This window comes from Strix aluco, chromosome 2, assembly GCF_031877795.1.
Source record: "Strix aluco isolate bStrAlu1 chromosome 2, bStrAlu1.hap1, whole genome shotgun sequence".
NCBI lineage: Eukaryota > Metazoa > Chordata > Aves > Strigiformes > Strigidae > Strix > Strix aluco.
Window position 1 is genome coordinate 125,943,155 of NC_133932.1, and position 144,179 is coordinate 126,087,333.

General features: G+C 46.5%; 1 protein-coding gene across 5 annotated transcripts; it reads right to left on the reverse strand.

Annotated features, from left to right (window-relative positions):
• Window positions 1–21,853: 21,853 nt before the first annotated feature.
• Window positions 21,854–103,841, reverse strand: AMOTL1 (angiomotin like 1). Of its 5 annotated transcripts, XM_074816237.1 has the most exons (15): window positions 103,605–103,840; window positions 96,758–96,893; window positions 94,167–94,217; window positions 71,465–71,611; window positions 68,153–69,035; window positions 55,340–55,622; window positions 49,849–49,993; window positions 48,685–48,774; window positions 40,872–41,017; window positions 34,337–34,486; window positions 30,495–30,685; window positions 29,046–29,171; window positions 27,188–27,414; window positions 26,196–26,465; window positions 21,854–24,855 (listed from the first exon to the last, which is right to left on the reverse strand). In XM_074816237.1, exons 2-15 carry the CDS (start codon window positions 96,840–96,842, stop codon window positions 24,752–24,754), a joined length of 2,898 nt encoding a protein of 965 aa, XP_074672338.1. In that variant the 5' UTR covers window positions 96,843–96,893; window positions 103,605–103,840; the 3' UTR covers window positions 21,854–24,751. The 5 variants fall into 5 exon arrangements, with proteins under 5 accessions (XP_074672338.1, XP_074672342.1, XP_074672339.1 ...); XM_074816241.1 differs by lacking the exon at window positions 29,046–29,171 and having other exon boundaries at window positions 103,605–103,841; XM_074816238.1 differs by lacking the exon at window positions 103,605–103,840 and having other exon boundaries at window positions 96,758–97,077.
• Between the last annotated feature and the right edge of the window lie 40,338 nt (window positions 103,842–144,179).

A 144,179-nucleotide genomic window follows, 5' to 3' on the forward strand; every position in this document is an offset into this window, starting at 1 on the left:
AATTCTCATCTAAGGAGAGTCAGAATCACGAGTAGGGGCTTCTCTGATTTTATTTCTTTCTCAGTGCCTAGTGCTCTGCCATACAGATTCAGGGGGAGGGAAGGAAAATGCCCACGGAAGTGTTTCCATCCGTGGAAGTCCTCCTTCTATCTCCTGTCAACTTTCAGAATGAAATTTAGTTAGTTGGTGGTCAAGAAAAAAACTTTCTGTCAGATTTTCTTGCTTATTTGGGAGAAAAATTTTGGGATGCTTTTTCCAAATAAATAGTCTATGTTGTATTGTAAGTTCAACTACTTTTTCCCTAGGCAGACTGACATATTGTCATATTTAGCAATAAAAGCAAATACAGCCTCATTACCATACTTATGTCCCCCAAGATATGGTTCAAGTAGAGTGTAAATAGGCACGTTTGGAAAAGTCACGTTTCCGAAGAAAGGCTTCTCTGAGCTCTCTTTTTGAATTGGGGATAAGCAGAAAGAAGAATGTTTCTGTAGGTGTCCAAGTCAGTCCTTTTAAATAAATTAAAAAAAACCCAGTACTGAATTCTTATGTTGTTCAGTCACAGATACATTTTACTGTTGTGCTGCTTTCTCCTTTGAGATCATACAGGTTGGCTTTTATGAATTCCAGGTTTGACTTTGTTTTCTTGACATAAGTGGGCATATCATGGGATGTAACTGAAGAAGAATGACCATGATACTGTGACTGGCAGTGAAATAAGACTGATCATGTAATAGTGACTATGGCTACTTTTTAAATTGCTTTGGTTCAGAGAGCTGGAATATATCTAAGGAATGGGATAAAAGTGTCTATGTATAGTATGGAGATTTTTTCCCCTTCGTTGTGTCTGACCAGCAGTTCAGGAGCAGAAGCATAATGTCACTGATCTTAACAAAATTTGATCTTTCAAGTGGGAAACCGCAGCTTGGTGATTTTAAAAGGAACCACAGAATTGCTTGGAATTCTAATGTGCCTGGTGCACCTCTAATGAGAAGGAAGAGTCATGTAAATCTAAACAAATTATGTCTCCTAATCCAAATCCCAATTTGCCACCAAGCCAAAGAAATGCTCTCTGAAGTAGAGGGAAGCGGCACTGTACAGGAGGTAAAAAAATGAAACAGATAAAATTGGTAAGTTTGATTGCTCTCTGTTGAAATCAGTAGCATCTGTATAGGAAAGAAGATGATTTCTAATTTGTACTATAATATAATTTTACAGATTACAATGGGGATCAATTATGGTAGGTGTTACGGAAACAGAGGCTGTGAAGCGGGCTGTATTCTGAAGAGCCAAAATGCTCAGAAGTTGGGGTGAACAGCAGGATGGAGACAGACTGCTCAGTCCCACAAAAAATTGTATTTGGGAGCTCTCCCCTCGGTATCTGCCCAGTGCCTTACCTACAGATCTGCCTTTCCTCCCCGCTCTTTTCTTAGAAATACTCTTGTTAAGAAGTTGGGCTGTTTCTCTAATTTTTAACTGAGTTGTTTCCAGTGAATGGGGTTTCAAGCAGCTGGTCTTTCTCCAGTGGAAAAGGTTTGTTTTTACTGCACTGGGAGAACAAGTTGTAAATACAAGCTGGATAAGGGTGCAGGATAGATCTGCCAGTCATCTGCTTGTTATCAAATGGAGTCCCCTGGGGCTAATCTCTGTACTTTGGGGTAGCCCAGTTGGACTCAGTGGCACATGAGTTGTTGGTTTTGGTGGGGTGCATGGATGGAATGCTCTGCTGAAGCAGCATATGCTGAACCACCACCTGGGTGGATGGTTGAATCCTGGCACTAAACATTTGGATATTCTTGTTGTAGGATAAATTAACTTTCTGAGAAAAAAGGGTTCTGACTGAAATCCCCATGAACACTTCGGATGCATTCTAGACATCGTGTGTTTGTGTGCCCCAGGTAGGAGCCCCAGATGTACCATCATGGTGACACCAGCACGATTCTGTGAATGTTCTTGCTGAATTTGTCCTTCTGGTGCAGACCAATGTGACGTGGTGCAGACCAAAGGGACCAAGATGTCATGGTCCCTTTGAGGACAGGATGACAACGGGCTTGAACAAAACTGGTCATGTAGCCTAATTCGTGACCTAGTTTGCAAAGTCTGGTACTCCTTGTGTGCTGTTTACCAGCCCCCAAGCTCAGTGTGTGATAGTCTCAGTTTCCTTCCTTGCTCTGGAGAGGTACTGCAGCTGGAGGCTGCTCTCAAGCCAGGCAGCAGGCAGGGGTTGTCAACACCAGAGAGAAGAGTGGAAAAAGCTGTGGTCCTATTGGCCTTCTTTCTTCTGATGAACTGTCACCTGCACCTCTTAAAGGACTATGTTAAACCAACTTTCTCCAGTAAAACCTGCTCCTGCTAGCAGTATATGGATTCATCACATTTCTTACTGCAAGACTGGTTTTGGGCAGTGCAGCAAAGACAGTGAACATTGTTATTTATTTTGGAAAATGATACTTCGCTGGAACATCTTTCTGGTTTAAAACTTTTAGGGCTGAATTCACTTCAGTTGGAGGCACAGGTAAACCGATGGTAACGACAATGAATCATGTTTTCTGAGAGCTTTAGAAGTTATTCATAGATGTTGAAATGTGTAGCTGTTTTATGCCCGCCTCCTCTCTTAATTTATGCTTTCTTTTCTAAAACCAGCTTTTAAAAAATGTATATTCTCTCTTTCAGTGCAGACAGTGAGAGAAGGAAGGAATAATTTTAGAAGAGTCCAGAGCCAAAGAATTAAAAAAAAAAAAAAAAAAGGCAAATTAAAGTCTCACTATGTAATACCCCTTTCTGCCCTTTGTTCCAATAAAGAATAAAAGCAAGATGGTGTTATGTAGGCGTTAGAGGAGGGGAATGGTATGATTACCATGGAGTCTATTTCCAGCCACTAGTCTGGGATGGTGGCCTGGTTTTCATTCTCCTTGATGGACTTAATGCTGCATTACTTGTTATATTTGTGGAGTCAGGCGTGAAGCTAAGGGGTGAAGTGATGATTTCAGCCCTACTCTGAGATGTGAAGAAAGCCGGGTTCGGTTCTTGGCTCTGCTGCAGTTTGTGTGAATTTGCAGGAGTGGCTCAGGCCTGTAAACCCTTCCAGTCCAGTCCCTGGATCCGAGCAGAGAGCAGGGTGCTGGCACCCCAGTGCTGCCCAGCTCCATTCCTGCTGAAGGGGGTGCACCTTTACCCCTGCAGCACTGAACCGTGGGGAACAAGGCAAGGACCCACCTTAGAGCATCCGATAGCCTTGGTGGTCACAACAGAGATGCAGGAGGTCTGAATTAATATTGCTTGAGGCAGGGAATAGAGGGAGAAGTGCTCAGCATTGGTCCCTTGGGTACGTTCATGACTTGTGCTCCCGTGGGTTCCCTCAGTCCGGAGGCTATTGGTCACCCGTGGTCCTGTGGCAGGACCTGGGCAGTGATGTCTTCTGCCACTGTGAGTGGAGCACTGAAGTGAGATGAAGCAAATATGGTCAGTGTTAGGTTAATGGTTGGACTAGATGATATTCAAGGTCTTTTCCAACCTAGATGATTCTGTGCTTCTGTGAAATACAATCCCTGCTGCAGAAAGGTGCGTGTTGGCGTAGGCAGCGGCTGCGCTGCACTTCTGTGGTGGGCAGTGGTCACAGTGGGGGGATGCAGCCACCCTCTGGGATGTGCCTGGGGTAGCAGTAGCCCATCTGGACTTCTGCTTTCCAGGTCAAACTTCTGCAGGAGGACAGAGCTTAGGACATACCTTTGTCTGCTGAACTGCCTGTTAGCTCAGCCGTAGCTGCAGAGCATGAGAGTGTGGCTGGATCTAGACTGAGAATGGGGAGTTAGGGCCTTTGGCACTAAGATTTTATTAAAATTGCATGTTGTCAAAGGCAACATTTTTGGTCAATTAGCCGTGATCTTTCTCAGAAACATATTTTTAACTTTACTCTTCCTTTTAATAGAAAGCTACTAGCAACTGCTGATTGCAGATGGGAGCGTTTATGAATAAAGCCTTTCCTTTTCATACTGCTGCAGCCTGGCTGACTGGCTCCTCTTCGGTGTTTGTTGGTTTGGAGTGGGTGTGTTATTTAATTTCATCCATTTTTTTCCTCAATAGTTACTCCTTGCCAAGAATATCAAATCTGAGAACTAGGGTGAGCGTGCTGAAAGAAAACGGAGAGATGCCATGAGACGCCTTGGTACAAGGGAATGCGAGGAGGGACTTCACAGGAGACCTGGAGGGCGTTTGGACCATGTTCAACTGGAGACAGGCACAGTGCAGCACCTGTAGATGCTGAAAGTTAAAGAAAAAACAATGATAAAACGGTGAAATTAAGAGATCAGGATATTGGAAGGAGTGTGACAGATGAGCAGAGTAACATAGAGAGAAGCTCTTCCCACCCCTGTAATGTGCCTTAGCCAAAGAGGTGATAACTCACTAACTAGGACCAGATGGACTCGTTTGTCTGCTCTTGACAGCTCAGCACAACTTGTTGCAACTGCCACAAAGGATGAGTTTCAGAGTCTCAGCACAGATCGTTGCTCTTTTGACAACCAGTTCAGGGGCCTGTCAACAGGCTTTCCAAAGCACTCAACATCTGTGGGAAAATGCTGAGCAACGTCTGAAGTTGCAGTCAGTTAAGAAGTGTCTGAGAGGGAGCTGGGAGCTTTTGAAGATCTAATTTCTGTCTCAGGATGCTTGAAAACCAGTGCCCTGAGACATTAATCCTGTGACTAGCATGGCTCTGGTTTTATCCCACCGTTAACACAGCTGGCTGTGGCGGAGTTATTCTTGGTCCTCGTTGCTGTAAATAGGAGAGCAAGACCAAGATGTTTCTAAATACTTGGAATTCTTTTTTTAGTGAAATGTGTTTTCTAAGTGGAAATAGCAATAAACCAAAGGCTTTTTTGAAATATCCTGAACATCCTAAGAGTCAGCTGCGTCCTTTCCTGCAGAGTGCAGGGAGTCTCATGCGATGAGTTGCCCCTGCCAGCCACAGGGACAGGGAATAGCTGAGTGTCTGAGAGCACCAGCTGCAAATCAGAGGTGGCAAGCTGGGCTCAAGAGGAATGGGTTGATGCTGAATGGCATCATTTCGGGACTAACTCAGCAGCTGCTCTGCATAAGGAAAGAGATTTGTCAGCAAGTTGAAAACTCCCTGCAAGTTTTCTTTGCCAGTGCAGCAGAAATAGGAGACATGGGGGTGTGAAGGACTCAGTGGGACCAGCTCTGGGTCTTCAGCTAAGCCAACTTCTGGCAGCAGAGGAGTGAGTCCAGGGCTTGTTTTCTACTCCTGGTTTTTAATTTTCTTCTTTCCTCTGTACTACCCAAGTTTTAAAGAAAGGCAAAGCAGTAGAGATTTTTTTTTTTTTTTTTTCATCCAGCATTCAGTAGGACAGAACATAGCTGGTGCAGTAGAGCAGTGCATCTCAGATGTGACTTGGAGCAACAGTTGCCTTCTTGCATCACCATTTGGTTACTGCTATCCCATGCTGCCAAGTAGCCACAGCCCCATCATGGGCCGCTCCTTGGTGGAGTTTCTGCCTTTGGATGAGCCTCTCCAACACTGTAGTTGTCTTTTAAGGCTGTCGTCAGGTTGGCTGGGGTAGAGGAGACTTCCCTGTTTACCAGGATTGTGCTGAAATCTAATCCAATCCTCTAAACCACTTGTGAGCACCTCCTCACTCAACCCCATGAATGCAATGTGGAATTTTACAAGTGCGCTCTCCTTTCCATCATGAGGAAGCTCACAGATGGAGCCTGGGACACGTCCCTGACCAGGACCTCTGTAGCTCTGCAGGAGCATGAGTGCATCACTGGCGTACATGAGTGAGCATCAGGACAAGGTAGCTGCTTTATCATATGAGCTTAAGTCTTGGAGGAATATCTATAAAATGTGGGCCTGGTCCTAACAGAGTCTCTGGGAACCACTGGGACGCTCGTTGGGCAGCACTGGTAGGGCAGCACTGTTGGTTTCACACCTCCTTGGAGGTTTATGTTAATGCAGCACTAAAACCCAGTCCCAAGAGATAGCTTTTCCCAAAAGGTAAATGGCCAGAGAAGCCGAAATCGGCTCCTCCTGTCTCTGAAAAAAGGTTGAGGCTAACAGTAAAACTTCTTGGTTGCCCTCAAAAGCAAGGGCTGTGTGATGGCTGTATTGTGAAGGGATCGTGCTGGCTTTGTCTAGTACAGCAGAAAGGGGAGCTTGGGGGTCTTGTTGGTTGGCAGGTATTTGCTCTGCCTGAGGAGCAAGAGCAGGTACCCCTCCGTGCCGGTAAGCCTGCAAAACGGGTACAGTTTGATTGCAGTGATGTTGATTGAGTCAGGTCAGATGTTCATCCCTCGTGATAACTGATGTATGGGGTTAGAGCGCGCTGGACAGGTAGTCGCTGTGGGCTGGGGTGGCTCTGGAGGCCTGCGTGGTTGCTTTCACTCTCTCTTCCTGGCTACCAGGACAGTGGTGCTGAAGAGTGATGGAAGGCACTCACAGCTCTGAAAAACGTCTTTGCAGTTGTCCTTGGAGGCACCAAAAGGGGCAGCAGTTGTGATTTGAGTGCAAAATGAGAGTTTCAAATACTGCACCTCTGGGGAAGGAGGAGACCCCCCCTCAAACATGCTGCTTATGCTCTCCTCTGCTTCGCTGAGTTTCTTTTAGGGAAGCTGAGCAGCTCTCACAGGGCTGGAGAGCTGAAGACCACACCCAAAAAGGGGGATGTGGAAGGAGAAGAGAAAAGTGCAGCTGTGCTCCTCTCCCCTGAGACCTTCGAGTCATCACTTCAGCATCGAGAGGAGAGGCCAACCAAGCCACTTTCCAGGACACCCTGTACCACGGGACAGTGCTGTTCCCTGGGGGACACACGCCGAAGCGCTCTGGCACAAGTACAGTCATGGCAGGGAAACCCGGCGCACTGCAACCAGCCCCGCAGACCCTGGCTCCCCACCCATTGGGAAAACTCATTTTCAAGAAGCTGCCTTGAAGCCTTCTCATTTGTTTTCTCCTTGCTGCTTATTTACGATATTTTAACAAGTTTTGAGCTGCAGTGTTTGAATCCCCCCAAGTCCATGTGTTCATTACAAGTCAATACCTTGTTTCTTCTCCAGCCATTTTCACCCAGGGGTACCCACGGGGTTTCCATTAGCCAAAAGCTGGTCCTCACAAGGCTCCTACCATGAGTGGAATGCACTGGGGGGGGCAGCTGGGAAGGTGAAAACCTGTGTGAAAACACAGATTTGCCCCTTCTTCTCAATACCAGGCACATGGAAGGAGCCCAGTGCTCATGAAAACGCCTCAAAACTTTTTTCCTTGCTTTGAAGCATTCAGATCCCCAAGCCTTGGGCTCACTCGGCTGCATCTTTGCAATCCTTCAATGCTACCCCAGTATGACATGGAGATCACAGTGAAGACAAAACAACCTCGCAGGGATATCTATTGCAACGGCCTCTTTGTTGTTCCGGCCCAGGGGCCTCTTCCACGTTACAGGCTATAAGACACAGTGCGACGGGTCAAGGCAAGGCCAGAGATCCCAAGAGAAAGAAATGAAAACAAGCTCCTTTAATATAAACTATATGTCTTCTTGTCTATGCCTAATCTACACACTGCATTTTTGACTCCTCTCTGATGAGCGGTGTTTATCTGGCAGGGGACAACTCTAATTAGCAACAAAGGGCAGCATCAGATTTTTCTGTGCCTTGTTTAAATAGTATTTTTTGCTCATGTTTTCCTTTTAAAATGGTTGAGCAAATGGCTCAAAAGTGACTGAGGCAAGGTTACAGCACCCTGCTCCCTTTCCACGTGCCTCCCAACTATTTTAAAAGTTTGAGGGAAAATAAAACAGTCAAGTAAAACATTTCAACTCACTGATTCAGAAGAGTCAAAGAAAATCTATCTCCAGGAGACAAAAAAGAAGTACGCTTTCAGCTTCTATTGCAACTGCTGGCTGGCATTTATGAAAAATGTTGGATCATGGTAACACAAACTAATATTTTAATAATATTTAGAATAATCTCTGTTTACACAGAAGTTGTGTGTTACATGAAGGTCAGTTCTATTAAGTCAGTGTCTTTTTCCAGGAATAGAACCCTCCTTGGAAAACCAGAAAAAAAGTGCAAAAGCTGTTATTTACAGAAGACTGACTAGTTCTAGTACTCTTCTCAGCCCTGGGATGACTGAGGGCTGGAGGGGCAGTGAGCAGGGCAACCCTTCCCCCGTGCTAAACCTTCTCATTACCTCCCCATGCCAAAGAAATGCTCTTTTCCCAGCTCATTTCCTCTCTTTGCTTCCCTTTGATCATGCTCTGAAGCTGAGCATCCCACCCCAGACCAGCTAAACTGGAGGCTTTGTTGGTTTTTGGAAACAATGAGCTGTGTTTGGAGCTGAAGGTACTACTGGCAGCCCTGGCATCTCACCCAGGAATCACTGCATTTCTGCCAGAGGCAGCTCTCTCCCCCCTCAGACCCCATCCCATGCCAAAGTCCCTCCCTGCCCATAGGGGACAACTCTATCCCAGCTCTGTGGTCTCTGTCCCCATGTGCTGGGATGCTCTGGCTCAGCATCACTGATGGGAAGGCATGATCTTCCTCCCACACAGCAGTGGCCATATTCCATGTCTGGGTCCAGTCTTGAGGACCTTGATTCAGTCTTTGCTGACTTCAGGAGCATCCACCACTCCTATTTTTGTGCATTTAAAGCATTGAAAAATGTTTAGCAAAAGTCATTAGCAGCATCACAGCAGCCAGTGAGCAGGAAAGCCCTCTCACGCTTACGAGGTGGTAAACTAATGGCTTGCCACCATTAAACCAAAGGCCCCACAGCACTGCTCCTGCTGCATCTTCCTTCCCCTCCTCCCCTGGTGCCCCCTGAGTGGGCTGGGGTCTTGACTTCTCCCAAAACCCCAACCTCCCTTCGCCTCCCACAGCCCCCATGGCCAGTCGCTTTGCACTGGTCCTGCTGCAGTCCCCACTTCCTGCTCCTCCAGAGCACATTTTGCTGGCCCATTTTAATAGCTTGGGCAAATGTCAGTATGTGCTGGTGCTCCTGGACCTGGGGAGATGTGTCTTGAGTATGCACCTCCCAGGTAATGTTCAGCACCTGCTTCCCACCGTATTTCCCAGCTGAGATAGTAAGGCTGGACCAGTGCTATGGGATGGATGGATCATGCCAGCCCAGCTTAGCGGGAGAGGATTCATCCCCTCTGGCTGTGCCAGGTGAAGACTTGTGTCTGGGACACAGGGGGGTGGCTGTGTGACCCAGCAGGAGAGGGGCAGGTTCTGTGAATGCCCCTGCTCCCGGCACTGCTCCCTCCCTCCCATACAGCCATGTCCCCACCACCTAGTGCTTGGGCCAGCTCTCCTCCACAGTGCTCTTGGGGCTCACAGGCATTATCATTAGTTTGACATGATTTTTTTTAATTTTTATTCAAGTTTCCACCATAAAGTGAGGACTGTGCCTTAGTTGGCTGGGCTGGGGTTTTCCTAGCACAAGGCTAAGGAGGTTGGGTGTCTGGGTGGTGGCTCACAAGCACATGTGGGTGTTTGAGAGTGTATTGGGTTTGTGTGGCAAGGTTTTGGTAGCAGAGGGGGCTACTGGGGTGGCTTCTATGAGAAGGTGCTAGAAGCTTCTGCCATGTCTGACAAGAGCCAGTGCCAGCCGGCTCCAGGATGGACCCACCACTGGCCAAGGCCAAGACCATCAATGACGGTGGTAGCACCTTTGGGATAACATATTTAAGAAGGGGGAAACAACCGCTGTGGAACAGCAGCTGGAAGAGACGAGTGAGAATATATGATAGAAAGAACTCTGCAGCCACCCAGGTCAGTGAAGAAGGAGGGGGAGGAGGTGCTCCAGGAGCCAGAGCAGAGATTCCCCTGCAGCCCGTGGTGCAGCCCATGGTGAGGCAGCTGTGCCCTGCACCCATGGAGGTCCATGGTGGAGCAGAGACCCACCTGCAGCCTGTGGGGAAGCCCACACTGGAGCAGGCTCCTGGCAGGACCTGTGGCCCAGTGGAGAGAGGAGCCCACTCTGGAGCAGGTTTGCTGGCAGGACTTGTGACCCCGTGGGGGACCCACGCTGGAGCAGCCTGTTCCTGAAGGGCTGCACCCCGTGGGAGGGACCCATGCTGGAGCAGTTCGTGAAGAGCTGCAGCCTGCAGAAAGGACTCGTGTTGGAGAAGTTCATGGAGGACTGTCTCCTGTGGGAGGGAGCACACGCTGGAGCAGGGGAAGAGTGTGAGGAGTCCTCCCCTTAAGGAGGAAGGGGTGGCAGAGATGTGTGATGAACTGACTGCAACCCGCATTCCCCGTCCCCCTGTGCCACTCGGGGGCAGGAGATAGAGAAATCAGGAGTATGAGCCCGGGAAGAAGGGAGGGGTGGGGGAAAGTATTTTAAGAGTAGTTTTTATTTCTCATTATCCTACTTTGGTTGGATTGGTAATTAATTTTTCCCCAAGTTGAGTCTGATTTGCCTGTGACAGTAATTGATGAGTGATCTCTCTCTGTCCTTATCTCAACCCACAAACCTTTCATTGCATTTTAATCTCCCCTGTCCAGCTGAGCAGGGAAGTGACAGAGCGGCTTTGGTGGGCACCAGGCATCCATCCAGGGCCAACCCATCACAGAGGATGAAGTCTGCTGGGATAGCGCTGGAGGAGCATGCAGGGCATAAGGAGCCAGGCTGTGCTGATCTGGCCCCATGCCTTCTGTACACAGTCCCTGGAGCATGCCCCGAGCTGGGCTGTGGTTTCACCCTGGGCAGAGCTGGCTGGAGCTCACTGCACCACAGAGAGACAACAAGCAAATAATTCTGTGTTGTGGGCAACTGGGGGGTTCAGCATTTGAGCTTGCCTCCTGACCCACTTTTTGTGAGGGGTGTAACATCCCAGGTGGGGCTGCTTTAGTGTTTGCACCCAGCAGGTGGTTAGGTGTCTGCCTGCTCCTTCGGTGCAGAGGTTCCTGCTGCATCTGGCGTGGAGGTCTTGGTGGGACAAGGTCCCCCAGGCTGTGCCTAGCATGCAGTAGTGGGGAGACACCAAGGGGTGTTGTGGCTGAGAGGAAAAAGGAGGGTCCCAAACCTGGGACCTCTCCAGGGCCCTCCAGTTCCTCTGCATGGATTATTTTTATTGCTCTGTGGATGAAAAATAAAAGGTTTGTGATTTATCCACAGCCTAAGACAGGCTCAAGGACTGATTCCCCACTCCAGCTCCCTGGTGAGCTCGGGAGGTGCTTTGGGCCTGTCTCAAGGACAGCAAGTAAATTGACTTTAGCGGTGGGCTTGGTTCCAGCCTTGTTGGCTGCCCTGAGGTGTGTAGGTGTGCTAGCAGGAGCCAGGACCCATTTTGCACCTCCAAGGGGACAGCATGGATTTAAGGGTTGGGCTCTGAGCACCTCCCTCTCTGGAGATGGCAGGCAGCTGCCCCTTCAGGGTGCTGAGGTAGGTCCCTTTGCCTTTGGGAAGTGCTCAGTGATCCTTGGGTGGATTTTTGCTGTGGAAATGTTACGTATCATGACACATTTACAGCTCCCTTTTCAATTCTGCTCTGCCAGACAGCAGATTGCATTGCCATGTTGCCTATAGCAACATCTCCTGGCTGAAAATACACGAGTTGTGACAAATGGATAGGTTTGCTGGTGGATATGTAAGAATGGTTGATATTATTACCATTATTATTATTATTATTGCTATTACTATTATTACTAGCACTACTATTTATAGCTTGGGGGGCCTTGCAGCAACTATTTTTGGTTAGGGATGCAGCGGTGTGCGATTCAGAAGCAGCATCACCCGGACGGCACCTCCACAAGCATCAGGGCACAGCAGCCTGGGGCAAAGGAACTGAGGTCACAGCAGATCTGATTGTCTTCTCTTGCTTAAACAACTGCTTTTCTTGGCAGGAATCTGGTGGGAAGAGGCCCACAGCATCAGTATGGAATCCTTTTTCCTGGGAAAAACTATATATGTGTCAGGGTGTCCGGGGCAGTTGGATAGTGCAGCATGTCACCAGTGCTCAGGCTGTGTGATGTGCTGCTGGTCTCTGGGGATGGTGCTGCTCAGTGAGGTTCCTGCTCGCCAGCTCATGACCATTGCTGCACGATGTGCAAGTCAGAGGTTTTTGGCAGAAAGTGCCTTTGGGTGGGCTGAGCTGTGCAGAAGTGACTCATGGCTTTGGAGGCCTTGGTTTCTGGGTGATCCCGTTTGATTTATTTCACTATACTCTTGGTTTTCATTGCTATTTTGTGTTTCAGGGAGCTTGTCAAAGCCTGTGGCTCAGTGCTCCAAGTCTGTGGTGGGAGAGGTGCCTTCTTGTGGGTTCTGCCACCAGGCTGTGGTGAGCTGGTAAATAATAATTAACAATTAATAATTTGTTTCAGAAGAAGTTATTTTTTGAGGAAGAGTACTCAGTGATTGGCAGGGTGGACTTTCACCTCATAAACATTCATTTTTGATCATTTTTCTTGCTGACCTTTAAGCAATTTATTTTGCTTTCTGAGGCTGAGGCTACTCATGATGAAAAGAAGGATGTGGTTCACACTTGTCTGTCCCTCTCCCCTCCCAAATGCTCAGCAGGCTTAGGCTTCCCAAGGTGGGGTCAGAAATCGTTGCATCCATCCACAGTTTTCCTGGGATTTCTGGTTTGCAGCACATTTTGCCCAAATCCCCTCAGAGCCTTCTGGAAGGAGTCTGGGAAAGCAACCAAATCCTCAGGGCACCATCTCCTACTCCATCACTCTGGGATCTGTTGACTGCTGCAGCAGTGTCCACCCAAGGAGGATGGAAGCAGGCACCCCGATGCCCGAGGTGTGGTTTTTCAACACATTCTCACTTCAAGGTAGGGAGGAAACATTTAAACAGCCTTTTGGTGGTTTCCATCCATTTGGGGCTGGTTTTCATCGTGCCGGCTCCCCGCTGTGGATTGGTGCTGGGTCATTCATTGCCAGGTCCCCTCCTGAGCATAGGGATGTACTGGCCAGGATGGTCCCAGGAGGGAACCAGGGTATTTACATTTGGAAACATGGGGAGAAAACATGCTCCCATGGTGTTTTATCTAAAAGAGTAGGAAATCTCAGAGGTTTCTCCTGACCCTTTCTCCTAGAAATGAAATGAAAAGAGACACTTAAATGAAATCCCAGCAGGGGATGCTCCTGACAGCTTCTCCAAGGGCTTCACACTGGGCAGCTGCATCAGGGAGGCAGCTCCTGTTACCAGGCCTTCCCTGGGCTGAGCTGAACTGAGCACTGCATGGTCCAAGTGTGGTGCATCCCCTAGTGTCACCGTGACAGCTTGGGCAGCTCAGCCACACGGGAAGCACAGCAGAAACCTTGGGTACTGGTGCAGTGCGAGGTGGTAGCTGCTTGTGATCAAGCCCTTGTGATCTCAGATTTCATGCACAACTTGGAGGAAGTCATTCAGCATCTCTGGGCTTTGGTTCCTGCTATGTAACATACAGAGGGCAGAATGAACTAGGAGACATGCAGATGTTCTGCTGATGGGGACAGATCCATCCCTGAAGGAAATTAGTTCTGACCCTCCTGGAGCAGGCTGGGGTGGGAAATGAGATGCCAAAAAAATGAAACCGCAGCTGCAGGGCCCCATCCCAAGGGCGATCTGGTAATTCAGCATCTCTCCATCCTCCCCCAGTCATACTCTGATAGAAGGCAAGACCATCCACCCAGCCCATGTCCTGCAAGTGATAGATGCCGAGCCACCTCTCTGCATTGCTTCTCTTGGCCTGGGACCTGTTCCTCAAACGTGGATGTGCTGTGTTTTTCCCCTTCCGTGCTGTCTCCTCTGAAAGCAGGAGGCTGCTATTATTAAGTGCTTGACACTTGTGTGAGGATACTTGGGTTTTCCAGGGCACCATGATGCTGATGGCTCAGCAGCATCATCTCTCTCTAGCATTTGAAACTGGTATGTGTGTATGTATATATCTCTATATATTTCTCTGTCTGTCTGCTGGGGGACATTGCCATCATCCATGAATTTAGGCTTTTTGCCCTATTTAATTTCATCCCATTTCTCCTATTCCACTCCACAGGGTCGTTCAGTTCCCCGAAAATGCTATGCACATCCTTTTTTGGGGGGTGAAAACTATGACATATTTACATTACCACATATTATTTTTTGTGCCACTGGCATTGCCAGAAATACTAAATGAGCCCCAAGACTGAAATTTAAGTATCTCCAGGAGTTATCTCCCTTGTAGCCTGAGAAAACCCTTACTGAGATAGAGCACTGGGAACTCCCTTAGTCTGTGTGCTACCTGTCTTAGAGTTTCCTCCCACCAGGTATTTTCTTCTCCATTTTAACTAATAATTTCTCATGGGACACCAAAAAAAAAGTGCTAAAGTCTGGCAAAATGTGACTGAATGCCTCTCCTTTACCTAGAAAATCAGCTATTCAGGAAAGCTTACAGAATTCTCTGGCAAGGATTTTGTTTGGCAAGCGTACCATAGACAAGCCAAGCTGTAGTTGCGCAGGGCATCTTTCTTGCCTTTCTTAAATTACTATTTTCCAGCACCACTTCTGAACTGCCATAGATTAATTTCAAATACTTGCTGCTGAGCTTGCAATTTCATGGCCATTTTTTCCCTGACTCTGGGATGGAGCTGGTCCAGTACCTCCAATTTGCATGTACCCAGCTCTTTGAGATACCCATCCCCTCTAGATGTGGTCATTTCCATATCCTGATGTCCATCATCCATCTTTAGTTTGGCCTGAGATTCAGCATCCTCTTTCTTCCCAAAGCCTGACACCAAACAGCCACCCCGTTTGAGGGACGTAGTTTGTATCTTTAGACTCTGCCACACCCTGGGTATGCAGAAGCCACATTTCTTTCTTCTTTTCTCATTTATGACTCACGAACATTTTGCTAGTTGTTTTAATTTCCTTTGAAAGATCTAACACAGCTTGACTTCGGCAATTCTCACGTTACTCCTGCACTGCCTGACCTTTAACATAAAACTCTCTTTGCTGGTTAATCCCTTTTTCCATCCATTGCAGGCTTGTGGTTATTCCTAATATTCTTTTTGTGGTAGTTCTTCACCCAGTTAAGGCTTTGGCCTTTCCCCTGAGAAGTTTCCTCTTTTGCCTGGGACTGCATTCCAAATGATTATAAGTTCAGTTGATTTCCCTGATTAATTTCCTTAATTTCTCATAATTTCCCCTCTGAAAAAGTTAGCAGCAAGATAACTTCTTTTTAATCTACGTTGAAATACCATAAGAGCATTCAATCCAAGATATTTTCTGTGACAAACTCCTTTATAATGGTCTTACTTCTTATCAAAACCAAAGTGATTAATGACACTTCAGTGAAGAAACCAGACTTTTGCATCCAGGAGTAGCTGCATCTCATCATTAATAAGCAGCATGATGGAAACTTAAGGTCTTCATTAAAGACACCACTCCCATGCTTGACAGTATCAGCCCTGTGACAACAGCACAGAAATCCCTGTCCATATCCACATCTGACCCTAATGATCTAGAGGAAATTGTGAGCACTACCCTCATATGGCCTTTTGATGCTTCTGTCTCCTTCCAGTCACTGCTGACACCTCCTAAATACTTCCTAGCCAAAGTTCCGAAGGATGTGATTCCCCTCTCCCAGGTTAGTGCTCTCATTAGACCATGTTTCTGTGGACCACTATGAGGTCTGCTTACTCCTCTCCATCCCTGCTGCTGAGTCTGGGTCCCATTCATTGGTTCCCACACACTTTCCCAGCCTGACCCAATTATTTGCCTGATCTTCTGCAGACTCACCCTGGGAGCTGCCATGAGAAACAGTTGGTTTGCTTGATATAAAGTCAAGCCCTTTGAAAATTATTCTATTAACTTTCCTTCACCCAGTCTCAGTCAAATCTAAGCTCATTAGACTTTGCTTTACCTTAGGCCCCTAATTAAGGTGTCACTTGGAAGTGCCTGTAGGTACTTGGTTGGAAATTAGGCCCCATCATCAACCTCAAGGGCAAGGGTGACTCTGATCTAGATTCTGTCCCCACTCATCTTCTGGATTCCTTCTCCTCTTCATTGCTGTCACCTTGTGAAGCTTTGTAATCCTCCTAAACCACAGGAACAGTCATGTTTTAGGAGCTTTGAGACTTGTAGGTCTTGGAAGGCTGAATTCTTTGGGACTTTGGTACAAATTGAGAACAGTCAGTGTTAGGTTTGTGATTGGACTAGATGATCTTCAAGGTCTTTTCCAGCCTAGATGATTCTGTGATTCTGTGAAATGGGATGTCGGATAGCTGCTCCACTGCTGCAACAAGTTAGTATCTGCTGGTAATTTAGGAGAAACTCTACATGTTATCAGACTCTCTCCAGTGGTTTTCAGCACCATGATTGCAAAGCTTGATAAATGACAGAAGTATCCTGAACCATTTCATCCTCTTTTCTATATGTTGCTTTATTACTGTCCAAGGACCTAGCCCTGCTCCTTTTCTGTTCGCTTTCTGGAGGTAAGTTCAGGTCCTTAGACCATCTCTGTCCTGTGTCTTAAAACCTTCAGGAATGTGTTCTGGCTCCACTGCACCGGGGCTGACTCCTCTCACTTTTTTTTTCCCCAAACAAATGGTTCTCTTTACAGCTAAGTGGCACACCACTAACTTGGGGCCCAAACAAACATTACTATGACTGAGAACAATTTGCTTCATCAGTCTGGAAGGAAATGTTTAGAAGAGACTGGAGGGGTCTGACGGGACAGGTTTCACCAGCACAAAGGGGAATGCTCACCCCAGCAATGTCCCACGCTGCCCAGCAAATGATGCGTGGTCATACGTGTCCCTTCCAATTCTCCCTCTTTCTGTGATGGTCTGCTAAGGGAAACCTTTGATGCATACAGCATCCAATGGGATAGCCCCCACAAATGCATTTGGTGATGGGTGGAGACATCATGGTGCTTCCGTGATGGTCACACAGGCTGGACCAGGGGACACACGGAGCTGGTGGGGTGAGGAGGAGATTGCCAAGGGGATTCCTGGCTGCTGGTTGGTGCCGGAGCAACCCTGGGACTGTTGTGCCCTTCCCTGTCACCTCTGCTGGGATCTGAAGGGTCAAGCCATGGGTCATGATTTTTGCACATGACGATAACACAGCTCTGACGAGAAGCTCTGGGACCCCAGGGCAGATCCCACCGACAGATGCCCGCTGCAGGATGGCGCTGGAGCTGCTCCCAGGGCAGGTCCCAAAGTGGCATTCCCCTCCCAGGTGACCTGGGGGTGAGTCTGTGCGTCCAAAACCATCTCTTCTACTTAGGACTTCAAGTGCATTTTTCACATGGGAAAAATCTTGTTGCTGGTGAAGGATCCAAGGACAAAGCCGATGTGTGCTGCATGAAGGATGCCAAGTCCTGGGAAATGTTTGCTCTAAAGAGGTGTATGAAATTCCTCTCTAAAAGTGAAATTAACCTGGGCTGCAGTAGCTTTTTTAGGTCTGAACAGGTCAACTGGGTGATGAGGCAAGCAGGACTCACACACCCAGAGGCTATGTAATAAAATTAAAAGTTTTCAGATGCAGACCAGTTCTTGTGAGTGCATCATCCTGTTTTCTTCATGCAGAGTCAAACCCTGCACTCAGGTCGAAATTTTTACCTGAAAAGACCTAAGTTTGAGCTGGCCTGGCCACAGCCAGTGGTCACAGGGGCAAAACAGACAAGGCATGGACACACAGCATGTTCTGGAATCAAATTCTTCACCTTCAAACCTGTGGTTGCCACCTGTGGTGAAAAAATTTCTTATTCTTTTTCCCTGTGATGATTGAATTTCTTATTTTTATTCTTACTCATTTCCTTTTTCCCTGGGATGAACTAAGTTTCTTTATTCTTATAAAAGACTGTATTAGTCTTTTATTCTTATTCCTATTCTTATTGTTTTTCTTATTTTCTTGTTCATATTCTTATTTCTCTTCCTCTATTATTGCTATTACTACTATTACTACCATTACCATATTATTATTACATCATGATCACCATTACAGGCTGGAGCCATCCTTCGCACCAATATTCAACCATGCTGTGTGCTGCACAAACACAAAATGTCTGCGATCCCCATGCCAGAGCCTTCCCAGTTTAAGAGCCAGGGAAGAGCAGGCAGGACAGGGCAGCAGGGGCGGGTAGCTCCCGTGTTGCTCTGGCACACAGGCAGACCCCTTGCTGCCAGCTGGCTTTGCCCAGGACTCAGCATGTGGCCACTGGAGACCAGCACTGGGGACCTGTTGATGGTGGATGGGGACAGGGACAAGGGAGGCTGGTGGTACAGCCTCAGCCAGGGTCAGGTGAGGCTGCAGGGCACCATGAGCAGGAGAAGAGCCAGCGCTCACAGCCATCTGGGTAACACGATAAGGAGCTCATGGCATCTGAAAATAAAGGCTCATCCATCTAAAAAAAGCCCTGTGGTGGGGGTGAGGCATTATTTAACACCTAAGTGAAAGGGCTCTTACTTCTGTGCCAGATTAAGGCTTGGGGAAATTGCACAATTTAATTTTAACTGCAGAGGTGCATTAGGTTGGTACACAGATAATCATAATAATTATGATTCTAATAATAATACTAATATTTACAGCTAGAGGCAGTGCTTTTGGGCCACTACGCATGGCCCCACTGTGCAAGGCACTGTACAAACACCTAAATGAGGTCAGCCCCTTCCTCCCAGCTCTTCAGTCTTAAAACTAAACAGGGAAGAATGGGGAAATGGTGGCACATGAGGACCTGAACGCCTGGGCTTTCCTCACCTGTTTCCAGCAGGGTTGAGTCAGAAAAAGACATGGAAGGCAGCAGGGTGAGAGGGATGGAGCAGAACAACAGGGTGGGACGAGTGCTCTGAGTGCTTCCTCCCAGCAGGATTTCTTCTGCCTGGATTGATGAAGTCCCAGACTGGGAACTGGGAGGGGGATGTTGGCTGCTATCACGGTCCCCTGTCCTCGCCCCGAGCCCAGCTGTCCCATGGGAAGCTTCGCATGCCTGGAGGGTCACCGGCTGCCCACCCGGATTCTGCAGGGGCCCAAGGGCGCTCCCAGGGCACACAGGCATCGCAGGAGCCGTGAACAGGGACTCAGAACTCTCAGGAACCAAGCAGCTAGAGAAGTCACCATGATGGCCAGGTATGGTATGACCTCCTAGGAGAGGTGGTGGCACTGTCATTTTCCAACTTTTAGCTTGCTGATAGCTCCATCTCTGCCTCTCCCAGTGATACTCAAGAAAACACAAGCTCCCATCCAGCACTGAGCTCTTCCACGGGTCCTCAGGCCCCACAAGATGGGGAGCCAGTGTGAACCTGGGTCTCATCTCATTGCTGCCCTGCTTTGTGTCAAAGCGGAGGGCACTGGCAAAGGAGCGAGGTCCAGGCTGCTGCAGGGCCACGCGGGGTTACTCCGGAAAGTATGTGCGCTGATATTTTATTCATCTAAAGCTGAAGTGGTCGGTATGAAAGAAAATAGCTTGTGGTCTTTCATACCTCGAGTCAATGAATTCCTGGGCCTTTTATAGCTCAGGAATGCTGGGCACTCTCGGTTGGTTTTACAAGGCTGTGAAGCTGTGGCTTAAGGTCTGGATGAACATTAATCACAGGGCAGACGATGACAGCTGCTCGTGTTTTACCCGGCTTTCAGGCAGGTATTGCACTTCTGCACATTGCACCCTGTTTTCCCCATTTGCTTTGGTCTGCAGAGCAGGGGGGTTACTACCCTCAGGCTTGTGGGACCACCGAGTCCACCAATTTTAGTACTGGGATTCAGGGGGTCGGTCTATGCCCAGCACATTTGTGCAGTGCCAGCATGAGAAAGTGTCAGCTTTCTCCCCCCAGGCTGCTGTTTGAACAGCACTCTTGCACCATGGGGGCAAGGAGGAGCATTTCCCAAATGTCCATGGTCTCTGTAATAAGAGCTACAGACCTGTAAGATGATGGGGTTTGGGGTCCATGTGCAGTTGGTGTCTCAAGCCTCCACCACTGCAGACTGACAGCCGGGAAGAGCAGCCCAGCACAGACCCCACCAGGTACCACTGACCCAGGGGGGCTCTCCCACCCCCACGCTGTCCCACAGCTCATTTGCCACAGGGTACCCCAAAACCTAACTAAGGGTGGTCCAGGAAAACAGCAGGATGCTCAGACCCAGCCCGGCTTGTTGAGTTGCATCCAGAGCCCAGACCGGGGATCCGGATGACAAGCAGACACCTGGCAGCATCCTTCACTTTGCGTGTGTTTCACTGCAGCGTGCCGTTAGTCCAGACCCAAGAGGAATTTAATGATATGAGAAATCACAGCTTTTCCCCAAGAATGCACCTCACCGCTGTTTGTACATTTGCTCGTCTGCAACGTAGGGAGGAGAGAGCCCTGAATATGGTAACAAACCAGAGCAGAAGAGACGTCACAGCTGTATAGTGTGCTGAATCCAAATGAATCCGGAAAAGGTCTCATCATTTTGGGGGGACTCGTGATTTCTGAATGCTTCTAAATGGCAATTTTGTTAATATTTTTAGCTCTTCTGAGGTCTCTCCCTGTACCGGGCAAGTAAGGAGACCACTGCCCAGCACTTACTTTTGGGACCATGCAGTAATCAGGGCTTTTAACATTTAAACAAATTAACTCTGAAGTTTGCTTCTTTGCATGTTTTTTCCTGATGTACTTAACCTGGAGACAGTGTTACAGTGATGTTCTCGTTTTTTGGCTGGAGCATCTGTGGTGAAGACTTACCCCAAAAATGGGATAAACCCCCTCCTTGTTGTACCTGAACACAGCTGGCCACGACGCTTTTCCCACCCTATTACTGCTTTGGCCTCTGTTTCTTTTTTCCCATGGCCTTGAAAAACCGAGCTAAGCCCCAAATTTTACTGTCAAATCTTGACTTGAAGAAAGTTGAAAAGCCACAATCTCAACAATCACTAAATCTTTTCTTCTTGGTGGTAAAGCACCAGGGCACTACAAATACTTCCAGCTGCCATGTCGTGAAGATGGAGTAATCAGACAGGTCAGGCTGACCTGTGCTCGCACAGGGAACACGAGGTGCTGGGATGTGGGTGAAGCAAACCACTGCTCAAGTTTCTGCAAAACTCCTGGATCTTTGCTGACACACTCCTGCCCAGGGCAGGTTGTTTTTTTAAATGTGTGTGAGGATTTGGGAAAAGGAGGTTGGGACAGGAGGAAGAGAACCCATAGGACAGAGATGCCCTTAGTGGCTTTCATGCCTTTCATGCCTGCAGCTCCCTGGGACCTGATTCAGGAATTTTCTAACAGACACTTTCAAGAGCATGTGAGCAAACCTCCCTTACGCAAAGCCAGACACTTGGGTAACTTTTGCTCCCCTCCCCCCATTTATTTCAGTTGCATAAGCGAACATACAGGCAATATTTCCACCAGGCCTGAGCATTCCCCTTGATGCACAGCAGCTTGAAATGGGATCTGATCTTTATTCCTTACTGAGGACATTATAGTAATTCAAGAATATCTAGATCTAAAAGGTATTTAGCTATCTCACTCACACTGATCCAACACTTGTCAAATAAAGAAGCCCCAGACCCTCAAGAACAAGAAAAACCCCAGCCAATGGAAGTGCTATGCAGGAACGTAGGGCTAAAGGATCTTCAGATCTTCACCAAAGTGTCTCACTAAGTTTCCACCCTCACTTCCTTCAGATGAAGATGATCTCGCTAAAAATCCTGCTCTTCTTGCTTGGTAAAGCTCTCAGTTCGATCCTCTGCTTTGCAGACCCACTGATTTCATGCCCACATGCACCTACCAGTGGCACCTGCTGTGGGGCCTTTCATTAACAGCTATGAAAAACAGAGAAGATGCAACCTTAAAGTCCCCGAGGTATCACTTCTTAGTTGTGTACAAAGCTTAGAGAATTGTCTAAAAAGTCCTTTCTTCTTGGGGACTGAATATATTCACACTGGAAGAGTGAGAAAATAAACATGTTTATGCATTTATTATATACAATATTAAGGCACAATTTTAACAGCAAAGAATAAGAAATCTTTGGCTGACCAACAATATCAATATTTGCTGTGGGTGACACATAATGTTCTTCATTTTCACCCCTATGTACAAATAACCCTCCAGCTGTACAACACTGTACACCAACTTCTCTATACAACCAACAACAATAAAAAACGACAGTATTTTACAACTAGTTACCAACGTCACCTGGAATGGCTACAGCACAGTTTAGATTCCCAAAACACAAAACAGTTCAAAGAACTGGGAAAACCAGCACAAATGGAGTCACGCCGCTCTGCTGAGAGGGGCTGATATCTGGCAGTAGTACTCCACGCAAGTCCTGCTAGTGCTCAGGCTGGGGGGAGACCCGCTGGTCCTCCAGACCTTCCCTCCAGGAAAACCAACATCTCTTAGAGTTCAACACAATTGAGGAAAATGAACCTTTGGGTTTATTTGAGCTGTCGCTTACAGCAAGAGTTGCCTACACTGTAAATCTCTAACGAACAGTTTCCTATATGTGACCATGAATCTGTGGCAGAATCAATTGTAAACACACTTTTGGATACCAGAAACCTGAGGGACTGCAGTCTCCATGAGGAGGAGGAGGAGGGCTGTACTCTAGCTGACTTGGAAAAGCTTAGCTGAACCACTACCAACCATAACTGAAAGCCACATCACGCACACCGATCCAACACTGTTTCTGCTGGACGTCTAGCTGTCTGTCTGTACACAACTTACACAGTTTCATCAAAAGAAATAATACAGTTGGTAATAAAATGTTTAGGGACTTCCAAGCACCTGTGTATCCTTATTTCTTGGAGAAAAATGATGAAATGAAATATTCACCATTGTTTTACTTGTATTCCCTTGCTGTGTCTTCATGCTGGCCCATTCCTACCACAGACACTTGAGGAAGGGCCACATAGGTGGGTCAGCACGGATGCCACACATGGGCCCAGCTTTTATGCAAACACTTACAACGTTTAAATTAACTTTAGAGAAAAAAAAAATATTTTACAAGGCATATATTAAGCTGTGTAACATCTTCCAAGGGTTTTACACATTTGGTTTCACAATGCAAAGCTGCTAATACTCAAAACACACAGTTTGCTTGCCCGCACAACCTACCTACCACTACTTCGTTTAACAAGTGCAAAAATCAGAAAGAGGGCAACACTGACGTATGTCTAATTCTATGTACACGCAAAAATAAGTGCATAGATTTAACATAGCAATTCTGTTTTTTTAAAAAAAGGTATCCATCAGGCAGTATTGAGCACAAGGCTCTGGCCCCTGAAGGCTTTGAGGTTGCAAGGACTTCAGTTTTCAGCAAAAACGAAGTTTAAAGTGGCTGGTGTTTTCACAGTCAAAGGCTCCAATTCAATACCTACAGGAAGGGGTGGCCTTGAGCCAGCCCACAATTCCTTCCAGCACCCATCATCACTTCTCCGCTCTAGGCAGCTTCACATAAAATCCCATCACCCTTTTTCCCAAAGCCAAGTTCTTCTTAATGTCATTACAGTGCACCACAAGGTTCAGGAACTGCAAAGCCAATACAAAAATACCTCACAGAGGAAAATTTCCCTATCAGCATGTGCAATGCACAAAGCAAATGGTATGCCACGATTAACACAGCTGGTGAGTTGGCTGTCTTACAGGTAGTCACCACCTCTTACAGAAATCGGGGACTAAGCTGAAAATTAGAAATGTTCCATCCTGGGTAAAACAAGGTGAAAAGAAGCTGTAGCTCAGCACAGAAAACAGATGATGCTCATGTACCAGTTTGCAGTTAAACCCTTCCCAGCCTGATCCTACACGTCTTAATGCCCAGTCCCACGTCAGCTTGAACTGCAGGTTTGTATGCTCAAGGAAGGTAGGATTTGGCTGCAGGTATTGAAAATAAGGAAAAATCCTGTTCTTACCACAAACACACTGATTCTTCCACTACTGTGAACCAGTGCACGGTAAGAGGCATCTTCTGCTCTCACATGCAAACCCAGCTTAACTCCACTAAAAACGCACCCACACAACCCCCCTCTGAACAAGCTCTGTAGTGCACAGCCCTTCGGGGAGCTGCCAGGAGCCTCCCCCAACTTTCCCTCCTGAAACTTTCCCACCGTTACAAAAGGGATTGCTTCAGCGTCTTCCCCCCTCTATACGTTCATCCTCCATGGGAATTCCAGCCAACAACTGTTCCTACCAAAAAAAGAAGTCTCAGCAAGCTCTGAGGTTGCAGGACACGAATATTTGCACTGTAAATCCAGCTCCAAGAGCAACACTTGTCCAGCCAGGAAAGAGGCACCTGACCTGCCTGCCCAGGAAAACCACACCACACCACTTCAAACAAATACTTACAAGAACCTGCCGTGTACACCTACGGACCAATTATTCACTGAAATTAAGCAGTGAATACTTTTGAGAAATGAATTGATACTGAGGAAGATGCAAGTTTCTCCTGGGTTATTCAGGAACTCCCTCTGGCCTCAAAAGAGCTGGGATTTAGCTCCCTGTCTCGGCTGCAGGGAGACAGGAAAACAGAGCAGCAGTGTGCACCCAGTCTGTAACTTTGCTACCTTCTCTTTACACCAGAAAATGCAGTTTCCTTTTCCCTCGACGATCCCCTTCTCATGCCACCTTCCATTTTCAACGTCCCTTTCTGCTCAGAAAACCCCAGACGTTCATTTCATCGCTCCTCTTCAGCACTCGACTTCTCGCCTAGTCCAAAGTCTCAACATATCAGACTCAAGCTTCATTTTGGGCACAAACTTCATCTTTCTTCAAACTCTCAGGGTTAGTTTTTAAAGTTGGCACACCGAGGACCATCTTGGACCTGGCTGTATGCACACAAAACCCCAGAGTTGCCGTCCTCTGCTCAGATGAGGACTTCCATCATGTCTGTATCTGGAAACTCAGGCTTGTGGAGCAAGCTGCTCACTCTGCCTTTGCTGTCGGGTGGCTTCCCATGGCTGGAGTTCTCTGCAATGGAAAGAAGGGAAAATCGGTCTTCAGCTCAAATTCAACAGCAAATTGTTTGAAGGAAATATAAAACCATTTTTTTGGGGGTGATGGTGGGGCACACCTTAACTGTATGTCCTACATACTGAAAGCAAGATTTGATCAGGAGGCTGGGAACCTGTAATGCTGAACTCCCTACACAATGCCAGCTGGTGTGTCGGTGTGCACAGACTCTAAGAGCAGGCACAAAGACAGTATTTAAGAGATACAGACCAAAGGACCTCTTTAGCTGTGGCCCTAGAGAGAAACAGGCATTTGTGAAAGGTCTGCATCACTTTACCAAATTACTGCTTGTCATCTGATCCACAGTAGCTCTCCACATGTATATTCTTATTCTGCTTCAGGAACAAAATTCAGGAGTTCAAAACATCGTGATGGCAGTACACAAACAATCAGGCAAGCGGTTTAATCTAAAATATATTACTTTGCCAGTGGGATGGACCAAGAGAATGTATATGGCCAGTTATCATAATGTATGATAGCGCTTGTTAGGTGTTGGTCACCATAGTTCTCAACAGTCACATTCAGGGAGAAGGAGGACTCCGATTTCCTACAAGCAGGAAAAGCTTGAAAGGCTATTTTAAGAGTATCTGCAAATAAGGTCTAATCTGGATTGCCTAAAACACAGTATTCCAGAACTGCAAGGAATTGGTGATATTCAGCCCTATTAATGATACATGGCATGTTTTTAGACAGAAGGCTTGCTTTTGAGACGAGATGAATGTGTAGTAAACAGGCTTTTTCCAAATAATGCATGTAAAATAAATGTCTTCCTTGCTAGGGCTGCAAATCAGCAGTTTCCACCTTTCAAAAATAATTAAAATTGTATTTCTTTACCCTCCCCTCCCCCCACAATATCCACTTTCTTTGGTTTCTTTATTTCCCCCCAGGTTTTCTTTAAAAATTAAGGAGAAAATGGTGCTTTCACTACCCATGGCTCAAATTGAAAAAAAGAGAAGGTTCTGAGTATGTGAGCAGGTGTAGAGTGTTTTCAAGGTGTGAAACTCTGTAATTTTATCTTTGGCAGCATGAATAATTGCATTTGTTGGGAACTCTGCCCACCACAGGCAAGTGGAGCTTTACAGAAGCTGCTGAACACGAAGCTCTGCAAAGCTGGACCAGGCAGCCTTGGAAAGTTTTCTCCCTTGAGTTTAGTTTCCCTGAAGAAAACTCCCAACCACCTTACAAACTGTGAAGGCAACACCCCCTACTCCATCAATACTGGGGTGTCTCTGGGGATCCACTGACAGCCCTGGAGGTGCTGGCATTTCACCCTGACGCGGGGATCTGGCAGAGCTCACCCAGTTTCTCGCCGGCCACTCGTGTCGCCGGGGGCCGTGGGGCTGGGCTGTGTGATGGGGTGGTGCCCAGCCGCCCACGGCCGGGGAAGGAGGCAGCAGCAGGCCAGAAGAGCTCAGCGCTTTTGTCCGTCTGGGTGCTGCTGTCTTTGCTGCCCGTCTTGGCGTGGGAGGCTGCTGGCACTGCGACGGGCATGCAGGACAAGGAGGGCAGCGGAGGAGGCAGCGAGGGGCCCGATGGGTGGTCGTGGTGCTCCTTCCCCAAGAGCAGCCCTGCAAACACACGGAGGTCAGTTACATCCTGACTCGAGTGTAAATGCTGTCCCCACATCCCACCCCAGAGCTACAAGGCGCTGGTCTAGATATGTCTCCAGCCCTTTAGCTTGGCTTAGCTTTTCCCCTTGATGTTGCCTGTTGGCTCTTCCCCTGACATCCATATGGTACTTCCCTACAAAACAGCCTTCTGAAAGCAGCTGCCCCTTTCTGCATCCCCTTCTGCACGCACCTCCCAGTGGTACCTACCCCTGGCACAGCCCTGCACACCTTCACACCCTCGTCCTATGTGGCCCCAAATCACAGGCAGTCCTGCACTCGTGTTCCCCTTTAACTGCCACATCACATCATGCACTCCTACCCAAAGGGATGCTCATGCTCTTGATTAAACAGGTTTTTTTCTAGCTCAAATTTGTTATCTACCCCCACAAAGTTGCAATCATCTGCTTGTGTCTGGGAGGGTTTCCCCCAACTATGGCTTTCCATAATCAGTGCAGAACGATTTAATATGATTATAAATATAATTAAGATACAAGGCAAGGTTAAAAAATGATTAATTCTTGACTTCAGCACAAGGAAACATGTTCTGCCCATGGAAAGTGCTCTGGAAATGAGCCGTCGGGGCAATGCATGCTGTGGCTGAGGCACTTCTGCTAAGCTCAAGCAGAAGGATTAGGACAATGTGACGGATGAGCCAAAGCTTAACCAAAAACTGAGCTCACCAATGCTTCCCTTCCAGATCTTCTCTTCCTTCTTCTCCTCAGCTATCTGGTTGCTGGTGAGCGAGGTCTGGCGTGAATGCACACCCGTGGCAGCAGCAATGGAGGGGACAGACCGAGCGGGTCGCAGGCTGGAGCTGTCGACTTTCCCAGGGTCCTTCCGTGACCTTTGCTGAAGGACCTTGATCATGGCATCCTTCTCAATTATTTTGGCATGGAGATTCTTTATTCTGCCAAAATATGAATGCTCTGCTTACAGGAGTGTAAAAAACATTTATATGGACAGCAGGATGGGTACCCAGGTACGTGCCCTGCTGCTCTATCCCCTCTGGTTTTGAGCGACTTGGACAACACAGCTCCTACCAGTTCCTCTGAAGATAACCACACACTTTGAAACAGGCAGTGTTTCTAGCTATTAAGCCAAAACTGAGAAGTCTTTTCTGCAAGGTTAACTGAACCCATCGATTGCTGTGGCTTTACCAACCCAGCAGGAGCAATAAGGGCAGTGTCCTGACCAGGCTGCAGACTGCTACCTTCACCAGAATACAAACACACAGGCAATTTCCACCTTTGTAATATATCTGGGCCAAATGTGGAAACCCTACTTTGGCAGGCTGAGTTAACCCCATGATTCAGGTCTGTCGTCAGTTGGAGTAAAGACCTGCTGAAGCGAGCAGAAAGGTTCCCTTCGGTTTCTCTAACAGCTGGGTTGGGCTCTTCTTTCTTCCTCACTGATGCAGAAATGATCAGCACATGGTGTACAGAGCCAAGCAAAGCTCACTACTTCTCTCATACAGACCCCAAAGACTCTCAAATCACAAAAAAACAGGATTATCTGAGACTTTTCTCCAAGAATGATTAACACCAAATCATACTGAAAGTCTACAAAACCACATTTTAAAAAAAAATAATTGCACATGTACAATATGACAGCCAGATGACTGTAGCTTGAATGTGATGTACGACATATAGTCCAATGCAGCTGCATTTTGTGAAGCAATGAAAGCTAAAAATGCTGCATCTGGAAAACCTATACGTACAAGAGAGATAGCTAGTAACTTCATGTTGGCATTAGTTTTCACAATCAGATGTCTAATTTGCAATGAAAACACAAGATCCTAATCTATCTTTAATGAAGCCAATGGCAAAACTCCATTACTTCACTGGAAGCAGGATTAGCTTGCATCTGTGAGTAGAAAACAAAAACCAAACTCAGCAAAAACAATCACTGGTATTTTCCACAAGTAACAAATACACCTTTTTATAGAAGTGTCTGCAGACTGGTGTTCTTGTGGGGAAGCCAACACTGAAAAACAGATTTTAAATAGTTTTTCAGTAAAAACTTAGAATACACAAACTTTCTCAAGGGATTTTTACTCATCAAAAGGCCACTTTTCACCAGGGAAAAAGTCTGGATTGCACTGCCCAGGTCTAATGTTCATTGAACTACACATCCACATGTCCACTTGTGTGCTGAAAATGGGAAGTATCTGCAACAGTGAACATTACTCTTGTATCCAAAAAAGTTTATTTATGACCAGATACTCCTGCTTCCAGAGTGGGATTTTCACCGAGATTAAACAAGCACTCGGCTTCCTCACATGCCAACCTACTTTTAATAGTGGAACGGCCTCTATTTTGTAAGAAGGTCGCTTTTGGCACAGAGAAGGTTTTACAGGAAGTAGGGATGAAGTTATGTAATGACAGCAACTCTTTAATCCCTGTTTTAATGCTGAAGAACAAAACTAAGTCAAAGCGAAGCTAAGCCCATCCTTTCCAGGCCTGCATGAAGGAACAGAAGGGCAGCCTGGTTTATCTGAACCCAGCCCAAACACCATGACAAGCAGGTACGGCCCCTTACGTGTACTCCATGTCCTGGCAGCGCCGGTTGGCTTGCACGATCTCCTCCTCCTCCTGCCAGCCCCGCACCTCCAACGCGCTCTCGCCGTAGCTGCCATTGCGTGAGTGGCTCGGGGCCGAGGCATCCCTGGCAAAGCAGTTCAACACAGTGAGTCGGGCTCCTGAGACCACAAGGGTGGCTTTTGCAAGTGAGATTGGCACTCGCAAAGAAAACCCCAAACCCGTGTTTGAAGTGCAAGCCAGCAATGGTTGCCTGTCAAGTGGATGGCCATCTGGCACTGGGTCATCTTGCTGGGGGCTACTCTTGGCTTGGGTTTAGTCATTAACACCATTAATTAATTGGGCTGATGGAACAGCTGAGAGCATGCTGAAATCATGGGCGACACCCATGGGGCTAACAAGGATCCTGAAGGATAGGGTCAGACATCAGAGGGACTCACTCCCTGTGGAAATGGTCCCAAGTCAACAAGACTACATCACAAACAAGAACAAAATTGTACCCTTTCAAAGGTGAAAAATAGCACAGGAATTGCTACCTAGACTAGAGTGCAAAAGAAAAGGATCATTCTAAGTCGTGCACTTAACCACATTTCAAAGGGAAATCTAATTTTCGGACGTTTCCATGGAATTTGGCTTCTAAGAAACTGGGGCGAGAAGTTAATTATCTGTCATCCTCATTGCTGGAAAGCCTCGCTGCAGTGTCCTGTGTGTTTTTGGACTCCATACTTTGACACAGACAAACTGGAGGCAGTCTAGGCAAATGTAATGGGAATGGGAAGGAATTTACACTAGGACATGTGAGGAATGGATTAAGGAAGTAAGTTAGTTCAGGCCAGGGAAGATACATCAGGGGATATCTGTCTTCCAGTATTTACAAGGCTGTTACAAGGTCAACAGTGATCTGTTGTTCATCATGTACACCTGGGAAGGACAAGAACTGATTGAGGTAATTTGCAGTAAAGACGTTTAGCTTTAGCTATCAGGAGAAACTTTTTAAGTTGAAGCGTAATGAAGCAGTGAAACAGGGGGCTTAGGTCACAAAATTTTCCTTGTTACAGGTTTTTAAAACTAGGTTAAACAACCATATTGCAGACTGTGGGATGGATGCAGCCATAGACCAACAGTCCCTGCTTGCTCCACTGGTGCAATGGGGAGGAGTTGTCTTACATATGCTGTGCAGTTTGGCAGCCTGAGACTTTGCTGTTAAGGGTATTGCTTGAGTCTAGTGCCTGGATTTGATAACATTTTGGACTTGGTCAGAAGGGTAAATCCTGTCTTAACCGACTATTGTATCTCACTGGCACGACACCACAGAAAGGAGCATTAATCCTGGTCGCACGACTCAGCAGGGAAAGGCAAGCAAAATCCAGCCTTAAGAAAATATCCATTCTTTATTATTCCCCATGCTTTCCACAGTGAAGAGAGCTGCCTGCTTGCAGCAACATCTTACCTCTCCGTTGCAGCTGTGGCTGCAGCATTCATGGCAAAGTGCCTGATCGTACTCTCCTCCAGGTACTTCTGCTCCCACTTGGTCATGTCAGCTTCCAGGGCCAGGATTCTCTCCTCCTTCTCCCGCACCAGCTCCATCAGGGCTGGGGCATTGTGCTCTGGGAGGCTGCTTGCCTGGTAGCTGCCCTGCCTCTGCCGGTGGAAACAGCAACAGATATTCACCGTCTGCCAAGTATGGGATCTGATGGCCCTTTTTTACCTGGAGCATGCAAAGACATCCCCATGTCTTTTGACAGGGGCAGGTGAAAACCCCAGGCTAAACCCCTAAGGTTGCAGGAGGACAAGGCAGGTTGACCATATGTGCAACCCCAGCACACACTTCTCTGGACCATGCTGAGAGAAGTAGGGATCTGGCTGCTCCCTGGATGTGCAGGCATTTCATGGGCTACCTCAAGCCAAGGGAAAAAGTAGGAAAAAAAGGTGGTAGGAAAAAGAAGCAATGAAGCTTTAAAAGATATTCTCCTTGCTGGGACTTCATCACATGGCTGGGCAGTGCTCGGTACACACAGACACTTATTACCAGAGAGTTTATATATAAAAGCAGGGAAAAAAGTGGTATATAACCTAGCTACATGTAACCTATTTAAAACAGCAGCTGGGAAAATACCCTGGACATGGATTTACGCCTGTCTCTTCTAGCACATTAGTTCTCACGCGTCCTCAGGAGATGCTTTCTGTGGTGCAGCAAGTAACTTCTTGACCGGCAGGTAAGATCCCCAGGCACCATGAGGTGGTTCCCATGGGATGCTGACAAGCAGCAATGGGTGCATAACCCTTTGCATCTATGCTGCAAGGAAGGCTCTTACCCAGGCAGGATTTATTCCACCCAGTTACAGGCACTTAATTAAAGTACCTAAGCAGCATGGGTAGCTGCCCCAAGCTCTTCTCACTGCTGGTGGTGGGCAGAGGAGGATGGAGATCCAGTCCTCAGCTCAGCAGAGCTTGGGTGGGATGAACTCACACCGAGGGGAAAGGCATGAAGCTCTGGGAGAACTCAGTAGAAGTACATATTTTTTTCAATAAAAAATGCAAGAGATTTGTTACAATCCATGGTGCACAGTACTGTGTTAAAGGGGAAACCGTGTCTCGGGAGCAGCGGTTTCTCATCTGTGCTATACCATGAACTTCCACCAGCAAAGCTGTACCATCACACTGCAAAGAAGGGCTGCAGCAAACGTTTCCATTTTCCAAACCACATTTCCTCCTCTAGCACTTATCTCCTGCTTAGGGGAAACTAGAGATACCAGGGGAGGGCTGCAGGCTTTGCCTTTGGTGCAGTAACAATGTGTTTGGAAGCTGCTTTCTGGAAATGTAATATGGAGCAGTCCTTAGGAGCAATGGCTGTGACTCTGCTTCTGCAAAAAATAGCACTTACACTTCAAATATTATCAAATCTCTGGCAGGAAGGTAGTAGTCTGGAAGCATGGTCCTGGTCTGTAAACAGAATCTTGGGACATCACGGGTGCCTGTCTTCTGAGTCAAAGCCTCTGCCAGCCCTGCACGCTCAGCCTACAACGCTAAGTCAAAGGGATTTTTTTTTGGTCCCAGCTCATGCGTCAGCAATAATGAAGATCTGCCATTTGGACTCGGTTACCAACAAGCCAGGAACAGAACAGATTCTGGCTCACGGTCTCCTTGTGAGCTGCGTCTCTTCTGCTGACTCCAGAAAAATGGAGAAAAAAGCTCTTTTTCTCGCGACAAGAAAATGTTTCAGTAGATACAACTTTGATAACCCAGAGAAGACAGCTCTAAATTAAAAAAAATGAGGCATATTGATGCAACATGATTCATTGCAGCATTGTGGCTCATAAAACAAAAAGTATAAATAACAATAGTAAAAAATATCCCAAAGTCTGCTCTCAAAGATAATAGGTGAGACATGAAGTTAGAATATCTTTCTTCTTAAAACTTACTAGAGGGAACTGGTGCAGGCATTTGAGAACTATAGCAGCCCAAAATCCAATCGCTAATTACAGTGCCAAAAAAAAAAAAAAATTATAATGAAGCAATCTGTAAGTCACAAAGGAATTTTCTGCCAAAATGAGCAGATGTACCCTGAACTCCCAAGACAAGGACTTCAGCGACAGTCCATCCCAGTTACTTAATATATCAATTTGTCCCTGTATTCCAGCCCAGAGAACAAAACCTTTCATAGTTCTAGATTTATCTTCACTTGAACTTTAATAGTATTTTTCTCAAATGTTCTTTCATTTACACCAGCGTTAGCGTGTCATACCCCATGTAATTTCTTTGTTAAACTGATGAGAGAAGGCTAAGGGGCAACTGAGAAGAGCTACTGGAAGAAGACAGGAACAGCAAGCCCATGGTGGACAGGGCAAGAAAGACTTAACGCACTTACATGGCACCAAGAAATAGCCAAGATGCCTGGGAAGGGTCTCCAGAGAGCAGCAGTGAGAGTGATGCTGTCGGAGGGGTGCTGGGGGATCTGCCCTGCCCTGCCCTGGGGCTGCCGGCAAGAAGGGGATGCTCTCAGGTCTGGCCACTTCATGACTGCAAACTGCTGATACTGCCTGTAGGGCTACTTCCCAATCGCATGCTGCCAGCAGGATCAACCCCTCTGCATTCTGGCAGCACAAGCCCTGTGTAACAGCTGCTTTGGTCTACACTAACGGCTCATACATTGACAGAGATATGAGTGAGCCCTTCAAGAGTTACAAGCGCATCATGCTTTGCTTATGCTGCTGGTTTTTCCCCAAGTGATGGTTTGATATGCTTAGTACATCTGCACACTCTCCTCTGGAGCCAATATATTTGGCACTTGGTGCTGGCTATAGCCTAGAAATTTTCCCTGTAACCTCCTTGTGCTTTTTTTTTTTTTCTCATTTTCACAGGTGACTGGCCTACGGGACTTGGGGATGGAGGAGGAATAACAAAGGAATAACTGTGCATAAAATACAAGCATAACACTATCTCTCCAAGGACACAGGGCTGCCAAAAAACAAGGGGATGTACACAGAAATGCAAATCTACACTTCTAGCCCATTCTGGACTGGACTGATAATTAATTAATTTATTGTCTGAAGATGACACCATTTGTCTCCAGATCTGTTATGGGTAGAGGTTTCTGTGAACTGTGTACATCAGCTTTGCCCAGAACAAATACAGACCAAGCTCTTGCTCCCACCAAATCCTGCATCATCCCACGTTGCTTTTCCAATGAAAGATCAGCCAAAATCTGTGGGCTAAATCTCACGCCCATGTGTACCGCACCTTTCCTCTCCTCCACCAGTGTGGAGCTGATCTTGCATAATCTGTGATTGCTGGAGAAAAACCTGGTAGGATGTTTTCCCCTAACAGGTGTTGGGGGACACATGGGGGCCCTGCCTGTCCTTGGGCAGGGGAGCCAGGACCTCCCAGCCCCACAGCAGGCAGGGCTTGGCTGGGTCCAGCAGCCCCACTGTGGAGCTCCCCCATCCTCCACTGAAGATCAGGAGTTAGAATCACAGAGTGGTTTGGGTTGGAAGGGACCTTCAAAGATTACGTAAGTCCAACCCCTCTGTCATGAGCAGGGACAGCTTCCACTAGATCAGGTGGCTCAAAGCCCCGTCCAACCTGGCCTTGAACACTTCGCCCCGTCCAACCTGGCCTTGAACACTTCCAATGACGGGACATCCACGACCCCATCCAAAGGAAAGGCTTAGGTCCAACGACCTGACCCCAAAAGCAAGGTGGCACCTGACAGGGCTGCAAGCAACCGTCCCTCTTCAAAAGCAATGCCAAAGGCCCTGTGCTGGGGTCCCACACAGACCACCCCATCCTCACCTGCTGCATCCTCAATGAGTCCAGCTCCCGCTCCAGGCGCGTGCGCAGCCGCCGCTCCATCTGCTCCCTCTTCTCGCAGGCCGCCTGCAGCTGCGTCAGCGCCTGCTGCAGCTTCTCCACCTTCTCCACATAGGCCTGCTTCCTGCGCAGCTGTGGGGGACAGGGGCTCAGCAGTGCTGGGGGGCACCGTACTCCCACCCTGGGCCACCAGGACCCCCATGCACTTGCAGGCACGCCCTGGGCTCAAACATGGCTTTGGGCATTTGCTTTGAAGAGTCTCTCCAGGGGAAGGATGGTGCCCCTTTGACGGGCAAGGAAAGGGCACAGCAGGCATTGCTGGGGCAGCTCTACTACCCCTTTCAGAGGGAATGCTGCCCAGATCTTCCACCCATTGGGGATCTGCTAGCCATGAATTCCCTTGGCCATTTCTAAGCAAGAGCCATCATGTTGGGGGATACTCTTCGGGCAAGCACACAGGCTGGCCTCAGCTAAGAGGAATCATGGTGGGTCTTATCGACTGGTGACGCTTGACACATTGTCTGCACCCAAACAGAGTCTTTTTTTCAACCCTGCGTATCTATTCAATGCAGGTGGAATAAGTGAAGTACTAGCAGTCAGAAGCCCTCCAACTGCTCTATCCAGCTCACAGGCTTGGCCGTGCCAATCTATAGATGTGCTGGCAGCTAAAGCCAGGCCCTCCTTATGTATATAATGCAAATATTGAAAGGCTAAACATGACACAAGGATTTTGCAATACAGGGTTTTAAGGCCAGAGGTTGCTCAAGCAGCATACACCAAAAGGAATTTGCAAGTGGACTGCAGATGTTCAGGGTGCTTAGTGGCTATTCCCACTTCTTCTGGCCACCAAGCTCTCAGTGACACCACAGGGTATCACGATCAGGGCTCATGGTAGGACCTGGCAGGCTTGAGAGCCCTCGGGGAGAGGAGGCTTCAGACAACAGACACGCTAGGCATCAGCTGCACTGGGCACTGGGATGGGCAGCAAAGCCTGTGCTGAAACCTGACTCCCAGCCAAAATCTAGCACCGAGAAGGGGTGAGCTCATGGGGAACAGGCACATCTGGGTGTCCATGAGCTGTCCTCATCCCCAGGGAGTATGGAAGCTGATCCGAAAACTCGCTGATGGGGCTGCAGCAGCGGGGTCTGCCTGCTCACCTATGGGCTGCGGTCCCAACCTCAGGAAACCTAGTTCTCCTCTTCTCCCCCAACCTTTTGTCATGAATTTTCTCTTCACAAGCATGAATAAACTTACCTTTCTAAAGATATCTGCCTTGTAGCAGAGAGAGCAACAGTGTACGCAAACTGAAGCTTCAAACCCCAAAATACCTCAATGAACCCCAAAAGACCCCAAAACACTCTCGACTTAACCCTCTGACTCAGAAAGGGTGAATTGGTTTGAATGTTGGATCACGCAGACTTTGCCAAATCTCAGTTGGACCCCATCTGCAGCCTGGGGGTTAATGGGGGATGATCGAGGTCATTGCCATGATCACTAAGATCCTCTTTAGGACTTCCAGTCTCCGTCATTTATTTGTACACTTGTTTGAGACCTGAAATTTTTCAGAAGCAAAACAGGAGGCAGAAAAACACATTAACCCCAGTCAACATTGGGGAACTAGATAAATAAGAGAGGCTGGAGAGGTGCTGTGAGCTGGCAAGACCAAGGCCAAAACGATATCCTAGTGCCTACCTCTTTTTTAAGTAGTTAAATCACTATTGAAATTAACTGCAATGTGAGCTATGATATAGGAGCTATAGCCACAAAATACCTGTGTCTAAATATCTAGGGGATGTAGTGAGAAGTTTGCTGCCTTGTTCCTGGGCGTGTGGAGCAAATAAACACCAGTGCTGGGTCCCCCCAGCTACGTGGGAGTCCCCTTTGCCCAGAGACCTCTGCTTAGGCCAGGACTCCCACGCTGTGAATAAGTTTGTTTTTTCACTTGTGCGATGCTGGATTCACCTAGGTTCCCTCCCACTGATTACAATGATAATAAAATAACTTTTTCTTGAAATTCCTCTTCTGCTACCCTAAATCCATCCATGTCATGGGTGAAGTGAAATACAGGCTTGCTCACAGCAAAAGCAAAGCTTGGCCTAAACAAACCTTCCCAGACAGAGCCAATAACTGGCAGCATGACCTCCCTAGCCCTGCCATAATACAGGCCAACGCTTACGGCTGCTGGGGCTTTCCATGAAAATTAATAAGATTATAATCCCCACTAGTCTCTGGCAGCAGCACGAAGAGTGCATTCCTGGGGAGTGCAGGACTTGGCAAGACAGACACAGCGGTGCCTTCTTGCTGAATGTGCTATTTTGGCAGTAGGAAGGTGCCTGTGCCACCCCCCAGCCACACCAGTGTCGACTGGAGACGGGAAAGGGCTCCCCCGGGGTCCCTCCTTGACACCAGACCTCAACTGCACCCCCACGTCCTGCCAGATGCTGGAGGGTCCATCCGTACCACAGCAGTCATATTTTGGCTTTGCAGAAGCCTTCTAAAGCCCAGGGTTCACCTGCTCACACATGAGTGCACCTTTGCCCATGTGGGTGAGGCGATGCACATGTGTCCACCGCCTTAGAAAACAATTTTATTGGATATATGCAACAAGACAGTTCCCACATTCATAAATTTATAGGGAGGTTCTTGAGCCAATTCTGACTTTTCTATCCTGCCTGTAGATTCATAAAGAAAAAATTCACCCACACATTTAAAAAATGAAGTACAAAATGTTGTCATTTACACTAATGGGCTTGTCAGTGCAGTATGCATCTGTAAGGGAGGGGTACTGCAATCAGAAATACATGATACTAAGCTCCCCTACCTCACAGGCACATAGACTTGAAAAAAAGATGGATGGCACCTGGAGAGGTACCAGTCCATGCTCCTGCTGCAAGGTAGGATCAACTCTACCTAAAACCTGGCGCCTGTCTGTATAATCTGTTTACAAAACCCTCCAGTGGTAGGGACTCCACAACCTCCCCCTGCAAACTACTTCACGGCTTATTTTCCTTTACTGCCAGAAAACTTTTACCCTAATGCCTAATCTGGCTTTCTCTTATGCAATTTAAGCAAATTACTTCTTGTTCTGTTTCCAAATTGTGATCTACTAGAGCAAGAAGCATTTAATGAAACAATTCACATATTCACAAGATCAGCAGACTTGCCTGAACACTGCCCTTGTCCCAGGGATTAGGAAAATAAAGATGAAGACGAGCTAAGGCTAAAAGGATATGATCCAAGCAAATAAATCTGTGTAAAGATGAGTGGGTCTTGGAAAAATATCTGCACTAGGAACATAACTCCAGTTTGAGATAATAGAGTTTGTATTGACTCTATAGATATGAGATTTGAGTTAAAGACGGTAAGAGATGGAGAATCCACTTCACCCTAAGTAGGTTGTTTCAGTGTTAATTACTCTAACTCTTTATTTCCGGCCTGATTTGCTCAGCTTCAGCCCCTAAACACTGCATCTCATTATTTCTTCTTATGTTAAAGAGCAACGTTTAATCTGGCTGACAGCAATCCCTTCTTCATGTTCATGAGCATGGACTGGAGCTCAGCCACCTCTTCACTTTAATTGTTCACAGCAAAGAACAGCTTCTGGGCCCCAAATAAATAAGCTGTTTTCTGAACCCTCTCTAATTATTCAGTCTTCTATCCAAAGCATGGATCAGACACACAATTCCAGCAGCAGTCTCCTAAATGACATGTGGTGATAATACCACCTACATGTTTTTGAATTAAATCCTTCTACTAGCAGGTACTCAGGATAATGCAGATTTACATAGCACACTATCTTATGTTAATTCAACTGAGTAGCTACTGCCTATTTTTCAAGTCTTGATTTAAAACCATTTTAAACTTAATTGCGTTCTGGTGGTAGAAGAAATCTGGGTGGATTTACAAAGCAGTGCATGAGGTAGAGCTCTATTAATAATAACAGTCGTTTTCATTTGAGTGGTTCTGTGCTTCCTTGAATATATTCCAAATTACAGTAAAAATCCCTGGTTTAAGATGAAGGGTCATAACCTCAACAATATCTGCTGCATGTGTGTCAAACTGAGCTCCAGAAACACTGGAGACCTGTTGAAAAGGTGCTCTGATTTAGTGATGAAACAAGCCAAAAGCAAGGGAAAGGGAGCACAGGAGCCCAGGCACATGCTGGCAGCCACAGATTAACTGCACTTCACCTGAGCTGCATGACACTGCCTTGAACAATTGAAACATGGCAGCTGGGAAAAAATGGAAAAAATTCATTCAAACTCCCCCTAGAATGAAAAAAACAGTTAAGCACTACCAGGTCACATGGGTTTTCTCAGACTGAGGGCTCTGACAGACAAACTCTGGCAAATACCGTTGCATCACCTTCATGTGTTGTCACCTCTGAGATCTACCATGCCCTGGGCAGGAGGTTACCACCTCTGTAACATCTACCACACCCCAGGCAGGAGGTTAGCAGCTCTCTAGAGGGGAACGTTTGCCCTCTCCTCAACTCCACCAGTACACAATCCAGGATCCTAGCTCCCATCCCCAGCAGAAACACGTTTCCGTTGGATGACTAGACTAGAAACTGGCAACTGCAAAGCTCTTAGAGACAGAGCCCTAAGGCTGCAAACATATTTACTACAACCCAGCAGGCACAGGGTAGCTTCTTACACCACCTGCCTGGAAATCTGCATTTATGCTTCTGCTGCCTTCAGTGGTGTGTATTCAGCAAGCCAATGTTACCTGCCAATACCACACTGACAGTTGGTGGAGAAGCCAGGAGCTAAATGTATTTCTTCCCACCCCCCATGTGATGCAGTAACTGTAGGAGCAGGTGTTGCCATCTAAAACACTCCTTTATTCAGCCACTTTGTGATGAAATGCAAACAGAAGGCAAACAGCTTCAAGTGAATTATGTACAGATTAAAGGTATGCTAGCTCCTGCAGCTACTCCAAAGGGACTGCCCCAAATAAACTGGGACAGTGAGCAGGCTTTAGTCTAACTAACAAAGCAGCAGTTAAACTTAATGTGATTCTCTTCTTGCTGCTAGGTATATTCACCAGAGGGAATGGAGTTTTTAAAACGTTTCTAAACAAGAAGTTAGAATGGTCTAATGGTCAGGAACAAAACAGCAATGCCTTCAGCACTTCAGTACCTTACATCTTCCAGACTCTAAATACCATTAGTTAGCCTAACAGGGGGTCTGTCATGCATACCCTGGTAAAAAAACATTCCAATATCACTGAGGTCAGTTCACCCTTCATCTTTCCAAGACAGTAACCTGCACTTAAGTTACTTGCAGGTATTTGAGATAAGACCTTTCCCTGTTCCTCACAAGACCCCTTGCATCCGTGCACCCAGTGGGCTCCTGTGGATTCACCACCAGGTCAGCCCTGGGAGGGTGCCGGTGGGAAATGAGGCACTGAAAGGGAACAGACCTGCCCAAGATCATGCCAGCAGTCTGTGCCAGAGCCTGAACCTCTACCAAGTCTGCTAGAGTAGAGGTTCACCAATGGCCTTCCCCTCACCAATGACCTGCTCACTCAAATTGTAAAGATTATGTTTCTTTTATTCCCCATAAAACATCCCTCCTCTTTGTTGGTCCCATGGACAGAGACTTTAGGGCCAAAAAGGTCTGTTTTGACAGTCTTGCCTGATCTGCCAGAATGCATAGACTTTCAGCTAGTTATTAAACCCACACCTGCTGACTAAAGGTCCTTGAGGAACACAAAACATTGAGACTTAGAGACCTCCATTAATGGAGAACTGACAACATCACTCTTTGTTATAGTTAAAACTGAGCATTATTTCCACTTTGAATTTGTCTAGCTTCAGCTTCCAGCTACTCGATATTGTCCTGTATTTGCCTGTCAGTTTGAAGAGCCCTCTGTTCCTGGGATTTCTCTTCCTATCCAAATTTTCACTATCACGCTTATAGGATCATTGTTTAAAGACCGCTGGGGAGTTTTGCACAGATGGCACTTCTTGGGTCTCATGGTACGATAGGTTTTTTTCAGCTCTCAAACAAAACCTGCAGCTCTTTGTACCTCTAAATCCTGGACAGTCTGCCTCCAGCCAGATCTTTTAAGACCACCATTTAGATGTGAAATTACTGAGCCCTGTGCTGTTGAGCACATCTCAAAAGCCTCCTGGCATTATTTGGGGAGAAATAGGATGCACCAACATCCCATGTTTGTATTGCAGTCCCAAGTCTGTGAGTAGTATGCTTTTTATTTGATGTTTCTGTTAAGTCCTACCATTACCTCAGCCACCAGCTAGTTGAAATTGGTGTTGCTCCTGGTTACATGTTGAAGGCTCTGCTCTGAAAACATCTATTGTTGTGGTCTCCTTTGCTTGCTTGTTTGGCTCAGTCTTGTATAACTATGCATTTTCTCTATAAGAGGGCCTGTACAAGTGAAGCAGGAAGACCTACCACACCATGGCTAGAAGAGATTCAGGATTTGGATGGAGAAAACCCTAATCATGAGCCACCACTATCTTCAGAGCACAGAAATGTTGCCCATGCCTCACCTCCTCTTCCAGTTTGATGACCTTGGCTTGCGCATTGTTTAGGGCCTGGTCGAGGATTTCGATGTGCCTCCGCTGGTCCTCGTTGGCAGAGCGCACAGCTGCTAGCTCCATCTCCAACTTCTCCTTCTCCTTCAAGTGCTCTTTGTCTGGAAAAGAGACAAGAACAAGAGCCACTCCAGGAGGACAGCTCACAGGTCCTGGGCCATGCACCAGAGGTAAGCTGTCGCCTAACTAGAAAAGCAAAAGTTATGCAAAGCAGCAGTGGTAGGGCCATTATGACACAGTGCTGAGACACAGCAGGAAAGAAGTTTGCACTGCCATGGCTCAGCCCCTCAATGCCCAGCCTTATGCGAGTACCAGCACCAGAAACGAGTGGCAGCTTGGGCTGCATCTGAACTAGCAGAGCTTGGGGACCTGAGCGCTGCCTCATAATTGTCCATTCTGCTGAACTACTAGCACATTCTCCTGAAAAATTTTAGCGTGCAGCAGCTACTCCCTTCCCATACAATGCCTAGGCTCTGCTTGAGAACAGCCTATGTCAAGGACTGTTTAAAGCTGCCGGTTTGAATGCTGCTGCCCTTCCCTAATGTGCAAGAAACCTCAGCCCCATGGATGTGGGCTGTGCTGTGCCTGGCCCATTTTATTTGCAAGGATAGAGAACATGAGATACAGAATACGTGAAGAAGCCAAATAATATACACACATCTGTGCTGAACAGCCTGAAAACTGAAAGAGGGGAAAGCAATAAGGAAGAATAACATAGGAGGCATCTGAATAGGCTTTCCCTGGCCATGCAGAGAAAAGGAGGCCGTGGGAGGCATTTCAACACTGCGGGGACCGTGACTGACTCCCCAGTCCTGCATGACCTAAGGGTCCAGCGACCAGTGCTCCACTCCTGTTAAGCACCTTAACACATCAGGGGAGAGACTAAAACATGTAGATAACCTCTGTGCTGAAAAATCATCCCTTTTTTGGATAAATTTAAAACAATGTTAAAAAAAAACCCTGGCTAAAGTCAGTCAGCTTTGCTCACATCTTTTCCTTCAGCAACAAATTTCAGGCCCACCATTGACTTTGCTGGCAAGCTGCCTGGGGAAATACTTGGCTCCATCTACTTCTGCCCTGACAGTGCTGAGAAGCCGTTTCTTGGAACACAAGCATGATGGGCCAATCACTGGATCCCCGACGTCGGACCGCAAACGGTTAATGATTGGAGTGAGCAGGGGATGGAAGTTTCATTCAGTGAAATCTGAGATTTCAAAATCTGGCGTTCATTCTGAATGATAACAAAAATAGAGCACTTGGAAAGCCTCCAGGAAGGAAAATTTCCTCCAAAAATTAATTTGGCATCAATTAAACGTTGTTTTGATTTTTGACTGTTTAAACACAGCATTACAGAATTTATTATTTTTTAACTGAAGTGAAAAGTTGCTCCAAAAACACTGAAACATGGAAAATCTGCCCCTAACATCCAGCCCGTCCCACTCAAGTGTGACCACTCAAGCTGGAAGCCCCACCATCCACCTCCCCGCAAGGAGGGTCAGGAAACTTCACATGGCCCAAGCCAGCCCATTTCAGACCTGAAGTACCCCAAGAAGGGCCTTATTCTTCCTTAATTACAGGTGGGATGAGAACAGGTTTAATTTACACACTAGTGGTAGATGCCTGAAGTGAGATGCATACAAGCTGATCCGTGTGGAACAAGGCACGAGTAGATGAGGTAGCCCAAACCCACTCAGCCATCTTCCCATTTATCCTAAAAGGAGGAATTCAGCACTTCACAAAAAGAAACCCTGGCAGCAACACTAGCACATTGGCCTCTGCAAAGCCCACAAGCAAAGCCCAGTGAGTGCTGCGCAGTGTGCCACTGACTGCCACCACGAGCCATCTCGGTATGACGTGGCCTTAATCTTCCCTTGTCAGCAAGAAATTGTATATTGGACATGCAGACCTCTTCCTTCAACGTAAATACATTTAATTCAATCAGACTGACCGGAAAGAACATTAATATCTATTGTACAGAAGTGTAAATCTGGGCAAATTATCAAGCAGCTAATTTCATTAGCGGGCGAAGAAGCTGGAAGATGGATGCTATTTCAGCCCTGTGGCACTCCACCATCTCATGCTGGGACCACACTTGCTTTGCTCCAGATTTGAAACCCATGTTTCATGTTACACATGAGGACAGCACATAGGAAAACAGGACTTGGGACCTTCACTTTCAACTTTCATCCAGGGAACTCTAAGTGCTCGGCTTGCCCTGCTGCATTACATTTTCTACCCCCTGCCAAATATTATGCTGTACACAAAATAACTGCTGAACCCACTAGAAAGCTGGCAAGAAAAATTTACTTCACAGCTCTCAACACTTCCCCATGTCAGCTTCTCCCTGCAAAATGCTGGAGGCACATTTTATAAGTACTTTCCTACATTGCACTCATTTTTAGTAAAGAAGGGCTTTCTTGAACATACCTTAAATTCTCTTCAAGTACATACAAGGTATCCTTAAGGTCTAAAAATAGTTTTACTGTGCTACTCTTGCACACACCTTCTGCCCAGGCACGTGCTTTTTACCTAACAGACTCCAGCTAATAACTATTTCTATCTTCTGGTGGGTCACTGCCACAACCCATTACTGAACAGTCCCCAGGCTTCTCTGCTGCAGTTTACAGTTGTAATCTCACAGCTTTCCACCCACTGCCTCTGACTGTTGTACTTCAACACATGGAGGACATCACACTCTGGCTGGATAGAAGAAAAAGGAGATAAAGCAAAGAGCCTGCTTCAGTGCTTCACAAACAGGATTTTTGAGTTGTCAAGCTGGGTAGGTACTCCAAGAGCACACTAGTCTTGACCCTGCTTTGAAGCAGAAGCTTAAACAGAAAGATACACAATCCGTGGCTCCTCTTCTCCACACTCAGATGTTTTTCATACATTATAGCTGAGTATCAACTTAATTGACCAATTTAATGACCATCTCAAAACATCCCAAGCTGCATTTCTTCTTGCTGTGATACTGCAGAGTGGTAACACAGACATACCTTAAAGACACTTGTTCCTACAGAATGACCACTGCTGGCAGAAGAAAAGTATATCAAATTATGGCAGCAAGAGCCTAACTTCACTGCAGGAGATTTGCTGAAAACAAGACTGGATCCCATACCATGTTCCTTGTGGCATTTTCAACACTTTCTCTTATGTTTGCATTTCCTGATGGTGGCTCTTTGCTCACAGCTGCTAATTCCACAGATGCTCTTTGATGACCGTGCCTTTCTTGAGTGAAACCTGCGGGACTTATTTAGCTTCTCATCAGTCTTGCGACTCCTGACATGGCAAGTGTATGGAGGAGCTCTGTCATCTGCCTTCCACAGGCCGGGGTGTAGGTTGTGGCAGCTGCTGCTGGTCACCCTCAGACCAGCTGATTCACCAGAACAGGACACCAGAGTCACCTCTTCTGCTCATCCAGCTCAAGCTGGGACTTGGCCAACTCCAGTGGCCCAACCTTCCCAAGAGGATGCCAGGGCGGTGAGGCAGGGGGCTGAAGAGTGGGATGGGCCCCTCCTACCTTGCCACTCTGCTCAGAGTGACTGGCAGGAGGAATCTGAAATGAGGACAGGACCTTGTTGCCTGCTCCAAAGACCTTTCAGCAGCTGGTTCCCACTCCATAAGAATAAGCAGAATAATAAATAGAGCCCATTCACTCCATGCAGGCAGACAGAAGGAGGTTTCCCACACCTTTACTAAATTCTTTGCACATTAAACAGGGCCAGGTTGTCAGGTCTAGACATTGACATTTCCCTCCAGAGGACCAGCAAAGTCACCATCCATCCATCTGTCCCTCTGCCCAAGCCTCACTGCAGCCCCCCGCAGCTGTGATTTGTTGCTCACTAGGCTGGGCCAAGGCAGGACTGGAGCAGCAACGCAGAACTGGGAAATGAAGCATTTCTTTCCATCCACACTGGCAGATCTCCGTGAGAAAAAAAACAGAAAAAAAGATACAAACGCCAAGAGAGCTCACTGCAATCTTCTCCTCCTGCAGTTTCGCTCACAAACGGCACATTCCTGACAGCTCCCTGAAGGCTGGGCCATGCCAGCACCAAGGGAAGGCTGAGAAGCTGCATGAGGTCGTGCTTGAGTCCCTGAGACCATTTTCTCATGTGGTGATTAACATGGGTTCTGCACTGGAATTAGTAATTATGATCAATTGTAACGTACTTAATAAATGGTTTGGTACAGGATCACTTGTGGTCATTGATTTCAGCAGGAATGCAGGAAGGTTTGGTGCTCTGTTGTCAGAGGAAGTCATGGAATCTCCATCAAAACTCGTGATAGCTTTCCTTACCCTACGAAGTATCATGGGTATCTTAAACTTGGTCTGATTTACAGCTTGGGCATTTCCATTCACACGTCATGAAGTACAAGTCAGGCAAGAATTTGACCTTCATGCATTAAAAACTGAAATTGAATTTCCCACTCCCCTTTCCTTCAGAGGGCAAGGGGAAGTTCTGCAAAATAGACCCATTTTTTTATACGACATCATTTCTTCAGGATGCTGCTCTCTGCACAGGTGCCCCTGGCTCTGGATGCAGGGTGGCAGCAGCCTCCCCACCTCCCCACATGCAGCTCATGGCTGTGAAACGAGAGGGTAAGGAGCTCCCTTTTACTCGCCCCTGAAACTTCTGCCTCTGCCCTGATTATTTCCTGTCTTAATACTGAATGGCTCTTAGTCTGCCCAAAACCCCACTCTCAAAAACATCTACTGTGAGCATTTTCTTTGCTTGGATTCATTCGATGGGAATATTTCTTTGCCTGGGATATTTGGGACAGAGATATATGCACAAGTACGTGGCACATCCACTGCACACTCCCACGAAGCATGAGGCTCTACCAACACACTGCCAAAACCGTCTACACATCCCCACTAATGGGTGCAGAGCCACGTGGATGGGCACAGACCCCGATCTGCCTCAGACACCTGAAAAAACAGCCCTTTGGAGGAACCCCTTCTCTGACAGAGTGTCTCTAAGTCGAAAAATCCCAGAAAAACACACAACTTTCTCAGACTCCACCAAAACAATTTTTTCCCGTGATATGCTGTATCATAATCTTTCTCTCTGCCCTATGCCCTTGAAACAATCCTCAGTCTTCCCGTCTCTCCGTTTCCACAGCATCTCTCAGCCTCCTCCTGCCTGGCTCTTCTCTAGCCTGTATGGACCCATATGCCTTCATCGGTCGCTGCTTCAAGTCTTTCCTTAAAAGAACATTTTTCACTGACAAAACATCACATAATTACCATGAAACTAATGGGCTGTGAGTTCTCTCCTACCCTCAATACAACAGTAGCATTTTTCTTAGGCACAAATGTCTAGCACTTAATACTTTGACGCATGCAGCCTGGCTTTGCCTATTATTATTACAAAGAATAAGAGTTTTTGTCACCTCCGGCCTCCACCTCAGAGCGCACAACCGCTCTACACTGTTGCACTGCTAATGGAGAGTGCTGCGAGGAACTGAAAAATGATCCCTGCACGTCTTGCCTTGCCAGACTTCTTTTGCAGGGAGTTTTTCCTATTACTGGCGTTTTACTACAGCATTAATTCTGCATTTGCAGTATTATCAAGGACAAGTGTTAAAAAAACCTCAAAAGTTTTATCTTTCCTCCTTCACCTCATCATGAGACTGACCTAAAAACAGTAAATTTTAGGAAAGTGCTGATGGAGTCTTTTTATATAACTTGGGTTAGGGATGCTAAGGGTCATGTTTTCAGGCTGTTTTCCATAAACATAGGGACTGGAAATCTGCTTTTGTTTTCCTAATGAAAACTAAGATTTGCATTTACTAATCTGGCTTAATAAGCTACCACCCTCAGGAAAAAAACAAACGCAAGTTTCAAGACAAAATTGCCACAGCTAATGGGAGTGCACATGGGCACCATTTCTTCTCTTCTTCTAAAAATGACTATTTCAGTCTCAGTAGACAAGTGTACACACGGCAGCTAAAACAAGCTGCACCCCTTCTTCTCTCAAGTTTTCTACCTGAGCATCCCATCAAAAGATGTGAAGAGAATGCAGATCATACTTGCAAAATCCCCAGGTTGGCAGTGAGGTGCAATCCTGGTCATGGTCTCCCCTGGGGAAGACTCACAAACATCAGCATATAAATGCAGGCAGCAACAGAGGATGTCCAAGCAAAACCTTTTATGGGCTCTCAAAGGGGTGTTTTAGGCTGATACCCTGACATTGAGGTCATTATTGTGCGTGCCCCAGCAGCCCAAAGAACATGACTGAAGAGGACCTGCTTTACATGTGCCCATTTTTCTATTCTTGGAAGCACTCTGCATTGCATTAGTAACATTTAGCTCTCTGGCCTAGCCAGGAGACACTCCAAGCATCCAGCCCATCTTATGTGATAGGATCCAAAAAGCTATATTTGTTCATAAGCTGTGAATTGATAGCAGTAATATGCTGAGTGCACAATGCAAAGTTTTATTGCTAGATATTTGTCAGTAGAAGCACAGAGCATGTTTATGCACTGGAAAATAACTCAAACTGAGTCCGTCCTGGGGATTTAACTCCCCCTTGTAGATACCAGTATATGGGAACACTGCCAGGCTGTCTCTATACAAAGACAGCAGACCCCAGTCTGCAGTTTGCACTATGCAACTTACCCCATTTGAACTCTTCCCAATGACAAGACTTAGATAGCAATGCTATTTTCTTAACAGATCATCCCCTTGGATTCACAACAGTATCTACACGTCCTTGTGGCATCTGCTAATATGGCAAAGCTAACAGAGTCATGGAAAAGATCTTTAGATTCTCTTCTGGTTTGTGCACACATGCTCAATTATCAGTGAAGTTGCCATGCTGACATCGTCACTGCAGGTGGGAGCTAGAAGAAGGCTCTCCTGCATTTAAAGCAGCTGGTGGACATTGCAAGGCTGGCAGCGAGGCATGCTGAGTGGCATCAAACGCCACACTGCTTATGGAGGTGGCCAGTCCTCCACCCAAGGATTTGCAGTTGAAACTCATCTTCCAAGGAAGCTCTTGATGCAATAGATAAAACAGAAGGATCGGTTACACAGCATTTAGCTTCAATGGAATTTAAGCCTGCAAGGTACTGCACAGCTCCCAGGTGGTCAAGCCCTTCTGAAAGCGTGCTGGAGATGTTCATGATACACAAGAAGCCACGCGCTGTCATGCAGCACTCAGTTGCTTGGGTTTGGGTTTGGCTGGTCACATGGAGCCGTCAGCACAGGGCAGGGAAATGCAGCAGCACTGTGCTCAGTCATTACAGGAGCCTAAAACTTGACAGGAATGGATGTTTTTCACAGCAGTAGAAGTTGTAAAATATTGTCTCTTCCATCCTTTGCACAAAGGAGGGTCCAGCTCTGCTCTGCCTCCTGTTAGTCCACCCCTGTCACTAACAAGAAGTCAGCAGAAGTTGCTCCAGGCTTATCCCAGCCAAGAGAAGAATCTGACTTCTCTAAAAAGCATGCATCTCCAGAGTTGATCCCCACAAGCAATACTTCACAATTTCAGATAAATATTTATCAAAAATAAACTAAGCTGTGTTACCATTAACATTTACCCACTGTCTAGTTCTGGTGCTCAGAGAGAAAAAAAAAAAAATCAGCCTAAACAATCCAGTCTGCAGCTTAAATAAGAGTGTGTGACAAATTAGCTAAGTAAAACCAAGCCATAAAGACAATAACAATTAGTAGCAAAGTATTCACCTCCACTCCAGCACATATATATGAGCGTACACACATATATATATATGCGCCTTCAAAACAGATTAGCACAGTACTCACTCTGAGTGACATAAAGGCCCTCTGTTGACTTATCCTCATGCCCATCGAAGTCTCTGCTGGCTAGCTGCCTATTGGCTGTCTCCAGTCGTTCTGCAAAAAACAGGAAATACTTTAAGTATAAATATATGTATATAAAATTGTAGGCCAACCAAGAAAATAAGATGCATGCCAGCAGGGCAGTATAAATAGACTCTCTGAAGGAGGACATTAAAATGGAGGCTGACACATACATAAAAGATGAGGCCTTTGACCTCTTCCATGAAACTGTGTCATTCAGATTTACAGAAACTGGGGGAAGAGCCTCTGACATTCATGGCTGACCTGCCCAGGCACTTCATCTCTCACACTGTCCAAAATGCACAAGGCATTTGCAGTCTGAATTACCCAGCTTTGCAAGGGGACGGCTGCTTTCCCACAGTGGAGTGCTGCCCCCAGTGCAGTGAGATGCCCTGGGGAAGGCAGTCTCCAGCCCAGTGACACCAATCTTTGGTGATGCCCTGGGAAAGGAGCAGTTTTCTGCAGCCAGGGTCAGCTTCCCCTGGGAAGGTCCGGCCTTCAGATGCCCCCCTCCTTCAAAAAGACCATGCGACCCCCCTTGCACCACTGCAAAAAGCATGAGCCAGCTTGCAGAAGGCATCTCACAGCACAAGGAGGTACCAAAGTATCCCATCAGGAACTTAGACAGGTAATAGCTACCCAACGTACCCTCGATTTGCTTTCTCAAAAGGATATACGCTCAATTTTATGTTCTCAATACAAGAAAGAGATATCCTTTGATACTTGCTACTGGTTTGTGAAGGCACTCAACTCTGAGATTTATGGGTTGTACAGCACTGCTCTATGTTGCAACTTGCTCTTCAGCTTGTTAGAGCTGGATGAGCCTTTGGGACTGTTGGCCTTGCTGTCAAATCAATATTTGCAAGTACTAAAAGCAAAGGCACCATCTGAAGCTGACTCTCATATTTTGCCAGAAGGTTTCCTTTTCACCAGGGGGGTGAGGTGACAGCAGTTTTGTCTTATGCCAATGAGCAGGGCCAGATTTCTCAAGACATGTATCTAAAACATGTGAAGCTACTCCTCTAAAGCCTGCTGCTCTGGAGCTTGTGAGAAGTGAAACACCACGTCAACTGGGGAAAAAAAAAATGACACAAGCACATAACATACCACGGAGATCCCTGTTGAAGTCATGAAGTCTCCTAATTTCTCCTTCAAGTTTGTTTCTCATCGCTTTGTCCAGAGACTCCCTCTTAGTGGTGGTCTTGACCAAGCCCTCATAAGCTTCTGAAATCCTCTGAATCTCTATTTCAAACTGAAAGGAGAGAGAGCTCCTGTTAAAGCCCAGCAGGAATGTGTCCCGTCCCAGTGTTTGCCCAGCACGTTTCAGCGGGGCGCAGGAGTCGGGGCAATGCTCGTGCTGAGTGTCATGCCAGCCACCAGCTCTGCAATGACCCATCTCCTCAGCGGCAGTACTGGAGGCTCCTGCAGTGGGGACCCCCACAAATGCCCTGTGGGGCAGCTTGCCATGCCATAACACCCCCTGACACCCTGCTGGCAGCTCCCCAAAAACCTTGGGGTAGGGTGGACTTGATGTAACTGCTCAGTTGCCTTCACTCTACAACTGAGGTGGCTGCTTTAACATCATCCAAGGGAAGAAATGAAGGAAACAGTGTATTTGTGTTGGCTGTATTCTTTCCTAGAAAGGGTTGTATGAGGCAAGATTTATTATTCTGCCAGATCCCTGATCCAAAACAGGTCTGAGCTCTGCGTGTCACCAGAAGTGTTTTAGGCTCAGCTCTGACCTCATGTCAGTTTTAAACTACTGTGGTCCACTCCTTTCTATCCTTGACTGAAGCCTGCTCTATACAAGAGGAAATTCTCTATAACACACCAAACCAATTGTCTGGGGTTTTCAATCTTCTTAACTTCATCTTGAAATCTGGTAAACTGCAAGCAGGGCATGCAGAGGAAGCCCTTAGCAGTGAACTTGCATCTTAAGACCCAAGACCAAAAGACTGGAAGGAGGATAGTCCCCAGCAGAGTTTTGCTGTTCAGGTCAATCTCATCCAACTCTTTTAATAGGCAGATGTTGTGTTAAGTGTTACAACTTTGCTAAAATCGTTGTTGCAGGAACGATCAACGCTGATGTGGGAATCTGCTCCTGCATGCCTGGCCCTTGTGTTTGTGGAGAAAAGCTTGATAATTTGCACAGGCTGGAAAACCACAAGATATATATAGCCTCCCGCATACCTTTCTAAATCTGGTGCTTTTTTAGCCTCTTGAATTGTGGGTGGGACGGATTTGTGATTTGTGAAGCCAGGGTGCAAGCCCACCTCCCCTTGCTGTGGAGATAGGTCCCTCTCCAGGGCCTGTTAAGCTTTAGGTGTCATTTACCAGCTGCAGCACTTGCAAAATAAAAAGTTCCGGGGATGCTGGAGCTGTCACCCAGCTGTCTGCATAGGAACTTGCAGCCAGGCTCCAGCAGCCTGGACCTGCACTTACAACAATGCAGGGGCCACTCTATCTGAATATGGCCCATGGGCATGTGGCACCTCTGAACCATGCGCCAAGGAAAGCCCAGCAGAGCCATCACGGGGAAACCCGGTTACCTTCCCTGATTTCTGCTTTCAGCTTGCTCAGGCACAAAAGCTGAAACAAGTGGCAATGTGCAAAGTCCACAGTGGCCCCCGTGACACCAGGAGTTTTGGGTTAGTACCTTGCTGGGTATCACATCACCTATCTTGCACCGGTGGTGATTTAACAGCTCGCAGGTATTTCAAACACATACAAGCTGCTCCCTCACATGCATGACATTAAAAAGTACATGTAGATTAGTTCTTAGCTGACAATTCTCCACAGCTCCAAGAAGAGGACGACCTGTTGAGCCAGTCATATCCCACACACTGACACTCCTTCTTGGGGGAACTACAAACTTACTCAGGTTATTCTGACTTTCTGTTTTGTTTTCTTGAAGCAGGAGCTCCAGAAAGCCCCACTACATTTTCCCTAACCACATCTAGAAAAGCAGATCCTTCTTCTCCACCTTGCTGATGCACAGCCAGACACCTAGTGTGTTCCCACCATGAGGACAGAACGCTCAGAGGAACGCTGCATAAATCCAAACCTGTTTGAAATTCAAACCGAACCATACTGTGGTTCAAAAAAAGTCAAAGAGTTTTATTTTTCTTCATATGCATGGCAATGCAAGCTTGTACAAAGCCTCAAAAAAAAAGTGTAAACTTTTTTGAGAAAATCACCCAGAGCACTGTGCAGTTCTGGGCTCCACGATTTAAGAAGGATGTGAAGGTCCTTGAATGCATCCAGAGGAAGGCAACAAAGCTGGTGAAAGGGCTGGAAGGAATGTCCTATGAGGAGTGGCTAACTTCCTGAGGAGGGGAAGTGGAGAGGGAGGTGCTGATCTCCTCTCCCTGGTATCCAGTGATAGGATGCACGGGAATGGTTCAAAGCTGCACCAGGGGAGGTTTAGACTGGACATTAAGAAGCATTTCTTTACCGAGAGGGTGGTCAAACACTGGAACAGGCTTTCCAGAGAGGTGGCTGATGCCCCAGGCCCGTCAGTGTTTAAGAGGCATTTGGACAATGCCCTTAATAACATGCTTTAGCTTGGCCAGCCCTGAATTGGTCAGACAGTTGGACTAGATGATTCTTGTAGGTCCCTTCCAACTGAAATAGTCTATTCTATTCTATGACTATGATCTACAATCAAAAATCTATTTCATCTGAATTTTCCAGAATCAAAATGACATGTTGATAAGTTACTCCAATAACAGCATAGTTTCAGCTACTTGATTCAGCTACAGCTTTTTCTTTAGATCAGTGTGACCTCCACTAACAAAAGTTTTCTCTTCCTATAAGTAGTTAGAGGCTATATCCAAACTACCTCACATTGCTCTCTTTGACCATTTAAGCAGATTGAGCTTCTCTCTCCTCGAAAGGAAGGTTTGGCTTAGCAAAAATAATTTTTAAAGCACTTTCCTGAATCCTTAACTACATGATCCCAACCACTGTGCTCAGTTACATGCCTTGACACCTGTCAGTTCCCACGCTTCCACTCTTCTGGGTGAGCCACTACCTGCAGGAGAAGGTGCCTGCTCCAGATTGCTCCTACCACAGCAAACCAGATTTGCCAAAAGGGCAGGGGGTTTCCACAGCCCAAGAGTCCCACCCAACACTGCTGGTTACCACATGCACTCTGCTCTTCCCGTTATCTGCTGTTATTTCCCAAAACACATCACCACACAGGTGTCCTCTAGCCCCAGAGGCAAAGACTTGCTGCAGGAAAAGCAAGAAACTCCATCAGCACTGAACAAAATTAAAGAAGAACAGAAGAACAGCCATAAATTGTGTCAGTGTTTCTCAGCAGCTCTGCGATTTCCTTTGCCTTCTTCTATGGAGGGGAGAAAACAGTTCAGTCCCTTCTCTGTCTCGTAGATCCTAGAGTCAACCCACTCAAACAACCCACACACACAGCATGGGGAAGAGCCAGCCCAGCCTGGCAATTGAACTTCAGCAAAGTAACACCATCCAACAAACAAAAAAAAAAAAGCAAAAAAAATAAGACAAAGTAATGCTCTGCTTTTGCAAAAAAAGCTCAAAATAACACATGTACAACCCCCTTCCCCACCAACTGTTTTTAGGTAAGAAAACCAGACAACTCATCAAACAGCACGGATTAATCACCACCTTGTACCTCTCTGCAAAAAGTCTGTTCAGACAGGACTGGGAATTTGACAACCCTCAGGGCTGATCTGTTTGTATGAACACCAGGGAGCCCTCCACGTCAGGCTGATTTTCTCTAATTTCTTCTCCTACTTTGTAATGAATAGAAGTGATGGGAGGGTGGCTCTACTTAGAATAAACTTGTTACGCACAGACAAACAAGCAGTACTCCTCGTGACCCTTCCACTTCCAAGGAAAGGGAAGAGTTCTCACACCCAAAGTATGTAATTTAACTCACTGTCACATTTTCAGAGGTGATGTTCAGCTGAAACTGTGGGAACAGAGGAGGACCTGCCCTGTCCTTGTGTTCAAACACATTAAAAACAGCATGGGAGGGATACTGTGTTAAGGCTTTGGTTCAGGACATTTTCCTGAAGAAAGTATGCACTTGAGCATGTGTTTCACTTTAGTACTCTGCTTACATTCCCCCAAAGTCAATGGGACTCAAGTCCACGCTCTGTTGACTGAAGTGAAACTTCAGCCCATGCTTGAATACCTTTCTGTTGGTGTCTGATGCAATCGACTCACAGGGCATCCAAGATAAAGAGAGAGACGTTTCCAAGAGTGTAAAAGGAAATCAGAATATTTTTAGGGCATCACACTCAAATACCTTTTACCGAACAATGCAGCTTTTGTAAAATTAATAGCTGGAATATTTCTTTTTGCCCATGAAGGCCACAGGGAAGTCAGCATTAAAATCTTCAGTTAATGTTGCTGCAAAAATTTCTCAACTAAGTTTAGGAAATTCTGTGAATAAGCTCAACTCATCTCGTTGCAAGGAGGAGGCTGAAAAGACAAGAGCAACTACAAAACAACAGGTTTTTTTCTAACCTGTTTGAACAGATTGTCACAGATTTTTCCCAAAGCTGAGGCTGGGACATGGTCTCTCAGAGCTGCCTTTTCTCCTGTGAGGGGTGTCTCCAAGAACACCCTGATCCCGCACAGCACAGAAAAAACTGAGCTCCTATTTAGACTCCTAAATTCAGAGAGAAAAGACCTGCAGCCTAAGCCCATTTATGCATAAGCGGTGGGAATACATAAATGAAATAGTAGTGTAGAATCCTAAATAATCCTAAATCATTTGGTCTGGGTCCCTGGGACCCAAAGCCAGCAGATCTGGGGAGCATCTCTGCATCACGTTCAGTGAACTCTCATTTTTAAGCAACTTCTTTGTTTGATTTGGCTCTTCATCTTGTCACCTCAGGCAGTGCGCAAGACATCGCCCTTCACTGAAGATGCCACAGAGAAAAGAGGGTGTAGGATCCCTTCGCAAAAAGGGTTTTTAAGCAAAACCTTTACCAAATGGTTCTTTCAGGTAAGAGGGTAGTGCTTTTTGAACCAACATGTTCAAAGGTGGGTGTCTAACATCAGCTCTTAGCAACCCACAGAGCAGTCACTGAAACCCTCCGAGACAACAAAGTTAACACATTACCAAATAACGGGCAACCCCACCAACGGCTGTTACACTTCCACAGAGCACGGAGTGCCACATGAGCATATTGAGGTGGACAAGACCGCTCAGGACAGATGTGGCCATGCTCTTCAAATTCTTCTCATCTGAAACTCTGCTGCCTGTGAAAACGGTGCAGAACTCAGCTGCACCAGGAGCAGACTCTGCCCATGGGAGACTTCCACGGAAAGCTCCGGTGAGGCCAGAACAGAAGGATGGAAGGGGAAAGTCCCCAAGTGAGACATGTGATGGGTTGCCCCATTCCACCCTAAAGGCAGGGGAGCCCACAGGCCATGGGGCACAGGATTACACTTCAGGGAGACCACCATGGAGAGACAGTGGTTAAGAGATGCCACTGGTGCACCCCCATTGTGGTGACATGACTGTGAAGAACACCTTGGGGGACTCAAACACAGAAGAACCAAGATGGTTGCCCTACTCAGGCCTCATCCCCACCTCTCCACGTACCTTCTGCAGCTTGTCTGCCTTCTCATAGTACCCCTCCAGCTCCTGCCGCAGCACGTGGTTCTCCTCGGAGAGCATCTCTACCATCTGCTGTGCCCGCTCGACGATGGCAAAGGCGTCGGGCGTCAGCTGCTGGCCTGGCGGTGGTGGAGTCTGGGCAGCGGCAGGGGCTGGCAGCGGGGGCAAGGTGCCCGGGAGCAGAGGGCCGGCGGCAGCAGTGGCCTGCGAGGACATGGGGCTGTGCTGCTGGGCCGGCGGTGGCGGGAAGGGCGCCTGGCATTGTCGGCTGTGGGGAAGCACACATGGAGGAGGTGTTAGAGACATGCGCCCTCGAAATGCATGCAGGAGCTTTCACCTAATGACTGCACAGTTTATTAATAGAGTTATAACTGTACGGTCATGATTCTGGTCCTTAGTCACTCCTAAATACCAACAATCACAGCAGGGACTGGGTAAATTGTCTCCTCGCCCGCTCTTGACAGTGATGTATACCTCTGGCACGAATGGATAAAGGAAGCATTGACTCAAAACCAGCATTTTTGCCTAGGTGCGCAGCTAATATTTCAGCAGCCAGCCAGCCTCCCCCTGCCCCCCCTTGCCACAAACCCCACCGCTGAGAAGTGTAAGCCGACGGGCTCGAAGGAAACACAAGGGATGCATTACTCACCCTTCGAACACCGCTCCCTGCCTGGTGTGAGACCAGCTGATCGGCTGAATTGGGAGGCGAAAGGAAGTGATGTGAGCAAAGCAGCGTCCCTGAGCGGCTTTAGCAAGCGGTAAAGGGAAGGGCTGCTGCAGAGCTGCTGGAGGCACAGCCCTGGTCGATCACGGCGAGCCACAAAAGCCATCATCCAGTGCGAGACCTCACTGTGTCACTTCCTGACCAACGGCATCCATCACCCACCAGGCTCATGTTGGGGAAGGATAAGAAGCAGCGAGCTGGCAGTGGACCTGCTTCTGGGCTGGGCTTTCTGATGGCAGGCGGCTCTTTAGTCCACCCGAGTCACAATTTGCAATGGCTGGAGGATAATCCAGGAGGACATCTTAGCAGTGAGGTTAACCCTGCCGCTGGTGGCCAGGTGAGACAGGAGTCCCTCACTTCTGTCCTGCTTTCAGCCCTGCGAGCTCAAGAAGTGAGACTGCCCCTGTTTCAAAAGGGGGCAATTCGGGCAGGGAGCAGCTCAAAGCTTGTCTGCACTGGACTCATCTCCAACCCTCCAGCCACTGCACAGACAGCCTCGCAGCCTCAGCCAGGGTGAGCGGCCCCACGCAGAGCCTCGCTGTGCATAGGCTGAGCCACTGCTCAGCCCAGATGCCAAAGTTGTGAAATTTCTACACCGTGCTTGTCTAAGAGACTCAACCCAGACCACGTGGGACATCTGTGTCAGAGCCCAGTTTGTTTGGAAAATAAGCTGACTGCTGGACCCCACCTGAAGTCCGCAATCAAGCACCTTCTGAAAGTTGTATTTCAGCTTAACCACAAGCTGTTAGGCTGGCTATAGCTATAGTTGCCTTTATTTCTGTACCCTACATGAGGCAGGAGACCTAACAAACCGATGTATTTACCCCATTTGGCCTCAAAGATCTGTGAATGCTATTTTTTAGACAGACAATTTTGTGCTATATAAATACATAATAAATATGATTACTGTTGTCTTCAGCACCTACATGGCTTCTCAAAATGGAGTTTTCAAAAGCTCTCAGCATTGGCTTAATTCTACTGATAATAACCCATCACTGCCTTCAACTGCAGCAGAACAAGATGAAAAGCGAAGGCAATTTTAAAGCCCTGCCCTAAAAGTGAGCAGTGGCTGCTCTAACAAGCTTGTCCCCATCAAGCCACATGACAGTGAGGAAAGCCAGCAATTCAGTCATATCTTCTGTCCAAACTAGAGGGAAAGTAAATGGGACCCTGCAGCCCCCCAGACACAGCACACACACAACACCACACTCCCATTCCAGCTCTCGTGCTTTGCACAATGCATCCACCATGGCACAGAAAAGTATTGAAACAGAGCAAAGACCAGTGATGAGCCCGTTCCCAAACACAAGCATACTGCTCACCTGCCCAGCAGCACAGACCCTGGTCCAGGCTCAGCATCCTGGGGAAGAAGATCACAGCCAAGCTTTGTGCAGCCAGCACTGGAAAAGCCAGTGGCCTGGCCTGGAGAGGGCTTTTACCCACACAGCATAGACATTCCCTAAGGCTGTCTCTCCCCTGGTAAATTAAACATCCATGGAGGCAGCATAGGAGAGGGGCTATTCCCCCTGGGCAGCTCCCAGGGCCAGGAGAATTTGCTCTCAGCCCCAGGCACCTTACTTCTCTGGCAGAGGTGCAGTCTAATGACTTAGGAGGTAAATGCCTACTGAAAGTGGATAAAACTTTCCAAAGGACAGTAGGTCAAGGGAGGTGCTGCATAACACTTAGAATCATAGAATGGTTTGGGTTGGAAGGGACCTTAAAAATCTTCTAGTTCCAACCCCCTGCCATGGGCAGGGACACCTTCCACTTAGACCAGGTTGCTCAAAGCCCCGTCCAACCTGGCCTTGAACACTTCCAGGGAGGGGGCAGCCACAGCTTCTCTGGGCAACCTGTTCAGTGTCTTACCACCCTTGTCATAAAAAAATGTATTCCATATATCCAAACTAAATCTACCGTCCTTTAGTTTAAAACTGTTGGCCCTTGTCCTATCACCACAGACTCTGGTAAGAAGTCTCTCGCACTTTCTTGTAATTTCCCCTGAAGTACTGGAAGGCCGTTATAAGTCTCCCCGGAGCCTTCTCTTCTCCAGGCTGAATAACCCCAACTCTCTCAGCTCATAGGAGAGGTGTTCCATTCCCCACCGATCATCTCTGCGGCCCTCCTCTGGATCTGTTCCACAGGTCCATGTCCTCTTGTGCTGGGGACCCCAGAGCTGGACACAGTACTCCACGTGGGGTCTCACCAGAGTGGAGCAGAGGGGGAGAATCACCTCCCTCAACCCGCTGGCCACACTTCTTTTGATGCAGCCCAGGATACAATTGGCTTTTTGGGCTACAAGCACACACTGCTGAAGCATGTCCAATTTCACGTCCATCAGTATCTCCAAGTCCTTCTCCGCAGGGCTGCTGAAATCCATTCATCCCCCAGCCTGTACTGATACTGGGGATTGCCAATATCAGTTGAACTTCATGAGGGTCGCATGGGCTCACTCCTCAAGTCTGTCTAGGTCCCTCTGAACGGCATCCCTTCCCTCAAGCAAATCAACTGCACCACACAGCTTGGTGTCATCTGCAAACTTGCTGAGGGTGCACTTGATCCCACTGCCTATGTCATTGACGAAGATATGAAACAGTACTGGTCCCAGTAAAGACCCTTGAGGGTCACCACTCATTACTGGTTTCCACTGGGACATTGAGACACTGACTTTAACTCTTTGGATATGGCTATCTAGCCAAGTCCTTATCCATCTAACAGTCCATCCATCAAACCCTATTTTTCCAATTTAGAGGCAAGGGTGTTGTGAGGGACCATATCAAAGGTGTTACAGAAGTCTAGCCAGATGACATCCGTAGGTCTTTCTTTATCCACTGATGTAGTCACTCCATCGTAGAAGGCCACTAGATTAGTCAGGCTTGATTTGCCCTTGGCGAAGCCAAGTTGGTTGTCTCTAATCACCTTTGTTTTCCTTATGTTTCGACATAGCTCCCAAAAGAAACATTGCAAAATTTTATCTCTCATGGTTGGTGAATGTTCTGCCTGCGTTGGCCCCACTCATCCATCCCTGTGCCCACACAGCACACACCACAGCAGAAACGCGATAGCACGGAGAAACAGGAAAAAGGAAATTGCAGCAGCTACACAAAAACACCCCTCATCAAAGGCTACACTAGCTGGAGACAAAAACCATCCCACTCTGCCAGAGGAGAAGATGCTACTGTAGCTCTTCCCTCTGTGCTGACTGCAGGAATTTGCTGTGGTGCTCAGCATTGCTTATCAGGATGGGGGACATTCCAACAGGGACTGTATCATTTTAATTCAGGATGTTAGGCTGCCTTGCCCTCTTGCATTTGTCATCAGAAAGGAAAGGAGCATGCACCCCCACTCCCAAGCTGACTTTCTGGCTGGTGTATTTGCACTGCAGCCTTCAGATGGTGCTCAGCAAAGCCCAGGGCTGCAAAAGGAAGCAGTCATGACTTCCCCTGAAATCCCCTTAAATCGGTGGTTCTGAGTAGCCCCAGAGCTCCTGGACACTGGCACTGGGTTAAGATGCTGCTCCCTGCTCAGCTCCCTTTGGAGTTCACTGCCTCTCCAGCCTCACCACTTCTGCCTGCTGCTGGGACCTCACAGCAGGATGCCCTGGGGCGGGGGGTCACACTGACCTGGGGGGCTTGTTTTACCTTCCTGAGACCAAAACCAAGCTCCTAGCAGTACCTTGCGATCCAGGGCCGTGCAAGCCAGTGAGCGCAGCGAGCCCTGTGTCAAGTTGCTTGGCAAATCGCAACGCCATGGGCACACCTCTCGCACCATCCCTACAGTGCCCCTTTCTTTTGGTGGCCCAGTGTGCAAACCCCAACAAGGGACCCCATGCCCATTGTGGGACTGGAATATTTTTTTGCTTAAAAATCTCAACAATAAAGAACATCATGAGCAGTGGAGCAACTGATGTCACTCCTGATGCAAAAGGTGCTTCACAAGCATGTGCAAACCTAGCCAAGCACACGGCACCTTCTCAGTGCTGCCAACAGCCAGTCTGCACTTGCATATTTTACCACAGCAAGTAATTGAGCTGTGTGTGAGTTTGCTTGTCTTTACCAAAACAAAGGCCACAGCTGATTTTATGCAAGTAAAAGCCCAGCTGTCTGGACACAGTTACACCAGTACAAAGACACAGATTTGCTACAGGTACAGATTTTCTCACTTCTCCAGGGAGACCTTATAGCAGCCTTCCAGTACTTAAAGGGGGCTACAGGAAAGATGGGGAGACACTCTTTATCAGGGAGTGTAGGGATAGGACGAGGGGTAACAGTTTTAAACTGAAAGAGGGTAGATTTAGATTGGACATAAGGAAGAAATTCTTCACTGTGAGGGTGGTGAGGCACTGGAACAGGTTGCCCAGAGAGGCTGTGGCTGCCCCCTCCCTGGAAGTGTTCAAGGCCAGGTTGGACGGGGCTTTGAGCAACCTGGTCTAGTGGAAGGTGTCCCTGCCCATGGCAGGGGGGTTGGAACTGGATGATCTTTAAAGGTCCCTTCCAACCCAAACCATTCTATGATTCTTTACAGGAATAGCTTAGAATAATATAATTAAAGATATCTCTGAATCTAAACCAGTGGAGATACAGCAGTTTTTCACAATGAAGTAGTACATTCTTTGGTCATAGATACACCCTTTAAACAGTTGCAGGAACTCCTGACACCATACTTCTAGGAAATCTCAAGCTCCCATCAATTTAACCTTTTCACATGCTCTTTAGTCTGTCTAGCTTTACACTACAGAGGGAGAAGAGCTCCCTGGGATCTCCATTTTCTTGAACTACAAACCACTTGTTGAGCTACTAAAGATTTACACCCTGTAGCAGCAGCCAGGCACCAGAGTCTCAATAGCCAGGGCCACAGGAGAGATTCTACGAAGCATTTTCCAGCTTGGAAACTAAACTGACAAAACTGACGTTACATTTCTCGAAGCACGTCTGTTCAATATAATGAACACATTTCTGACTTTCCTTTTACTTGCTTGATCTGTCCAATTTAATTCTGACTAAGCCTACTGCAAAATCGCCAAGTGTATATGCAATAAAATCAACACAGCGATTCATACTAACAAATCAACATTTGTAGAAATAGGAGAGTTATAACATCAGCTTAGTTCACATCCAACCACTCATGTAAAGCTCCAAAGAAACAAAGCAATCGGGATTATCCTGAGCTCCTTCAGACTTAGTAAAGAATGACATTCTCAAAATGCTTCTATGGTATTTTAAATGTTGATCTTACTCTGCATTACAGCAGGTTAAAATCTTCCAGCCAAACATGTTTTCATCAAAAATTGTCCTTCCTAAAAGCATGAAACTGTGAAACCTTATGAGTTTTGGATATCTCTGTAACACTGCAGCTACAGTTCTATTGAAAACATATTTTTTTGTTGACATTATTGTAGAAGTAGGACTCCTATATACTTCTGCAACGCAATGCAAAGAAGAAAAAAAGAAAAAACTAAGGAAACCAGCGCTTAGAATAGGGAGCACCACACAGGCAGTGAGCCTTTTAAGGGCTACCATGCTAGGGTCACCAGACCACACACTCTCTTTTAAGTGATGTATAGCTTTTAATATAGGTAATAGATTGCTATATACGGCTTGCAATACAGTGTCTTCAGCAAAATACTTGACCATGGACCTCAATTTCATTAGAAACCCCTCAGAATTCAGCAAGGCCACCCAAGCCCCCAAATTTTGGCATGGTCTTAATACACCTTTTACACTTGAACCCCTGGGAGCAAGAATGACCAACATAGAGGAATTTTGGGAGGAATTTGTAGCTCTATGTAGGAATAAGAAACCCTGAAAGGACACCTGCTGTTGACCACTAGGATATCGTGAATACAAAAGATTTATTGCCCAATAAAGCAGGGCAGTATAAGGAAGTAATGAAATGAAAATGCCTGTAAATGTTCTGGAAAGGAAACTTCACCACTGCTCTGCTACAGATACAATGCAGCTCTCCTCTATGTAAGGATGTAAGAGTGACCAGTGGAGGAAGGACTTTGTTTCCAATATACCATGGGATTTATATTCATAAATAAAATGCCCTTCTGTAACCTTTTTAGTTCATCTTTCTCTGAATGCTCTTCCTTCCTTTGTCTCTGAGGCAGACTGGCATACTTCATCTCCTGAAGACTCTCCCAAGGAACTTCATCTCACAACTTCACACATCTAATGTGGATGCTCCAGCTGAGTCAGCAAAAAGGAGGCAGCTTTTCTGGGGTACGGATCATTGAAGGTGCCTTAGGCTTTTACCTTGCAATGAGAGTAAAAAGTGAGTGAAAAGTGCTTATTCCTGCCCAGTGACCAGGAGCCTTGAGTCTGGATACAAACCTCAGACCCAGGCGTCTACCTGACTTCCACTGTGATTTCTGCAGTCATGAAGCTGACTTCAAATGCTTTGTAGCTGTGAGTAACAGAGGAATCAGTGTTGTCACTGTTTGGAAAAGAGACAGGATCCTGGGAAGGTCAGTAAGCCCAGTCTGACAGTCATGGTGCAAGGAAACATAGTTATAGACCCATCATTAAATGCTGATACAGACAGAAATGGGAGAAGACTTTCCATAGCCAAGAAGTAGCCCTCGTGGTATCCTCTGACTTACAGAATCAGCAACAGTTGCAGCACCTTGTAAACACAAAGGTTTATTTCAAAAAACATTTTGCAGACTTGGACTCACATCTCCAGAATTCACTATTTTGTTTGTTAGTGCTGGACAGACCTTGGCCCAGCTTTTTCGGGGGTGACTACATCAAGATTTGCAGGGCAAAATTATCATCTGAAAAGGCACACACTGTATTAAACATATCATCTGTACTTAAGTACGGGACAGGATATCGTATTTCTTCACAGGGATCAACACTCAGAATAAATACTCTTTCTAAAGCCCTGCTGATATTCAGCAAAGAAAAAGGTGCCTTCCTCAACCTCTGCACTCCTAGAGGAATCAACTGGGATAGTAACACAGAATGGTAAGGAGAAATGACATGGGCATCACCCAAGCTGTGGGAACGGCTCCATTTCTCCTTATTTTGATGAAAGGCAGATTAGACCAGAATGAGAGGATACAAAGCTTTTCTGCAGGGCTGCCAGCATCCACATCAGCTGGAAGCGCAGTCTCTAACCCACGCTCATGCTTGGGCTATCCTCGCAGAGAAAGGCCAGCAGAACTCAACTTGGGCGTGACATCCCTCGGCTCGGCCACGCTGCCAGCATGCCTGCCTGCCTGGGGTGTCTCAGGGAGGAAAAGGAGCTCCTTGTAGTCCCCTCAGCAGCCACAGACATGTGGTTGAATGAGTAAATATCAACAGGTTGTCTGAAAACAGCGGTAATGGAGGGGGTGCGGTTAATACACAAATACCCAGAGAAGCCAGACTATTCCAGCAGTTAAATATAGGCTTCTACATCCAGGCAGGGTGGAATTTTACGAGGCAGATAAAAAGCTGGGATATCTTTAAAAAACAGCTCAGGTTTATTCTTCAATTGCATGCCATCTTTTAAAATGTATGGATTAAAACAGAATTAAAAGGTGCCTGTATGATTGACTTCTGCAAGTAGCCACGAATAAAGTCCCGTCAACAAGCAATGGTGTTTCCAGTTCAAGGATTCATTTGCATTATACACGCTTTTTATTAATGGTGCAGAGAAAGAAATCATTCCGGAGAAAAGACACCAGGATCTGACAAGGGCCACTGGGAGCAATGAGGAGGATTCATTGCATTGAGTGATTTGGATCACTGCTTAAGCAGGGCACAGAGAAACAATGTGGACTTGAGCAGGTCCAAGTTCATCCACCCAGGAATAAATACAGGAAGCTACAGTAAAAGGGTGGGAAATCCTATCCTGGGCTGTGACTACCCTCACATGCATGACTGGGTAACAAGCTGTATGGGGAGCTCCCAGGGTGCCAACATCTGAAACGTCAAGTGTTATTGAGCTATGTAAATAAGGAACATTGAGTTGCATTGCAGAGGTGAATTATATCTGATTAGCCTCTGGTTCAGCTGGTACTGCAACGGTGTCCAGGTCAACTTTCCATAGTAAAAAAAGGGGTTTTGACAACAGTGAAATAATTACAGGGCTCTAGGCTCCATCTGTTACATGCATTAAAGGACCGATAGCACAGGGCTCCTCACTGTATCTGACAAAGATATTGCAAAATCCCAACTGGCAGCTAGAAAATACAGGCTAAAACTAAGATGCAGATCTGTGCCAGGGATGGCAATTAGCTAGTGGAACAAGTCTGTAAAGGCAGTGATGGATTCTCCAGACAGACAGTGTTATAATCACCAGAACTGAATGTTTCGCAAACTGGAATTAATTCATGGTGTTGTGCAAAAGACTAAATTAGATTATTTCCAAGCCCTTTTACCTGACAAGCTGTGACTCTCTGAACATGCACCTAAGGAATGTCAGCAAAGACACCATTCAGGAATAGCTGCACATCTAGGAAAGGAAAAGTTTCCTAGATTATTACACTTGGCCAACTTAAAGCATTCAGAAGTCATGAGTCAGGGCCCCAAGCAACATGTAACTGGCTTAAAAATGCTGATATTTTAAAACAGGAACAAATATCGTTTCCTTTTTATTTGCCTTTTGGTTTTTTGGCCTTTTAAGCTTCAGGGTTCAAGCTCTGTTCTGCAATCATGATGTCCATAAAGCAGAGGTCACTAAGTCTAATTTATATAAATGCTGAGATTACCGCAGAATCATATGACTCTAGGTCTTCAAGACAATACAAAATATCTTGAGATTTACAGTAAAGTTGTGAGATTTCACCACGGTGATTATAAAGGCAATGTTCCCTTTAAAACCAGCCATGTACAAAAAAAAAAAAAAAAGCGCCAAACCAAAAAAGCAAGTTAAACAGCAGCTGCAGTTATCCCATCTCCTTCAACAGCTCCCTGCCAGCATTTGTGGGTTTCCAGCCACATCTCCCTCACCACAGAAGGACTGGGGGGAGTGGGGGACCGTTGACCCTGCAGGTCTATTCCGTCCCTGGTATTTGTGGGTGCTTCCTCTGGACCAGTACAGTTCTGTGCTTCTCTCCTCTCTTTTCTGGAAGACAGAAGCCTTTTGCACAGTCCCTGTCCAGAGGACACCAGGATGGATGGGGTGGAGAACAGATATGGCCAGGACAGAGGGAAGGAGATGCTGGGATATATGAGATTCCCATCTGACCACAGGCAAAGCTCTGTTTCCATTAGCTTCTTTCCCAGGCCCTCCTGACAAGATGAAAGCTGGAATTTCTCACCTTTCTTGCTCCTCTAACAGAAAAAACAGCCTCTCCAAATCCTACTCATCCATTAACTGTATGAAACCGGGTAGTCCCCTACCTCGACCTCTCTTATCAAGGTCCTCCATCCCAGCCAGATGGCTGGCTGTGAGCCTCCCCAGAGCCCAGGTAGGGGGAAGAAGCAGCGAACAAGAGCAGAGGCACAGGAAGGTTTGCACTTGGGAGCAACCCAGCAGTGTAACACAGCCCCCAGCTCTCTTCCAGCAGTGCTCAGGGGCTGCCGACTGGACAAGTAGTCCTCTAGCAGGGATGGGGCTGACATCCCCAGACAGGTAACCTGCCTTAACCCTCTCCACAGAGAGGAATATTTGTAGCAGAGGCCATTTTTGTGAAATTGCATTTTAACCACACTCATTTCAGACCTGGACAAGCCCATCCTGCAACACAGCGCAAGATCCACGCAAGGATGCACTGGAGCACAGCTGCTGCAGACAGAGAAATGGCAACCGATGAGCACATTGGGATTACTGCCACTTCTCAAAGGCTTTTGTCACCCAAATCTTCCCAGATAACAGGGCCATAAGGGGATCCCGCAGCCCATGGGGCCAGTTATAAGCTGGGATATGGCACAGGAGATTAAACCAAAGCAATTCATACCAATTAAGAGCAAGTCTGGGTAATGTCAACAGGGAAAATATTTCAGTGTGCCCAAGCAAAGTCAAAGGTTGTCATTCCTGTATAGAAAAATATCACAGAAAAAAGCCCGAGATGAGTATGAAGAATACTGCTTGCTGAAATCTACGTAGCCAGATGTCCCCGCCAGCCTCTGGTGCTGTGCAAAGCAACGGCACGAGATACAGTCTGCAACTGTTCTGCTAGTGCTAATTACCATCTAAAATGTAGCCGGCAGAACAGGTAGGCAGGAAACATCTCCTGAGATCCAGGCACCCTGTGAAAGGAGCTAAGAAGGACCCAAAAATCCCCGTCTGCACACCAGAACCCAGAATGGCCTTCAAGAAAGAACAAGAGAGACCATACATCTTAGACCAAACCTAGCTTCGGTCAAACACCCCAACCTCCTAACCTACCCCTGGAAACATATGCTGGAGTAGTCAGCAGGAATATACGCAGACCAAAAAGTATTCAGGCCCTTGCTGAGCTGCAAGACACCACCCAAGAATTTTTGGTAAGTCTGCAAACCGCAGCAGCTCTGCTCTGCCACGCTGCCAGTCCTCTGCTGCACAACACATCCCTCCGCTGCCCTCAAACCCGCCAGAAGGGACATTCCACCACCATCATGCAGAGGAAATGGCACACAGGGGTAGCAGGCATCCCCTCTGCAGTGTGATTTGAGGGTTAAACCATGGTGCCTTACTGGGAATGAGCAGTAACCACCATCACAAGCCAGGGCGTTTCGCCCCACAGCTGCTGGGGTGATACAGCAGCACACTGGGATAAGGCTGGAGGCTGGCCTGCGCTGCCAGTGTGGAAAAGCTGCACTGAAATCAAGGGGTTTCTCAGCATTAACCTTGCTGATCAGGCATCTGGACAAGGTTTTGAAACTGGTCCCAAAGGGTTTCCCACTCAGTGCCGTTCCCGGTTAGCTGCAGCAGTGCATGTAGCAGTGCATGCAGCACCCAGGTCCGCTCACTTTCATGGACTCAGCAGAACAGACTCCATGAGTATTGAATCAGCGTTTTCCAAGAGTAATAAAAAAAACCCAAACCAGCTCCGTTTTTGTGGAGATCAATCTGCTTGGTGCCAGAGATGTTTGTTAGCACCACGAATGGCTGCGGCAGAGCACGGCCCCAGCTCGACCCTGTTGCCCTCAAGTTCATATAGCTGTTTCTTAGCATAAACAGAGATTTTCGCTGAGCTCTTAAAAATATCATCTTGCTCTGAAAAAATTGCACAAACTCTGCACAGTGGTAGGCTAGTAATCAAAACACATGTGTAGCTGGAGGAAGGCCAGCGGCACTCAGCGTGGGCCCTCCACTTGTCACAACTGCCTTGCAACGTTCATCAAAGCCACGCTCCGAGTTCCTCGCCATCTTGACACAAAACCCATCACTTTTGCAAACACAGAAAGGCAGAGCATTCGCCCCCTGATTTCATGTCTTACACATTTCGGAAAGGAAGAGCCAGGTCAGCTTGGCCATCTTTTCTCTGTGCCTGCACTGTGGCAAAATAAGTGCACACAATTTAAGTCAATGCTCACAAAACCTTTGGGGATTTTGGGGTCAGAAAAGACCTAATGAGGCAGCTTGCAACATGAAAACCACACACAATCACATCAGACAACACGAGCCTTCCAAATCCAGCAAAATACTGTCCAGGCAGTCAGAGAGACAGGGATGAGACTGAGAAACACTTGTATTTAGGTACAGCAAGGAAAAGGGAGCCCTCGACACACGGGCTCACCTCTGAAGGCATCAAATGTGCCTGGGCACTGGGCAGGACTCGCACCGCTTGCAGGGATCAAATCGCAATGAGCAAATGCTCCGGATTACTTTTAATGCACTTGGAATAAACCTGTGCTCACGGGGAGGCCCAGAACAAGGGGCCCGGTACTGTGAAAGCCCCACGTGAGCTCTGTTGGGAAGATTTAAGTAGGGCATAAGCAGCGTATATGCTTTATATAGCTCTCTTGCAGATGCAGGTGCCTCCACCAGCTATCCCGTGCAAGCCTGGCCACAGGAGTGTGACGTCCCCACTGCACACCTATGGCTGAAGCTCGCAGGGGCCACATCTACACAAGGCTCAAGCCCCACAGAAGCTGGCTCCTCCAGCGAGGGCAGGATGAGGCCCCTCCGGCAGACCCACCCCCCGTGACAGCCATTACCTGCTGACCCCATACTCCGGGGGCGGCTGGTAGCGGACAAGGGCCACGTCTGCCCGGGCGGGCTGGGGGGTGGCGTAGGAGGCCTTGAGGACATCCTGCGCTGGCTGTTCGCTGTAGAAGAGCCCATGCTCCTGCGCCTTGTTGCCGGGGGCTGCCCCCTTGCCTTTGTAGGGGTACTCGGGCGGCGGGCCCCGTGGGTCCGTGGCCTTGCTGGGCGGTGGGGCCGCCTTGAAGCCTTTCCCACCCCCTGAGGCCGGGGGGTGCTGCTTGGCCCCATTCCTCTCCAGCGAGAGCTGCATGATCCTCTCGCTCAGTGAGCGGACGTGGCCCTGCTTCAGCTCCTTCAGTGCCTCGTCCTTATGCGCCTGCCCGCTGTTGGCCCGGTTCACCGTTGGCCTCCCCTCTGTCCTGGACTTCTGGCCGGACGCGCCATAAAAACCTGGGGCGGCGGCAGTGGCCGAGGGTGGCTGGCCTCGGAAAAACTGAGACTGGGCTTTGGCCTCCTCGTAGGTGGGGAGCTCCTCGGTGCCATGCGGGGGCTGTGGGGCTCGGGGCTGCTTCTCCATCACAGCACCGTCCCCCTGGTGCTCCTGCCCCTGCGGTTCCTGCCGCCCCGACGGCTGGACCATTGGCGGCTCTTCGGGCGCGAGGTTTTCTGCGGAAGAGAGAGTGCTGGCAGTGCTGTTGGAGGGGCCGGCGCTGCCCGTCGCCTGGTGCTGTATGGCCAGCAGGTTCATGTTCTCGCTGGGGTTGCCATACCTCAGCCGCTCCTGGATCAGGCGCTGCAGGACGGTGCCGGCTGCCACCTCCTCCGCCCCTCGCATCTCCGCCTCTGGGACCCGGCGGAAGCTGGGTGGGCGCAGGGTGCAGAGGGCCTCCTCGGCTGGGCAGGGAGAAAGAGGCAGCCATTAGCTCTGCTGCCCGGGAGGTCTGATCCCCTACCCCCCACTTCTTCCCCTCCTACACCCCATGGCTGTGACCCCGTGCCCAGGAAGCACGCCTGGGGCAGTGCCCTGCCCGGGTTCCCCTGGGAGCAGAGGGGACATAGCTGGAAGCCATGAAAGGAGGCAGGGCACCACTCCTCACTCGTGTGTGTCCCCCCCAGATCATCCCTAATTCTGTTTGCAGTGACCCCTAAAAACATATTCCTGTCCCCTCCCCAGCCCTCCCCTCCATAATACTCCATGCGCCCCATACCCACAGCTCTGAACACCCTCCCAACTCAACAGACAGACAGGCAATGTCACAGGGAAACTCAGTCTTTTCTAAAACACAAATAAAATAGGAATGGAAATAGGAAATCGGAAAGAATAGACTAGACTAGACTAGAACAGAACATTTCAGTTGGAGTAGATGATCATTATAGGTCCCTTCCAACTGCCTGACCACTTCAGGGCTGGCCAAAAGTTAAGGCATGTTATGTCCAAATGCCTCAAACACTGACAGGCTTGGGGCATCGACCACCTCTCCAGGAAGCCTGTCCTAGGGTTTGACCTCTTCCCTGGAGATGCCTTGCACGTCTTACAGAAGCAGCCTGTATGGCAATACTAAACAAGATGCCGCATTTTTGATGGCCAAAGTCAGATGAGTCAAATCCCCTCCTAAGTGCACTGCCTGCCACAACAAAATAAAACACAGAATGTGTCACAGAGGAACTGTGAAATGACACTGAATAAAAGGGTGCTAAAAGTGTAATTAAAGAATAACCTGTGCTCTGGCATCTTCTCCTAAAACTGCAAATTTCCTTCTGGCCAGTAACACTATTTCTAAGGGAGTCAATACTAACTGTTGCCATTTTGCTGGGTGACTACAAGGAAGGCATTATGGTCACAGATGTAATGCCAGCATTTTAAAAAAAGCACAGACGGATTAGCTACATAACCCTAACACAGGCTACTGAAGTCATTCAGACGCAATGGCATCATTTTTGCACTATATACGCTGTGAAGTTTGCCTGGAGCTAAGCATTTAATGGCATATAACCATGGCTGAGAGGTTGGAACCCCTCCCTCCTGAAGCCCTCCTCCCACACTCATCCCAGAAGTGGTGCAAAACATCTGTCTGAACAGTGTCTGAGCCCAGAGCAATGCTCCTGAAAGATCCCAGTGTGCACAAAAGTGAGAATAAGCCTGCAGCTCTGGATAGAGTCCTCCCATGTCCCTAGGCAAGAAGGAGGTGCTGTTTTCAGTTCAGTTTTTTGAGGTCATTCTTGGAAACTTTCTCTCTCTTTCCTGCTGTTTCCAATTCTCAGAGGAGTTCATCAGAAGGACTTACATTTGTTTTTTGGCATTTGAAAGTAGTTAAAAAGCAAACTTTCTCTTGAGGTCTGGTATTTCCCTGAGGTTTCATCAGTTACTGCACATGCTGTGGGATAACTTATATACAACCCGGATGTCAGAGGGGAAGAAAAGCCTTCAACTCTTAACTATGAGAATAGGTCATTTCCACTAACATTTTTGTGGCAAAGCCTTAAAGACGATTGTGGGGCTTGAGGGGGAGAGAAGATTCCCAGGCTGTTTCACTCCACGCCTGCCCTACAAGATACACCTCTCCTGCTTTCCCTGAGGCAATGTCAGCTTCCCGGGCCAGTGTTTGAGCCAGAAAGATGCACAGACACACATAACTCCATCTACCTGTCTGCACAACAGCCAAGTATCCATCTACTTTATATGTCCCTGCAGTTACAGAAAACTCTTACTGCTTTATCCATGTTATCACAGTGCACAGAAGCCTCACCATACTGAACATTTTTGCAGACATGCAATAAAAGTCTCCCTAACATACTAGGAAGCTCACAGTCCAGGTTGTTAGACTATACTTGAGATAAGCCTGAGGAAAGTGGATAAAGCCAAGGTCACATGGTCAAGGCAGCTCTTTATCATACATCAGGATTTCCACTCCTGCACTAGTCATCTGTTAGCATCCTTATATTTGGGAGATGTACTTTAGTGGCCTATTCTTGAGGTGCAAAAGGACTGACCACAGTGAGCCTTCCACAGGGTGCCTGCAGTCCTGCTCCATCAGCAAAAAGCTATGGACCTCAGCCCAGCTGTGCAGTCAGAAGAGCAGCCATGTCCTGAAGGACAAGTGGAAATGCTGCATCCTCCACGAGCACAGGTGACAAATGATGGTGGGTCACAATATTCAAGTCAAAGGTAACTCCCCTTTACCTTTAACTCTACCAAGGATGGGAAGCTGGCTTTCAACTCTGTAAATACTACTTGTAAAGGGTCTAAACTCTCAATTTATGCTTTGGGAAAAACCTGGAAGTAAATGCAGTGGGTTTGTATGGAAGTGTAGCCAGGCACTTACCAGCTTTTTCTTTGGCACTGATCACTTCAGCTGTTAGCGGAGAAACTTCATGCCTGCCAGCAAACAACTGGTGATCCTGGTAAATAAAGCCAGTGTCTTCCAGTACCTGGACCGGGCTGGTAGGCTTGTAACAAACAGATGTGGAGCCTGTAAGAAAGAAGAATGGGATGTCAGTAAAGAAACTGCTTGAGGGACAAAATATAAAGCCATGACTTATAACAGAAGTCCAAAAAAATTTTCTTGAGCATGGCTAGGTGCCTGAGAAGCCCTGCTAAGGCCACTGAGCAAACCACCTCTTCTGTCTTCACCACCCAAATAACACATTAGCTCTGAGGAACAAGAGGCAGCCACCAAGTCATCAGTGCTGTTTCATGAACCAACCCAGCCTGGCCTTCAAGATCCCCAGTCCAGGTACAAAGCAAGGCTTATAAGAGCTAACAGTGACAAGCTCACAAATCAAGGCATGGCCCCAGGACATGAAGCTAACAACCAGTGTAAAACTGAAAGAGGGCATGGGTAAAAAGAAGAAAAGAAGGATAGGTGAGGACCCAGCCACACATTCAACAAGGCTAAAGTCTGGGAAAGGCTTTACCACAAAATCAGCTCATGAACAATAGCTCAGCAATACAGAAAACTGCTGAGACATAAAATACAGCCAACGCTATCAGTTTATAAATCACTTTGTCCAGATGTTCTTAATATGGTAAGGAGAGGATGTAACTGGAGGGCCATGGGAATGTGTCTGGCAGACCAACTGCACAGGAGCCACATGCCCGAACTCCAGCATCCCACAGACACTGATGGCTGGACTAGTCCCCCAGCCCCTTTCACAATCAGTGAGCAAGAACAAACTCTCCTGGAAAGCAACAAGGCTCATCCTAAATCTGCTCTCAGGGGTGGCTTTCTCCGGCAGTGCTTGTTTTAACAAGCTCACATGAAACGCATCACAGCAGTGTTAAGTCAGGAATGACATTGGCTTGACCCCACAATTCAAGAAAGACACAGACAGACTGGACAGGGTCCAAAGGAGGGCCATGAAGATGATCAAAGGGCTGTAGAACCTGCCCTATGAGGAAAGACTGAAGGAGTTAAGTCTTTTATCCCTGGAGAAGAGAAGGCTGAGGGGGGGGACTTCATCACAGTGATCCAGTACTTAAAGGACAGCTACTAAGAGGACAGAGGCTCTCTCTTCACAAGGAGCTACATGGAAAAGACAAGGGGCAACAGGTACAAGTTGCACTAAGAGAGGTTTTATCTTGACATAAGAAAGAAACTTTTTTACAGTGAAAACAATCATTCACTGGAACAACCTCCCCAGGGATGTGGTAGAGCCCCCATCACTGGAGGTTTTCCAGATGCCATCAGACAGGGTGCTCGATAATCTCATCTAGGCTCCCCTTCCCACCAAATGTTACATCAGATGACCTTTTGAGGTCCCTTCCAACCTAGGCTGTTCTATGATTCTATGACTTTCCACTTCCTACTTAATTTTCTGAGCACTATCTCATTTTTGTAAACAGAAGGGTCTTTGAGGTCCAAACCCTGGAGACAAGCATCTCCTGGCCCCGAGTACCCTGGTGCAGCAGTGACACAGCAGAATCCCTCTCCACTTACACCACCAGTTGCCATAGGTTTTAGACTATGGAAATGGCCATCGACCTTCAGCACCAGCCACTGCCACGGGACTTGCCTGAGCAGGAGGTAGAGGGCTCAAAGTGGCACCAGTGGGGCATCCAACCGTCCCAGCAGGGCATCCATCCATCCTGGTGGGGAAGGAAGACCACAAGCACTGGGACCTGCAGCACCCTGCTCTGCAGGAAAAACCATCATCCACAGATGACCTGGACTTATTAATCTCAACTGCTTGGTCTGAGCTCAGCTGTGTGCTCACTGACATATATCACATGGGGAAGTTGCTTTGCTCTCTTCCTTACATAAAGGTCACTGCTAATCCCACACCCCTGCACGGAACAGGGCAGCAGAGGGGGAGCGGGGGCCAGGATTGAGCCCATCTTCTCTACGGGCATGAAGGTACTATTTTCTTCTGTGCCCAGAGGAAATAGGCATTTCTGCGAAACGTTAATGAATTCATCACTTTACCATTCATATTATGCATGAATGTGAATGGCAGTTATCTATATTTAGAGAGCAAGAGGGAAAGATTGCTCACTTGAGTAGATCTAAGCCAGATATGTTTGTGAAAATGAGCATGGTAGACCAGTCTGAAATTTGTGCTGATGCTGATACAGACCCAAGGAAAAATCTCAAGAACCCTGATTTCCAACATTATTACCCTATTCTGGTACAGAATAGTATTAAAGACCATTCACCACTGCTCCACACACAGAGTCCTGCCTTAGAATCAGAAATCCCCTATGAAACAAGGGAGTTTTGAGCTTGGGCTTGTTTTATGAATAAAAAGTTGACTGGAGTGAAACAAAGAAAATCTGTACACCCAAGGAAGGCAAGCAGCTTCAAGCATTACAGGCCACCTGAATAGCCATTAACTACTGGCTTGGCCTCACCACTCCCCAAACAGAATTTAAAAGAAAGAAAATGTTAGTAAAACCGTACACTTATCTTCTGCATTTTGAGTCTGTAGGCATCCTTGGGTCATGGTTTCAGATTTTCTGAGATACAAAAAGGAGAACAAAGACTTGGGTTTTCTGTAATAAGAGCAGAAATTCTCACCTAACCACTTGTCTTTGGTGGCCATGGTAAAGCAATATTCTGCTAAAATCTGGACTGGTAAATGCCAGCATCTGCCAAACTGCTCAGTTTCTGACCTCTGTTATATCAGAGTCCAAACCAAGTAGCTCCGACCTGGGCAGAAACCACTGTACTTTGCTGTACCCATGTTGATGTTTTATCATCCTAAAATGATGTAATGAAGCTTTATGTTAAAAATGATGTAATGATATTTTATGTTCATTCACAGTAGGTTTTAATAAAATGTCAGCTGTAACTGGCACAGAAAGCCAGTTTATGTGTAAAACAGATAACAGTTGCTGAAAGATCAGTGCTTGGCATGCAGCCACAATCCAGATCATGGACAATAACACACCACTTGAAAGCTTAGTGAAGCCTCACGAGCCATTTGGAGCAAGGCACAAGCCTTTTTTCTTTCCCCCCCTTGCTGTCATTAGAGCCTCCCAAACCCCAGCTCCCCTCTCCAGAGGGAAAGGGTTTGCTACACCCAACTCTGCTGGGATGCAAGGTGCCTGTCCAATGCTCAGGCACTTGCTCCTTCCCCAAACCTCCCCATTTTTCTACGACGCTCACCAAAAAAGCAATTTTCATCCCTATAACTGAATCCTGGTGCCAGAGCAGCGGTGCCCAGGGGCCACGGGTAAGCAGCCAGTTGAGGACAACCTAGGATGGAGACCATCATCGCTCCAAGGACATGTCTCAGTGAAGGGCTTTCTACCCACATCTAGCCCAAACATCCTAAGCCACAAACCATGGCTGCTGCCCCACGTTTTGTCACTGCTGCTGCCAAGAAGAGCCGACTCCATCACCATTGTAGGTGCCTGCAGGCAGCTGCCAGCTGTGCTGTGCCCTCTCCTCCCCCCCTCCCAAAGTCAGCCCAGCCCCCTCGGCCCCAGCTTGCCAGGATACAGCCCAGTCCATAGACATCACGTCTCCAATGGCCATATATCCATTGTCTCTTATAGCCAACCCTGTAAGACATGACAACATTTCTGGCCCAGTTCAGTCCTTACTGAATTGGGCAGCTGCTCCAGGCCTTCATTTCTGCATCTCATCTCTACCGACTCTCCCACATCTAAGTGATTTTCTGACACCAATTAATTTGTTTGGTTTGGGGTTTTGTTTTTGTTTTTGTTTTTGTTTTTTTTTTTTTTAAGATAAACATGTGTTACACCATACAGAAGCAGATGTATTATTCTGGAAGGTTACTACACAGCACTGCAATTCATTTGAAGATTCAGAACTATTTCAGCGAATCATTTGCTAAGATTAACACCAGACAGACAGCAAGGACCCAGAGACAGAGGAGCAACACTTAAATATTTCCTGTTTCTGATGTGGTTTCAGTCTGGTTTTGAAAAGGATCTAAAGAAAAACCTCATAGGAAGCTCATTGCTGTGACTTTACATGAAAGTCATGTTTTTAGAGCAATAACAGCATCCCCAAGAAGCAAATTTCCTCCTCACAAAAATAGTTGGAAAAGATGGTTTTCTTACAGCCAAACTGTACTACTACTCTCACTCTCAGTAAAACACAAAAAAAAATACCCATGGTACAAAGAGAGTTTGCTGCTATTTAGAGGTAACACCTCAAGGCAGCACCCAGGTGATGAGTTCTTGCATCGAAGCCCACTGCCTGCCCAGGTACTGCTCTGCGCTGCCCGAGGCATACCCCACTCTGCCAGCACACACAGCTCCTCCTCTGCCACCCAAGAGCCACCCAGCCAAACAAAAACACAGAGCTGTCCTCCAAAAAATCCTCTTCCAATTTGTACCCTACTGACTGAGCAGTTCAAAAGAGACCAAGGCATTTCAAAAACGATCCAAAGCAATCATCTGAAATTAAAAAGTAAGTAAGGGGGCTTTACACTTTCCTATAAACTCTGCTGCGGTTTGTAAGGGAGGTCCAAAAATGACAGAACAAAAATGACCATTTCCAAGCCCACATCTGTCCTTCTGTCTAATAGCCAAGTCAGAAAGGAGTATAAATACCTTAATTCCACATTTAAAACATTTTCTCTGCCCTGTTGCTGCATAAAAATCTCAGACCAACAAGAAAGGAAAATAAAGGGAAATAACAAAAGGATGGTTGAAGCACTCCAGGGTCCCAGGAGCCCTGCCCAAAGCTGTGCCATGAATTCCCCAGGGTGGACTCATCAGTACCTCTAACAGGTTGCAGGGACCCTCTGTCGAGGCTGGACACCCCTCCATGTGCGGCCCAGCCTCTGAACCTTTCTTTCTCTCCTAAGCATCAGCCCAGTTTTGAGAGGGGATCACCACACCCCAGCCAACAGCCATGCTGCTCTCCCAAGGCTGGGAGGCAGATTTGAGTTTCCTTCAGCTCAGAAAAAATTAGTTTGTGTGTCCCATTTCTTGGCTGACCTTCAAAAAGGAGACACCACTTCCAAGAGCATTGCAAAGGATGCTCTCGGTACCACTGGCAGCTCTTCTGCAATGGCACTGGGACTCCTTTGCAGCCCCAGCTCCAACGAAGAGCAGGGTCTCAGACACACGGTGAGTGTTTCCCATCCACAGCTCCCTGGTTGATGTGTGGGTTTTCCAGGTCACTTCTGGGGTGGCTGAATCACTTCTGCAACCCGTAATTCTGCTTGGGAACCTTGTATCCGCTGCCAGGGCTCCTGAGCCCCATAAGGACTGAACAAGCATCACTAATATTATTTTCACAGGAGCAGAGCAACATCTTGCAGGATAAAAATCCAACGCGCATAACGCACACCAGATGTGAGCGAGCAGCACCTCTTATTTCCCACATAAAAGCCAGGGATCTACCACATCTGAGCTGGGAGAAGCCTTACCCCTGTGCCTGGCAGGGCTCACCAGACTGAGCCCCCGCTCCACCGCTCCCTGCTCTGGGGAAACGAATGCTTATCCCAGTATTAGCTCTGGGATCCATGTTGTGCTATCCCCTTGCTTGAGAAGAGCTCCTGGAATCTCCCAGCTCAGGCACTGTCACTTCACTCTCCAAAAAGCGCCTTGTCCAAGAAAGCACTAGCAAGACTAATGAGAAAAGACGATGGAGGCAGCCAAATCCCATCTCTCCCAAGGAATCGGGCTAACACATCCAAATTTAACTGCTATAAGGATGAAGACTTTCTGTGAAACTTCTGCCTCACACGCTTATTTTCATATATGCTTCCCCTCAGCAAACAACAAAGCGGACGAGCAAAAACGCTACGAGCAAAGCAAAGCAAAGGCGCCTTGAAAGCAGCTCCCGAACCTGGCATGAGATCAGAAGGATACTGAAAAGAGCAGAGCCAAGCCTGCCTGCCCAGGAGATCCCCCACGGATGCCCGCACCTCCCCGCCTTCCCAATGGAAATCAAGCACAGAGGCGTGTGGGGGCAAATGGTGCCCGTCACAGCTCTTTCATCTCTGATGGTTACAGGTTTTATACCTTTAGAATAATCTACTGGTTTTTTCGCCCTTCCCAGGCTCATCCTCAGAGAAGAGGCAGGATGCAGGCAGAGTATTTTCTTTGCAGCTCCAGGCACTGAGCAGTTACCCGGGCATCAACCCGACAGAGGAAGGGATGCAAGTTTCTTAGGTGGCTGCGCTAGGCTTTGCAGAAATATGTGTATTTTAAAGGCCCCTATTTATCATGAGCTATACATTTGCCTCTGCGGCTATAACAGTGAGTCTACAATACGCGGGCAGCCTAAATTTATTCAAAGAATTGAATCAATAATTGAAATTTCTACTTTGATCAAAGTGCCAGTGGCACGATGACAACTCATGTCAGCATTGCTGCTTTGAGATAAAAGGGTAAGTATTCAGAGCTGAAAGTAAGGGAAGAAACTCTCCATAAAACAGTGAAATACAAAGGCTGACATGGAGTTCACAAGTGAGACAACGCTGCTGCTACAGCCGTGCTGCCTGTCAGCACAGCAAAGAGTCTGCAGACATTTTCACTACACCATAAATTCTGATTTCCAAGCCATAAAAAAACTCCAAGATAAAAATTCATCACGCACATTCTTAGGGAAGGAATTTTTCTTTTCCACTGGGGGGAAAAAAAAACCCATAAATCAACCAGCTACAACATACAGACAAGACACTTGCAAAGCAGGAGTTTAAGCTATGATTAACTGTACTTACTGCCTTTAAAAATGATCATGTTACAGAAAAGCACCGCCATGATCTGTGTCACTTGGATATTTAAGCCCTTCCATTAATTAACCAGAAGCGAAATAGGACCTAGGACTGTGGATCATTCAGTCTAGTTCCTTGTTACTTCGACCAACCATATTATAAAACTCCCTTCTTGAACTGAACAAACAGCATCTGAGGAAGAGGATTTTTTTTCTACCCCATTGGAGGAGATTTCAGTATCCTCTTCCTCAGAGACACACAAATACTCTTCTCGATTCCCACTTGCAGTCACTGACATTGCTCTTTATCTATTTTTTTTGCCAGTGGTGTCCTTTAGGTTAAATAGTTTTCTCCCTGAGTCATTTCCACAAACTTGCAGCATACAAAGGAGCCTGGGATAAGGACAGAACAAAAATAGTACAAAGACTGTACAGTACTCTCTAGCCGAAAATGCAGGCATTGAACTCTATCATATGGATCTTCAGATTTCTAGAGCTTTTCCATTTTTTTTAACCATAGGCTAAGGATCCATGGTTCTTCATTTGATCCATGTGAAGAACTGCTCGTGATAACCCTACACTGAGTGAAGCCTTTGCATTATTCTTAAGTCTCATGTCTAAAGCAAAAAGAAATTAAACCTTCTTCCCACCTGAATATATATTAAAATTATGCGCCTTCCCTTATTAAATCATTACATGCAATTTATATTCAGCCACTTCTAAAATGCAGAAATTTAATAAAGGTATTATACACAGAAGTGCTAACAAGATAATTGCCTTCAGTTCCTGCTCCCAGATGGCTGAGCTCAGATTTAGAACAGAGAAAATAACAGTTAACGGCAGACGGCGTGTAGCCATGGCCGTGAAAATGGTGCCAAAACAAGGCAGGTCGTGGGGAGGGGGGATGGGACATGCCACTGACAGGGACGCCCTGCCCACCCCAGGTAGCCATCCCAGGGGGAGTCCCCCCAAGAAGTGCCTCCCTGTCGATCCAGGAGCCCAGACCAGGTCCCTGGGGGCACCCAGGTGCCTCCTGGCCTCCAGGCACCTCAGGGGACCTGCACATCCTCCCCCAGCCAAGCAGGGACTTCACTGAAATATCCACTCACAACACATACATTGAGGAGGGAGGGCAGAGGAATAACAGTTTTTTAATGGCTTCAGTTGGCTTAGGCCTTAAATGGAGACTGAATTTCACTAAAATCATTTTAATTCACTAAATTATTTATTAAATTAAATTAATAATGTCATTGTTTTCCAGCCTGAACCTTGATCACTGGAATTACTATTGTCTAAAGCACATTTATATTTGTGCCAGCCACTATGGTCAGAGCAGATAATACCAAGTATTGCTCAATTATTTAATCCCATGCCATGTTTTCCTGAGATGTGACATTCCCCTATAGACCACCCCACTCCCTGAAAGGCACTGCCTCGACACGTGCTGGCTGTCATCGCCTGGCTTGCACAAGAAGGACCTGCTACAACTTCAAGACACAGTAGAGATGCACGTGGGGAAAGGCACAGCCCACACCACAGTGGGACATGCCGGGGCTGGGCAAGACCACTGAGAGTCAGCAAATGCTGCAGGACCTGCTGCCGCACATGGGATACACCTTACTGCAAGGCAAAACTCTGCTCTCACACCTGCTGATCCAAATCCAGAGAGATTTCACCAGCTTCTAAAGATTTACTCCAGATTTACACCCACAGCAGCATCCCACCCACTGAAAAACTCACTTAAAAGGACCAAAAAAGAACAGACACATTTGCTAAATGCAACATTTCAAGAGAAAAGTTGCCCTAACAATTTTTTTTATAGAGGTAATGTTGTTCTTGTTATTACTATTATTTTCTACCTAATTCCATCTATTTCTACTTCTGCCCCGAGCCAAATGCAGGCTGTTCCATTTAAAAATTCAGGTCACAAATGGGAACCAGATTACATCTATCCCAAAGCTGCCAAAAAGCAATTGGTGTATGAAACCAAAAATCCTCCTGGGATTTTTCCCAAATCCGCAAAATATTCCCGAGCACTAAAGTTTCCACTGGGACATTAGCAGATAGCCTCTGTGTGAAAACCCAAGTATGCAGCCATCCTCCTAATGGTTTCCAGGACAGGGAGGCTGCACAAGGCACGTACACCCACCTTAGCACCGAGTAACATTTATACCAGATCTGGCCTTTAAAGTGAGTTATAAGCCTATCAGCATTGAAGAAAATGGCACTGGGGACCATCAGGCGTTCGTTTCCTGAAGGAAAGCTGCAACGGTGAGCAGCAACATCTCCACATCCTCCTGAAACCTCCACGTACATCCCAAGAGTCTGGCTGAGCCTGACCCAGCGGGCAGCCCCACACACAGACCCCTGAGGCTGCTGCTAGGATCCCTACAAACCCCCTTTGGTGTCTCTTCGCTGGAGAAATGCAATGCCTTTAGGCTGAGCTGGTGTTTCCTCGCAGAGGAGCTCTTGCACAAAGCACCGGAGCTGTCTCCATGTATCAGTCCCTCCATTCAGGATGCTGATGGGCAATGCTCTTTGGTCCAGATCGCTATGTGGGGCCAGGACCCCGGGAACTGCCCCTACACTTGTCCACAACATCACACATCCATGGAAATGAAAAGTCAGAGAGAACTACTACCGATCCTGCGGGCATCGGGACTTTGGAGAGGCAGCATGTGCTTGCTCAGGTTGAAGCTGCCCTGTTCCAGCAGCTGAATGCTTTCCAAAACAAAAGGGAAAGCAAAGGTCCCTCTGCCAAATTCCAGCAGAGAGGAATGGGGAGCAATGGACATCAGGAGAGAGAAGGAGAAGGATGGACATGCAGGTGATGCAGGGGCTCCCACCGGTCCCACACAGCCTGGGGGACACATCCCTCCCTATTTAACAACCTAAAACCAGCCCCCCAAATTCATCCACTCACACCAGTGCTCCAGTTGGGGTTGGGGATGAAGAAGGCTGGGCAGGATGTGGCCCCTCCACGCAGGGCCACAGCATGCACCCAGCACAACACCAGAGAGGGTTTTATTACTTATTTATCACTCAATATTCCCTGCCCTCACCACTTGGGCATTTCTTGGTAAGGTATTTACAGGACCCTTTCAAGAGCTTTTCTGGCCATTAGCAATGACTACAGGTATATATAAATATATATATTATATATACAGACACATATAAAAATATAAATACATATATGCAGTATATTTTTATTTATATATATGTAGTCATATATCTACATAGAAATATATAAGATACATAAACATATATCTACTTTTTAAATATCCCTCTATATATGTAAAAATATATGTATCTAAAATATATATATAAATATTATCTCCATGCACACCTGTGAGCAGGAATGGCACTGCCAGTTAGCTGTCCACAGCAAAATCTGGGCACTCCTCATCTTCACAGCTGCCCCTCTCTCAGAGAGCTTTTTAGGCTTATTTTTATACCAAAAAGACAAAACCTCAGCACAGTGGATGCCCGACAAGGGCCTCGCAGATGCCTTAGCAGAGGGATCTGGACAGCCCGCTGCTCTGCAGGCAGCTGCTCACCGCTCCCGGGACATTCGCCCAGCACCAGGAAAGAGAAAAAAACCCTCTTTCCATCGAAAGAGGAAAAAGACCAAGCAGCGACCTTCCTGTATTTAAAATTATGAATCACAAAACCTGGCAGGAGGATTCGAGTTAAATTCACGAGGGTTTTTTTTTTTTTTTTTTCCTCTCTCCTTTCAATGCTTTCTTCTTTAAACAGGAGTTTATCTTTGTTCTCCCTGCAGGGTTAGGAAGGTTAAATATAAAAGTTCCCTCTCACCATCCCCCTACAACAACAACGTGAGAAAACGCTCTCCCGGCGTGGGAGGCCCTTCCAGCATCTCACCCTGCCGCCGGCCCTGCCCTCCCCACGCACCCGGCCGCGGGACGCGGACGCGCGGGGTGGGGGGGGCGCCGCCGCCGCCACCCCCCGGGGGGCTCCCGGGGGAACCCTCCGAGCCCTCCCGCTCGGCCGAGCGGCGGGGCTGGGAGCTGCGGTGACCGCCTGGCGCCGAGGGACCCGCAGGGACGCTGCGATCGCTGCTGCGGAAACTCGAGCGGCCGCGCCGGGTCCAGCTGGGAACGTTCCCCCGCCGGTGTCGGCCGCCCGCTCCGCGCTCACCCTGGGAAGCCGGCGGCGGCTCCCCTCGACGCCCGGCACTCCGCTCCCTCAAAATAAACGGCAAACATCCCAACCTGACCGGTGCCGGCTCCGGGGCTCACGCCGGGCTCGCACCACCCGGCTGGTTTTGCCTTTCCGGAGCGGAGAAAATTCGCCGAAGTAACTTGGGGAGGGCTCAGGGTGGAGAAACATGGAGCAGCCCGCGGCTGGCCAGGCTGGGCTGCTCGGCCCTCACGGGGCAGCGGGGCGGGGGAAGCATAAACTCGTCCCCGCTCCCACACCGGGTGGGGTTCCCACGCAGCCGGGGGGCAGCCGGGTGTGCTGGGTGCAGGAGCCTGCCGAGGGCTGCCCGGGCCTCCCGCATCCTCCCCGGGGAGCGGCGGAGCACGGCCCCGGGGGAGCGGCGGGGCAGGTCGCGGGGGGAGCGGCGAGCCCAGCCCGGCACCCCACGCAGCGCCCGCTCCACGCGCGGGCGGGTACGAGAAGAGACAGCCCGCAGCGGCACTCCCGTGCAGCCCGGCACGCAGCCCGGCACGCAGCCCGGTACGCAGCCCGGTACGCAGCCCGGTACGCAGCCCGGCGCGCTCCCCGGTACACACGTGGACAAAGGCACACACAGCCCCACGCACACGGGCGCACACGGCCACACGTGCGCGCACACAGGCACGCGCAGACACGCACTTGTGCGGTGACACACGGCCACACGCACGCCTCGCACGCTCACGTCCGCCGCCCTCACCTCCGGCTCCGCGCCCCGCCGCCCCCGGTAGCACCGCGGCCATCCGCGCCGCTCCGCGCCGCTCCCCGCCGCCCCCAGGCGCGCACCGCCGCGGGGCGGGGCGGGGCGGGGCCGGGCGCGCGGCGGGGGCGGGGCCGGGCGCTGGGGGCGGGGCGGGGTGTGGCCGGGGCGGGGGGCGGGGCCAGGCGGGCCCGGGGAGCGGGGCGGGGCCGCTGGGGGTGACGCCGCCGCCGGTGCCTCCCGCCCAGGGACGTGCCCGACGAGCTGTGGGGGCGCCCGATCCCCCCACAGCCACCCCCGGCTGTGCCACGGGCTCTGCCGCAGCTTCGCAGCCACAAACGGAGCCGCCGACGACACCCGGGTGCTCCCAGGGGTGAGCCTGCGTGGCAGCACGGCCTCCCCACCTCGTCTGTGGGATGCCTGGGGCCTGAATCCCATCCTAGGTGCCAGCGCAGGCTCCCCGAATCCCACCCCAAGCCTCGCAGGACAGCTGACAGGAGTTACGCCGAGTCCCAAGCCCGTGCGTTATTCCCAGGCATCCTCCCCGTCTCCCAGGGCTCCCTCCAGCTGCTTCCCCTGTGCCTGGGGCTGTTGGGGAGCGACTGGGCTGTATCAGGCCGGTGGCAGCTGGGGCAGCCCCTCCTTCTCAAACGCAGCTCCCCGTTCCTGAATGCAGCCCCTTTCATAGAATCAGATTGGAAAAGACCCTTGGGATCATCGAGTCCAACCATCAGCCCTACTCTACAAAGTTCTCCCCTACACCATATCCCCCAGCATCTCATCCAAACGACCCTTAAACACATCCAGGGATGGTGACTCCACCCCCTCCCTGGGCAGCCTATTCCACTGTCTGTGAAAACTGTCTATTCCACTCTTTCTGTGAAATTTTTTTTTCTAATGTCCAGTCTAAACCTCCCCTGTTGCAGTTTAAAGCCATTCCCTCTTGTTCTGTCACTAATTACCTGTGAGAAGAGACCAGCACCAACCTCTCTACAATGTCCTTTCAGGTAGTTGTAGAGAGTGATGAGGTCTCCCCTCAGCCTTCTTTTCCTCAAACTAAACAGTCCCAGCTCCTTCAATCGCTCCTCACAGGATTTATTCTCCAGGCCCTTCACCAGCTTCGTTGCCCTCCTCTGCACTCGCTCCAGCACCTCGATATCCCTGCTGCCCACCCACTTCATCACACCTTTTCACGCCAGCAGCAGATGCACTTGATGTCAAGGGATTTATGGCCGATGCCAGACACAAGCACTGCAGTAACAGGAATGGGGACATTTGGCAGCTTGGGGTTTCTTTGCAGTTCGGCACACCAGCTCCATGGGATGTGTTTTCATTCAGGCTGCAGCCACGGCTTCATCTCCCCAGCTGACCCTAGTCCTGCTGCCAAGGGTCTGGCACAGGGGACAGCATGGGAGATCTCCTCAGGTGTTTGCACCACACTTCATTCCCCTCCTCAGGGCCGTGTGGGCACAAACTGGGTTCAGCAGTTCCTCTGCACCCTTTTCCCAGCACTGTCCCACAGGGCAGACCTCTTTTCAGATGACTGGCGCTGCCAGCACGCTGCTTGCGATTCCCTATCTCATTGCTCCAGCCTCCTTCAGTCCAGCAAGATGCCCCGTGAATCCAGGATTATCCTTTCCATCTGCATTCATTTCTCCTGGTTCTTAACACACAGACAAGATTTTCAGGCCCCAAAGGTGGATCTACCTTCTGAAATACTGCACCAAAGGGATAAAAGCAGGTAGAAGTGCAGCAACAGGCTGAAGAGGAATGGACCCAGTGCCACCCCAGCCCCATAAAGGGGCACAGCAAAATGGGAGCTGGTCCCGGGGCCATCGCCACAGGGCTGGATGGATGCAGCAGGGACTCCCGGCAGCTCCAGGCGCTGAGAGCGGTCTCTGAATCACAGCAGTCTGAGGCACTGCTTTTTTGAATCGCAAACCTGAGATTCGCTTGGAGTTTGGGTTTTGCTTATGTGCAAGACATGGGGAAACTATAGGATATGAGAAAGGGGCAAAGGAGGAAAAGCTATTGATGGTGAAATTGGGTTCCTCAGTTCCCACATCCGTGCATCTCCCATGGCAGCAGTTACCCCAGAGCTACGTTTCCCATGTGAGCTGAGCATCCTCAGAGGTGCCCTTCCCTCTGTGGTGGTGTGCAAGGCAAGGCGAGGTGACAGTCGGGTGCTGTCCCTGTGGGTGTCTCTCTGAGGCAGCTATTAGCTGTCTCCCTGGGGTCACCTAATACAGGCTGGGGTTATGCTCAAGCAGGAGAACAGAGAATTGCAAATACTCTGCTGTTCCAGAGGCAGGCAAGGGAACCATGGCACACAATTTAGCCTCCTCAGGGGAGAAAACACAGGCTAGTGGTTAGGGTAGCAGACCTGGACAAGAGAGGGATGTTCAATTCCCTTGCCTCCTGAAGATGCCCTAAGTATCTCAGAGCAAGTCAGGCCCAAATTAAGGCTTTTAAATGCTAAATCCTCTGCAAAATCTTGGGGAACCTTGACAATAGATAGACACCTCAGTCCCCTGGAGGAACTGGCTTTTGGTTTTCCAGATTGTATAGCTGCCCTCTCCTACCTCCCCCAGAGGTAAATGTTGGATTTGCTTATAGATGCAGGTGAACCATGAACTTGGTCAGCTGTAAATGAAGGTGAAATTTTGCCCTCAACTTGTTAGGTGGCTGTTCACAGTGGTGGATGAAGTTGGATGAGGGCACCACTCGCCAAGCCCAGTTCAAAATGGCCACTCAAGTGCTACTTTTTGTCATGCTCCAACTTTATCATTTGGTTGGGCACAATGGGACACATTATTTTGGTTATTCTGCTTCATAGTCTGTGTCATGGGAAACTGGATGCAATCTGGCTGTACTGCCCTCAGCCAAGCAGATCCAGCCTGTCCAAGGTCTTGTTTTATTTCTCATTCTGGCCCCACAGTCTATACTTCCCTTTTACCTACTGCTACATGATGATCACTGATGATTTCAGTGCTAGAGGAACCAAAATATATATATCAAGAAAAAGCATTATCTGCTGTCTTGTCTTACAGTAGCATTGCAAGGACCTCATGAACCATGCTGTTACATTTCCGAGGAAAAGAAGTAAAAGTGTCGTTTCTCTTTTCCTCCACATTATTCATTTTCTGGCATGTGTTTCCACATGATTTTCAAAATTTTCTTCCTGTTCAGCTCCATTTTGATTTGATAAACTAAGTGGCCGCAAAGGATGGCAGGTTGGAGAGGGAGTTCTCTAATCCCTCTGTGGTTTAATACATCTGATAACCAACAGGGAGCTGTGTCTGCCCAGGAGGGCAAGGCAACTGCCACTCAAACTTCTCCCCTTTGCAGCTCCGCTATTTTTATGTGCATTTATTTATCCATTTATTTATTTATATTTTAAAAAACATTGTTCCCCCAACTTGGGAATAGCTCCACTATGTTTATATTTTATTTATTTATTTATTTGATGTTGTTCCTCCAATGAATCTGGGGAAGAAAAAAGTTCATCCTTCCACCCCTTTTCAGTCCTAAACTGGTCAGCCAGGGCCAAATGCCACCACAACTCCAGCTGTCATGTCAGCAGAGTGGAGTTGACAGTGCCATCTCATTTCACTGCCTCCCTCCCATTGCTCCCTGGTAACTACAGATCCAGGACACACATCATACATGGGCTGGAAGCCCATGTCTGTTATACCCAGCCATGGAAAATAAACACCTCTCATGGAATTCCCAAGCATTTCGGAGCTGAGTGGGAAGGGAGAAGCATTTCCAGGTGCTTCCCTGGCTTGGATCACTCAGCATCTCTGCGCCATCCCGAATCCCCAGCGGCTGGGTAGCTCTGAGCAGTTGCTACCACCAGACCCAGGGCTGGACCACCGAGGCCCTGCAGAAGGGACATGGCCATCCCATCCCACAAGCACAACTGGGTATTGACGATTGTTGCATTTGCACCCACCCATGCGTGTAATCCCACAGATTCCTAATGCTGCAAGCAAACAAATAATTGTCCTGCTCCGCCTGACACTGCGACAACCCCAAATGCCTGCACGCAGCTTCACTTCTTGCTGTTGCTGCTGCTTTTAACGATGTCCGAAGGGCAGCTGGAGAGTTACAGCCCTGTTAACACCTCTGCTGGGGATGGCACAAATAATTGCTGTGCCTGTTGAGACCACAGCAAGAGCTGAATCAAGAAATCAGAATACAATGTGTAGAAAGCTTCACCCAGGTAAGTTTAGTAAATAAAAGCCACAAAGCCTTTGAAATGAAAGAATGAAAGATGCCCTTACCATTGTCTCAGGTGGAGATAATCCTACCTCTTCTTGATAGTCACAGGCTTCACCTGCACTGCAGAGACCCTTCTACCCATCCTCAGCATCCCCGAAGCATCTCTGAGCAGAGGCAAATCCTCTCGCAGCACTGGAGCAGCGCTTTCTAAACCACATCTGCAGAAGGTTTTTAAGTAATCTCGCTACCAGGCAGCCAGTGAGCTCAGCGATTCAGGGAGCCCCGAAGAAACCCATCCTGCTACATTAATAGCCACTGTTAAGATTTCCACAATGACAACTGTGCATATTTATCAGGTCCCCTCTGATATGCACTTAACAGGCAGCACTGTATTTGGAGGCAGCAGAAAAATCTCCGCACATCTGTTTTTCCAGTTCTGCCAAAGAGCTTTCATTTTTCTCTAATAACTTGACCTGTTTGGTTTCTGGCAGAAGACGGCTAAGCAGAACACTCACTCTCTGGATTCGCTCCAGTACGGGATGAGGTCAGGACAACAAAGAAAAAGAAACAGCTGGATGACTATGAAGCAGTGGGAACAAACAGGGCAGGGACCAGGGCTTTTTCTTTCCTTCCCCTTTTATTTATCCAATGGGATTTCATTCCTGGGCATATTTATTCCCCGGGCAGACGGTATCACAAAAGCAGTGTTTCCTGCAAGCTGCCATTGTGGGAAGTCTCCTCCAGCTTGCTGACCATACCCAGGGTGCACATATAAATAGCACAGCCAGCTAATCCCTCCTCTGGTCGTCTGTCAGGAAATGTGAGGCACAGATCCTAGGGGCTTCCACTGAGATATTGCATCTCCTACACATGTATTTTCATCTTGATTTTGGCAAGGTGGGGTTCATACCCACCACTCCCACTTTATTTTTCCATTTCATCACATTCTCATTAGTCTACCCAAGGATTTCTGGGCTGGGGGCTTTCACCTTGCATTTTTCAATCAGTCTTCTTTCTTTTTTCTGATATTCAGCTAAATCATCTTAAAGCAGCAAGCAGAAAAATTGCCAGTGGGGCAGGAAGGAGGTGGAAAAGAGGGGTGGGATGAGGGAATGGAAGACAGGGAGAAGACAGGCAAGCATGGGAGAGAGACAGCAAAGCAGTCTGCACATGTTCCCTGGTTGGGAGAGTTTCTCTCTCCCTGACCTCACTTTCTCCACGGCCAGAAATTCCACCTCAGGACTTGCCAAGGAGACAATGCAGCATTCCTCTACTGGCCCACAAAGCAAGTGTGAAATGTTCTGTTTTAATCATTTACAGAACAAAAGGAACACAACAGTCACTGTCTGATTCATATCTGCTGAAATCCAGCAGCCAAAGCTGTGGGAGAGGAGAGACAGATGAAGAAAGGAAAGGAAGAGGAGGTGTGGGTTTGGTTTGGTTTTTAATTCTGGTTAGTCACTGTGGACTTAAGGAAAGACAAGAAGGACCACATTGGAGTATACCAAAGTTTAAGAGCCCCTGGTGTCCTCTTTCTGATGTGGCCTCTGGTAGGTGACTGCAGAGAAAATAAAAGGAACAGTACAAGTACAAATGCTGTTTCCTCTAGTATGGGATCCTATTTCCCTTCCTGAGCCAGATGTTGTAGCTGCATCATCAGATTTGAGAGCCCTTCATAGACCTTTCTTCCATGATGTTTTCTAATCACTTTTTGAGCCCATTCATACTTTTGGCACCCTGGACATCCTGTGGCAGTGAAGTGCTAAGGCTTGGACAACAGGCCCAAGCCAGAGTTGACCTATAGATGACTCCTGTATATTTTATAACTGATAACCATTGTGCTAGTAGGTATTGTACTAAATTGTAACAACCCACTTATGCTGATGTAAAAAGTGCTGAAGTGTTGAAGTACTGAAGTCTGAACAACAGGCCCAGAGCTGAAGCTGCTCACTTAGCATGTAGTCAGTAACAAAGTATGTAAGCTCACCAGTGAAAGATGCAGCTTAGACAGAATATAATCAGTAGTGAGGATGAAATGCTGAGAGAATGTATCCAACTTTCCTTTCGCAGCCTTGTTCAAGGCTGAGAACCCAAGTATTTGGCCTTGTTAGAAACTCCCTTGGTCTCCCCCACCCCAAGCCCTGGCCAGGCTTTGGGTGGAATCCAACAGGAGAATGAAACCAGAAATTTTCCACTCAAAACAAAGGTGCCAGCTATTCTGGCTTGCCGATCTCTAGTACATAAGGCTGGACCCGCTCACAGCGACTTTGGAAGCCTCACCTATGGGTGGACGCACCGCGTAGGACTTCCCACTTGCCGGGACAGGCTCTCCAAATCCTCGCTGTAACCGGGGCTCCCCAGCACCTGCGGGTCTGGATGATGGTAATGGGTGCAAGTGGTGATGGATCTTTCTTAATCACTATTCTCTCTCTCTCCTGTAGTAATGATTTGGTGCATTACCCTGTATTTTCCTATTTGTTGCTTTAGATGCATTAATTCTGCCTTTTCTTAGTGCGTGTTTTCTGTATTACTCTGTTACATTATTTGGTTATCACCAGTAAAATACACCTGCTCTTTTCACTCTGGTGTCCGAGTTTAATTGGTATCCTTAATCAGCAAAACAGGCAGCAAGTTGCACAATGTAATTGTGTGCTTTGTGAAGACATACTTCCTTTGGGTTGTTTTAAGCCTTTCCTTATTTCACAGAATCACAGACTGGTTGAGGTTGGAAGCGACCTTTGGAGGTCATCTGATCCAACCCCACTGTTCAAGCAGGGCCTCCTAGAGCCAGTTGCCCAGGTCCACATCCAGATGGCTTTTGAATATCTCCAAGGATAGAGAATCCACAACCTCCCTGGGCAACCTGTGCCAGCACTCAGTGACCCTCACTGTAAAAAAAGTATTTCCTGATGTTCAGAGGGAACCTGCTGTGTTTCAATTTGTGTCCACTGCCTCTGGTCCTGTCCCTGGACATCACTGAAAAGAGCCTGTCTCTGTCCTTTTTGCATCTTTCCTTCAGATATTTATATACATTGATGAGATCCCCCAGAGCTTTCTGTTAACCAGGCTCGTGAGACGCAGCTATCTCCACCTTTCCTCACAGGAGAAATGTTCCAGTCCCTTCATCATCCTTATGGCCCTTCACATCTCCAGTATGTTCATGTCTCTCTTGCACTTATTCACTTCTATGCCATTCATAATTCTTGTACTCTACCATATCCTCCTTCAAGCATCTCTTTTCCACATCATCTATGAAAGCAGTGTTTGCTTTCATAGAAGCTGCTGTGCCCCTTGGTCACCGTTGCTTCCCTTGCCTGGTACTTCTCCAGGGAACCTCAGAAATGTGCTCACTGATCAAGGTACAGGTGAGCCATGCACTGACTTACACAGCAGCAGACTACAGAGAGGTTTCCAAAGGATGGGCATGGCAAGCAGAACGCCAGTCTTCAAGATGAGGAGAGAAAAAATAGCCAGGAAGTGATTTCCCAGTTACTGTTAATTCTATCCTTGGAAGCACTGGAACAACTAAAGGCTTTGCAAATGTGTAGAAAAGGAGGATATGAGTAATAGCTAGTGCAGATTCAGCAAGAACAGAGCTGGTCACACTCACCTAATCTTCTGCAATGAGGTAATAAACCTTGTAGATGAGGGGGGAGGTGCAGATGTTGTATGTGTTGGTGTATAAGTAAGACTTGTGATACTGTGTCATATGGTATCACTATAAGCAAGAGAGGACTGGACTAGAAGAACGTATGAAAAGATGGATGGTCAAAACCTTTCCTGGAGGTTAGTTACTCATGGCATGAGACAACGCAAAAAGCCTCTCATAAATCTGGTACTGATCAGCATTTCCATGAATGACTCAAAATCCAAACATGGCTTTTTACATTTGTAGTTGACAGCAGACTGGGACAAGCTGACAGAAAGCTAGACACAGGACTAGAGATCAAGGCAGACTTGAGCAGGGAAGAAAGGATGCGATGCAGCGATCCTCTGTTGGGATCCTCCTCCAGTCCCCGCACAGAGAACAAGAAATTCTCAGTCTGACCCATGGAAGGCCTTTTCCCTGCTTATGCCTGCCTTTGGCAGCACAATGTGTAATTGCCTTAAATTACAGAAGTTTAGTTAGACACCAAGAAAATCCTTCCAGTGCAGCGAAACACTGGGGTGGATTACCTGGGAAGGCTGCTAGGACAGGCTGGTCCTCCATGTGGGGTGATGGGTGAGCAGGAGGTGCTAGCCCTGCCTTCAGGCAGGAGGGAGACATAGCTGACCTTCTCAAGTCCTGCTCAGACCTGCCTTTGTGTGGTTTTTATGGTGATGATGTTATGTTACAATATTGATGTTTTATCTCAGGATGTTGTTGTTATAATGCTGCTTTATTCTCTGCTCCTTTACTGATAACTCCTGCTGTCCAGGTGGCTGGTTTGACCAGGGTTGACCTGGTATTCTCAGACCCTGGGTACACAAACACAGCATAAATCCGAGCTGCTACTGGGATGGTCTTGTCCTCTACCCCTGCAACATGTGCTTGCTCTTAACCCCTCACTTGCCTGGCACTGCAGACCACACAGCTGTGCATGACTCAGGTCAGGAGACTGATCCAGCTAAAAACTCACCAGCTGCGAGGGAGGCAAGAGCAGAGATCAGTTTTCCATTACTTGTTCTGCTATCTCACATTTTTTGTCTGTCTTGTCTACCTTGGATGGAGCAATCAGGTCTTGTGCTGTGTTTGGAAAGCAGAGTGGAAATGTAAGGTGATACAAGCACTGGTTTGAATAATCTTTTCCAGACTGAGGGATGTCTAATATTGCTGTGCAGAGGAAAGCAGTGTCTGAGAAGCTCCTGCTGCCCCTCAGCTGGGAGCAGGGCTGTGCAGAAGCCCTGGGAGATGCCAATCACTACCTCAGGAGGCAACTGATCGCACTGGATGGCACAAACTATTTCCCCATTAACACGAGGATGATGCCAGGAAGATGTTTGTCCCATGTTTCAATGCTGATCCCTGCCCTTCCAGGGTCCTGCCTCTTGACCAGGGGTCACTACAAGCCTTATTTTGCATGTCTAAAATATCTGTCTAGCTGCTAATGCATTTCTTCGTGAATCAACTAAAACCAACCAAATCTTGTTATTTGTGAGAGGGAGCTTGTTCTTTGTCACTGGATACATTTGCTAAGACTTGGAGGGTTTGCCAAGATTAGGAGAAATGGGCACATGTCACTGAGGGAAGGCACCACTCAAGGAATAAATGAGGAAGATCAAGAAGAAAAGGATCTGGTGGAGGCTGTGTGTCACAGAAAATGCATTTTAAAGTTACTTGACTTGTTTTAACCGCAATCGGGTAATGAATGAGGCAGCCAGGGGAAGGCTTTTGGCCTTATTCCCATTCCCTGTTAGACACTCCTCCGGCTGAATGCATGTCAGAGCAGTCTCTATCCTGACACCAAGTGGAGAGAGCTCACAAGGGCTCCTTTAAAATACCATCAAGCATATGAGACTGCCAGTGAGGACAACTGCCAGCCCCACCACCCCTTCTAGCACCAGAGAGACCATACAGTTTATAAACATTTTTGTATTTATAGGAATTTTTTCAAGAACGTGGCTCTTAGAAGCAGAGATAATTACACATGACAAAAATCACCATTCTGGCTCCTGCAGTTTCCACCAGTGCCTCACGTGGTGAGCAGCCTGGTGTGTGCATGCAGAGCATCTTTACTGGGGATAAGGTGGGTTTCCAGAGCAGCGGGGAAGTTGCAGAACCACAGACTGTTTGAGGTTGGCAGGGACCTCTGGAGGTCATCTGGTCCAACCCCTCTGCTCAAGCAGGGCCACCTAGAGCTGGTCACCCAGAACCAAGTCCAGACAACTTTTGAGTTATCTCCAAAGATGGAGAATTAATTGCCCTGAAAGTGAAGAGTAGGGTGTCTTTTCCTTGGGAGGAAGGGCCAGTGCTTGGTCATGTAAGGTGATGGGCATTACAGTGTGTGGGGGTGGTCCCACCATGCTGCTGAAGAGCAAGACAAGGTGCACAGACCAGAGCCTGGCATCTCTCCCAGCACATCTAATTTCCACTTTCCAGCATGCTCCATCTCCAGCTTTCACCCATTTTCTCAGGTGGGGCTGGAGGTTTGATTTCACCCTTTCCCTGCATATCAGACATCCAGCAGAAGCTTCCCAGCTTGCAGTTCAGGTCCTCACCTTACGCACCTCTAACTCCTCCTGAGCAACACATATTTTTTGACTTTGGCCCTGTGATTAAAGGGAGATCACTGACAGATAGGGCTTCTCCTATTCAGCCTATGAAGCCTTCAGCTTCCCATGCCCGTTTGAGGTTGTTTTCTCCCTGGGTGTCTTACTCTTCATTCTCACTTTCTACACCTCTACTTCTGCCTCCTGGGGGGAAAAAAACCCTTCAGTGAGTTGCAAGGCACCAGAAAGTCCAGTGCCAGCTGTGGCTAAATCTCAAACCTGCAGCCAAGAAGCAGCAGCATCTGAGAGTGCTCTGCACCAGAAAGGTGAGAGCTTGTCTCCAAGGGAAAAAAAAAATCTGCATCAATTTAACACAGAAAGTACTAAACACATCTAGCATTGAGCTGTACCATCCCTCTGATGAATGGCATTCAAAAGCAACACAGAAAGGAGGCACGGGTGATGATGAATTTATGCAGTGGAAAGCATTCAGCAGCTGCCCTGTGTTTTAAGTCATCTCCTAATTACTCTAAATATGAAAAAAGGAAGAGGAAAATGTATCACGCATGGACTTACCCAGCTGATCCAGAGCAAAGAGGGCTGGGGCACCTTCGGAGAGCTCATTGTCTGAGGGAAGAAGAAGAAATGCTTGGAAAGGTCAGCTGGAGAGGGAGGTGTGGAGAGCTGGGGTGACAACACTGTTTTAATCACACTGCAGATAAGCCCCTGCTCAGCTTGCTTCCAGTTCACCCCAACAGCCTTTATATGTGTGTTTCTTTTAATCCAGCTGTTACTGAAAAACCTTGGAGTCAGCTCAAGATGGAGACTTGTCAGGATAAACTCCTATCCCCCTCCAGCATCACTGAAGAGCAAGAGCTCTGCCGCCCTGTATCTGCCCACACTGGGATCCCCTGGCCGTGCTTCCCTTTTCAGCCATGCCATGTCTCTCTGCTCCCTTCCCCTGGCTCAGCCGGGTCTCAGGGCAGGGCCAGGAGTATCCTGCCTGCAGCAAAGTTTTCGTGCATGCTACGGTTTCCTCCAGCAATGACAGCTGGGGTAGGTTTAACCAGCGGGAGCAGGAAAATGCTCCAGCTGGGATTTTTCAGAGGCTGAGCAAACCCTTGAGTCATCTGATAATAATATTGCTGTAACTCAGTGCCTGTGGCAGCTTAGACCGTGAGCTCTGGAAACTCCTGAGCTGGTGGCATCTCTCACCAAAATCTCACGGGATATTATTTTGGATCCCAAGCCCAATCCCACCACAAGCCCACCCATCCTTTCTGCTCCCAGCTGCAGACCACAGTGCACAGGGATCCCTCACTGCCAGAAGGACCTGCAGCCACATAGGAGCATGTGGCCAAGCATTAAATGCCATTTGTGCCTTGGAGTTGGTGGGGATTTCATTATTTTCAAACATTCCTTGCAATGTCAAAATGCTGCTAAATTGCAAAAACTCAGTGCAATTAAAAAAAATGCAGAGGTGGGCTTTTTTTCTCTCATTTTTTGGTGGTTTGTTTTTTTTTTCTTTCAGGTTCATGGCATTTGTTCAATGCATGAGTGAGACTAAAAAACATTTTGGTCTGGAATCTGTGGACTGTTCCTAGGGCGTTCAAAGAGGATGTTTAAGAAGGGCAGGTGCATGACACTATAGCATAATCCATACTTGTGACATTTCTAAGAGATCTTGCTCCCCACTATAAAATGGCCCATCAGTTAGAAAAAGCTGTGAGCCACTAGTTTAGGATAGAGATGGGCTGCATACAAAACCAAAAGCCAATACATATCTACATTTAACTGTTTTGGATTTTTATAAACTCCTGATGGCAGTGGCTCTGCCCTCCTCTGCTTTACAGACCCAAGCACAGTGGGATCCTGAACTCAACAGGCATTTGACTACTACAGCTATAAACAGTAGCACAGACCATGCACATGGTGAAGATTTTAAAAAATAACAGAAGAAGAGATTGTTCTAATGGGGAAAACTGATGGACTGCCGCAGACATCCCTGTGCTGGTCCCTTGGAGCCACCCGGGGCTGGGTACGTGCAGAAGCAGCAGATGTGCTATCATAAGGATGCCACCCAGTGGTGCCTGGCTGGGAGGATTGAACCCAGGGCTGCTGGGTTCAAAAGCACAAACCCACTTATCTAATTCAGCTCTCACGGAAAAGGAGGCGATGCTGTGTCTCAGACTGTCCCTTTCCCCTTCCCCAGGCATCTGGGCTATCAGCGGGAAGCTGAGGGAAACAGATGGAGATAAGCGAAGCATTTCACCAAAGCAAAATGTTTCCGTTCCCAAGGTGCTGTCATCTGGAAGGCTGTGGGTTTGTTTTGGTTTTAGTCTGGAGCACAGTGCGTCCCAGCCAAAGAAGGAGCTTTGCCCAAGGAGGGGCAAGCTCCAGTGACAAAGATGAGCTGGGACTGAGCAGGGAACACATGTGGCTTCTTCTGCCAAGTGTTTGAATGGGGATGAAAAAGCAAATTACAGCAGCTGTCTGGCAATTAGGTAGATATGAATCAATAGAGGAAATAGTTCTGCTGGCTATTTCCCATTGCATCTGCCCTGGGTGCTTTCCTGAGACTGGCAATTTCTTCAGAGTGACGGACCCCAGCCTTGGGCTGGCAGGTCTAGTGTCATGCTAAGGTGGGCTGAAACCTTGAATGGTTCTGCATAGGGAGCCCCAGCTGGGGCAGCCCTCGGCCCTCCTATCCCTGCTGGGACAGCGTGTCTCCCTGGAGCCATCCTCAATTGTCCCATGCAAATATGAATGAAGAGAGAAGGGAGTATTTTACTAGGCCTCCTCGTCACTCCTCCTCAACCACTCTCATCTGTGGAGTCCTGCTTGTGGAGAATGAGGGTGGTCACATCTAGCACAAGTGACATATTAACTTGCCAAAAGGTGGGTGTCGGGGGTTTTTTTAGCCAAAGGCCACTCCAGAGAAGGAAGACAAACCACAGATCTAGTGCTTGTGTCAGTGTACCAGCTCCTCACAAGACACTGCAGCTTGGATCAGACCTTTCCCACCTTCATACTGAGTACTGCCTTGCTCTGGACGTAGCCCAGCAAAACCCCTGGGACCACTGCAAGCACGGTGAAGGGCAGCAGCACATCGGGAAGGCTCCCAGCATGTTCACTGGGTGGATTAAAAACCAGCAATCATGTCCTACCTCCTTTCACACTGGCAAAGGGATGGATCCCACCATGAGACAACCAGTTGGTTTCATCCAGCTTCCAGTTTTCACCAGGGTCCATCTCTGATCAGCAGCATCAAAGATCTGCTTGCAATGACTCCTGCCGCTCTCTCTGGGGAATAACCAGAAGATACTCTGAGTGCCTGTCATGGGCCGCACCATGGCCAGCTGCTGAGAAGCTTACCTCAGCAAAGGAAAATGTCTGCCAGTATTTCAGGAAAAAGGGAAAATTAAAAAAAAATGAGAAAAAAAATTGCATGGCTCACAGGGGACTATTGAACCAAGGAGTAGCTGACTCTGCCAAACCTCAACTTATCACATCTACAAGTCTCCCTGCTGTGTCAAAAAGCCTGGACCTCTTCCATTTTCTGTTGTCAGTCTGAGCAATGCTTAGAAATTCCTAATCCTTCACAATATTTTCAGGGATGGGCTTTTAGTTCTGAGTGGGGTGATGTGCCACGAGTGCATCCATCAGGAATGTATGTCTTGGCTTTACTTGCCCAGCCTGACTGCTATGGGGTCCTGGTGGGTGAGGGGAGTGACAGGGGTGCTGGCCCTTGCTCCCATGTCCCAGCCCCTCCATGGACAGGGGTTACAGCCTGGGAGTTATCAGTTACACATTACAAGCTGATGCTACCACTGGCCGCTTGGCTCTCACAACTGTCCTGGCCCTGGAGCGATGGCTGTGAGCCACCAGGGAAGGATGGAGATTACTGAACGGTTAAAGCTGGAGCTCTTGACCCCAAAAAGTCCCTTTCTGGTGTAGACACTGAATTACTTTCCTGACTATCAGCCATTTGGTGCTACCTACATGTTTGCTGCAGCTGGAAGTCCATGGAGATATGTGGAGATATTTTCCCTCCCTGACCCCTTGGACCTGTTGACCTCTGGTGGGGTAGACACACAGCGACATTTCATGCATGCCTAAATTTTCAGGATTACATGGATTCGGGAGGGAATAAAGTCCTTCCAGCATCAACAACCTCTAATTTATCAAGGAAACTAATGAAAGTGTTGGGATGCAACAAAAAGTTACTGCAGAGGGGTTTTTTGCCTTTGTGGGAAGATGCTGAAGAGGAGGTGACCACAGGGACTTTCCTTAACACTGTTTGAGGCAAACTCGGACCCCAGATGGCATCAATGGAACTGGTTTCATGGAGAGGTGAGTCCCCTGAGACCCAGCACTCTGGCAGCTATGCATCTCTATCAGCCTCTGATTTTCATCATCATTGTTTGTAGGAATATGTTGTAATTTAATGCCACCAGGACCCTAATTCAGGATGCTTCTGGGAGGGATGGGCATGTAGTGATGGAGGGACACTACCACACCAGCAACATTTCCTTAGGAAACCAGGCAAAGAAAGAGATGGATGGGCCCTGTCTCCACAGGAAAATGAAGCATGGCCAAGCCACACCACTGCACTTTGCAAGCACTGGTACCTTCCAGCCACCATCCCATCGGGGGAGATGCAGGACCTGGGGGGGCTGCAGGAAGGGGCAGCAGCTTCACACTGCCATATCACCCCAGTGGCTCCTGGCAAAGCACAGCCCAAGCCCCTTCCCCAGTGCACTGCTGGGTCTCACCAGGGTGAATCATGGCTGCACTGGTGCTTCCCTGGCTGGACAGACCTGCGAGAGGTCATTTCACACAGTCTCTTGCTCAACACCTTAATTAAGTAGAATTAAATACTTATGCACATCTGTTTGCTGAGCAGCAAACAGGACAGGTCACTGCCATGTGCAGATGGAGCTTGACTGGAGTTTTTCTGATGTAGCAAATTCACCTGAAGTGCAATTAAGAGGTACTGAGACTCTGGGCAAATTTGGGTTGAATATGTAATTAGTTTTAGCTGAAAGAGAAGAAAAAAGTTCTCAGAAAAGCTGAAAGGCTACATTTTGACATCTAAAAAAGAAACTTTTTTTGTTGTTCTTTCAAATGATGTTTTTGGTTTGAAAGTGACCTAGTTTGCTTTTTCTTTTATTTTCTTTTTTTAAGTTATGAAAAGCACTAAGTAATCCTAAACCAGAATGTCTAATGCACTGCTTATGAAAAGAAATCAAAGAAGAAACAAAACATTCTCCTTTAGGGGGTGACCCAAAACAAAAGTATTTTCAATTTTTCTGTTCAGCCACTGAAATGAAAAACCTATTATTTGAACAGCTCCACTACTGAAAGGCATCTTGTCAATCTGTACTACTGGCAATTTCTTCTTTCCACCTGCCAAGGGAGAGGTTTGTCTGCGAGTTCAATAAAAGTATACGAGAGAAAGAACGAAAGGGCAATTTATCAATATAATGTAGAAGATAAAATGGCTTTTCCATATTCACTCATTTCTCTGAAAGAAGGAAAAAGCAAACCTCCAGACCTCAGCTCTTTGCCCACTGTCCCCCTCTGCTCAGAATCATATACACATGAAATCGTATAGACATGAGTCCTGAGCTCCCATCACACAGAAGTTTAATTGCAAATTTAAAACTTCTGACTTTATCAATACAGAAAGTCCAACCAACATTAGAGAAAACAGAGGACAAAATTTATTGGGGACAATAATACCAGCAATGAGAAACACCTAAAAGATCATGAACCTCAGTCATTGCTGTAGCTTTGGGGCAACCACCCATTCCCTTCACAGCAGAGCCTGGTGCCAGCAGAGGCTGGTGGTGTCAGGTCCTCATGGCCAGCATCACAGGATCAGGGATGGGTTTGTGGTCCCTGTCTCACCACAGAGCATCCGTTGTGCCCACTCTCCACTGCTGCCACCCAGCAGGATGGGACAGGAGGGAAAGGGATGGGTGCGAACACAGACCAGGGCCCACTGGCTGCATTAACATTCATGCAATAGACTTCTCACTGAAATTCAAAGCTGAAGAAAGAGGCATTGCCGCTCAGCCTGGTGTCTCACGAGGCTGGGATTTATGCTCCAGCTGCTTGAAGCACTCAGCCTTGTTGCAGTCAATAGTCAACACCTATTACCTCCACCTTTTAAGGAGGAAACAAATCAAATGTCTGATTTTCCAAAGTGCCTGCACTCAGATCCTGTGTCCAGTCTTCACTTAGGTCAGGGGGAGCTCATTTTACACACCTACAGCTTCCACCAGTCCTCTAAGAAAAAATGAGATGAGAAAAGACTTGACTCACATTCCTGCTCTATGTCATACCCTGATACAGCATTAAAAAATAGTAGGGCATGAATGAATTAAGACTCATTTCACTTCACAGCTTTCACTATACCTAACACCCACAGGGATCACAAACCACTGTCCATTTTCAACCTAAACTGCAAATCTTTTCCAAACTACAGAATATAATAGGGTAATATTGGAATGACCATTTCAGCAATATTTTACAACCTCTTTAATCTGTAAGAAGTGACTGTCGGAGGACAAGCCCCAGTTAAGCTCCTCTTCTGGAGCATTTCCAGTTTAAGACAGTCTGCCATGCAGCCTCTCTGGACACTCAGCAGCTGCACAGGGGTTTTTTTTAGTACCATAAACTGCAGAATTGACACAGCCAGAACAGCAGGAAAATAAAAGTTAATGACCCGAGACTAACCCAGACAGACAAGAGATTAAAGCGTCAAGCTCTAAATGCTCTAGCACACAGGGCCTTGATCTGGAGGACAAGAAGAAGCCAGCAGCATTTGCCCTAGCACTGCCCTCAAAATTGCCTCCATTCACATGGCTCACCAAAACCATGCACTGCTGAGCAGAGATGCAGTCATGTATGAAGGATGTCCCATTTCTCTGAGCTATCATATCTCCTTGCATACGATTCAACTTCAGAGCTCTAGCTCCATCCACCTACTTGATCAGGTGTAAAAATCAGTAGCATCTTCCAGAAGACGCAGACTCATCTACTTCTCTCCTCCACAAGGAATGAAGGAGGGCATAATTTTGTGAGATGCTCAGTCCAGTCTGAGCCAGGCATTGCTAGGGATGGTGATCACCTGGAGCTGGTGATAACCACACACCATCTTGCTGATCTGAGCCTCCAAAGCAGCACATGGGAGCCCTTTGCTCTTATGATTTCTTTGTTTAGATGAAAAACCTTTCCAACCCCCTGTAGCACCTAAGAAGAGCTCATGTGTGAACCCTTCTGAGCAGAATCTAGCCTGGGGAAGTCAGGCAGTGTGAGGTGCACACAGCTGGTTCTTGGGCAGTAGAGGAGCCCCAAGCCACGCCATCACAGGGCGTGGTGACCAGGCCAGGACAGGTGACTGCAGAGTCACCACCAGCATGTCACAGCCCGGTGTAAAGGGGGAGTGAGCATCAGCAGGGACTGGGGCAAGAGGAAGGGCTACACAACAGTTAACATGGCCACCAGCCATGGGAGGTCTGCTAGATGGGCAGCAGGGAGGACAATGAGGAGTGGAGTTGGGTATCAGTTTGGTGAGGGAGGGTGGGACAGGGGAGAGAAATCTCTGTTTCCGCTCATATTGCAAACACTACAGTGGGGACCGGCCGTTGGTAGTGTGTTTTCCAGCAAGAGAGGGCACTGACCTTAACCTGTGCCTCCAAGCAATTTGTGGGGTTTGGGACAGATATTCGCCATGCCAAAGGGATGAGGTGGGCAGCCAAGGCAGGACTGAAGCTGAGGCAAGAAGCAGGGACTGAAGAAGGGAGCTTGGTCCAGCTGGAGAAGAGGAAGAGAGCTCAGGCAGACTGTAGGAGGTCTTGGGTGGCAGTCTTGCAGCAGCCACACATGGGATTAAATGCTACAAGACAGATGATCCCTTTCCCTGGGATGTTTCCCAGTGTCCTGCAGAAATACTGGGGTAGCAGCACAGCCTTCCTCTCGTCAGGCATTGGCTGGAAAAGTCCATCCCACGCTCACCAAAATGGTATATACAACCTTATGGTGCCTGTTCCAGCACAGTGTTCAGCAAAATGGTATATACATCCTTATGGTGCCTACACAGTAACCCAGATTCTTCCCACTCCTAATGAATACAGAGAAGTTAAAGTATCCCCTGACCCTCAGTTTTGCTTGGAGCAAAACTTTTATGTGTCAAAAAGGCCACGTATGCCAAATGTGGGAGCAGTGCTGAAGTGAAGTCACATCGCTTGGGCAAGCAGCAGCTGCTCTTGGGCAGGTATCTTTGCCCTGCGAAGGCGTTGCCTTTCTGCACCCACCTCTCTGCAGCTATTCATCTGCCCAAGGGCAACACGAGCAGGAATGAGGAGGTCTGACCAAGCCTTATGGAGCTGAGCAGGGCAGGATCAGGTCTTGGAGAGGGACATTGCAAACCTGTGTAACTGGGAACACAATGGCCACAGCGAAGGGCACAAGGCAATAAACTGCTTCCCCCATACGGCAGAGCTCATCCTGATGGTTGCCTTTAATCACCCACTGCTGTTCTTTACTGCCTTGGATGTGCTCTCCCTTAATTAGCCCAAAAGGTGACAAATGAGCTATTTATTAATGGATCATTCAAAAAGCTCTATTTGTAGCTGGTCTGGAAAAGGTTTTTTTAAAAGCGGCAAGTTTCAGCCAGCTGGCACAGAGCATGATCACAAGTTAATTACATGATCTCATGGCAGTTATCTTGAACTAATACATCATTAATCTGATCTTACGACAGCTGAAGGAAAAGCCCAGAGCCAAGAAGCACTTGAAGGCTCCACAGTCCCCAGGACAGGAGCCCTTTTTATAAAAGCTGTGGGTTTACACAGAGCAGGTACATGTCAGGACAAGCTGCAAGTTGTATTGCTCCCCTTGCCCCAATGAACAAAAACATTCAGGAGACAGGAAACACACGATCTCCTCCAAAGAGAGCCTTCCCAAAAGTGCAGCTTCCATCTCCCTGCTTTGGTTCAGGGCTGTGAGGATGGCCAGAGCAGAAAGGGACTCAGGGACAGGCTCCCAGCATTGCTTAGGGACCCCCAGGCATTTCTGATAAGCCCTCTGTATGACAAAGCCCTTTTGGACAACCTGTCCCGGTCTGATCTCAGGGGAGATATTGACAGGTGGGTAGTTTCAGGTCACCCGCACTGATGGTCCAGGCACTAGAAGCTCCTCTATATCCCTTTGGATATAAAGGTAGGAGGCAAATCAATAAATACATCCCTATTTACTTGTCATGATTTCATTTGAAAAGCTCATCCCTAGCTAGGGACACACATCGACGCAGATAACCAGGAACCAGAACAAAAGCTTGAAAAGCTTTGAAAATACTAGCTTCAGTTTCAGCCAAGATCTTACTCTCACTCTTGAGCAAGGGTGCCCCCACAAACAGTCCCAAAGGAGCTCACAAGACTGTCCCAGCCATCCCGTAGGCACGGCAGGACACCAGGAGCCACCTCGCAACGCTCCAGGAACACCACCCTGATGACAAGGTACAGGAGATGCTGGGTGAGCGTGTCAACCCAGATCTGGGGTGGTTTTTAAGATCTGTAAGGTTCTCCAAGTTACCACGTGGAATAAAATTTCTCTTTCTTACTTTCTCTGGTTTTCTTCCAAAATCAGCAAATTGATTAGCAACTCAATGATTCAAATGTTAAAGCTCTTGAAGCAGAGCCTGTGTCTCCCTTTGCGTCTTTTGCAGAGCTGTCTGTGCTAAACTAGCGATACCAAACACCACCACACCTCATTTCTGCCAGTTATCTTCACAGGCAATTAGCTGCCACGTTATTTTAGCCACAAGAATCACTTATCTATTAAGAGAGGATAATTTCTCTGTGCTGTTCCCGTGACCTCTCAGAAAGCACACGACTGCCTTTTTTTTTTTTTTTTTTTGCATTCATAGTAGAAAATGTAACCATTACAGCCTCAGTTTGGACAAGATCTTTCAAAAATCAGTAAAATAGAAATGGTAAATCTTACCTGACAAAACACCTGTGATTTCTCTGGTGACAAAAAGCGTTCGTGCCTCAGTGCTGCAAGACCAAAGCTTTCTTGTGGAGACGTTTGTCCTCTGTTGGGTAAGGGCTCCACGAAAACTATGCAGCCGTTGCCTGGACTTGCTTCGGTTTGGGTAGGTAAGTCACCGGAATTCAGCTGCTCTTGTGTGTTCAAAGAGCTTCAAAATGCTCTACACCACCTATCAGCATTATGGTTCCCGCAAGTATGCAAGGTATGCGTTTGTCTTCCTGAGTCATATAATTATCTTTGGGAAAGTAACCTGCAGAAGCACAGCAGAAGAAAAAAGAAATCAACTGGCCATGTAAATCCCTCGACGGTTGGTAGTAGCCCTGCAAGGAGATCACCTTGAACAGAGGCTTTGCTAATTCGTGTGTCCCAAACGTCAAAGCTAGCAGAGATGCTGGGCTGTCCACTTACAGTCCTGCCTTCCTCTGCAGTTTGCAGCAACACGTGTGAGGAGTGCTGAAGAGAAGGAGCAGCACAGTCTCAAAAGCAGCCACAGCGCTGGAAGAGCTGATCTGAAGCTCAGTGGGTTACATCTGGCCAGGAGGAAAGGTAGGGTGAAATAGTCTCTGTTAACTTCTGTTAATGAAGGCTGAGTCATCAGTGATACAGGCTGAAAAAATGATATGATGCAGCAGTGTCTGGGCTAGTTACATCTTGATAAGGATGGTGGGTGTCTTCCTGGGTTTTCCGTTGAGTCAGAAGCACCTGGGGAAAGGTGACAGAAAGGGATTCCTGCCATGATCAAATGCCACCTCAGGCAGTCTCAGAAGAGGAATAGATACCATGAGAGAATGGGATACCATGTACATGAGCTTCCCAGAAAAGCCCCTTGTGCCAAGCATAAGGGAGGAGACAAGGCTGAGAATGGAGATCAAACAGTGAAGGGGGCCTTGATTACACCATCCTCTTGCAAGGAAGAATATGGGTTTACCATGGAGCGAATGGCTCCAGCAGATGTTCACACCCTTCAATGTTTGAATTTCAGAGTTGCCAGTTTTCCCAGATGACTTATAACAAGGACATCTCAGAAGTGAAGCTCTAATTTGTGCATGACAACAGCAAGCTGACTTGAGCACAGGCAGTCCACGCACTTGAGGCAGATGTGAACGGGTCTTAGTTTTTGCTCCATCTCCCAAAAGACCAGCTCCATCCATCATCTCTCTTGACAGCTTAGAGTACTCAGGAGGAGATTTCAAAATGATGAGCTCAGCTGTGAAGGACTTCCAGCCACCAGGTTAGACAGAAAACCTCATACCTGGGAGGCAAACAGCTCCCATTCCCAGGACCAGGAGGGCTTCAAACACCCATGTGCACTGAATGACAAAGAGAAACATGTTGTGCAGCCTTTGAGCCTTTGCTCATTCCAGCTGGGGCTCAGTTTTATCACCCCATTCCAGCTTTGGCCAGTATTGCCTAATGCCTCTGACAGTATCTGGCTGTCCTTGGCGCCTTGGTGCAGCGTGAGCAGGTTGGGATGCTGCCAGGCATGAGGTGGGTTGCAGGCTGCCTGTGCATTTAGGAAGCCAGCTGGTCCAGGAGCAGCAGACATCAGCAGGGGAGCAAAGACCCGCAAAGACCCTCCATACCCACACCTCCTCCAGAGGCATGTCTCAGCTCTGACCACAAAGCACCTCTTAGCAAGAGGCATTTTGGGGACTGCCAGCATGATGCCAACTGGTGCCAGCTGTGGTGGCAGCTGCTGTGTGGGGTGGTGAAAGATTCAGGCTGTGCCACTGTCTGTGCACAGGTGAGGAGCTGAGAGGAGCCCTGGCTGTGCTGGAATGTCCCAAGCCATCCTCACTTTCAGGCTCACCCACCACAGCTGCAAAGCAGCAGGAGCAGCCCTGGCAGTGTCAAAGCTCTCCCACCAAGCCCCTGGGGTGCTGGTGCACCAGGATACACCCTGAGAATGAGGATGCCCCAAAACATCGACTGTGTAGTGGGAGACAATTGAGAAACCACTTTGCTTGGACAGAAGTCAACTGATGGACATATGTGCAATGGAGGATTTGGAGTAAGCTTGTTTTTTTAAAAAAAATCCTACATAGCAGGCTTGTAATTACAGCAACACCGAGTCCTGATGGCTTTTCCAGGCCTGTTGACACGGGGCATGCTCTTACCCTTCTCCCAGCATGTCCATGCGGGACTGCGGTCGCCCTGCTGCAGCACAGGCTCATTCGCTCCTGCACAAACATCCTAGGGAGCCAAAACCGCCTTCAGAAAGGTGAGCAGCCAGCGCTGTGTAATTCACGGTGCTCCACAGCTCTCACACTGTGAGTCATGAGTTCCACGGCAGATATACAGCCATCGGCACCGATCTGCCTCGGAGACAAATGGAGCGGACAGTTGCAGCCCAAGTCAAGCTCCTGGGTGAGACGGGGCGAGGCAGCAATGAACAGTCATTGCACAGCATTGCAGAAGGGTTTACCCACAAACAGGGTGTCTCTTATCTCTTCCTACCCTGTGCTGGGGGCAGGGGCTGGTGCTGGATGCCACCAGCCTCTGTCCCTTCTTCAGCCACATCGCCTGAGTCTTGCACCTGGGTGCCCATGTCCAAACTCCTGTCCCTCTCAGCTCATCCTGCTCACAAGTTCGTTTGAACTGGTGGGGGAATGGTCTTCACACCAGGGCCTGTCTTCTGTTAAACATCTGCTGAGGTGCAAGCACTGTACTCACCCAAAAGAGTGGTGTGAATGAAGAAGAGGGTCACACCAGTCAACAGGATGAGAAAGGCCATCCCTGTGTGGCTGGCAAATTCTGTCTGAATTGACACTTTTTCCTAAGAAAACCTTTCTGGGCACAACCTCACAGGGAAGCTCAGAGCTTGTCCATGTCCCAAACAGTGGTGGGGTGCTGTGCTGCTGCCTCTTGAGCAGCAGCAGAACCACATGGCTGAGTGTTGGTTTGTCCCCCACCCTCGTGCCCTTCCCAGGATCAGCAAGAGCAGAAAAGGGGTTGGTAAGGCAGCGGTGGTGTTGGCTACTAGGGGAGGAGTTACATGGCAAAACCAGACCTCAGTGGCTCATGTGAAGGATGCCTTGTCCTTCCCTCCTTATCTGGCTGCATATAGAGGATATGGCATCCTGCACCTGGTCTGGCTCCTAATCTGTCCTCCTTCAGTTCAGGGTTAGCCCAGCACCTTTGCTCCCTGCGGCTCACCCACGCACGGCTCTGACCTCCCCCAGTCCCATATTTCGCCATGCAAGGACAAGCCTGCGCTCGCTCCCAGCTCAGCTGACAGCCAGTGTGCCTCTCCCTGGGTGGTGGGAGTGGGGCTGCCAGGTGCCCCAGCCCCAGCTCCATCAGTGAAAGACCATGGCACTCAGGAGGTGCCAGTGCGGGGGCCCCAGGTCCCAGCCAACCACCTAGCTGGCCTTGTGGCATGCTAGTTGGACAGACACACAGACAGATGCTCATTGATGGTTTCACTCAGGTGGAAGAGGGAAGACTCAAGTCTTGCTTGGGTAGGCTGGGATATTTAAAAAGCAGACCAAGAGGGGCCTCAAGATAAGGTAAGCTGCAAGCTTGCTCATGTCTACTATGTAAAACGGAGTGTGAAAACTCTGCTGTGGTGTTGGGGAGAAGAGACACAAATCTCTCTCCTCCTTTCTCCAAGAGAAATAAGTCTCCTTACCCCCAAGAGTCTGGTGCCGATTTATGAGGGTGTGATCTCCGCCTCCAAGGTCAGTTGTGGCACAGACACCTAATGACTTGCTCCTGGGATCAAAGAAATGCAGCCATCAGCCACTTTCTCCCAATTTTCTCCTGGCTGCCTGCCCTTCCCTGTGAACTGGGACACTGCAGTCACCCTACACCCCACATCCTCTGCAGGTCCCTCCTCTAATTGCAAGACAACCTGGATGCATCCAGGGCTCAGCCTCACCTCACACAGGGTCCCCTCTGCCCCCTGGCACAGGGGAAGCCAGGGCTGCTCACTGGGCATCAGAATGGCACAATTATAAGCCCCCACCACTAATTACGCTGAGCAAGGGTTTATCCACCAGTCTCAGATGTGTCATGGTAAAGGGTGAGTCCTTGTCACCAAACCGCTGCCTCACCCTCTTCAGTTCTTGCGAAAAACTAGAGAAGACTTTGGTTTTGCTTCACATCAGAACAAACTCAAAAGCTGAAACTTCTGAATATCTCATAAAAGAGAAATGCCATTTTCCAGCCAGGTCTACTTGCTGCTTAAGAAAACAAAACTGTCTCCACCACAAAAATACCAGCGTTGCAGTGGCATTTGTTCCAGCTGAAATGTAAAGCACGTCAGCTCCTCTTCTCCTTTCACATTACTGCTTGAGTATTCCTTAGACTTGTGTTTTGTAGCATTAAGGGGCTTTTGATTTGTGCATGTTATTGAAAATCTCAGCAAGGAACCAAAGTAACAATTATCCACCCCACGGTCTGGTGATTCATGAGAGACTCTGATGAACACAGTGATGCCATGTAACTAGTATGAGCTATCGGTGAGGAACAACCATAAAGAACATCTGCTCGGGTCAATTATGGAAGAACAGCATCTAACAGGATGTGTCCAGATGCATCCTGGAGACTGAGACACCAGGTGATTTAATTATCCCTTGAGGTAATACACAGCCGGTTACTACTTTCACATGCGCATTACTGAAAAATTCATCACCAATCTGACATTGGTGGGTAGCACTTCTCTAATAGAAGCAGCTCCGTGTCTGGGGCAAAGAGAGACCTTCTCAGGTCAGCGATGTTCTTTTCTCCCTGTTGACATCAAGAGATGACAGACCAGACCCCCCAGTTGAAACAAAGTGAATGGATGGAGATAGCTCTATCTTTTTACTATATGATACACAGGAACTGCCCTACACTTTGTAAAAGCCAAGATGACACCTGCTTTAACACTGACATGTTTGTGATGCTGCCAATAAACTAAAAAACCTTTCTGCGGCTTAACCAGGCAGTCTACCATAACAGTCAGTCCTACCCATGTTTGTCACTATGATTCTCTAATCAGAGATATCATAGATATGAACTCTTTTCAGAGGGTTGTTTAGGGTTTTTTTGCTATCACTCATAAACAAAGAATAAGCTTTCAGTTCTATTAAATGCATTAATTTTTGTCTGACTCCCTCTCCCCTGAAGAAAGCAACTGCTCTCGAGCCTTTTTCTGTTCTTGCTGCAAGCCACATGCTGGAAGCGTGCCTGGTAGGTCTGAGCAAATTGGCGGCACCTTTTTCTAGGGCATGGAACAATCCCATGGCTCTTCCCCAAAAGATGGTGTGACAGAGGCTGCCCTTTTCCCTCCTTCCAGTAGCCACTTATCCCAAGTTCCACCCCCCGCAAAATGATGGCACTCCTTGATTGCCTCCATATCTCAGTCCCTTCTCTCCCCACCAAGCAGGCAGGGTGCCCTGCAAACCCACCTTCTACTCCCCTATGGGGACAGTGAACCACATCGGATGTACAGCTTGGGTTATCTGAGAAGCCAAGAATTAGGCTTTTCTTCCAAGGTTTTTTCATTGCATATGTGTCCTGGATGGGAACTGAAGGAGACGAAATCTACTTCTTTCCCCCTATGAGCAAGTTGTGACAGCTCATTCTTGGCTGTCTGCCACTTGGGCTGTGCCAGTGGGGTTTCCACTGCTGGTTTTTTTCCCAGGCACTGGAGCCTGCACACCAGCCTCCACAGTTTTCTGAAGGGCTGTCATTTGTGTCAGCAGTGGCCATGATACATGAAGGTCGCAGGGCTGCTGCCCACCCATGGAAGAGCCTCGTCCACCCAACACTTGCACACAAGAGGGTCAGCAGCAGCTCCCGCAGCCCCTGCACCCACACTGCTGCCTCTCAATTGCCAGGGAAATGGATATTTCCCTGAAAAATGTCAATTAATCCTTTTTTTTTTTTTTTCATTTTGGGAATATACCACTTTCAACAAAACTTCTGCCAGGAAAAGTTTCTTAGTCCACATGTGGAAAAGCCACCTTGGAGGCACCAGCAGCCAGCAGTTAGGGCAGGGCAACTGTGGCACCTCAGATGGCCTATTTCAAATGCAGATCTCAGACCTGAGCTTCCTACATCCTTAACCATTTGGTTATGGTCTTGGGCTCTAACTCTTTTCCCAACAGAATCAATAAATCAAAAAATATAAAGATGAGGTTTGGTTCTCCTGCAAAGTTGGGGGAAAAGGATAAAGCTAGAAGAGTGTTTCTTCCCAGCCATAGCTCAGGCTGTTTTACTCCTAGGGAATGTTCTCCACATGTTTCCCACGATGTCTGCATGTCCTGAGCCAAGATTGCACCATCCACACTGCTGCTGCTCTCTGCCACTCAGCTCCAGGAAACAAGAACTGCTACAGGCTTCAGCAGGTGTTTAACAGCCTGCAGCCAGACTGAAATGCAGAGGTGATGGTTGTCCTGTGCTAATGTGGCTCAAGCCTTCTGCTCACTCATGTCCTGCCCAGGCAGCAAAACACTACGTGTGGCTGTGACTGTGATAGCACCAGACAAGTCTATCCTCACAAACAGCAATACCCCACTGAAACATGTTCATGTCAAAACTCCTATTCCTCTCAGCTGGTCGTGTTCACTAGTTCTTCTGAACTGGTGGGGGAAGGGTCTTCACACCAGGGTCTATCTTCTGCTAAACATGTGCCCAGCTGCAAGCACTGCACTCCTCCAGAAGAGTGTGGTGAGACAGGGTGACACCAGGCAACGGGATGAGAAAGGCCACCCCCCCTGTGGTTGGCAAATTCTGTCTGAAAACAGACAGCAGCTCAGGGAGGAGCTGGCTGGGAGCTTGTCCATGTCCCAAACCCTGGTGGGGTGCTGCACCACTGACTCTCTGGGGCAGGAAGGGAAGGAGGGGGGTGGACAGGAAAGGGGGGGGTGGGGGCGGAGGGTGCCACCATTCCCGCATTTTTGTGAAATGAGCCCTTTGTTTCCCTTGTTTTCCTTTACTGGCACCCAAAGTAGAAACAGTCATCTCCAGTCCCATCCAACATTCTGTTTTGAACAGAACTTTCTCTTCTCTCCTTTGCTGTTTTAATGACAAAACCAACAACAAGAAAAGTAACATCCATTCAAATCCACACTGGAGTGGGTTTTCTTTCCTCCTCCAATGTGACAGTTCAACAGCCAAACCAAACATAGCCATCCTTACGCCTGCTGTCCAGTCACCACTGGATCAATAAATAACACTGCTCAATTTCCAGCTTACCTTGAGAGGTGTCTCCTTAACCTGTCGACTGCATCCAGCTCCACTGATGTGAGGTTGCCCAGCCCCAGTGTCTCCTTCCCCCTGAGCTGTGGCACTGCTCCACCTGCACAGCAATGGCTCAGGGGTCTGCATTATGAAAACAGACACTGGGCGGCATTGCTTGGGACAGGATTCAAATCTATGTGGTGGTGGAGTTATTCCTGGCTCACGTCGGTGTGTGTGGGCACAGGGCTCGGTGCAGGGAGCTAACATGAGCCTTTGACATCACTGGTTAAATTTAGGGGATTGGCACAGTCCTAAAATGGTCTGGAGGAAAGTTACTGCAAGGCTGACAGGAGAGAGACAGCACCCTGCAACCACCTCCCACCCAAGCACAGAACAGGGGATGGAGCCAGGAGTTTCTGCGCCAGTCCCACTTCTATGCCACGTCACCCCTTCAAAAATAACCCCCCAGCAAGGTGTGCTGTGCTTTGCTGCAGCACAAAAGCAGATAGTCTCTCTGGGATTGCCCATGACAGGGCCGAGGGGACCCCTCCTGAAATCACACAGCCTCATGGAGCCACTGGTCCTGCTCTGCTGGTCAGGGTGGAAGGTTGTGGGGTGATAGAGATGCTCCCCAGGTGGCAGTGATGTGAGAGGGGAGATGATACTGAGCAAGTCCCAGCCCATGGACTCCCCCAACAGCCTCCTGCAGCCACTGTTTCCCCTCCCCAGGAGATGTTGCAGCTCTCACCAACCAGCCCAGCCCCGAGAGGAGTGTACCTCCAAAGAAAAGGAATGGGAAACACTCACTAAAGAGGCAGTCCCCACAAAAGATGAAGAGGAAACTCTAAAATCCAAGAAGACTCTCTGAATCCCAACTCTGTCTGCTGTTTGTAGAGGTGAGTGGAAGCTGAAGCTGTGTAATTGTAGTTTAGGTTGGTTTGTGCAACCTCAGTACTTACAGAAGATGGCTTCTACACTTTATGGTGTCTTTCATGGACATTTTATTCTTTTCTCTTGATTCTTTGTTTATTCTTGCAAAGCACTCCTTAATCTTTGTGTGAAGAACATACTATTTCAATAAAACCTTTGAATTTTCATGTACCTTCTGTATGAAGATTGTGGGACACCCACGTTTGACATGACCAGAAGCAGCAGCTCTCTTTTTCTGAGTGTACCATCTTGCATGAGCAACTGCCTTGTTTTGCTGCAGCCATGTGGCACCTGAATAATGGAGACCAGGACATTTCGGGTGTGAGGAAAGAGCCATCTGCTTGCTTTCCTGAAGGAATAGCTCTGCAGCCACCAAACAGTCGGTGAAACAGCAGCCACGGGAAGCAACTAATTCCAAACCAGACTGTGAGAAACAAAATAACCCTTAATTGCTTTCTCAGTACTTGTCCCTAGCTTGTATTAACACCAAAAGGCAGTGGAGCCGAGCAGGCTGACAGCCCTCAAGTCCAGCCTCTTGCTTCTGACGTTAGTGATGCCTAAAAGTACACTAAAGGTAAGCTGGCCAACAAGTTGTAGAGCTTGTTATTAGTGTAATGAAATTTTCTTCATATCTTAATCAAATTTATTGGATGTGTGGAAGGGCTGCTGACAGCATTTCCAAATTTCTCTGTCTTGAGGAAAACCATCATCATAGCTTCAGCCTGTGAAGCTCCTCCATGTCCATGGGATGTGGGGGGCTCAAGTTCAGGGTATTCCCTCCACAGCCAAGCCCAAATGGGCCCTTATCACCACTGTGCAGAGGAATAATAAGATCACTAGATCAGGGCATGATGGGTTTCTCAAAAATCTGGAATAGTTTTCACTGCAAAATTCAAATACCTTTCACAGAAAAGCCCATGTTTCACTTTTGGGGTACAAACACCTGACATCTTCAAGGATCAGGTACCATCACTCTCATTTTATTTCCAACATTGCTATTTGTGCATATAGACATTAATTTACCTATCTCACAACCACCTTTTACTGTGCATCATCCCCCAGGTTTTCACAGTCTGTGACCGCTGAGGACATTTGCTGCAATTTGACTCTCCAGCTAATGAGCAAGATGCAGTGTTGTTCTCAGATCAGTCATTCTTCTGCACTCTTTTGTTCCTCCTTTGATTAATGTATTCTCTTTGATGCCGCTCACGCTCAGGGACACATTGCAAGTGCCTTCATCTTCCTACCTCCTACTGCAGTCACTGGAGGTCATCAGCCATTTTCACTTGCCCAATTACCTCTGCAGAAGAGGACCTGATTCTACCTCACAGCTTTTATGTTGAAGTGCTTGAACTTAATGAGGTTGATGGTGATTAGTGTGGAACCAAGCACTCGTGAAGAACAATGGAGGTTATTTACATAAAAAGTACTCATTAAATTATACTAGAACCAGAAGATGGCTGGAGCAGAGCTCCTGGGCCATTATACTCCATTGCCGTCTGCAACAAGAAATCACATCATGAGACTGTGCTAAACCAACCAAGGTATATCTCACAGCTAGTTTCATCCTCTGTATCCATTTTTCCCGTTAGAAGGATGTTCTCACCTTTTGATGGTTAAAGATGTTCTTCTCATTTCCAACCTAAATATATTCATGGCCAGTTGATGTCCATTTGTTCTTAAGCCTATGTCCTCCTTTAGTTTAAATAGTTCAGTTCCATCCCTTTTTCTAACCTAGGAATCTATTTTTAAAAGAGCAGTCACAACCCATATATACAGCACTGAGCTGTATTATACATTTTGGCTGGTATATAGTGGCCCCCTAAGGCTGTGACATACAAACATTCATTTGCTTAATTTTATTCTAGCATGTAGCCCTATTAAAATTGAAGGGACTACTCAGAAATAAATGAAGCATAACTGCAGGAAAATTGGTTGTGTAATTAACTGCATTGATGTGTATTCTGCATCTGTCTGTGCTGCTTTTCAAAAGGATTATAATATGTATTTTCTGTCAACAGAAACAAATACCCTTTAATTTGTCTTCTTTCATTATGAAATTACAGAGCTCTATGAAAAATTAATAAAATTACTTAGGTTTAAAAGATGTTACAAGCATATCTAAAGCTGTAGTGCTGTCTTAATAATCTTGTCTTAGGAGTAATACAAAAGCAAACCCAACGCCTTTCATCCAGCAAAACCCTTCATCCAACAAGATGTAGAAGAAAGCCAAGGATACACAGCTTTAACAATGACAGTTCCTTATTGCTCAGTATGTAGTGCTCTGTCATTTCTGATTACTAGATATGGATTTTACATGCAATTTATTAATAAAAAAGCTAGGAAAACTTTAGCCAAGTTAACATAACATCACCCATAAAAGTAGAGTGTACACCATTTTTACCTACACATGGATTAGTGTGTAGCTAACAAAAATGCATTTATTGAGTGATAGAGCAACCAACACCTCCCACCAGCTTCACTGGCACAGTACCTGGGCACAAAACTAAATTGTTATGCCACATGCCAATAAACTTTCAATACAGAAATACCTTTTTCAGATAAAAGTGCTTTGCTATTTTTACCAACATAAATTCCTAGCTCTGAGTACACAAGCACAGACTCAGCCTGTAGTAACTGGCAATATGAATTACACATGGCGCAGCACAGCAGCTTCTCCCATCAACCACCCAGTGCTTTCAGTGGAGAAAATTAATCTGTCTGGTGCAACCATTCTGAGTTCTTTGCTCTTTTAGCAAGTATTCTGGAAAATAAAGTGAGCTTCAGCTCCTTCCATGTCAGTCCATTTGAATTCTCTGTGTGTGTATGTATATACATACAGAGATATATATATATATATATGCAGGGCTAGACAGCCAGTTCCCAGTTAGTCACCCTGGTTCAGGTGTCAGCCCTGTGAAGCTGCACCAACACTGCACGAATAGTCTGATCAAACAGTGTTTGAAGTCCCATCCTCAGAGTCTACTCTGGGAGTCACGCTCCTTATTTTATTCAAGATCAGAGAACTTCTGGGTTTTTATTTGTTTGGCACATGTGTAAGTCAGCTTTGAGCTAACCTCCCCTGCACTTCTGTCCAATGCTTTCAGCAGTGCACCTGCAACTACGGAAACAGTCCCAGGTTCTCGACCTGCTAGCAAATCCCTGCATTTCTAGCCCATAAAATAGTTTCTGTATTCCCAAAAGGCCTTATTTTCCCTTCTTTTTAAGTAGTTTTTGTTAACAGTGACCTGCTTTAACAGAATACAGTGAGCATTTCCAGAGGATGAGTCAGACAACCAGCCTACCAGCTTTCCTAAAACAGATGAATCTCCCTCCAGAGGTACCCATTCTTCTCCACTGATGACAAAGAAAGCCTAAAGCAATTACTTCAGACCTGGATATCTGATGTCTGAATGTCCTAAAGAAGGGAGATGATTCCCACCCAAAATGGATCTACAACTGCAAACCACTTTCAAAGCTTTCTAATCTGGAAGGGTTGCATGGATGAGATTAGTTTCACCTGATTTAAGATGTAAAATTCACCCCACATGAACGGAGGTGCCTACTTTCAGGATGAGATGAATCACACCAAATTCCTGACTCGGGATGGGCTGTTTCACTCTCAAAAGCTGCGTCCCTCTCTCACTTCACTGACACCAGCACTCAGATGACCAGTTTAGCTGAGCCATAGCTGGTAGAAGAAGGCCACTCCCGGCAGTCCCCGTGCTCCAGGAGGGCTGGAGCTGGGGCACCTACAGTCAGCTTTGGTTGATATTTCTTGTGTTTAAAAGTTGGCATCTTCTAAATTCTTTCAGTTTCTTAAACTTTAGGCAGATTTCGATCCTATGCCCACTGACATATTTGCAAAGCTAAATTAAGCATGCAAATCACTCTCTCATGTCTGCTAGGTGAAGCTTGCTGATGAGCTATGAGGGTTTTCTCAGGAAGAGATGGTGTTCTACAAACTTCATTCGCTCCTGGCATTTTAGATGCTCTGTGTTTTCCCTTTGGGTATTTCCTCAGTCTGTTTTTACTGCTGGTGTGTTCAGGCAGACTGATGTGTTGGTTGAGCATGGCAGAGGGATGCTCCATGCGGTAGCACCATCTGCACCAGGCAGCAGTTGGCTCCAGAGAGAAATGCTTCCCTAAAGACTAGTGTGAGAAAAATTATGTTCCTTTGCCTGCCATTAAACCAAACTATCACATATTCAGTTGAGTCATCCACAAACCTCTAAAGAACCAAGTAGGAGACTGTGGCTATTCACTGGACTGCAGTTAGCAGGTGATTTTAATAAATCTGAAGTAATCTGCTGCTGATTTATTGGGTGGAAGACAGCATTTCTTTCTGTATCATAGCTGTGTCTTGTCTCACACACACACACACACACACACACATTTTGCCCTCTTTCTCCATTCTCCAATTCTTTTCTTTGCACTTTGCAGTGATACCAGTTTCAGTTCAGAAACACTTCACTGTTCCTCAGCTTCAGAGTTGACTTTCTTTACAGCTCCATGACTGCAGGGACCATACCATGTTTTCCTGCCCTTTACTTTGGAGCGTAATTAAGGGCTGCTTCAAACACAGGAGCTGCAGATCTGTAGCTTGGCTGCAAACAGGTGACCTCCTCTGAAGAGACCACATGGGCAAGTGCCCTGCTTTGAGCACAGCCTCCTACATCTGCTGGCTGGGACCTGCATGCAGATGTCCTCGGCTACTTGAACCAAAACAGGTCAGATTGGCAAAGTTCTACTATTCAACCCACCTAAATCTAAATAAACTAAAAGTTGTTGTGGACCCTCAGATTATATTACAGCCACTTTTGTCAGAGGTATGCACACTCAGGGTTGCACCAGTTTAATTAAACCAGCGCAATGCTGTATGTTTAAGTACGTACATCTTTCAGCGTAGTACTGAACCTTTGACATGACACAGCGGGTCCATACTTGGTTTAACTTGGTTTAACAGAGTCAAAACCAGATCACTCTTGTAAAATTTAGAGTAAATATCGTGGGGCTCATTCTCTTCTGGTTTACTCTGGTAGTTATAATGCAGGCGTTACTCCATTGACTCCAGTCATGCTTCTTCTAAACATGATGGGGAAGGGAGGAGGACTTGCACACGCTTTGTTTCTTGTCTGGTTGAAGATACAATTGCTAAAGTAAAATTGGTTTGTGTTTTGATTTCCCAGAACTCATAAAAACAAACTGGGCAGCTGAGATCAGCATGATGAGTTAGACAGGCAAATCATTTGGGAATGGTGCTGAATGTGAAGAATAATTTTGCATTATTATGATATTCATTGCTCTCTGGAGAATCTGAGACAGAAACCTGAAGAAATTGGCCTTAATTCCTCTACCCTGCTGCTTGATAGGGAGAGGAAAAATTCCTACTGACCAGAAATGGGAATGAAGAAAAGATATTTTTATTAAGTGTCTGTACACTTGCTGCTTTTGGAAGTAGAAAACATTTTACCTTAAGCGCTCATACGTGCAAAAAAAACATGAGCAGAAAGCCAACACAGCATGTTCTAATACAAAATGAAATATGACCTTTTAAGGAACCTTAGGCTTCTGAAGAGTAAATGTTAAATCTATATATAATTCAAAGTATATTAGCTAAATTAGACACTGGATTCAAACCTGTCCTGAATAAAACCATCCCCACAGTCTGTTTTTTACTTTATTTATTCTCTGTGGTTAAAAAAAAAGGCTTTTGAAATTTTACTGTTATTAACCAGTTTACTGCATGGGGAAACCTGTTGTCAGAAGAAGAGTGGCTGCCATGCCTGTGCCCACACGCAACTGCAACAGCAGCAGTGTTCAAGGGCTCGATCCCAGCAGGAGTGAGGGTCCCTAGAAGTCAGATGTTGCTGGACCCAGGTCTTGGCCTGGGACTGCCAGGGCAGAGCCCAGAGCCCCACATGGGCCTTCAGGCCATGGATAAAATGCAAGGTGAGATATTGCAAGGTGACCTTCATCTCCTGGTCCTCACCACCTCTGCGAGTTAGCTTTTTACTGTAAAAGTAGGTTCTTTCAAAAAAAATACAAAGTATTGCATACTGATGCTTGAAGATCCCATAGCTTTCCTTGATCCATAAATTATTATGCTGCAATGTTATCAGGGAATGAAAACATTGAGTCAAACCCAGTTTTATCCTGTTAAAACTCCCACTCACTCTTATTTTGAAATGAATTTACTTATTTTGAAAGGAATTCTTTTGAAAATAATTTGAAAAGAAAGCACACAAGTTCAAGTATCACCTTTATATAAAGTATACATGTTTAATAGCCCCATCACATTGATTTAAAGAACTTCTGATCCAACTGGGTATGGCAAGACACTAAGAACTGAAATAAATTTGGATATTGAGAGATCTCTTATATATTAATAAAGACGAGTATTCCCTGGCCTTGACAGTTCTTCCTGCTCTCAAATAAATAAACTCATATGATACTTTTCCCTTCACTCCTTCTTGAATGTAATTTCCAGAAAGTTTTCTTACTGTTTAAGAGCATGTTGGCTGTTCATGTGCCAGTATTTAAACTCACAGTCACATATGGCTCAGTTCTTCTATAACCACCTTGTGGATAAGAGCTGGGGAAAGAGCTTGGCCCAGCATGTGGATAAAACACAGGGAGATTGTCAAATACAAAAACAGCTACTGCAAAAACAGCAGAAGTAGACAAATACTGAATGCCAGCATCTGCCAATCTATAAATAAAATGACCAACTTGTTAGCTTCCTAATATTTCAATTTCAAATATAAACAGGAAATCCACAAAATACTGTCATTTGAAATGTGTGACATGATCTTTTTAGCTCCTTGGACTCATCACCTGAATAGCAATGCTTAGCGTACAGAAAATTCAAACCACAGTAGGAGCGTTATTTGGTGCCATATTTGCACGGCCAAATGCTGTGCTTTCAATGTGGAAACAGTTTGGACAGAAACTCACTGGTGTCCAGCAAGGATGGACTGGAAATATATAAACTCCATGCAAAAAAGGCTTAGTCCTAGTTCACCATTACAAATTATGTCTTTTGGGAGCCAAATCTGCACTGCAGACACTGCCTGAGCATAGTCGTCCTTCAAGTAACCATGGTGGGGAGACAGCAAGAATACTCTCCTGAGTTGTTAAAACTGAGCCCAGAGCAAGGCCTGGAGCATTTCCTCCATTTCCAGCTGTTTTGCTGATTAAGGATACCAGTTAAACTCGGACACCAGAGTGAAAAGAGCAGGCGTATTTTACTAGTGATAACTAAATAATGTAACAGAGTAATACAGAAAACATGCACTAAGAAAAGGCAGAATAATGCACCTAAAGCAACAAATAGGAAAATACAGGGTAATGCACCAAATCATTACTACACGAGAGAGAGAGAATAGTGATTAAGAAAGATCCATCACCACTTGCACCCATTACCATCATCCAGACCCGCAGGCGCTGGGGAGCCCCGGTTACAGTGAGGATTTGGAGAGCCTGTCCCGGCAAGTGGGAAGTCCTACGCGGTGCGTCCACCCAAATCGCTGTGAGCGGGTCCAGCTTTATATACCCAAAAATCAGCAAGCCAGAATAGCTGGCACTTTTGTTTTGAGTGGAAAATTTCTGGTTTCATTCTCCTGTTGGATTCCACCCAAAGCCTGGCCAGGGCTCGGGGTGGGGGAGACCAAGGGAGTTTCTAACAAGGCCAAATACTTGGGTTCTCAGCCTTGAACAAGGCTGCGAAAGGAAAGTTGGATACATTCTCTCAGCATTTCATCCTCACTACTGATTATATTCTGTCTAAGCTGCATCTTTCACTGGTGAGCTCACATACTTTGTTACTGACTACATGCTAAGTGAGCAGCTTCAGCTCTGGGCCTGTTGTTCAGACTTCAGTACTTCAACACTTTAGCACTTTTTACACCAGCATAAGTGAGTTGTTATAACTTAGTACAATACCTACTAGCACAATGGTTATCAGTTATAAAATATACAGGAGTCATCTATAGGTCAACTCTGGCTTGGTCCAAGCCTTAGCACTTCACCAGCCCACGTGTCAGTGTGTTTTAATGTATTCATCTGTTCCTACGCTGCACTATGTCGACATTAGAGTTCATTTTCCAAAACATTTGTGCCAATGCCTGTTTCCTTACCATGATTACCTCAATATCAATATTAACAACAGAATGAGCTCAGAAAAAGATTCAATGTGATATATTTTTAGTAATCCAACATTCATATTATGTATCAGAAATACTCCTATGATGCAATGAAACTTTATTTCTTAAAGAACCATTTGAGATCTCTTGTAAACAGACAGTAAAAAGATTCTGTAAATGGAGAATCAACCTTGAAAAGGAACCCAGAAGTTAAATGTGTGTGCCTTCAGAGTAAGACATTGTCTATTTATGCCCCGCATCTTAGGGCATTAGTGAGGGGTTTGCCCCTTGACACCAGGATGTGAATTTAAATATTATAATTCCTGATGCTGTGCTACACCAGGCACACAAAGACCTTAGCTGTCTTAATTCAGAGAACAAATTATTCCTCATTTTAGATATAAACCCAAATATTTTCCCCTCTCTAATGAAAGAGAGAGTTGGAGCAAGACTGTATTGATAGCCTTGAGAATCCAGTGAAATTTCTGAAAATCATTTTTACGGTGTGAGATTATTCCCTTTGCTAAACAGAGAAGCCAGTCAGGCAGCTCCAGATTTGGCTCCCCATGGCTGCTCTGCCCCCTGTTAGTGGGCATGGGGTGCTCACAAGCCAACTAGACTCTGTGAAAGAAACATTTAAGAAAAGTAAATGGTCATTTCTTATCTGCATGACTGCTTATTTTTTTCCTTTGTTCTGAGAGAGACAAGCCCCAGGGACATACCATTCCTGTACACAGTGCTGTAGCAGGATTGCTCTCCCCATTGCACAGGCCGCCCAAGGTCACATTATGCATGTTCAGCCAGAGGCTGGATTTCACTATGAAAACTGTATTGTTGGTGACATGATATATAATTGGTGGAAGGAAAGCCATTTTTTACCATTTTTGGACTAAACATGCATAAAGTTCCTCAAAAGTCAGCTGAGGAGCAGATTGCACCTTCAGGGCTCTTCTTTCCACTAACACAATAATTGGATGCTCTTGGAGGCTGTTGCTTCTCCCTTCCTGAGCTCTTCCTTGTCCCACTCAGGCTAACCTGCCTTCCTTGTCTGTCTGCCCCCACCAGGCCCAAATCAGGGCTGGCAGCAAAGCACCACCCTGTTGTGGTTCCTGTCGTGGTGTCCCGATGAGATGATGTGGAATGATGTCTGGTGAGACGCCTGCTCTCATGCCTGCTGAGATGCACTGGTGGGATGCCTGCGGTGATGCCTGCTGTGCTACCTGCTGGGGTGATACCTGGTGGGATGCCTGCGGTGATGCGCAGGGACACCGTGGTGGGATGCCTTCTACATTTAGTCATCTTTCAAGACAAGTAAGACCAAGCATTTAAATCTTTGTAACTTTTTTCTTTCACAGAGTGCACATGTGTGTGTGTTGTGTGAAGATATGCAAACATATTTAAATATTTGTTTTTACAGGGTCTGTCTTATTCCAGAAGAAATGGTCCCAGACAGCCCAGGCTCCAAAGACATGCTTCCAGCCAGCCCTCACCAAGGATTTCAGTCTCCCCTGAATGTTAACAGAGAAAGAGCAGCTATCAGCTGTTAGACCCTCTTCTGCAACCACCAGCGATGCTCTTCACAGCCAGCAGCCCTGACACAGGCACACTAACAACATGTTCAGACCACAAGCACTCTTAGCAGTTTTTCAGCATCTGCAAACTTTCTGGGAAGACTTTGCAATGCCTGGCAATGTCCCCTATGCCCCTGAGGACCTCCAGGCAACTCCAGCAAGGGAAAGACTTCCCTGTGCCCAATGCCAGCGTGGGCAGAGCATCCTGTCCCATACCCCAGGTGAACCCTCCTATTCACCAGGAACTGCATGGAGAAAGTTGCATTTTGCTCAGCTCCCCCAGGGCTCCCCTTGGGCACCAGAAAGGAGCTTCTACACAGGCAGCACTGCCCGTGCCCGCTGAATCCGCGCTGTGGCAGGTGGAAGAGCATTTCGTGTACATGAGCATGGAATTGCTTAGATGCAGTGGCTGCATATGCAGAGAATGGTCACAGTGTCACACACATCAAGTGCCTCTGTCTCTGCTGTTAGCTCCACATTCACCTACCCTGTCTCTTGACTCCTAGCTCAGATACCTATATGAGATGTGTGGCAACCCTCTTGTTTATATTCTGGGAAAGTCTTTCTTCTCAGGGACTCCTTCAATTCTGATTTCAAGTGTTATGAAATATCCAAATGCAGACTTCTTCTGTGTATGATTTCAGAGTATATTATCTGTTGCAATACCTATTTAATATAGTTTCTTGGCCATTAAAGTTATTACTACACTTCACTCTAAAATTGTGTTGGCAGCAACACAGAACCACTGTGAGAAACTGTGGAATCAGATTTATGTGAATTACTTTAAGAGAAGTTCTACAGTTGTATTTTTCTCTTCCAGGAGGGATATGTATTAGGAATTACCTTTAAAATCTAAGACTACATGGGTGAAATTGGTCTATATGCAATGTCTTCTATTTTTAATGAACTGTGGTCGTTCTAAAGCAATAAAAAAGTTAACATGGATTGCTATGCAGCCTTTGCAATGTAACTAATGACTCTGTCAGCAAGTTCCATATTGGAATTTAATATATATCTGTAATTTTAGAACTATGAGAATTTCTGTAAAGTAGTTAGGGCAAGGCAAATTTTATTAGATGAAGAAATGCTAAATATAGTCATGTACTTGTTCATTCAGTCCAGGTATATGGCGTGGGTTTGAATTGAATATTTTCTCAAAATGCTGAGTGATGGCAGAAACCCTCTGAACAACCTTCCCCTTAGCTTGGCTGTCTTCACTGGGCTATATGCAGATGCCAAACATTTGCTCAGCACGATGTAAATCTCTGTTTACCATTCAGGGTACATGGAAGGAACCAGGGGATGCATTTCTCCCAGACCACAGCTGTGACACTTTGGGTCTTGAAACAATGGAGAAAACAAAAGCACACATATCCAGGTACTTACATATATCATATTTCCTAAATATAAGTGAATTTAAGCTCAGATTTATCTCACCTAAGGATGCACTTGAAGTCCTGCCCTAGGATCTCCATGCAGTCACTGAATGAGCTGAGCATCACTGAAGATGGGCTCAGTCCTTGTAAGATCTGGTGTCCTTCCTGGAGCTGCATCATCTTCTTCACTGTCTAATGGTGGAGCCTGCAGCAGTCACACAGCTCATGTAAGTACCTGAGCTATGTGTCAGGAGATGGGGAGGTAAACATGAAGCTAACAGCAGAGACAGATGCACCCGATGTGTGTGACACCATGACTCTTCATTGCAAATGCAGCCTCTGCATCTCAGCAATTTGTTGAGCATGGGAGGAGAAAGACATCCACTGATATATAACTAAGCAGTGCCTCTCTACATCCAATTTCCTTATAGAAATAAGAAACATTAAAACTTTAGGTTTTGTGTATATATTTTCTGGGGAAAAAAAACAACTCACAGAGCAGGTAAGCGCTGAACCTGCTTAGGCTCCTAGACTGCGAAAAGAAAAAGAAGAAATCTCATATATCTGTCCTTGTGCTGAATCCTGCAGTGATATTTAGCATCTGGGGAACCTCAACACCCATGGCCATCTCTGGCTGATTTTACCATCGGGATAAAGAATAGAATGATTGTATAAAGTGTGTGAGATTATCCACTGTTACATATGACATTTAAAACATTCTCATCATTTAAGGTGATGCCATGCTCTCAGTTTATTAAAAATTGCTTCTCCATGCTCAGCAACAATGATGGGAGTTGTTTGTGGACAAAAAGAAGAAAATGTCTTCACATTTCTCCATCAGCACGGAAGGCGATGACATGTAACATACAGACCGGGAGGCCTGGGAGATCTGATTCCTGGTTAGGGCTCTAATCCTGGATCCCACAACTTCCAGATGAGTCATATCTCATCGTTCTGTTTAACCATCTGTGCTTCTCAATACCCATTCACACCTCAGCTGGCAGCACCCTGACAACTGCTAGCTGACAATTATTGTGACAATACCCAACACTAGGTCAATTAAAATGCAAATACACTTTTCTAAATAAAAAAACTCTTGAAAATAAGATGCCCAGGGCTACAGAGATCAGTGTTAGCATGAGGAATTATGTTCAGTGTACTGCTGGTCTTCAGCACATGCTCTTAAAATCAAATCATTGCCTTACTATTGCTCATCCTTCTCATAAAAATGCTGGGCAGTCAATTAGTTAACATTTAAGTGTGTTTAAACCTCTTGATGAAAACTGCTCTATAAAGTGGAGTATGTCATGAGTGCCGGTTAAATATAGAAAGGACAACGTGTATATTTTCTACTGTGAGCTCAACATTAAATTTGCATTATTTGAAACATAGATTAAGACTGTGACTGCCAATTAGTTGCAACACAGTAATGTTCATATGTGGCTTTCATCAAAAGTGCTTCACATTTTGTGAATTACAAAGAGATGAATTACGTAATGCTGCATTTTAGTGAGTCATTATCTGTATCTGACAGTTACAGAAAGTGAAGAGCAGAAAGCTAGACTGTCTGTGCAACCAAGTAATGGGAACTAAGTGTAATTTAAGCCGTTTCTTGATGATGGAAGTATTTACACTCTTACAGCAAGACTAAGTATTTTGCTGAATCTCTGTCCAAGTGACTAAATAAAGCATCAGAGACAAAGCTGTGGCTTTGTGCCAGGCTCCCGAGCGCAGCTTTGTGTGCCTGCCCTGAGTTGCACCAGTCCAGGGGACGAGGCCAGAACTAGCTGCTCAGGTTCAACCATTCGACCACCTCAGCTTGCATCATGTGGGGCAAGGGACTCACTTGAATGCATTCTCCTTTAAGGTAGACCACATCTGTCAAATATATTTGATTTAAAGATAGCTCATAGTGGAGGACTGATCATGACCCATAGCAAATTTTTTCAAAAAGTCAAATATGTTATTAAAATTATTTATTAATTATTAATAATGACCTCTCTCCTGAATCCATCTAGCTTTGACTTCATTCATCCACTGGATTTTGCTGTGACTTTATCTGATACACTGAAAAGTTCATAATCAAATTTGTTCCTCAAATAAACAGCTACAGGGATCAAAGCTGACTCTCAATTTTAACTTTGTTAAGTTAAGTAGATGAGCTCATTAAGGGTCTCACAACGAAGGTACTTTTCCCAATACTTCATTAAATCTGTGACTCACCCCTAAACTGTCCCAGTGTTAAATTGTTACCGAAACCTTCATGGCCCAAGGATTATCACAACAATGCCAAATTAGGAGGTACAATAACTCATCTACTCCTACTTGATATTTTCCTGCCTGCCTGCATTTCCCCTGGTAGCATTAGGCTTTTCCATAGCATGAGAGGAAAAATCAGGCTGGAGGTTGGCTCCAAGATCAGCCCCAGATGCTCAGAGCTTTACTCAGGTGGGTCTTGAAAGTCTCCAGGAAGAGAGGCTGCAGAGCCTCTCTCAGCAGCTGGGTGAGTGTCGTCATGGGGAAAAAGTTTCTCCTTATGCCCATCCAAACCTCTCACATTTTAGCTTGTGCCCATTGCCTCTCGTCCTCCTGCCCTGCACTGCCGTGCAGAGCCCAGCTCCGGCTCCTCTATGCCCTCCCCGTAGGCCTTGGGGCTGCCCTCGGGTTCCCCCAAAGCCACACGCTTTCGGGCAGGTGCAAAGCCCCATGCTGCATAACCAGGCTCACCAGATGAGTCACTGTCTCTTGTTTTTCAGTGAGAATTTGGCCATGGCCAGAGGTAATCTGGGCTGCCCAGCATCCGCAGGCTGTCCTCCCTCCTCTTTTACCCATTTCCTGAAGTTTGGGTCAGCTGCAAGTGTTACCAGTAAGGATTTTGCCATCTTCCAGTTCAGTGATGATCTGATTTGTTTGAGGCGGTCCAAGTAGAAATTAAACCTCAGACTGCCCTAATAAGGAAGGCAGACACTGCGATAATAGCAGCAGTGTTAGCAAAGCCTTACCTCATGATGCCGGAATTAGGGTGGGCCACCAATCCCATTACCCAGCTTTCTGTGTTGATGGGGTCTTTACTGGCATCGGTTACCAAGAGTGATGTGAACTATGAAATAACATATTTAAATTTGGAGTGATTTAGTGCTAAATTGGTTTTGATGAGCTGCTACTGCATTATTACATTTTATACACTATGATTTTTATAATGCCTGATGACACTTCCTGCACCTTGCACACAATCCCCTTCATGCTGTTAGAGGCTTTGAAGAAAATTATTGGGTTTATGGCTATAACCAAGGTGGAAATTTGGCCTGTACTGGAGTGGGCCTCTGACATCCCCATGCACAGAAGTCAAACCAAATGGGCAGATTCCGATAATGAGGCTAATAAAGAGTGATGGGTCACTTCAAATCAAATGGTGTGATCCAGTTTATACTGGTGTTTGGACTTCTACAGTGTTGACAAACCTTTCTTTAATAATTAAGATAGGGAGAAAAACAGTAAAGAAAGCCAGATTTACTGTTGATGTGTCAATAACATAGGGGCAAGCTTTTCATATTACTAATACATTGATAAATGTACAATATTGTATAAATAATTGTCTAATTGTCTAACTAAGAATCTGCTTATTTTTGAAGACCAAGAAACATTTTAATGTATGGCTAATTCACCCTCAAGTGACCAATTAGAAAAGGAGATAGAATTAATTTCTGATCTATTGATGAATGGAAAAAGCTAATTATTTTTATAGTATTCTCTCATGTCAGGTACTTCACGTGACCTGGCTGAAACACCCCACATGCAGTCCCTTCTAGCTTCAAGCCCTGCAGTACCAAAGTGGCAGCAGGACACGGGGTGACCCCAGGGGACAGGCACCTGGCACTGGCTCTGGTACTGCACCAGGGTCCTGTCTACCTGCTAAAACCTCCTACATCACTTGGCAGATCACCACGCCTCTGGGTCCTACATGAAGAAAAGGCTAAAATATTTCCAACACCCACTTTGCAGAGGAAGAGGTTGTTTCTGACTTGGTCTTCCTACTTGCACAGGAGGACAGTGTCCCTGGCCAGGTAGTCCTGGGGGTAAACACTCCCTGCTCTCTGCTCTGGCCCCTGACACATGCCCCTTCCTACTCTTTACACTGATAGTCTCCAATGCCTTCAGTTTTATTATTCAAGCAATATTATAGTTAGATCCACATATAAATTTCACAACTCCCACATTCCTCCCCAGGAGACATGGAGGTGGTAGTGCCGCGCTCCACTTCCACACATCTCCTCATGCTTGAGGTTTTTTTCACTTTTTCAAACATAGTTTTTCCCATGAAACGGGAAGAATTTGTGAAGTCTGACTGACCTGTTTGTCCTGCAAACTTCTTTTTCATACAAGATGACACATGGAAAATGAGATCTGTATAACAGGGCTGAAGATATCTGCCTAAATGGACCGTGCTGAATAAACTGATGACTCAGCTCCAGGCCAAATCCTGCCAGGATCAAGCAAGCTGAAGCACTGGAGGGTGAGACCCCCATGATGGCAACATTTCCAGGCCACAGAGCAAACACAACATGCTCACTTTAGCCCTGTTCTGGGGAGAAAATAAAGCAAATATACTTCTAAAAGAAGTGTATCAGGACAGGGTGTTACTGTAGCTGCCACCCCTGCACCTACTGACTGTACTTCCACTCCACTCCCTCCACAGCCTCTTCATGTCTACTCTAAAAAAATAAAGAAATGACTGTGCCTTGCACACATATGCCTTATACAGCTTTCAACCAGCTACTACAAATGCCAGTCACAGCCTAGCCATGGGCACAAAGCCTCCAGTGCAGGTTGCAGGGCAGAATGCAGCCCCCCTCCCTTGCACTCATGTCTGTACCAGTATCCAAACTGCTTTAAAGTTTCCAATCTCTGAGCTGTCAACACTCACTTCCTTATCCGTCTCCCCTCCCTAAGGGCCAGAAGTCAGGCTGCATCTTCTTCAAATGCAGTACAAATGAGTGCCTGAGTAAATAAAAGGCAGTAACCTCAGCTGTGCATCAAAGTTCACATGCTGCTGCTTTGCCCGTGGGAATGCCACCCGGCACTTGGGCTCTTGTAATCTGAACAAAAACAGGTGCAGTAAACCCATCCAGCTGTGCACTGACTTTGCAAATATTAGTTTGCTGCTCATCCTCCGGGATGAGTTGAGGACAAGTCACCAGTGTGATACCACATCTATCAAACATAACACTCAGAAACCTACCAGTTGGGGGGGTGGGGGGGGTTCATACCTGATTTTTTGGGGCTAACTAGCTCTTAAAAGGAATAAATTGTTTCCAGAATGACTCTATAAAAGATGCTGCAATAATACCTCCATGCTGTAGAGTGCTCAACAGCAGCTTCTTGAAGTGACAGCGGTCACTTTGGCCACTCCAACACTGGAAACTGAGGCTCTGCAGACATACACACCTTGTTCAGACGTGGACCTGCTCGAGCGGGTCCAGAGGAGGCCACGAAGATGATCAGGAGGCTGGAGCACCTCCCCTATGAAGAAAGGCTGAGAGAGTTGGGGTTGTTCAGTTCAGAAAAGAGAAGGCTCTGGGCAGACCTTATAGTGGCCTTCCAGTACTTAAAAGGGGGCTACAGGAAAGATGGGGAGTGTCGTGATGGGACAAGGGGTAATGGTTTTAAACTGCAAGAGGGTAGATTTAGATTAGATATAAGGAAGAAATTATTTACTATGAGGATGATGAGACACTGAACAGATTGCCCAGAGAAGTTGTGGATGGCCCCTCCCTTGAAGTGTTCATTCAGCTCCTCCACCTGCAGGGACCACAACATTTCCTCAGACCCAAATTTGACAGCCTGTACCAGCTCAGTGTGGCATTTCAGCAGCTATGGCTCTGATACCTGTTACTACAAAAATTTAGGTTCAAGCCTTTCCTCCTTTCTTCTTATGAAGGCACACAGCTGACCCCTTCACATCAACAGTTTACAGTGAAATTTCCCAATACGGTTCAATCATTTCACATTGAAAAGTGATGTACTCCCTAGGCACGATGCTGATAAACACCTGCATGGAAAGGTCACCTCCTGTAGCCAAGGAACTTCTATTCATAAGAATGTATGCTGCAAATACAAATTGTGCAACATTAAATAGCAATCCCCTATGGTTGTTCAAAGACTGTCTTTCTTTTCTTTATAACTGAGCAAGGACATATCTGGCCTTTGTCCAGTAGCAGGCTTTTGTCCCCGGGGTTTGAAAGCCCAGATGTGTTACCACAAGGAACACTTGATGGGCAGTCCCAAACTGTGGAGACACAAAGAAATATGCAATTTATGGTGAAAGTTAGGTTTGTGAACTTACTCTCTGCTCTTCTATTAAGATTTCTCAGCTGAGAGAGCTTGTCCACTCAAAGAAATTTGGCATAGAAGCTGCATGGCCAGATCTCCAATATAAACAAGCCTCTGTTTCTGCAGAAGCATTTCATTTGACATAAAAGACAGGAATTTAAGTACACACTAACAAAATTGAGAAAGAGTTATCAAATAAGGAAACTTTAGTTTGCAAAGTATCTGATTGAATTTCACACTATCACTCTAGAAAAACAACCCTGTACTAGCTGATTAGATTGGGTGACATTTGCCAACATGATGTGACCCCTCTGAAGACAAGACTTTCTTAGGATATTGCTTATTTTACCACCTAGTCCCTGACAGTGCAGAACAAGCAATAAGAGGTAACCAAGAATTATAGTGCTATAACACCATCTAGGGGACTTAGTCACATCTCAGCTCATGACAGAGGCATGTGCAGCTGGCAGCCCAGCACTAGGTGAGAAGGTCACTGTTTTTAAATAACATAGCACTGTTCCAGCCCCAAACCCCCAGTTTCCCTGCATTTTCCATATGACTAATTTGTCACACAGCTCTTAAACCCTTCTGTTTTTACCTGCACTACATCTCTCTCACCCTTTTTTCCAGTTTTCATTTAATTTTACCATGTATTGTGCTACTCTAGTCTTCATTTTCCCTGCCTGTTGCCACCAGTAAGTACTGATTATATACAAACCTAAGTATGTGCTATACACAATCAAATACTTTAAGGGGAACTAGACTGGTTAAATACAACTGAAACAAAAATTATTTTAAAAAGCAGGTAAACCCATGAATGCAGAACAATTTGCTACAACAAGAAAAAGCAAAATCAAACCTGACTTTGGAAAATGACCATCCAGTTTCTGTTCACATCGAGATTATCACTGAGGAGCACGGTGCATCTCCCTCTTCTTCCTGTTCATCCCAGAATACTGAGTGCAGTTGCAGCCAAAGTCCTTAGTTCGTATGATGCATGGGTGCTCTGGGTCTTACTCTTTCTGAAAAGAGTAGAATCATGGAATGGTTTGAGTTGGAAGAGACCTTAAAGATCATCAAGTTCCAATCCCCTGCCATGGGCAGGGACACCTTCCACTAGATCAGGTTGCTCAAAGCCCCGTCCAGCCTGGCCTTGAACACTTCCAGGGAGGGGGCAGCCACAGCTTCTCTGGGCAACCTGTGCCAGTGTCTCACCACCCTCAGTGATGGGAAGGAAAAATTCCTCCTTACATCCAATCTAAATCGATGTTCTTTCATGCCTCTTCTTCCACTGCCTCTTCTTCTGTGACTACAGGCTTTGGTAAAAAGTCTCTCTCCATCTTTCCTGTAAGCTTCCTTTAAACACTGAAAATCTCCCTGGAACCTTCTCTTCTCAGGATGAACAATCACAATTCTCTCAGCCTTTCTTCATGGGAGAGGTGTTCCAGCCCTCTGATCATTTTCATGACCCTCCTCCGGACCTGGTGTAACAGATCCATGTCTTTCTTGTACTGAAGGCTCCAGAGCTGGTTACAGTACCCCAGGTGGGGTCTCAACAGAGCAGAGGGGGACAATCACATCCCTCAACCTGCTGGCTATGCTTCTTTTGATGCAGTGCAGGATACAGTTGGCTTTCTGGGCTGTGAGCGCATGTTGCCGTCTCATGTCTAATTTTTCATCCACCAATATCCCCTAGTCCTTCTCTGCAGGGCTGCTCTCCATCCCTTCATCCCCCAGCCTGTAATGATACCAGGGGTTGCCCCAAACCAGGTGCAGGACCTTGCACTTGGCCTTGTAGAACCTCATGAGGTTCATTTTTAGAAGTGTAATAGTTTGTATATAGACTGCAGGTAACAGCTCACTTTCCTGTAAGCAGTTTAACAGTATCTTCTACTTTCTGAGTCCCTAAGATAGAGCCTATACCTTACGAGCATAAACGATGACAGCAACATGCTCATTGATATTTAAGTAGCTCTGTGGAAGAAGAAAATGTGACTGCCACATCCTGACCAAATAGGTTGATCTCCCTGACAGGCACCAAACCCTTACTGGAAAAACATCAGGGAATCCTACAGAGGCACGTGCCAAGAGTCACACAGCAGGTCTGCAGCCTGAAATCCAGTATCATGTGCATACAAATTAATATGTATTATTAGCATTTGAATGTTATAAATAAAAAATTACTCTTGAAACACAACATACAGGAGACTGTTTCAATTTATACATCTATTTTTCATTCACGTAGAAATTTGCATTTTTAGACACCATGACATGACTTTGGTCACGGGCAGTAAGGCAGGGACCGGAGTTTCCTGCCCTACACCTGTCTCCTTGCATAGCAGCTTCTTAGGGGTCTGCAGGCTGAAGCCCATCTGTTTCATAGACATTATAGCTGGAAGGGACCACTCTTGAATAATACAAAGCATTCATTTCATGCTCTCACTCCAGTGCATTTGTTTAGATTTGCACTTGAATCCTCAGGAGGACTTTTATCATGTAATCTATATCCTATTTCTTTTTCTGACACTCACTATATGTCTCTAGGAACATGGTCTTTTAGCACTGGGGAGGATAAGCCAGAGAAGATGCACACAGAATTGTCTGCTTTATGTTTGTCATGGCTTATGGCAACAGGCATGATAGTTTTGGAAGCTTCGTGTGTATGAGTCTAAGTATATGTACAACTGGGGAGTGCCACCTTCTGTTTTACCACAAACACAAAGCTGGAGGAGCATCAACACCAGTGCCTCATGAAGTTTTAGATAAAAATTAACTTCTGCCTGTTAGAAAGAAATATCAATATGATATTGCCATGTACTAGATGGGGATTTCCCCATGTTGTTATCAACGACAATTTCTGAGCACTTGGCAGGCAGTTCTGTAGCTGTTGGCAGATAACCATCCAGCTAACGGTCAACAAGCAAGCTGAAAGTAGCAAGAAAAAAAAATTATTTTTTCTGTATTTTACACAGCTGCATTGGAGACAATGCTGTACTTCCTCAGAAAAAGATCTGGCAGTTGGCAACAGCTGCTTAACTGTTCCTATATTTAACTCCAAAGGATAGAAAATTACCCATTTCCAGGCACTGGGAGGACTGTGAGCTGCCTTCTCTGTCAGCATGCCGCCAGTCCACACTTCCCCTGTATTAACAGGTATTTGTCAATGTTTCAGAAGCAGAAGTCCAGTTCACCATCTCCTCAGCAAAACTCATGATACAGACAAAAAACTTCACTGAAAATTCATATAAGGCTTTATTTCTGGTGATATAAGCAAATATATCTTATTAGCCAGCTGTATTTTATGCCCATGTAAGGACTATCAGGGAACGGACAGGATTCTGATCTGTTTTATCAACGTAAGTTAGAGGAGACTTTACTGAAATGAAAGGAATAATAAACTGGGAGACGTGTTAATTTCCTCGTGATAAAGTGGGGAAAAATCTTTTTTTTCTGTTTTCTCAAAAATGTGATTAGAAACAAATGTCTGCAGCAAGAATAAATGTGCCTGCTCTTAAACTTACCCACAAGCATTAAAATGGATAAAAGTGACATTTTAACTAAAGTATGCTACCTGCACTTATCACGCTGAGGTCAATGGTTTTAAAATCAGTTATGAAATATATTTAAATTTTTTTTTCATATTAGGACTAATGTCCTTTGAATCAAACTAAACACAAATTGAGATTATTCATAGAATGCTCTATGTGATAATAACTACATATAGATAGCATACTTAGATATTTGAAACTACGTTCATTAGTAGAGGATGAAATACAGTGACTCAAATGGGGCGGACCTTGTTTTGCTACCTTAAAAAGTGTATTGTCACACTGAAACAGTTGGTGTTGGGTTTGTTTCCAAACATTGGGTCCGGTTACTTCTTACGTCTAAGAGAAAGAAAAGTTTATTATCATATAATCATAGAATCCTGAAATGGTTTGGGTCAGAAGAGACCTTTAAAAATCATCCAGTTCCAACCCCCCTGCCATGGGCAGGGACACCTTCCACTAGACCAGGTTGCTCAAAGCCCCGTCCAACCTGGCCTTGAACACTTCCAGGGAGGGGGCAGCCACAGCCTCTCTGGGCAACCTGTGCCAGTGTCTCACCACCTCATTATATTAGTCAACATACTCACTGTTACAGTATTTCCACTCTGCTTTAGCTGTTACTCATCAAGAGTTTTGCATCCTAATAATGTTTTGAGAGAGTGGGAAGATTTTTGCATTCTGCTTGACTACACCAGTGATCTAACACAATACACAATGCTCATAATATTTAACACATATAGCATTTTCATCTTCAAAATGTTTACAAACACTAGTTCTAAAGTATGGTATTTTATTAACTGTTATAAAAACTAATCTTAAACATAGTATTAATATAGTGTTGAGAAGAATTGTAGAATCCTAGAATCATAGAATGATTTGAATTGGAAGGGACCTTCAAAGTTTATCTAGTCCAACCCCCTTGTAATGAGCAGGGACATCATCAACTCGATCAGGTTGCTCAGAGCCCCATCCAACCTGGCCTTGAATGTTTCCAGGGATGGGGCATCTACCACCTCTCTGGGTAACCTGTTCCCGTGGTTCACCACACTCATCATAAAAAATTTCTTCCTTATATCTAGTCTGAAGATACACATCCATGATCATTAAATCTGTAAGAGGCAGAAGAAAACCTCTTTCTGTACCCACAGAAAAAAAGGAAAAAAGTCAGTTGGTTTAACTGGCAGCAGGAGAAATTCAAGGCTTGTTTCGGGTGTCAAGCACTAAACAGATGCTCTGGAATGTCCAAAGCTCTGTTTGAGGTGCCCTGGAATGTCCAAGCAGGCAGATCAGACACAGGATCCACAGGACACATGCACCACTCTGGAGCAGTAGCTGTCAATCAGGTAGGGTGTCCCTAGAGCCCCCATCATGATATGGGATGTCACCAGTGTGGGTAGCTGATCCAGGAACTTCTGTGGGCCTTGGTTGCATTTGAGACATGTCAGGACAATCCTGCCTGGTTCCACTTGCTGAGCCAGATCTCCTGTAAGGTCCTGTGTTGGACTGACAGCAACCCGCAGACACCTGGGATACTCCTGGCAGTTTCCAAAAGTAACGTGGGTTGAGCACAGTGTTTGTGCAGGTCAGTGAAATCACCGTAAGTTGGACAAGCATATGTCAAAAACAACAAGGTCCTTCCAACCTGACTCATAATGCATATCTCAGCAACAAAAATAAATAAATAAATAAAAGAAGAGCCATGCATTGTCTAATATGTTTCCATGTGCATCAATCCTAACATTAGAAATCTTGGTCGTGCTTATAACACACGGAACATCATTATCTCCAGAAACTAGCATATAAGCAAAATTTAGATTTCCTGTTCTTACCCACAAAACAGCTGCATTACCAGTTTTTTCCCTACATTTCTTTCCCTTCTGCTAGGGGCACTGCTGATGGGAACAAGAATTTCTGTCAAGAATCTGGAATATCCAAAACATGACAACAAAGTGCTGGGGTTTGGTATGGTGGTGGGGATATTGTTTTCAAATAAAACTCATCAATAAAGCTGAATTGCAGTAAGAAAAATGAGCAAAATCTTTTGAAATTTTAAAATTTCATTTAAAATATCCAATTCCTGGATAATAAGAGCAAGAGGAGTTAAAAAAAAGAAACAGAGAAATAGGCTTGTTCTAGAGAATTGCCACCAGTTCCGAGGGAGGAGAATTTCTCTCCAATTTGCTATTTGAAGAATTTCTTCACAATCTTCCCACATACCACCCAACAGTAGAAGATTTATCAAAAGATATTGAAAATGGGAAAAACACTGGTCAGAATTATGGCAATGCATGAAACATCAATGGGTAGCTTGACTCAGAAAATGAGACTGGACAGTGAAACAAAATTATCCTAAAGAGAAATTCCTTAGATGTAAAAGAGAATAATTTGGGACTAAATTTAAAATTGCCTCTATTAAGTCACATAGTGTGTTTTAGGGCCAAAAAACCCCCCACAAATCCAGGCCATTGATGAGTGGCTTCCTTTAATTCCATTTACTGAGCTACTCTGGCCATGGTCTGAGGATGTGTGAGGAAGCAAAGCGTCTCAGAAACCTCATCAAGCCGCACGCAAGCAGGAGGAACAGTGGGCTGCTGGAAATGTGAAGCATGACTGGTGCCTCCGCACCAGAAACCAGTCAGCACTGCGTCAGAAAGCCCTGCCTGGGGAGCAGAGGCTGGTTACCACTGCGGTACAGCACCCCACCACAACTCTGAAGTCATCTTCTACTGTGGAGATGAGGCCACTCAAGAAACATGCCTGCAAGACAACCACACACTGTAACAGTACCAATGTGGTACAGTGACACCATTTTAAGGAATGTGGTAGAGCTCTGATTTATCACAGTTCTGCAGGTTTTTTTCTTTTTAAAAATATCCTGAGATATGTTCAAGTGTATAAAAACAGAAGACAGGCAACCCTGACAATTAAAGCTTATGTGCGTTATAACACGACCAGGAAAAAAAGTCAATTCAATTAAGCACATTCAAAATTTTCCCATTTGATAGGAAACACAGCCACTTCTGGAGAGGAAAAAAACAGTTGGGAAAAACTGTCACATTATAAAGTTTGGCAGGACAAGAGACGGTGCATGGGGGCATTTTGGCCAATAGCATCATGACAAGGCCAGGCCCAGAAAATGTAATTTTTAAGGCACTCACAAAGCAGATAAGCCATCATTTCTAAATTTTTCTTGCAAAACATGCATGCAAAATTGCATCCCTATCTATCTACATCAGCAGGATTAAAATTTTCTAGCTTTTCTGACAGAAAAGGGGCAGTGCCACCAGATGCTTCAGTTTTTCCATGAAATTCCTCAAGGTTGTAAAGCCAAGCAAGTAGCAGGCACCTTGAATCTAATTTTGAGTCTATCATTACATGATATTGATACAACTGCAGCATCCTCGGCAAACCTTAACTATAGAGGCTTGTGTCCACTTTCCCTGCAATTCCACTACAGAAGTCAGTTTTAAATGAAAAATTTTGGTTTAAGATGTCATTGGTAGTAATATCTTAGTTCTTATTGATTTGTGATAAAAATATCTCCTCTGCTGAAGCATAAGAAGATATAAGAAGCCTGAAGTGAGAACAAAAAAATTAATTTTCCACTATCGACAGGTATTACCTTACAGAAATTATGAAGATAGAGAAAATAAGGGAAGAAATGGAAAAAATTAACTCTGAAACTACAAGTAAATACGGGAAATGGACACTGACCTAACTTTCAAGGGTCTTCTGAAGGACTACAGAAACAAGACTCAGAATCAAAAACCAGCTGCACTGAAAGCAAATTGAAAGAGCCCCGCAAATCTCTGTGACAGGAGGCAGACGCCTGTAGAAGGCTTATGGTCACATTGTAAAATATAACAGAGAAATGGGGCTGAACTGAAGTGTTCAATACAAAACTCAAATTCCAGCTGATAGGCATTGTCACAAGCAGCACATCATTACGCTGCACTGATTTTTCATAGCCCCAAACATAAAGGGACTGCTACAACATAGCGGCATCTTTTGAGTAAAAATACTGCTTTGCATTTCAGCATCATCCTACAGCAAATCTCTCACGTAGCAATGGATTACATCAGCCAATACCCCTCATGAAGAGCAATGCCATAATCCTCTGAGTAGGGATTAGGACAGGCACAGAGGGGCCATCCCATCAAAATGGCTCACACTGAAAAGTCAGCAACAGAAAACAGCCTGATGTGTTTCCTTACAAGATCCCATTCCACCCTACAGTGATGTTTAGAGATGTATTCCTGCAAAGATCTAAATGAACATGTCCTTCAGCTAACTGCTGACGGTAGCAATGGCCCCTACATTTTGCTCCTGCACCGTACAAATATGAAAAAAATCATAGTATTTCTAAAAATTACCAAATAATTTGAGCAGATTTAAAACTATTACAAGAGACAAACAAATAGATGTTCATAATGCTGAGAGGAAGACAAGCTGGAGGAAAGGAAGGAGAACAGCCGTGAGAGAAGGAGCTCAACGCTGTGCATGTCAGCAGCAGTGGAAAGTAACCTCATTTCTTAAGCACTGCCTTCACCTTCTTTAAAGACCTCTTTCTCATCCCTTTTTCCCTGTGCTGGTGCAAAAGAAGGAGACAAATGTCAGCAAGTATCTGCTTTTAAGGAGCAAAGAGGTGGTTGATGGACTAACATTGTCGGGGTGCCTGATGAATTTGGGAAGTGCTTGGTGTTTGCCAGGGAGAGGTGGGTGCTGCACAGGGGACCACCATGGTGCTCTGGTCCAAATGATCCTGGTACCTCATCTTAAATCTGAGCAATAGTAGGAAACAGCTAAGACAAAATGCGGTTGTGAGGGTTTTTTAAAAAATTTTATTTAAATTTGTATTTAAAATTTTTATTTAAAACATACAAATAATATTTACTCAAAAAGAGAAAGCCATCTACTATTTTTTTTAGCTGCATTTCAGCCGGGTTGGAATTATTAATCCATTAAATCAAAAAAATTACAAATGTTTGACAGAACTGTCTCATCAGAACGCGAAGCCAGGGAGTTGAAGCATGCAAAGAAAATTGGGTTGTCAAAAACCAGACATCTCAAAATATTCTCATGGCAGAGGGAAACTCCTACACACGTTCTGAGCACCCTCTCAGGGGTATTGACTACCTAAAACCAGAGATGAGCACTTTGCACAAGCATGCTTTTGTGTTTCCAAGTGCTGATTTAAAGCTTCAGCCTTATGAGACACACAGCAAAACCAGCAAGGTCCCTTCCTCCCAGTGCTCAGCCACTGTCTAAATCACACCCCAAAAATGCAGGGTAATGCGATAAAAAAAGCCATTATTCTACCTGGTTTATGATCTCTGGCATCTGATATCTTTCTGGTATTTATTTCTCAACCCTGAACCTTACAGTGAGTCTTTCTCCCCTGCTCTGGCACTGTGAATCCGATCTCTCCTACAGTATGGAAAAAGTGCATGGAGAAATTGGGAATATGGAGAAAAGCCTAAAATTATTCATTCCTAATGGGTCCAGGGGGATTGATGAAGTTTAGATGCAGCTAGTATTGCAGTCTTCTGATTTTCCTGGTTTTGCAAAATGAATAGCAAATATGAACGTTCATTATAGTTAACTGCTTTTCATTTGGCCAGCAGAGTACACAGCATCAGAACGCAAAATTAATCTTACTAAACTTGTCCCAGTTGGCTTAGTGACTAGTATGGCATTATAATTATTAATTCTCTTTTCAGAAATGTAAAAGATAAATTATTTTACAAAATATTACAAAATAATTTACAAAAGTTTACAAAAGAATAAGCAATAATAAATTATTTTATAAAACAAATATAATTTATTTTATAAAACAAACCCAGTGTTTTATTTTTATACCCATTGAAATTAATTTATTTACAGCATTCTGTGCCTAATGCTCATAAATACCAGTACCTTTGGTCAGAAAATGATACATTACACCAACCCTACAATTTGTTTTAATAACATCATTATTATCTCTACTGTGACAATGTCAGAAAAAAAGTGGAGAATAAGACAGAGAACAAAAGAGATGGTCCCTGTCTTAATGAGTTTATAATGTTATTTACCACTAATTTGTTTAAGCAGAGCAGAGTGGCTAGCTTCACGCTCACATTTTGGAGTCAGGTGTGATGCTCCCCTGTGGTCAGCCCTGGTGGAAGCTCCTTTCTCAGGTTGCAAAGCCCGAGCAGCCACCAGTTCAGCACATCTGCAGTGGTCTTGCGAGACGTTGTTAATCCATCCATGAAACCACAAATAACAACGAGCCACATCTGTGCTGTACCATGAGTGCCCTTCTGCCAGCTTCTTCCCAGCACGTTTCACCTCATGTTTCCCCAGGTGAGCTCCTTCAGGACACAGTCTTGCTGCAGTCTCACCTGCCTCATGCACCCTCTGACCATGTCCATCATGCTGCAGAGGGATGCTGATGCTGCAGACACCTCACTTCTGCAGTGGTCCCCATCTGCAAAGGGAGTCCTGAGGGATGGAAACAAGCCCTCCAAACAGCTTCAGCTCACTTCAGCACAGATGTCTAAAATAGGTCTTCTGTTGGGGGTTGGGAAGGCTTGTCACTGGGAACACGATAGGCAGGGAGAGCCCCAGTACCCACACACCACCCACTGCACACAAGAGCTGCCAGAGCACCCGCCTCAGCAAACCACGACTCTGGAGATCTTTAGGTGGGTTACTTTATCATCTACAGTTATTTTATACTACTCTCCAGATCATATTTTACTATATAAAATAATTTTGTGTTTAGTTTTGGCATAACAGATCTGATGCCTTCTGGTTTACAAACAGCTTTTTCTAACCAAGCATAACTGTGAAACTAAATTAAGGAAGAGCAATACAGCAAAAATGGTTATTAAAAAATCTGAGATGGTCATTTGAGGCTCCTTTTATAGTCATTGGGCAGAAACAGGCCATGATTCATCTCATCCTAGAAATAACTGGCTAGAGAGGCATAGAAAAATTATGTTAAAGGATGAGAAATGTCCATTTTTGTGCAGCATAAACAAAACACAGCATTCATTGTATATTCAGTACAGTAGTGTCTTTCAAGAGTTAAAAGAAAAGAAGTCTCCCCCAGATTAATACAGCTATTTTCTTTTTTTTTTTTTGCAGTTAGAGAAATGTAGAGTGGACCTTTTCATAATGTCAGTGTCTAGTACAAGATAGTGAATTAGGACTGTCATTTTTATATATTAACACCAACTTAATTGATATTGTTCTTGCTTTACCTGTCTGGATCTGGCTTCTGTTGTAGCAGGCAGAAGCAGGGGAGCAGGGCTGGCTCTGCTGTCACCTTCTACTAATACACATGAGCATCGATTCCATCCTCCCATCTGGACTCTCACACTCGCTGTTAGATACGGGACGCTAAAGAAATGATGCGCGCAAGAAGAACATCAAAGCCCAGATTTACCTTACTCTTCACTGAAAGATTTAATGCCCCAAGGCCAAGATAGTGTAAAAGCAGGGACATGAAAGAGGCAACAAAACAGATGTTCAATACACAATGTTTCAGCTAAACCAGCAAGCTCAAAGAGGGGAAATCAATAAAGAGAGGAAAGAGGATAAAACCTCTTTCCCTGCCTGTCCTCAGCTATGGATACACATTAATTACTGCTTTGAGGATGCCAAGCTGTTGCACTTGCCCATGGGCACTTGCAAAAGCCTGCTGAAACTAATGCCCTTACCCAATCCCGTCCACTCCTTGTACCCAAGACACCATGGGCTTTATTATGAGTAGCAATTTTAGCACCCCGTTACCTGCAGTCTGGAGACACTCTCTCCACAGGGTCCCACAGATACACTTGTAGGCATACAAGACACCAGGCTGGACCACAGAAGCATGTAGCATCATTGTGCTGCATGGAACCCCAGATCCCATACTCCATACTAACGGCGTGCAGGTTAGGGGACTGAGTTTGAGCTGTTTTCTACTGAATCCAAACTGCTTGAAATCTGAGATCTCTGATCCAACTTGGTACAGTTACGGCAGGGAACATGCTCCTGCAGCAGCTCTGGCAGGTGCTAGCAGAGCGGATTTTATAGTCTGACATTGGAACTCAGTTTATCACCTCCTGAAACCAAAACAACTCAAATCTGATAACATCCACAGCCTGCCACCGTGCTCATCTCTGTTGCTGGACTTTTAAGGACGACTGAACAAGCTGAGCTCAGTAATGAAAGGCTGCTGTTAATATGTTTTCTTTCTTATTTTAGGTTTCAGGAAGTCTGGATGGCTTCTTGTTTGACACATCCAATCATTACATTATTAACAGAGGTGAGACACAGGAAGCCCTAGACAAGTCCTTCATTGTTTTTATAACTCTTAACACATAGATAACATAAAGGACCTCAAAATACAAGGTATCGGCTATACCGTTAGAGATCTAAAAGCAAGTAAAGTGCATTTATCAATACCCACAGAGGAAATGAGCCATATTGTTTGGCTTCTAATAGGAACCATTCAGTTTTCAAGAGCATGCACACTCCAGCTGTCCTCATTGGTGTGACAGTGAGTGGAAAAGCAAATCTGCTGATAGTCCACAAGCAAAGTAAAGTGTTTTCCAAACAAAAGAGATCAATATTTCTGTTTATCTATCCATGGACATATATCTTTTTTAGCGTAAAACACTCATGCAGTTAACTGCATGTATGGTTGTCTCTATTTAGGAGCTTAGCACTTTAATTACACCAAAAGTATTGGAGGCTAGATGAAGATCTGGCAAAAAACCCACCAGTTTTCAAACCTTTTGATCACAGTCTCTCTGGGCATGTTCTAAGGAAAACAGGTTGTCAGTGAACAGCAATCTGATTATTTGCCCCTTGTCTGACCCAAGGTTGGGCAGTGGAACAAAGGATTCAGTGTTCAGGTGAGTCCTGGCCTCAAGTGAGAGTCACCTGGCAATGCCTCGGCGAGGACTGAGATAACCTACCTCATTTCTGGAAAGGAACCAGAAGCACAAGTGACAATTATACCCGTGTACCCGACTGATGGGACTCAGCTGCCACATGTAATATAAGTACACAACAAAGCAGAAGTATTATGATAGCCTGACCTGCCCCTGGCAAAAGAGGAATGTTTGGCGTACCTAGGCATTTTTCCAACTGTGTCTTTTTCTATGCAGGCTTTGTCTCAGTTATCTGTGCTTATCTTATATTAGGACTGGATCACAGTAACAGAAGGTAATACATAGCCAGGCCAGAAAACTGCTCTCAAATAAGGACAACAGTATGAAAACTGGGTCAACTGAGATCTAGGGTTGTTTCCAAGCTTTTCACAAGGTGACCTCATGGGATTGAATTTCACTTCTGTAACTGAATTTCCCCTGTGTCTTTGACCCCTTTGTTCTAGGAGACACTGACCATTTCAAGTCATGGATAAAATCCAATATGCTGATTTTAACTCAAAATATCCAGAATGGTATTTGGGACCTGGTATGAGCTACCAAAGAGCCTGTGATTCTTCTTGTTCAATGTTGTCTTATTTAAAATTGGTAGTAGCTTTTGAGCTAGAAGTCCACTCTTCCTATAAAAGAAGGACATTGCCAGCAGTGAGTTTCATTAGCTAGTACATGTATTACTCTTCAGGGCACTTTTATCTCCAAAGCTGGGCTGAGGATTAAGGAAAATTGTTCTTTACTTTGTAGATCAAGTTTCTTCTCTTCACTTTAGCCCATTACTTTCAGGTTTTACTCTGGATACCCATGCATGGGAGAGCAAATTAATTCTCTATTAAACTTCAAAGACAATAGGGAACACCATCTTCAGAGGTGAAGAAAATCACTTCATTTTACCCAAAATATGTAGAAGCCTGGCCAAGGATGGGTGACAATGGCTGCCACTGGCACGGAGCAGCTCACTGCATCGCTGTTTGCTCCAAGAAGCAATGGCCTGCTGTTCTGATCCAGCACCCCCAAGATTGTACGTGCTTTGCTGTGTGCAGACACAAACACATTCTCTATTGCCACAGTGTGTCCCCAGGGGGGCAAATGAAACATAGCAGATGATGGATAGTGCATCAGGTCATTGAAAATCTCGGTGTGTCCCCTGAAAATCAGAACCCAATGAGACTTGACCAACTGACACCTCTTCTTTATACAGGGTATATCTAAGTGGTGAAGAATTGAAACCTGGCTTCTACTCTGGGGCTATAGGCTTCTCTGGCACTTTGAGCTTCTTTGCTTCATTAATTTGAAGGAAAATTCCCTAAAATTCTGCTAAGAACCTATGCTGACATATATTGCTGCTGTTAAGAATCAGCTTGAGGCATTGAAGAAAAGCTGCCTTTTAAAGGCAGGACAAAGCTTATTTTACAGCCCAGAAACCCACAATATTGTATTTATGATGTTAAGTACTTTGACTATGTTTTTCACCTGATTCAAAGTTTACGTAAAATACCTTGCCACATGTCCTTTGTAGGACATTCCACCAGAAAATAGCAGAGCTAGTGGTTTTTACTGGTTTTATTCTGCAGTACCCACTTCTTGACACAGCTAAGGTTCTTGTATTGTAGACCCATCTGAAATGCAATCCATGAGGTCATGCTCGCTGCAAACAAAGGCACACAACACAGTACTATTTCCTGCAGACCCTGTTCTCTTTGTGCCGTAACTTGAGCAATTGCAAAGATCAAAGAGATGCAAAGCACTGGGAGTACGTAAACATATTACTGAATTAATATAATGTAAACAGTGCTCATGGAAAGAACAGTTTGACCTTATTTCACTTTCTGCTGCTTTCAGAACAAACACCATGTCAGCACAGTCGCTCTGGTTAGTATTGGAGCAGTCCTATTGCCATGTCCCCCACAATAATTTCTTTGGCCATGCAGGCAAATACACCATGATACACGTAGGGTTATACACCAAGAAAGTTTCTGGAGAGATTTCCCTTGTGCTTTGGTGAGACTTAGGTGAATAGACACCTTTAGCTGAATCAGGTCAAGGTTACGGGGAAGTGCTGGCACAAATGATACATTCCCATCTCCATTGTGCCACAAGGTTCCTCTCAGAGGTAAAATGCAGGGTATGGGGATGAGGATGAAGATGGTAGCATGCATTGTGTTACCAGTGGAGAAGTGACAATTCCTGCCAGACCCTCAGCTTAGCAAAGATGCATGTGACTTATCCTGGCAGAGGTCACAGATCCAGGCTGCTTTAATACAGCAAGCACTCTTTTTTTTTTTGACTGCCATGCACTCCTCCAGTCTCTAGCATCAGTTCCTTCATACCACCAAGGTAACTTTTTTTTTGTAGATCTCAAAGCACTTTATTAATGGGGAAAAATATCTCACAATCCCCCTAGGAAACAAGGCTAAAATTAGGTCCATTTGAAAACAGAGGGGTTCTTTGCAGCTTATCATGACGAAAGTGAGGGGAAGATAAGAACAAGGAATGGTCTGGCCAGGTCCCATCTTACAGCACTGTGGTGTTCCTGGGGGGAA

What these genes read in the sequence shown, in the direction of transcription:
- AMOTL1 (XM_074816237.1), bottom strand. Translation starts at nt 96,842, where the DNA reads ATGGACCCTGGTGAAAACTGGAAGCTGGATGAAACCAACTGGTTGTCT. An exon ending in GGGCCTTTATGTCACTCAGA is followed by an intron (nt 41,018 to 48,684) that starts GTGAGTACTGTG and finishes TCTCTTTTCCAG; the next exon opens with ACAAAGAGCACTTGAAGGAG. An exon ending in ACTCATTGAGGATGCAGCAG is followed by an intron (nt 30,686 to 34,336) that starts GTGAGGATGGGG and finishes TTCCACCGGCAG; the next exon opens with AGGCAGGGCAGCTACCAGGC.